The 122,557-nt window shown below is 53.1% G+C and overlaps 2 protein-coding genes and 2 pseudogenes across 28 annotated transcripts; 3 read left to right on the top strand and 1 right to left on the bottom strand.

The window, feature by feature from the left end:
- Positions 1-8,443: 8,443 nt before the first annotated feature.
- ACOX3 (acyl-CoA oxidase 3, pristanoyl) lies at positions 8,444-64,798 on the bottom strand. 24 transcript variants are annotated; one of them, XR_013533546.1, is made up of 20 exons: positions 64,663-64,798; positions 58,150-58,307; positions 57,551-57,784; positions 56,679-56,753; positions 56,124-56,213; positions 53,212-53,355; positions 51,068-51,156; positions 44,771-44,867; positions 40,862-41,044; positions 38,720-38,833; positions 36,528-36,650; positions 34,366-34,486; positions 31,725-31,847; positions 31,191-31,304; positions 29,590-29,789; positions 24,354-24,469; positions 18,019-18,193; positions 16,617-16,684; positions 11,327-11,413; positions 8,444-9,206 (listed from the first exon to the last, which is right to left on the bottom strand). XR_013533546.1 is itself a non-coding variant. In XM_078368013.1 (19 exons), the coding sequence occupies exons 3-19, from the start codon at positions 57,641-57,643 to the stop codon at positions 9,087-9,089; spliced, it is 1,932 nt and encodes a 643-aa protein (XP_078224139.1). In that variant the 5' UTR covers positions 57,644-57,732; positions 58,150-58,307; positions 64,769-64,798; the 3' UTR covers positions 8,444-9,086. The 24 variants fall into 24 exon arrangements, 19 of the variants coding, with proteins under 19 accessions (XP_078224139.1, XP_078224130.1, XP_078224137.1 ...); XM_078368013.1 differs by lacking the exon at positions 29,590-29,789 and having other exon boundaries at positions 57,551-57,732; positions 64,769-64,798; XM_078368004.1 differs by lacking the exon at positions 29,590-29,789 and having other exon boundaries at positions 64,769-64,798.
- On the top strand, positions 35,053-35,161 carry LOC118152469 (5S ribosomal RNA; annotated as a pseudogene).
- A 1,038-nt stretch (positions 64,799-65,836) lies between the features above and the next one.
- On the top strand, positions 65,837-66,444 carry LOC128931645 (large ribosomal subunit protein uL14 pseudogene; annotated as a pseudogene).
- A 10,879-nt stretch (positions 66,445-77,323) lies between these two features.
- TRMT44 (tRNA methyltransferase 44 homolog) lies at positions 77,324-120,411 on the top strand. 4 transcript variants are annotated; one of them, XM_054253519.2, is made up of 11 exons: positions 77,324-77,958; positions 82,731-82,845; positions 85,482-85,701; positions 87,991-88,059; positions 88,893-89,000; positions 90,458-90,529; positions 101,030-101,136; positions 102,358-102,541; positions 104,833-105,265; positions 110,538-110,654; positions 115,083-120,411. In XM_054253519.2, exons 1-11 carry the CDS (start codon positions 77,340-77,342, stop codon positions 115,307-115,309), a joined length of 2,271 nt encoding a protein of 756 aa, XP_054109494.2. In that variant the 5' UTR covers positions 77,324-77,339; the 3' UTR covers positions 115,310-120,411. The 4 variants fall into 4 exon arrangements, with proteins under 4 accessions (XP_054109494.2, XP_054109495.2, XP_054109496.2 ...); XM_054253520.2 differs by lacking the exon at positions 87,991-88,059; XM_054253521.2 differs by lacking the exon at positions 82,731-82,845 and having other exon boundaries at positions 85,511-85,701.
- Positions 120,412-122,557: the final 2,146 nt, after the last annotated feature.

The raw sequence follows: 122,557 nt of genomic DNA on the forward strand, positions 1-122,557 counted from the left end.
GGTGGAATCAGAAGTCCCTTCTGTGCAGAGCATGTCTCTGCAAGCCACTGGGACCAACACATGCCCAGTGATGCATGTGCACAGATGGCCGCCACAGAGCAGAAGCCCTGAACTCTCCGTCTCTCAGGAGGAAATTTGCTAACCTTTTATGCTCATTTTACTTGACTGGGAAAATGGCTGTGACATGATGTTAAGTGGGAAAAGATGTCCACAGAGTATGACCCATTTCTGATAGGAAAACCACACACAGGTACACAGAGGAAGAAAGTGTGCAGGACGGTGCACGCTAACAAGTTCCCGGCAGGCAAGGGGAAGAAGCGTGCAGAACGGTGCACACTAACATGATCCCAGCAGGTAAGAGGAAGGAAGGGTAAAGAAGGCTGCAGCTCACATGCTCCCGGCAGGCGAGAGGGAGAAAGTGTGCAGGACGGTGCACGCTAACACGGTCCCGGCAGGCGAGGGGAAGACGGCGTGCAGACCAGGTGTAGGCTAACATGCTCCAGCAGGTTTGGGGAAAGCAGCGAGCAGACAGTGCACACTAACATGATCCCAGCAGGTGAGAGGAAGGAAGTGAGCAGGACCACGCAGGCCAACATCATCTCAGCAGGTGAGAGGATGTGCACAAAACAACGCATCTGTTCCTCTCACCTGCTCCCGGCACCAGGGCCAGGAGACGGGGGGCCCCTCAAGGGAAATGCAGGGAGGACTCCGGGCAGGAACAAGTCACTGTCAGTGTCCACTTCCGTGCCAGGCAGAGCAACACTGGCACGAACCAGAGTACAAGGAACCAAACTCTGTGCCCCTGCAGCCCAAACATAAATCAATCAGATCTGAGAGACAACTGTTTCTCCATGTGGAGTTACAAGTGACATCCATTTTCTTCTTTGAACTTTTCTACGTTACCAAAATAGTACCTAACAGTCACATGTTAGTTTTACAATCAGAAAAAGAGTGGCAGAAAGTAATGACATTAAACTGGATGCTTTTATTCTGATTATTCAAGTTTTTACTGCAGCATTTTCAAATATTTTATTTTCAAAATGACCGTAGAAAAATGTAGTTTCTAGAATGTAATGGCTACACTTTAACCTACTCTACTCTTGCAGTGGGGGAACAGCCTTGGGAGGGAGGGGGAACTGTGCGTGGGGGCTGCACCCTTGCAGTGCAGCCTGGACACGGCCCCAAAGTCCCCCATTGCCTACAGACGACGCGTTCACGCTGATTAGCACGCATGCCCACCAAATCCTGCTGTAAAGCTAACTAAAATTCCAAGCTCCCCAGCCAGCCGAGTGGGACCCCCCCCTTTCAGCCAAGAGAACCCAAAGAAACCGCGTCAGGCCATGATGTGAAGGAGGGTTGGGCATCCCTCATTATACCCACCTCCCTTTGGAATTTAGACGCGACTGACCAACATGAAAATGAAAACAGATCCTAGACTGACAAAAAACAGACTCTTCGTAGCAATAAGACACCCAGTCCAAGCGGACTCTGGGATAGCATCACATGACAGACAGCAGCCCTGAAGGAAATCAGAGTATTTTACCCCAAAATAGATTTCCTTGACATATTTTGAAATGGCCCTTGCAAAGCTATCTCTGGTGGGGGAAATCTGCATTCTGCTGAGAATTTCCTTCCCTTATTAGGCTTTTTCTGGAGAGTCTGACACCTTTTAAGGTCCTGTAAGAGACACGCACATCTATTCTCTCTGAAGCCTGCTAACTGGAGGCTTCATCCACAAAGCAAAAACCTTGGCTTCCACAACCACCCTCCGCCCACCTTAACTCAAACCGACTTCAAACTCTTTAGACAAAGTTAACTCTTTCAACCCACTGCCGGTCAGGAAATCTTTGAATGTACCCGTCAGAGGCCCGTGACTCAGGGCAACTCCATCTTGACGAGGAACTGGGTAAAATGAGGCTGAAACCTACTGGGCTGCATTCCCAGATGGTTAGGTGTTCTAGGTCACAGGATGAGGCAGGAGGTCAGCACGAGATACCGGTCATAAAGACCTCGCTGATAAAACCAGCTGCAGTAAACAAGCTGGCTAAATCCCACCACAACCAAGATGGCAGCAAGAGTGACCTCTGGCCGCCCTCACTTCTACACTCCCACCAGCGCCACGGCAGTTTACAAATGTCAGGACATTACCCTATATGGTCCAAAAAGGGGAGGCATAAATAATCCACACTGATTAGCATATCATCAGGAAATAACCATACAAATGGGCACCCAGCAGCCCTCAGGGCTGCTCTGTCTCTGAAGTAGTCCTGCTTTATTGCTTTCACTTTATGGACTCACCCCAAATTCCTTCTTGCATGAGATCCTTGGGGTCTGGATTGGGACCCCTTTCTTATGACATCTTTCTGGCGACCACGGGAAGGACTCTAGGGCGGAAACCCCCAACCCAAAGGCTAACTTTGGGGAAGCGGTGGGGTCTGGAACATCTTTCTGGTGGACCACAGAAGCGACGATACCGAGGAGACCCCTCCACCTAGAGGAAGTAGACTGCAGCACTGACTGGCCGATTTCGGGTAAGTACTGGGTACCCGGGTAAAGGATGGGATTGGTTAGAGATCCAGCTTAGGGGAGTCAGAGTCTCTCCTAAGACAGAGTGGATTAGAGGCCCCTCTTCAGAAAAGGTAAGGACACTTGACCAACCTCGGGTTAGAGGCCCCTCTCAGGAAGGTCCCTCTAGGTAAAGTCCCCTTTGGCTAAGAACAGGTTTGGCACCATGCTAGTCTCTTTGGGTTAATCTGCGCTGCACTCTTTGCTGACGATTGTGGGTGACAGGGTTGGCAGGTACAGGATCGTGGGACATGGGGAGCTTTTTCCTCCCTAAAAGGGGAAATTTTGAGAGCTGATGGGACTGCTGGAAAAGATCCCTTCATGACTGACAAGCAGCCACCTGTACTTTTCAGTGTCGCTGCAATGGGTGGGCCTTTCTCTGACCTCCCTGAGTACCTCGCCTTCCCCATCCTGCCTCAGGCAATGCTTTTCTCTTCCTGTGCAAACTGGTTGAATGAATGGTAAAAATCATTATCTCCTGTAAAGTTTTGATTAAAGGAAGAAAGGATTTGTGAGGCTAGTCTTAAGCTGTAGCCAACCTGGTCTGGTGTGCTTTGTATGTCTTTCTGTATTGTTCCGTCATAAAGAGGAGTACCTTAGGATAAAGCATGGACTTAAGACACATGTAAGTCCTCTTTACAACTTTGTTGTAGGTCCCTGAAAAAACTGGATAAGGTTTCCTTCTTGTGTTGTATGTTCTTGGGAGCTTGACCTTGTAACCATGTGGCCATGCTTTCTCTTTTCACAATGGTGGCCCAGGTTCAGGGTTCAGTTCCTGGCTTGGAAAATAAGTGTTTTGTCTTCTATCTATAGATTTATATGTATTATGTGTGTGATTTTACATAGGAAAGAGCTTTAACTAATTGGTTTAAAAATAAGTGCTTAAGTATTTTGTCAGAAAAGTAAAAACTATAATGCCTTTTGGTTCATGTGACTTAAGTAATCTTTGGGAAATAAAGATTTCCCAAAGAAAACTGCTTCTTTGACTTTTAAAAATTATTCAGTTTCCTACTTTGGAGCATTAGATTCTAGATAAGTCTGGGGCATGTGGAGTTAGCCCTGCTCCTAGCTATGCTGGAGCCAGCCCTTCTCTGCACTTCTGCCTGGTGAGTCCTAGGCTTTGGTTCCACACCTGGTATACAATTAGAATCCCCAACTTACCAAGTCTTTCACCAAGAGTAAAAGTCACTAAGAGTTAACGTTGTAACATGAAGTTAAGACCCCTAAAAAACCGTTTCAATGCAAGATGTGTGAGAAAAGTGAAATGTGCCTTCTAGTGAAAGATTACGAGAAGACATGGAAATGTGGACTTGTCTTACCTAAAGGGTTAAGGGACTGTTTTAAGTTAGGATGAAGCTGAAGGTTTAAGTAAGCTGTGAAAGGCCTGTGAAAAATTAATCTTGTAAAAAAAATTGTGTGTGTGTGAACATATTGGCTAAGTTAAAGGGGTATTATTCAGTTGTTCTGTAAACCGAACATTGGAGGAAAAGCATAATAGGTTTTTCTTAGAGCAAAAACTTGCCTGTGACCTGCTCTTTAATAAAAATTTGTGAAGGTTTATGAGAATTGTACCTATGGGCAAACTGAGTAGTACTGACTACATTTGCCTGTAAGGTTTCATTAAGAATTGGGTTTGACATAATGGTGCCCTAATGCAACAGTTGATGTTAGGCTTATTTGGTACAAAAATCACTCAGGAAGCATTATCAAATGTGAAATGGTGTTTGGTTTCCTTTGGGCTGTATTTGTATAAATGTGTTATTGATGTATGTTCCAAAAGGATGAGAAACTCCTATAAATCTAATATGACTTAGTGTATGTTACGTTATTAATAATTATAATTGTTTCATAAAATCATTGTATGCCACAAAGGTAACCAAATTTCATGTTTTCGACTGTGGCTGCCCTAACATTTTGTTACCCACAGACAATTGTTGTCTTGTTTTAATCCTCTTCAGAAGGTGGCTTATAACCAACTACAGAGCTCTAACAGGTGTTCTTAAATGCAGGTTCTTCATAACTTTGGAAATTATTATATTAGAATAGAGGGAAAACTTTCAGAACTCTCATAGAGAGCTGAAATGTTCATGAATATCAAGCAAAACAGGAGTTACTAAATTAACTGAACCAATAAAAAAACTGAAGTAATATTTTTAACTTTACTTAAAACATTGCTAATCCTTTATTTTGTTTTTCAGAGTCAAGGAAACTTTTCTTCTGAGCATTTACAGCTTTTAGCAATTGGGTAAAATACACTCCTGTGAACAAAATTTAGAGCACATTTGTTTCTCTCTGATTTCTCCTGAACTTGGAAACTATTTGTGAGTATTCTTAATTTATGGCAATATGGTTATTTGCATAAGTGCAACAAGAATCTATTTTCTTTTGTAACAGGACACAATTGGAAAAACCAGTTATTTTACCAAAGCTTTAACTGAAGTGGCATGCTTTCCTTTAAGGAATCAAACTTGACTTGTAAAGCCAATAAAAGCCCCTTGGGGAAATGCCTCAGACCTTGTCTTCACAGTCCCCGTATAGGGTTCCTGACCTGTGGTAAGTCAAGAATGTCACTTTCTAACAGGTCCAGTAGCCCCAAGCTATCTTGGACCTCAAGAGGAGAGGAAATTTACTCAACTCATAGGTATTTGAGGGTACAAACCCATGGCAGGGCCTGGCTCTAAAAAAGTGTTATCTGAGATTCCATCTATAGAACAGAGTTCCATCAAAGCTAATTTAAAGAGCTTATGTGAAAAATAATTATTCTTGCTGTACTTTTTACAAAGAATCAGGCCAAGTATAAGAAAGAAAATCAGTCTTACCATGTGTGTCTTTAGTAAAAATGGAAAACTGAAGAGAGAAATTATGTTTCAAGAACTATGGTACACTTCTTATTAAATTCTAGTCTCATCCATTGTTTTTAAGTCTGTTTCTGCAATTTAGGCTAACCCTGCCTATTCCTATGAACCTACAAGTGACCTGACTGCTGCTCAGAAGAAACAAGAGGGATGGATGATGTGAAAATCTGGATCGGTGTTCTAGTTCTGGGCACACTAGAGTCAGCTAACAGCCCCACATCAGCTTGGTTCCAGCAATTGCTCAGTTCATGGAAAGCCTTCTAATTTAGTTTACTTGGGGTAGTTTTGCTTATTTTATCATATTGCTGTTGGACTCTTTGTGTAGGAATGCAGGAAAAGCTAACTGAATGTTTTCTTAAACATATTAATCTTTCAAATACCACCTTTTGTCAGAACTCAAGAGTGAAGGGCCCTCACCATGCCAAGGCTTTCTGACTGAGCTCTTCTCTACCCTGAACAGAAGAGACCCTAATAGGCAGGAATATCATTGACCCTATTCAGCCTGAAGAAGTCACAGAAGACAGATCTCCATCCCTCTGCAACCCTTAGGATTAAAGGTTCTCTTAGAAAGGGGAGGGGGGAAATGGCAGAGGCATGTGAAGCCGAGCAGCTCCATCTTGAACAGGAACTGGGTAAAATGAGGCTGAGACCTACTGGGCTGTATTCCCAGATGGTTAGGTTTTCTAAGTCACAGGATGAGACAGGAGGTCGGCACAAGATACAGGTCTTAAAGACCTTGCTGATAAAACAGGTAAGGAAGGAAGCCGGCTAAAATCAACCAAAACCAAGATGGCCACGAGAGTGACCTCCAGCTGTCCTCACTGCTACACTCCCACCAGCACCATGACAGTTTACAAATGCCATGGCAACGTCAGGAAGTTACCCTATATGGTCTAAAAAAGGGGAGGTATGAATAATCCATCCTTTGATTAGCATATCACCAAGAAATAACCATAAAAATGGCCAGCGGCTCTCGGGACTGCTCTGTCTACGGAGGAGTCATTCTTTTATTCCTTTCTTAAATAAACTTGCTTTCACTTTACTCTATGGATTCACCCTGAATTCTTTCTTGCTCGAGATCCAAGAACCCTCTCTTGGGGTCTGGATTGGTACCCCTTTCCTGTAACACACTCATACACCTTTCTGGGCTGAACCAATGCCCACCTTCCATGAACGGACTGATGTCTCTGCCTCTAACTTCTGTCCCCCTAAAATCAGGCTGCAACCCCACCATCTTGGGCATCTATTCTGAGGACCTCCTGGGGCTATGTCGCAGGTCACAGTCCTTATATTTGGCTCAGAATAAGCCTCTTCAAATGTTTCACAGAGCTTGGATTTTTCATCAACACGGCCAGTAACGTGTGCCAGCTCCCACATTTCGGGAAAGAGGACTTTTCCAACAGGGGGATGTGAAAACGCAAACCATATGGTGACACCGTGGCCAGGCACCGCAAAGCTCTCCTGGACGAGAACTTGTCATGTCTGACACCAAAGTCAAATAAGTTTCTTTTTCTAGACCTTGACCATACCCTTGACCTTGAACAACTTCTATAACCGGCTGGTGGAAAAACAGGTAGTTTCAGACCAAAGGCTGGACTAGACCACAAACCAAGGTCCCAAATGATAAACAGCAAAACATGAAAATCGCCCTGGAGATGCCCAAAGCTCAGTTACTTGGGACACAAGGACGGCTGAGGCCTGCTCTGGAGAGCAGTGAGCCAGGAATGACCACCACCAAGAACCGAGCTGTGGGCACATCAGAGGACTTGGGAACCCATTCCTTCTAATTTAGAAAACCTATGGGTCTAGGCAAAGGAGCGGTCCACACACACATAGCCCAAGGCATCCTGGAGGGGGACCCCTGGTGGAAATCTGTGACCCCAGCTGACAGCACACCCAGGCCCAACTGCTCTCTTGGGCTGGGACCCCCCAGGCAGTGGGCTGGCCTTGGGGATCCCTGGCCCGTGAGGCCTGTGGAGCCTCTGGGGACTGAGCCCCTCCGACGCTGGCAGGCACCACCCCATCCAAATCGCCAAGGGCTGAGCACTCTTTTGTTCCCATTCACTCTGACAGCAGGAAGGGTGTCACGGACAAAACACACTTAAACCATGAAGAGTTTGTTTAAACCTAAGGAAGTTTCTAAACCAGAGAGAGATGAATTCAGGTGGGGCTGCTCCTGAGTTCAAGTGATGATGGATCCCAGCACCTACCTATTGTGTCCTAGCCCTGTGCTGGGGCCCTTGGGCACCAGGGAGGTCCCATGCAGGGGCTTCTGGTTCCGCTCGGCAACTTCTTGCTGTCTGCCTGGGGCAGTGTCCAGCCTGTCAGGGCCGGTATCCTCCTCTGCAGACACAGTTAACAACACAACTTGCCCCACACGGTTGGCTGAGGGTCCCACGAGATGATGAATCCCAGGTGCTAATTATCCCTCAGATGCCCCTGGAGCCCCGAGGAGGTGGGATGTAGTGGTGGTGGGGCTGTCCTGTCCCTTTTCTAAACATGAAAGTGGGCTTGAGAAGTGATTTCCAGTGCATGACATTCAGTTTTTAAAAACATTCTGGACTGTGCCCTTCAGACGCTCAGAAGTTCTCTGGGCTACTTGGGAAAATAAGAACCAGCTTGTGTTGGTTCAGCACCACGGAGACCCACAGTGTCACATGTGTTTGCCCAGCTGTGGTGACAAGAGGGTGGCCACGGGGGTCAGGGAGTACCAGAGTGACGAAACCAGTACCAGAGTGACCAGGCCTTTGATACGGATGACAAAGGCCTTCTGTGCCCTGGCTGATCAGAGGTTAAGAAGCAGGACCCAGAGGCCAAGACAGCACTGCTCCAGGAACTGAAGACTGGGGGTCATAGCCAAGTCCCCAGCCCTGTGGGGAGCAGAAGTGACTGGGAGACGTGTGCACTGATGGCCTTGGTCTGGCCTGCAATCAAGCTGTGGCCAGGGCCGTGGGGACAGGCCACATGTGTCCAAGGGCTTGCTGGGCACAGACTCTGCAAGGACAAACAGATCAAACACGTTATGAATGAAGTGATTTTTTTTTACAGCTGAGGGGGTTGGAGACTGAATTGCCCATTCAAATCATTAGGATCCAAAAAAAAAATTCCTTGATGGAAATTTCCAGTTCCACAAAAGAGAGCAATCAAACAGATGTTTCTCCATGACATTCAGATGGTCTATGTGCAGATCAATAAGGTTATGACATAATCTGATTATGTGACAAAGCCAAGGGGGAGCCGACAAAGAACCAGACTGGCACTGGACCATTTAATGAAGCGGAGCTCGGTAGAAGCCAGGACAAACCACAGAGTGTCTGAGCAGAAAATCCCTGATTACGGGTAGTCTACCTGACACTCAGTAGCTGAACCCTGGGCACTGAATGTGCAAACTTCGAACTATCAAAAAACCCACAGTGCATCAGGCAGACAGAATCATCCACATTTCTTTTCCACGCTGCAAATCACCACGATCCCAGATTAGCTCAGCCGGCCGGGCACCTCCCTCCCGTCCACCTCGGCGGTGAGGCCCATCAGCGGTTTAGGGGCAGAGGTGCGGGCTCAGAAGGTGGCTGAAATCTCCGGCGTCTTCTGGAATCAGAATTCGAGGTCCATGTCTTAAGCGGTTCCACAGTTTCATTAGACTTAGCCGAATGCGTGCTGGTGCCACTACAGCTTCGACTTCACACTTCCTATGACAGGCTTGTTCACGGAGAACTCCGGCCACCAGGACGCCCGCTCCAGCACCTGGCTGTCCTGCAGGATAGCGCCCCAGAGGTTTTTGTAGAGCTGCAAACCACACATACACAGCAAGTGAAGAGAAGAAGAAAGAAGGGAAAGATTCCCCAGACGGCTGAGCGTGCAAATGCAACTCCTCTCATAGGAGTTTTTGTTAAAAACACAAGAAATTCTCTGTCACTTTTTAGGAAAAATTTAAAATGACTTAAATTTAATTTATAAAAACATTTTTTTTTTTAGTAGAAAACAATTACGAAAATTCAATTATAAAGTACCACAAAGCACATTCACAGTGAAAACCCCCGTGCCCCTTCCTTGGAAATGACTGGCTGGGTGAGGTGGCTCCCAGAGCGCTGGCTCAGGCCTCTAATCCCAGCATTTTTCGAGGCTGAGGCAGGAGGATCACTGGAGCTCAGGAGCCCAAGACCAGCCTGGGCAACATGGTGAAACCCATCTTTAAAAAAAAATGCAAAAAATGAACTGGGCATGGAGGAGTTCACCTGCAGTCCCAGCTACTTGGGACGCTGAGGTGGGAGGATCACTTGAGCCCAGGAGGTTGAGGCTGCGGTGGGCTGAGATGGCACCCCTGCACCCCAGCCTGAGTGACAGAGTGAGATCCCATCTAAAAAAAAAAGGAAAAGATTGTGGGGAGCGAACACCATACGTTTTATAAACCATCCTGCCAGGGACACCTCCGGTCGGCTCTGGTTTTAACTATGGAACCCAGAGGCAGAGGCACCCCTCCATCACGGCATGGGCTCTCCTTTCCTTGGTCCTTTCCCTGCCTCAGAGCCGGGTCTGCCTCTGCACAGCAAGGTGCAGCAAGTGGACGCTCAAGGCCATCCGGCTTCTTCTGTAGGGGGCAGACAGTCCCGTGTGCCCAGGGGTCCTCCCTCCATGGCGGGTCTGGCTCCACTGTCTCTTCGAATGCCTGCCTGTCTGCCTGGTGAGCCCCCCAGCTCCTGGTGAGACTGCATCTCCCAGGGAGGCAGCTGGAGCAAGTCCCCCTCCTATGTGCTCCCCCAAGACCCAAGGTTCCCCGCCAGTCTTCTCTCCCTACAGCAGGGCGCAGCTCTCTCTCCAAATCCTGGCTCTGCCGCTCACTGGCTGGGACACCCACTGGGCTTCTCTGACCTCAGCTCTCAGCAGCAGTGATCATCTGGCTGCATGAGTTTGGGGAATGACCAGGGGCCAGCCACCCGAAGCAGGACAGCAGGCCCTCCGCAGACATGAGCATCCCTGCCTCTCCTACCACGGAACTCTCACCTCCTGCCCTGCCCACCCGGCCCCCAGCACCACCTGCCTCTTGGCACACCTAGCCCAACCCAGGTGTAGCCAGGCCATGCTGAGGCCAGGTGCTGTTGGGCCCCCCCTGGCTAAGCCAGTAAGGGCTCATGTACAGACGTCAGCATTCCCTGAGGACTGAGGTGGGGGGGCTCCTGCCCATTAAGGCTCAATCTCCATTTGAGCAGAGACCCAGGTGCCAGCAGGGGCCTCAGCAGAACTTGGTGCGGGGGCAGGGGACAGTGATGGGGATAAACCCTGCTCTGTGGCTCACAGCCAAAGGACTTCAGGCATGGCACATGAACAGTGACACGCCGAGTCCCTCTAGCAGAAGATAGACACAGTCCCGTAGGCAGCGGGGTGCTGGAAGGCACCCAGTGGACCTGTGACGGTCACCCCTCAAGGGCATTGTTGGGTGGGAGGGAGACACAGGCTCAGGACCCCGTGGGGTGCATGCCAGAGAAGGCCTCTCCAAGGCGGTGACAGTCAGTTTATACTGAAGGCATGGAAGGCATTCCAGGCAGCCAGGGCAGTGGGCACAAGGCCCGGGGGTGGGCAGGAGCCTGGCAGGCCAGACGGGGAGGGCAGTGGCTGCAGTGTGTGGACCTCCAACCTCTCTGCCTGTGCAGGTGGGCAGTGCCACCACCCCATCTCGGGAGAAAGAGGCAGGCAGGGGACAGGCAAGTCCCCTGCAACCACGCAGCCAGCATGGTGAAGCACCAGAGAGAGACTGCCCCGATATCTCCCAGGCCCTCCCCACAGAAGCTCCCCCACGTGTGACCACTTTCCAGGAGACACCAGGCCCCGGACCCACAGGAGCACCTCAGCTCCACAGAAATGCCCATCGGCCCTTGGGGCACCCCTGTGAGGCTCCGTCCTCCCTTTACCTCGCCGTCGGCTCTGCCAATCGGTGAGTCCAGAACAAAGTCGGGAGGAGCGATCACGTCCACCAGGGCAACCGCGTCGTCTTTCAGCTGTTGGAAAACAAAGCTCAGATCCTTGGCACCTCCTGGGAATTTCCATGGTGACCAAAGAGTAACAGCCCTGTCCGTGGTCACTAGGGCCCACTAGCTCAGCTGCCAATGCATGATCTCCTCGTTGGCCTGCGCTGGAGCCCCCGGGCATGCAGGTGGCTATTTCACCACGCTGCTTTTTGCTCAGGGCTTCCAGTGCTTGGTCTCTTCCCAACAAGGTAGAAAAGGCCCCTGAAATGACGACCCTGCAGCTCGTGAATTAGTGACTGTCTCTGGAGGCTCGTTCCTAAGTCCTGGCTCATCTGGGCAACTGCTACTCCAGTAAAGGAAAATATGTCCAGAAAACATGTAATAGAGAAGGCATTTATGAGCACTTGGAAAAGCCAGAATCATAGAAAGCCTCCTCAGCTGGCAGTGGTTTTAATACTCTCCCATTCCACTGTACCAATTATTCTTCAATATGACACACGAAATTTATATGAGTGGACTCTCAAGAATTTTCTTAAAATGCAAAAAAAAAAAAAAATTCCTTAAACTAACTATTATGAAATGCCATGTCTACACTGCATAGAACCCTGGAATGGGAGACACCTTTAATGATACAGATCAAAGGCAATTGGTCATCACAGAATAACAAAAGCCACCACAGAGGGACCGAGTGCACCTCCACGCTAAGTGCGGCGCTCTGCAGGGCGTGGCCAGCTGGTCCTGGGCCACAGGCCTCAGCACGGAGGCCGCAGACAAACACCACCGCTCCCAGAGAGCAGCTCTCAGCAGAACACAGGGGCTCAGGCTGACAAACCTGTTCCATACGGGGCCAGGTGGGAGAAGTGATGGGCTTTGCGGGCCATGGTCTCTGGCGACTGCCTACTCTGCTGTGGAAGCAGAAAGACACCCGCAGATGACACTCAGGTGAACGGCAGGATCGGGCTGAGTTTGCTGGCCCCGGTCTAGCGGATGGCTGGTGCCCTCTCCACCTGACTTTAGCAGTGTGGATGGGCACACACGGAGTGGCACGCGGTGGTCAGCTGGCCTTGGCCTCAGCCTCACTGGAGAATAAGCTGTGGCTTTTTAATTTTTTTGAGACAGGGTCTTGCCCTGTCACCAGCCTGGAGTGTGATGGCGCGATCATGGCTCACTACAACCTCAAATACCTGGGTTCAAGCCACCCCACCACGGCCTCTTGAGTAGCTGGGACTACAGGTGTGTGCCACCAGGCCTGGCTAATTTTTAAATTATTTTTTATAGAAATGAGGTCTCACTATGGGCTCACTATGTTGCCCAGGCTGGTCTCAAACTCCTGGCCTCAAGTGATCCTCCTGCCTCAGCCTCCCAAAGTGCTGGGATTACAGGTGTAAGCCACCATACCTAGGCGCCTTTTATCAACAGCAACTCCCCACTATGCCCTCTTCTCTGTGAGGATGCCCCTGTGTTTCCTTGGTGCACCTGTGGACTCTGAAGGCCTCCACAGAGTCAACACCGCCCCAAGGAGGTAAAATCTGACTCTTGGAGGAGCCAAGGGAAACCCCTCCCGGTGGCTGGTTCTATGTTGAGGAGTAAATGTAGCCACATACGTGCACTGCAGTTAGGCACGCCCGTGTCCAGAACCGCAGGCTCAGGGGAGGGGTTACACAATGAATCCCAAGAGAGACTCAGAGCCAGTCACAGGGATGTTCCCTTGTTTCCAGATCAAGCGCAAAAGCAGTGACAGGGGAGATGAAAGGGAACATCTCCAGTCACCAGAGGCACCGTGCGAAAGTGCAGCCGTACTTGGTCCAGTTCCTGCTGGCAAAGGGGGAGTGGCGTCTCCAGAAACACAGTGGCCCTGCCCACCATGGCAGCAGCAGCGGGTCCTCAAATTCAGTGTAATGAAAAAAAATCTGAGACCCTCACTCACACAGCCGCCTCCCCCGCCAGCGAACACGTGCTCAACAGCACAGCAACGGAGCTTCTGTCCTTGAAGGGCGGAAGAGAGCTACTGGATCAGAGAATAGGGTTGGGACCCTCTGATGTCCTGGGTGACATGGGTAAAAGAAAATAATACTGAAGGACACTGCCATGAAACAAATTTAAATTGGAGGCTGAGTCCCCCGAACACTCAGAGAATTCTCGAAGTAGCTGCAAAAGGTGTGTGAGAGGGGACCGGGTGTGTGCAGATCTGGAGACGCCCCAACAGGTTTCTTTTGCTAAAATTTCTGATGTATGTTTTCTTATAATCCTCCAGTTTTTACTGCACACTGAACAAATGTGAATGTTAGGGTTCCAAAGGCAGTGAGTATAGGTGGTGCGTGTCTGCGCTGGGTGATCTAAGGCGGTGCGTGTCTCTGGGTGATCTAAGGCGGTGAGTGTCTGCTCTGGGTGATCTGAGGCGGTGCGTGTCTCTGGGTGATCTAAGGCGGTGTGTGTCTGCGCTGGGTGATCTAAGGTGGTGCGTGTCTCTGGGTGATCTAAGGTGGTGCGTGTCTGCGCTGGGTGATCTAAGGCGGTGTGTGTCTCTGGGTGATCTAAGGCGGTGCGTGTCTCTGGGTTATCTAAGGCGGTGCGTGTCTGCGCTGGGTGATCTAAGGTGGTGCGTGTCTCTGGGTGATCTAAGGTGGTGCGTGTCTGCGCTGGGTGATCTAAGGCAGTGCGTGTCTGCGCTGGGTGATCTAAGGCGGTGCGTGTCTGCGCTGGGTGATCTAAGGTGGTGCGTGTCTCTGGGTGATCTAAGGCGGTGTGTGTCTGCGCTGGGTGATCTAAGGTGGTGCGTGTCTCTGGGTGATCTAAGGCGGTGTGTGTCTGCGCTGGGTGATCTAACGTGGTGCGTGTCTCTGGGTGATCTAAGGCGGTGCGTGTCTGCGCTGGGTGATCTAAGGCAGTGCGTGTCTGCGCTGGGTGATCTAAGGCAGTGCGTGTCTGCGCTGGGTGATCTAAGGCGGTGTGTGTCTGCGCTGGGTGATCTAAGGTGGTGCGTGTCTCTGGGTGATCGAAGGCGGTGCGTGTCTGCGCTGGGTGATCTAAGGCGGTGCGTGTCTGTGCTGGGTGATCTAAGGTGGTGCGTGTCTCTGGGTGATCGAAGGCAGTGCGTGTCTGCGCTGGGTGATCTAAGGCGGTGTGTGTCTGCGCTGGGTGATCTAAGGCGGTGCGTGTCTCTGGGTGATCGAAGGCAGTGCGTGTCTGCGCTGGGTGATCTAAGGTGGTGCGTGTCTGCACTGGGTGATCTAAGGCGGTGCGTGTCTCTGGGTGATCTAAGGCGGTGCGTGTCGGCTCTGGGTGATCTAAGGCTGTGCGTGTCTCTGGGTGATCTGAGGCGGTGCGTGTCTCTGGGTGATCTGAGGCGGTGCGTGTCTCTGGGTGATCTGAGGCGGTGCGTGTCTCTGGGTGATCTGAGGCGGTGCGTGTCTCTGGGTGATCTGAGGCGGTGCGTGTCTCTGGGTGATCTGAGGCGGTGCGTGTCTCTGGGTGATCTGAGGCGGTGCGTGTCTCTGGGTGATCTGAGGCGGTGCGTGTCTCTGGGTGATCTGAGGCGGTGCGTTTCTGCGCTGGGTGATCTAAGGTGGCGCATGTCATCTCTGGGTGATCTAAGGCGGTGCGTGTCATCTCTGGGTTATCTAAGGCAGTGAGTGTCAGCTCTGGGTGATCTAAGGTGGTGCGTGTCTCTGGGTGATCTAAGGTGGTGCGTGTCATCTCTGGGTTATCTAAGGCGGTGAGTGTCTGCTCTGGGTTATCTAAGGCGGTGAGTGTCGGCTCTGGGTGATCTAAGGTGGTGAGTGTAAGCTCTGGGTGATCTAAGGTGGTGCATGTCATCTCTGGGTGATCTAAGGCAGTGAGTGTCTGCTCTGGGTGATCTAAGGTGGTGAGTGTCTCTGGGTGATCTAAGGTGGTGAGTGTCTGCTCTGGGTGATCTAAGGTGGTGAGTGTCGGCTCTGGGTGATCTAAGGTGGTGCATGTGATCTCTGGGTGATCTAAGGCGGTGCGTGTCATCTCTGGGTTATCTAAGGCAGTGAGTGTCTGCTCTGGGTGATCTAAGGCGGTGCGTGTCATCTCTGGGTTATCTAAGGCAGTGAGTGTCTGCTCTGGGTGATCTAAGGCGGTGCGTGTCATCTCTGGGTGATCTAAGGCAGTGAGTGTCTGCTCTGGGTGATCTAAGGTGGTGAGTGTCTGCTCTGGGTGATCTAAGGTGGTGAGTGTCGGCTCTGGGTGATCTAAGGCAGTGAGTGTCTGCTCTGGGTGATCTAAGGTGGTGCGTGTCATCTCTGGGTGATCTAAGGCAGTGAGTGTCTGCTCTGGGTGATCTAAGGCGGTGCGTGTCATCTCTGGGTGATCTAAGGCGGTGAGTGTCTGCTCTGGGTGATCTAAGGTGGTGAGTGTCTGCTCTGGGTGATCTAAGGCAGTGAGTGTCTGCTCTGGGTGATCTAAGGTGGTGCGTGTCATCTCTGGGTGATCTAAGGCAGTGAGTGTCTGCTCTGGGTGATCTAAGGCAGTGAGTGTCTGCTCTGGGTGATCTAAGGTGGTGCGTGTCATCTCTGGGTGATCTAAGGTGGTGCGTGTCATCTCTGGGTGATCTAAGGCAGTGAGTGTCTGCTCTGGGTGATCTAAGGCGGTGAGTGTCTGCTCTGGGTGATCTAAGGTGGTGAGTGTCTGCTCTGGGTGATCTAAGGTGGTGAGTGTCTGCTCTGGGTGATCTAAGGTGGTGAGTGTCGGCTCTGGGTGATCTGAGGCTGGGCGTGTCTCTGGGTGATCTGACGCTGGGCGTGTGTCTGGGTGATCTGAGGCTGGGCGTGTCTCTGGGTGATCTGAGGCTGGGCGTGTCTCTGGGTGATCTGAGGCTGGGCGTGTCATCTCGGGTGATCTGAGGCTGGGCGTGTCTCTGGGTGATCTGAGGCTGGGCGTGTCATCTCGGGTGATCTGAGGCTGGGCGTGTCATCTCGGGTGATCTGAGGCTGGGCGTGTCTCTGGGTGATCTGAGGCTGGGCGTGTCTCTGGGTGATCTGAGGCTGGGCGTGTCTCTGGGTGATCTGAGGCTGGGCGTGTCTCTGGGTGATCTGGGGCTGGGTGTGTCATCTCGGGTGATCTAAGGCTGGGTGTGTCATCTCGGGTGATCTAAGGCTGGGCGTGTCATCTCGGGTGTCTATCTACACTGGATGACACTAAGCCGATGTGTGTCAGCTCTGGGCAGCTGTGTAATGTGGATGTGGAGAACGTAGCGATACCCACGGCTCACCTGGGAACACAGGGTCAGGATGGCACTCTCCAGCACTCTTCCTGCCTGCTCATCAGAGAAGTATCCACCTACAAGCACAGCCTCAGTCACATGGGTGCTGGGTCCTCAGTCCAAAACCACCTCCAATACCAACACGCTCTGAGCACACTTCCCAAATCGGCCCTACAAGAGGCCTGTTTTGAGTTAACAGATCAGTGTCATTGCTGTCCCCAGCCCAGCTTTGATCTGAGGAATGCGCTGGCTCAGGGGCTGAGTTCTGAGAGCCTTTTCCCACTCAGGCCTGGATGGTCTCTGCCCGGGGCAGCCAGGGAGGCAAGGCCCCAGGCTCAGAGGTGACGGCAGCTGCTGGGCTCACACCTGCTGGGAGTTGGGGAGGCTGGGCAGATTCCTCCCTCGGGAGGAAGGGGCTCCTGGGCAGAACGAAGCAGGTATGTGCGGTAGGGGGCAGGGGGCATGGGGGACCACCCAAGGGAGTCGGGGGGGGGGCGCCTGCAGAGACAACGAGCCATCAGAGCTGCCGGGGACTTGGCCCTTGGTGTCACCTCTGCTGCTGTGGCTTCCGGTGGGGCCCTGAGGTCCAAGGTGTAGCCTTGTACAATCGGGAGCGCATCTGTGACAGGATCTGCGTTTGCTATGATTTTTGCAGGAGAGAACTGTGTCTCATCACTTAGGGTTTTTCTCAGGCAGCACTGGGGCTCCTACCCTGTGCCCGCCCTCTCTGCCACACATTCCTGTCCCTTCCTTGGTATACCTGAGCACTGTCAAGGCCTCCACGGGGTCAGCACCACCCTCCGGGGGGTAAAAGTTAGCTCTTGGGCTGGGAAGGATCTTACTCCTCACAAGCCGAGAGACTCGGGACATGTCAAGATAAACAGTGTATCCTAGTACCAAAGATGCATGGGGGCCAGCTACTGGGAAAAACCACCTAAGAAGACTTCCTGGAGCAACAATGAATAAAAGGGTGATAAACTTTGGTTTACTCCATTCCCACCAATCCTCCAGGAATCAGCCCCAGCACCCCCTCCTCCAGGAAGCCTTCCAGGGTTCTCAAGTCTAGGCACTCCTGGGCTCGTGTCTGTCTGTGCCTGATGGGACCTAGGTGGCTTCTGTGCTCTGCAGAGCCCAGCAGGCTGCCCAGCATGAGTGGGCCGTCTAGAAGTGCTCTCTGAACTGAACTCTGAGTGGAAGGAAACCTGGGTCTCTCCGCGCCACCCTGACACTGCTGTGCCCCATATGCTTCTCATGGAACTGGGTTCCTCATCTGTCCACAGAGCCCTCCGCCATGGCAAGTGCTCAGTAGGTCCCATAGAAGAAGCGCCGTGGTGCAGCAAGCAGCTTCCTAGACAGAACAGGGCAGCCCTGACTCCAGGGAGGACAGCGAGCCTGCAGTCAGGAGCCTCACCTCGGTAGAGCAGGGCTGTGTGGCGGTTCAGGGACCACAGGGCGTAGAGAGCACTGAGCCGCCCCAGCACGGCCCGCAGCGAAGGCGGCACACAGGGCCGGTGCACGTGCTCGTGGAAGCTCTGCAGCACCATGAGCTCCATGAAGGCCAGCGCCAAGGGGCGGCCGTGGAACACCTGCAACACAGGGCGGCACCGTGAGGACCGTAGGGACGGGGAGGGTCGCAGCTCCGCCCACATTCCAGGCAGAGGAGGTTCTCGGGAAACACGAATGCGGCTCTGCGCTCCCACGCGTGTCCTAGGATGGTAACCTAAGGTGGGGCAGCGTACAGACACAGAGGAACACGAGGCATGTTTCCAGACATGCAGCACAGCAGAAAAGGCCTATGTAAAGATGGAGCTGGGACTGGCTCTGGCTTCACCCATGCCCTTGGAGGCCTCATTCTCAGCTCAGCTCCTGTCTGGGCCTGACGGTAGCACCGTCGTTGCATACAGGGCCTGGAGCAGGCCCCAGAATGTCCCTCGGCCATAGTGTGGGGCCCACCAGGAGGCCCCCATGAGCCCAAGACTTGGTTTCCTTCCCATCTGAGAGGACAGAGGGGCTGGAAAAGGTGCTCTTCAAGCTCCTCCCTGACCTCCCCGGTGAACGCTTCTCCAAAGCAGCTGCCACCCCCTCCTCCAAAGCTTCCGAAGGCTTCTCTCCCTCTCTCCCACTGCAGTGCTCCCCACAGGGTCTGCTGCCCCATCTGTACTCCATGAGCAACCGGTGTTTAGCACCCACGTCTACGTGTGAAGACGCAGCACTTGGTTTTCTTGTCTGCGGTAGTTTACTTAGGATATGGGCCTCCAGCTGCACCCATGCTACTGCAGAAGACATGACTGCTCTCAGTGATGGCTGCACGGCATCCCGTGGTGTGTATGTACCGTTTCTTTGTCCAGTCACCGCTGCCGGGCACCTGGGCTGATTCCACATTTTTGCTATTGTGGACAGTGCTGCAATGGGAATACAAGTGCATGTGTCCGGCTGGCAGGGGACTTCCTTTCTTTTGGGTTTATACCCAGTAATGGGATCAGTGGGCCGAGGGGAAGGGCAACTCCCAGCGCTTTGGGAAATGGCTGAGCTGCCCTCCACAGCGGCTGCCCTCATTTGCATTCCACCAGCTGTGGATATGTGTCACTCTTCTCCACAACCTCGCCAGTATCTGTCACTTCTCTTTTTTAATGCATATCAAAAACATTTGCTGATGATCATCAGCTTCACTTATAAGCCTTTCTTTCCCTATCTCCAATGTATCATCTTACCAGATTTTTTTAAATTAGAAAAGCAGGCCAGGCGCGGTGGCTCACGCCTGTAATCCCAGCACTTTGGGAGGCTGAGGTGGGCGGATCACAAGGTCAGGAGATGGAGACCACCCTGGCCGACATGGTTAAACCTCTGCTAAAACACAAAAGGTTAGCTGGGCATGGTGGCACATGCCTGTAGTCCCAGCTACTCAGGAGGCTGAGGCAGGGGAATCCTTTGAACCTGGGAGGCAGAGGCTGCAGTGAGCTGAGATCACCCAACTACACTCCGGCCTGGGTGACAGAGCAAGACTCCATCTTAAGAAAAAAAAAGAAAGGAAAAGAAAAACAACACACACATTGGTTGACTTGTTAGGATAAGCACATGCCACTTTTAAAATTAAAAAAATAATCCAGGCAAGGGATGAAATACGGGGTCATGGGGGACTGACTGTTGCAGCAGGACCCAGCTGCGTGCCTGGCACATGACACTGCCTCAAATCTTCCCAGAACACAGCAGAACAGAGCACATGGCAGCAGGGTCCTCAGTCACAAAGCCAGTGTCTTCCAGGGCCCTGCTGCGATCAGGAGAGATTGGGAGAAGCTGCTTCATGCCAGCTGGACTGGTCCTGTCTCAAGACCCCCACTGGGCCCTGCGCACTCCTGGGCGGGCCGTCCCACCTGTGCCGGGAGGGCCTGTCCTGCTCGCTGCTGCCTGAGCATGGAGTGTGCCAGTCCGCACCCTTGGGGCTCCCCTGCCCTCTCCTGCTCTCACACGTGCTGTGGTTCTGACCCTTGATTTGGTGAGTGAGGGTTGGTGGTGGGAAGTGGACTTGCACTGGGGTGGTGGGGACTGCATGGGAGACCCCAGCAAGGAACAGCGCCCGATTTCCCAGAGCTCTGCTGAGTGAAGTGGGGCGGCCCTCAGGCTCCCACCCGAGGCCTCTGGCAGGAGGCTGATGATACAGTCCGTGGGGGAGCTGCCAGGCATGGTACTGCGGCCCCCAGGCCTCAGCTCCTCCTCCTTCCGCCTTCATGAAACAAGCGGGTGATGGCACCTGCACCCCCGCAGGCTGCTCCTGTGTCCGCAACACACGAATTCCATTAAATCCTCCCACACCCCAAAATGCGCTCCCACACCACGAGGGCCTCTCCTTTGCTATGGGTCCTCTGTGAACCCAGAGATGAGGCCAATCCCAGCAGGGCCCAGGCACGGAGAGACCGTCCTCAGAACAATCTGAGCCCTGTGCCCTATACCACCTCCCCCCACCCGCACAGTCACCACGTCAGAGTCGAGCTGCTTCAGTGTGTTTTCCGTGAAAGTGACACAGCTCGATACAGCGATGGCACAGGCCAGACAGGCTGTGGGGGCCAGAAAGACAGTCCCGCCTGGAACCCTGCCACTGTCAAATAAAGGATCCCGAGTGCCGGTGGGTTTTGAAACACGGAGTCACTCGGCTCTGCAGCTGTGCGCGCAAGCAAAGGGCTCAGGGCTCCAAGCCTCAGCGTCTTCTCCTGCGTGGTGCTACAGGGGTCAGGGTGGTCCTCTCACAGGAAGTGCCTGCGATGGCAGCTCTACTGAGCTGGATTACGTCTCGGTCCCCAGGATTCGCCTGCGTGACACCGCGCTGTTCTTCCAGGAAAGGTCCACATAAGGCCAGCAGTCATCGGGAGGGCTATGGGCTCCGGGGACTGGCTCCCTGAACAGTGACTGCCACGGCAACCAGCAGAGCTGACCACAATGTTAACCGTGGCGGGCTGGGACCCAGAAAGCATCCCACACAGTGTGGACTCTGGGGACCTGGGGGACAGCAACACCTCAGGGGCAGTCCCTTCCCCATGGCCAAAGTGTCCCCATAGCTATGGTTAGGGATGGCACACTCCAGCCAAGAATGCTCACGGCACCCACAGACACATCCAGGAGCCCCACGCGCCCACCAGCTGCCCTCTAGACAGTGATCTTCTGGACCAGCCCCTACAGAGCTGCCAAACTGGCCCCAGCTACGACTGTGACAGGCACTTCAGACTCGATGCAGCTAAGGTCAACTGTCCCTTTACAGCACTGAAGCCTGGCACCCAGGAAGCCTCCAGCCCAGGAGGGAGGGGATGGGCCGGTCTGGTGCACTCTGACTTCCGAAGTACATTTTAAGCAAGAGGCAATGGACACTTCAGGCAGAAAATAAACCCCAAACTGTCCAAATTCAGACAGCAGCCATACAGCCTGGGGCAAGGGCGGGGCTCTGGGTCAGTGGGCCGGGTGTGATCCTGGCTCCTGGGGAAAGGGCGGGGCTCTGGGTCAGCGAGCCTGGGTGCAATCCTGGCCCGGCACAGGTGAGCTGGGAGAGACCTTGTGCATTTCTCTTGGCCTCAACTTCCTTCACTCCCAAAGCTGACATGGAACGAGCCAGGTGCGGAGCCTAGCGTGTGGCTCAGCAAGAACCAATGTTCCCATCCTCGCCCGCCTGCTGATATGCAAATCCTGGAAAGGAACCTCAAGCCCTGGTGACAGCGGCTGGTCCCAGGCTAGAGGCAGGGTGTGGGGGTGCCAGCACCCCTCTTTTTACACCTACTGGCTGCGGCCGGGAAATGAGAGAAATGCATGTTTAAAGGACTTCCTGCGCATGCCTGGCTGACAGCGGGTACATGGTGAATAGCAGTTATTGGCAGGAGCCAGAAAAAAATGAAAAGTTAATAAATTTTTCCTACCAGCTCAAAGAGCAAGCACACTTTTAACAAAATGGTCAGTAACTTTCCCAGAGGATACGGCCGGCACCCGCTCCGCTAACTGCGCTGCTGCCCGAGCCCAGCCTGACTGTGGACGTGCGGCTTTGCCCCGCGGCTCCGGGCCCCGGCTCCAGGTCAGCGGCTGCTGGGGCTGCTTTCCCGCCAGGCCGGCCGTCTCTCTGAAGGAATTCCTTCCTTTCTGGGGGTGCTCTGTTGGCCCCAGTCTGCCGTGTCTTCTGATTCTGTTTAGGGCTTCTTTTGCAATGCGGAAACGCTCAACCTTTACGCAGCCAAATCCGGTGGTTTTATGTTTTAACAGCTTCCGGCTCCCATCTTCCTGAAAAGGCTGGTCCAGGCTGAGGTTTTCTTCTCATGCTGTACTGCAGGGGAAGGGGCTGCATCTCCCATGGGCCCCTGTAGCATCCAGCCCAGGGCCCCAAGGGCTCTCAGCTGTCACAAATGTCTCCTGGTCTTAAAAGCTCCAAGACCCAGAGCAGGCCTGGAACAAAGCCCGCCTTGCCCACTGCTTTCCATCCAAGGTCTTGTGGCTCGTGTCTGTGGTGTCCGTCAGTTCCACAGCTCTGCCCAGGGTCACCGTCTCAGCTGGACCCAGAACCCAGGACCCCCCCTGGCCTCTGCTGCAGGACTCCCTAAATTCTGTTCCCAAGTTCTGGAGGAGAGGCTAAAGGTGAGTGGTTTCTCTCAGCTGAGCCATGAACTTGGGGTGTTGCGGGGTCACACAAGCCAGGTCCCCAGCATAGACCAGGGCTGGAAGGGGTGCTAAGGACACAGTTCCAAGAGACGCAGGTGTTGTGAGGAATAAGGCCCCTCTGTGGCCTCCATCTCCGTGGGCTTGTTTCATAACTCGCGGGAATAGCTCTACTCCACCAAAACATTTTTTCCTTTTTTGAGACAGGGACTCACTCTGTTGCCCATGCTGGAGTGCTGGAGCGCAGTGCTGGAGCGCAGTGATGTCATCATAGCTCACTGCAGCCTCAGCCTCCTGGGCTCAAGCAATCCTCCTGCCTCGGCCTCCTAAACGTGCTGGGATGACAGGCATGGGCCGCTGCACCAATCTGTTTCCACCTTAACATGAGGCTTGGCCTGCAGAGGGGGCAGTGGAAGCTGGCAGCACCCACTCGTTTCCGAATGACCCGACCTGCTGTGTGTCAGCCAGGGTGGGTGCAGAAGGCAGCCTGTCCTAGAAGAGTCACTTCGCTAAACTACAGGTTTTACTGACTTGGCCACCTGCCGACTTCATTCCTTCTCAGCCATAAATTGAATCTGGGTTTCTTAGAGCTGGACAGGAGCCCATCCTTCCCGCCTTCTCTCCTCACCCCAGGGCAGGCGTGTCCAGCAGGTTCCTAGAGATGCTGGCCTGAGGGGCGGGGCTGCCCCCCAACAGCAGGCTGGGGGTGCTGGGCCTTCCCAGGGACAGGCAGATGTGGAGCTGGGTCCCCACAGCGGCTTCATTACTGAAGGTGACCCATACCTCATGAACTGACAGCAGGGAGAAGGGAGGAAAGCAGGCAATTCCTTACCCCTGGCTTCCATGCACGACACGCATGGCCTGAGGCTCCTCATAGCTACGGTTAGGGCTGCCGCACTCCAGCCCAGAGTGCTCACGGCACCCACAGACACAGCTGGGAGTCCCACTGCCCCCACCAGCTGCCCCCTAGACTGGGTGGGGGCTGGGCTCCGCTTGAGGGCAGACGGCCGGGACAGGGCAAGAATCACACAAAAGAGGTTCCTGGCATGACGACGCATTTTATAACAGGGTGTTTTTGCCCTGTGGCCTCCTGGAACACGAGAGACAGCCCTGTCCAAGTGTGAGAACCAAAGCTCTTTCTAAGGCCAACGATAAGCCACTCACCACCGCCACCCCCGCCCCTCCGGCAGGCGAGAGCAACTCGTGAAACACCAAGCAGCGTGCTGGCGGCACCGCCACGAGTCAGGAGGCAGCGTTCGGAGCGCCTGCAATGGTGTCCCCGCCCTTCGGAGTGCCCGCAACGGTGTCCCCGCCCTTCGGAGTGCCCGCAACGGTGTCCCCGCCCCGTGCATCGAAGGCGCTCACAACCAAGCGTTTCACAGCTCCAGTACCGGCTGGGAACCATCAGCCACAGGAAATGTAACATCCATGATGTCGCCAGCCCAGCAGGGCAGGTGCCTCCATCCCTGTGTTACAGAGGAGCTGAGCAAGAGCAAAGTCAAGTCATCTGCCCAAAGTCACGGGAGCTCAAAGTCTGGGGCCTGAATGTTCACCCTCCCGGGGCACCACGGCTGGGGAATCAGGAGCAAATGATACAAGGGAATTTTACAAACAAACACGCACCTGGCAGTTGTTCCTTGCTTCAAAGTCACCGCTTCCTGATCTCTTCTCTTGGTTTAATTTTTCATGAGTCTCTCGGAGCAGGTAGCAAACCAGCCACTTGTATGCTGCCAGGGCGACTTTGGAACAAGAAACAGAAGAAAAAAGGTCACAATCCAGAAGCCAGCATGTGCCACTGCCCACCCCCAGGACAAGGCACTGCCAGCATCCTGCAGGTACCGTGACATCTTCAAGACGAGCAAGTGTATGGGGTGGGTCTGGTTTTTACAGATGGGGAAACTGAGGCACAGGGAGGGCAGCTGCCCAGGGTCCCCTGGCTGGAGGCGCTTCCTGGCTCAGCTTCGGGGCTGTCCTGAGTTCCACACTGTTGCCTGGAGGCCATAGGGACACGGCGTCACCGCTAGAGTAGGCCCTCGAGCACAATGGCTGCACGTTCTCATAGGCACCAGGCTCGGTCTGTGTGAAACCCGGTGCTGCCCCTGCGGTGTCAGCCAGGACTGCATGGGCAGCAGGCAACTGCCCGGCAGTGGTACCAGTTGCAAGAAGGAGTGCTTCCGTTTACCTCACCCTGCTTGGCTCTCAGACTTCAATGGCCTGCTGGAGCTGAGGAACTTCAGGCTGACATGGGGGTGGGGGGCACCTAATGCCTTGCCCCCTGCGCGGCCCCTCCCATAAGGCTCGAAAGGGCAGGAGGGAGCGGATGCTGTAGATAGGGAGGCCCCGGGAAGTGGGGCTGTCAGGCAGGACAGCTGAAGCCCCCTCTTCGTCCTCCCCTCCCCTTGGCAGTGGTACCCACATCTGCGGGGACCCCCACAGCACAGCCAGAGCTGGCCTTCTGCAGCACTCCCTATGGACCAGGCGCGGTCCCAAGAGCACCAGGCTGTGCTGATACCACCCCACTGATGAGGACATGGGCCCAGGGGCCTGGGCACGCGGTGAACATGTAGGGGAGAGGTGTGGACAAGCCACGCCTAGAGGTCACACTCACACCCACCCCTGCCCAGACACGGAGGGCCTGGCACCTGGACACAAGGCATCTCCAGGCTGCAGGGGGCCTTCTGCCTGGCAGCCACTCTTTCTCAGAGCTCCCAGGAAGGAGAAAGGGGATCAGCCACGCTGAGTCTGAGTCCAAAGGCTGAACTTGGGGGGCTTGAGATTTCCTGTCACACAGCCTAGGTCACTGGGAAGGAAACATACACCAGTCGCGGTTCCTGCCACAGTACTCCCAGCTGCTTTCGGCTGCTACACCTGTTCACCCTCACGGCGTGACTGAGAAGCCCGCATGGACCAGGGCAGGTGGCTTGCCGGAGGTCTCAGCTCCGGGGAGGGAGAGGGATAAAAAGGCAGGTGCCGCTGACTCCACAGGCTGGGTGCAGGCAGGGTTGGGTGGATGCTTCCTCCACTCAGGCGTCTTCCAGAGCCAAGGCTTCCCTCGCCAAGTCCTGCCAGGCATGGGGCGCTGAATGGTGGTCCCAACTGACCCACAGAGCTGTGATGTGACCTTCGTTGGAAGAGGGCCTTTGCAGGTGTCATGAAGTTGAGGTATTGAGGGTGAAGTCACCGGAGACTCCTAGACTAGGGTGAACCCTAAATCCAACAACACGCGTCCTTACAAGAGGCAGAGATGACAAAGTCACAGAGGCGGCAGCCCTGTGATGATGGAGGCAGAAGCCAGCATGACGCAGCCACAGCCAAGGAAGCCTGGGTGGGAGGAGCTCCCCCAGTGCCCCGTCCTGACTAGGACTTCTGCCTCTGCATCAGGAGAGTCACTGTCTGCTGTCTCTGGTGCCCAGCTCTGGGCCGTGGCCCTCTGCTGCTGGCAGGCTGCCAGGGTCATCCTGGAGCCTCACCCCGCCCTTCCGGACATTACTGGAAAACAGGTCGATTTTGCCACCAAAGCCGAGGGGAGGCCCTCGTGACCACCGCCTATTCCTGAAGGCTCCGCCACGTCCCAAGCTTTCCCCAGCAGGGCGGACGGTCACGAACAGCAAGGAAAGGCGGACGCTGTGCCTATTCCTGAAGGCTCCGCCACATCCCAAGCTTTCACCAGCAGGGCGGACGGTCACGAACAGCAAGGAAAGGCGGACGCTGTGCAGTTGTGCCTTCCATGACTTATTTACACAGCAACGAAACCAAGGAAACGGCCCGGGCCAGAAACCGCTTGTGCACATTCCTTCTGACCACACCAGAGGCCCCCGTGTCCCACCACGCATCAGTCACGGCTGGGCTTCCTTCCCAGCCCGTCAGGGCAGCTCCCGAACACAGCCCCAGGAGGTGTCCCTCTGCGGTGGACACTTCACTGAAGTTACCCGAGTTTTCCAGTCTATCTCCACCACCAGAATTAACCCATGACGCCTCATGTCGATGACCAGTTAGGCCGGGCTGGGGCTTCAAGGGAGAGGCACGCTTGGTAACCGAGTTACGTTTGCACCGCGCTTTTCCTTACTCTTTTAGCTCTTGGTTTTTCTTGAAAAATACATCACATCAGTCTGATGTGGTCACGTGCTGAGAAGATCCCCAAAAACCACATGAAAGCAAATGATGAAAGGCAGGTGCCGTGAGTGTGATTTCCAGAGTTAACCTGGAAGTGAAAATCTATCACTGAAACAAGCTGGGCAGAACACGGCCCTGACGGACAGCAACCTCTTGCTCGGAATGCAGCTGCTGGAGGCCGGAGGACACACCCAGCATCAACCACCTCTGTCCTCAAGGCTCTCCCAGATCCCTGGGTCACCACGGCCTTTCCATGTGCCACACACCAGAGGGGCTCTCGAAGGTGCCCCCAGCCACCCTGTGCACCCAAAGACTGCCCCTCGGTCAGCCCCATCCCCAGCCATGGCTCCGTCCTTGGCCCCGTGGACAGCTCTCTGCATACACTGCCTGCCTTTAGGGTCTCAGTTTCCCCTCTGTGCCACCATCTGTGCACTCTTCACCTGGGTTCTGACTCAGGCAAGCCCTGGACAGTGGCCCCAGTTCCTCAGCCAGATCATGGCCCGGGTCTGACCATGCCCGCCCCTCTGGTACTCCTGAACGGCCAGTGCTCCCCAAATACACAATCCAGGAACACTCCAAGACCCGCCTCGAGCGCCGGCTTTGTGGGAAGCATTCCTTGACCCACCAAGGCAGACCTCGCCTGCATCTGTTGTTTCAGAAGTACGTTCCCATGCAGCACACGCCCACTGAGGGCAACATGGGCTGGCCCCTGCCAGGCAGCATGGGGTACAGCATTCCCGCCCCACCATCTTGCAGAAGGAAAACAGTCTCAGAGAGATTAAAGCCTAGTTCAAGGTCACAGCGGGGGTCAACGCTGACCCAAGACCCTGAGCTCCCACCCTCTGGAACCACTGTCTGCACCATGAACCCCATGGCCTAGGTCAGGGAACCCCACTGCTCATTCCACATGACCTCACATGACCCCCTGGTGCACTCCACATGACCTCAGTGCTCACGCATGACCCCAAGTAACCTTATTGCTCACCCCACATGACCGCACTGCTCACACACGGCCCCATGTAACCTCTGGCCCATGTCCCATGACCTCGAAGTCCACACACACACACACATGTTCAAGGAGTGAACGCTGTAGCTGCTTACGACGAATGTGCACGAGCCAGCAAAAGGGGAGCAGGGCCCGCCTTAGGAAGGAACAGTGCAGGCCCCAGAGGCAGGGCTGTCTGTGACCCTCGGCTGAGCACACACGTCTGTGCAGATATCAGAGGAACTCAACAGAAAACCCAGCCTCCCCCATGCAAGTCAGAATCGGACCCCCTGAAAGACCAGCCATGGGCTTGGCAAACCCTATGCCCTTCCTCACAGGTGACCACACCCTGGAAAAGGCCTGCGTCTCTCCAGCCCTGCAGAAACCGAGGGCCCCACATGGCCCCTTTACCAAAGATCCACGAGACGCAGCTGCAGTCAGCCTGAGATCTGGGGTCTGTGACCAAACGCCACTGAGATGAGGGGCAGGCTGCACCCATGTTTCCCCGTGGCCTGAGGGAGAACGGCGGTCTCTCTCCCATACCACTTCCACCAAGTCAAAGCCATCTGCCTTTGTTACTGCAGAAAATGTTTCCACTTTGTTGCATCTTGCAAAAATTAGGGCAGTGGCAGGAAAACTAGATGACTTTGGTGTCTTTCCCGATGCTGGCAGAGACTCCAAAATCGCTTTTGCATTCACCATCTCAGGGGAAAGGGAGGGAAGAGCAGAGCGTGACAGGCGCGTGAAGCTGGCTGCACCGTCTATGTTTTGATTTTACTGATATGAGTGATGGTTTCAGGAAAAAGGTTTTGGTTGGGCTGAAGTTACTACAAAGATTAGGTCATTTTCTAGTTCTTTCTGTAGCAACATTTGGGAAGCTCAGAAAGTAACCTGCAAACACCAGAAACAGGTCATCAAACTTGCCACCGTTTCCCACTGGCACCCAAAAAGGCAGCCTGACAGCTGCAAGGCTAGTTCCCGTGGGAAGCTGTAACCCAGTGCACCAGCACGAGAGAAAGCAGTGACGCAGATGCTTCCCGACGACGATGCTGACGGCGCAGGCATGAGAAAGAGCCACTGCTGCCGTCCTGCTCTTTGCCGTGTGAACAGGGAAGCAGCCTGCAGGCCTGGAGACGGGCCCGGGTGCATGCTTCGGGGCTGCCATCGCATCTACGAGTCAGCCCTGATGGTCGGAACGTGTCCTCCATGTGTGTCTGTCCCCTGCATGGGGGAGGCCTATGCTCCCTCCTCCCAAGGATCCAGGGGCCTCCCAGAACCCCCAGGAACCCTCACATTCTGGTCTCCTGAATGCAAAGCCAGGAGCGTCCTCCATCTCCAAATCCCAGCTCTCCATGCCCAGCGAGTGTGCAGCACCTTGAGGACGGTTCCCGTCCACTCTGGGGCTGCTGAGCCCTGCTTTGGTGCCAAGTGCTGCACTAAGTGCTTCACACGCATGAACTCAGTCGCCTGTACAAACACCTTATGAAGGGGAGACCATCACTGACCCCACACTGCAGATGAGGAAACCAAGGCAGGAAGGGCAAGGGACTCATGTAGGTTCCACAGCCTGGATTGGAGGAGGGACCCAGATCAACCCCGGGCAGCCTGGTGGGAGCCACCGTCTGGCTCAGGAGGGTGGGCTGCTCTTCCACGTTGGAGGGTGGGTTTCCACATGGCCCTCCAAGACAGGGCATCAAGACCCCTCTTGGCCCTTCTCCTCTGCACAAATAGGTGCTTCGGCAGCAAAGCGAAGATGCTCACCAAATACCAGAGTGAGGCAAAGTCGAGACAGAGGCGTGGCCCTGGCTTCAAGCTGCTCTCTGTGACACGGAGTTGACAGATGGGGCTATGGTGGGAGGAAGGCATGTGACACGCGGGCGGCACGGAGGAAGCGGGAGCAGCTCTAGCCCTGCTCTTTCTGCAAATCTCATCCGGACCGCTGGGCGGGAAGCATCTGGGAGCTGTAATGAGGGATCCTGAGCTTTGCGGTCCCATGGGCTCAAGTTCGAATCCTCGCTCTGCCCCTGCCTGCACCCGGGCAGCCAAAGCCGAGGGAGCCCTGGAGGACACACATAGCTTGGCCGGGTGCTTCTGTGTTGGGGGGGCACGACAGTCCCTCACCTGTCCCAGCCACCTCTCACCTCTGTTTCCATAGAACAGCCAGAGTGGGCTTTTTCCATGAGGAACATTTTTAAAAATATGAATCATCAAAACAAACAGCACAGCCCAATCCATCGGGCCTCTTGTGCTAACCATCCCATCACTCACAGCAGGGGAACGAGACACACACTGGTGCTGAGCTCGGCACGGGCTGGGCCCTGCTGCCTCCCCCTCCTCCCGAGACACCCGCCCCCCCTCCGGCATCCCCACGGCTGCCCTGGCCTTTCACCGAGACCTCAACTCAAAGGCCAAGGCCCTGCAAGGCAGTCACCAGCCACACTCCCTGTCACCAGCCAGGGCCACTGCCCTAAGACTGAGGCCTTGGGATGCTGTTGTGTCCCCAGGTCTAGACTGTAAAGTCCCATGAAGGCGGGCACGGGGTCTCAGTCATGCTGCCGCTGGCCCTGAACTGCAGAGTAAGTGTCTAATGAGCGGAATTAACCCAAAACCCGAGAACAGCCGCTCTCCGGAGAGGGCTCCCCCATGGGGATCCGGTGCAGTCTACAGTGCACCTGCTTTGCTTTCGATGCGGCCAACACGGCTGAGCGCCCCATTCACAGCTCCCGCTCCCACTTCTCCAAGTACAGACCCCATGTGGGTAAGGCAGAGCCCACAGCAGCTCCCAGACACACCTGTAGGAGGCTGTCCGTGGCCAGCTCTGTGCAGGGCCCTGGGAGAAGGCCCCGGCCCGGCCACCGCACCCATGGGAGATGAGCCTGTGCCACAAGGGCCAAGGGAAGGAAGCGCGTGAGGTGCACCAGGACGGGGGGGGGGCATCTGGTGTTTGAGGAGCCGGGAGGGGCTGGGGGCAGGGAAGACAGACAGGTAAGGTGGCTGGGAGGGCCCCAGGACAGCAGCATCCAGGGCACTAGGGCAGGGGGCAGAGGCGACTCAGCAGGCAGAGACCAGGCCTGGTGGCCTCTCACACCTTTTATCCTACGGGAGGGGAAGGCAAGAGGTGAGCTGTGGGGTGGCAAGTGTATGTCCTTCAGTTCATCTGTGGAGCCAGCACCTAACTCGGCATCGGCTGCAGACAGATATTCCAAGAGCCAGCCCAGGACAAGCTGCACCTGGGGCCTCCTGCCACCACAGCTGCCCCAGCCGGAACTGCCAAGGGCCCCCTCACTGAGGCACGGTGCATTTCCTGGTGGGAATGACGGGAAATCAGGAAGCCAGGGGGCCCTCCACACCTGCATGTTTACCTGCAGAGTCCAAGCAGTCGGCCACGCTGGAGACCTCAAACCTCTGGTCAAGGATGCTGGGATAGCTGTCCAGAAAGTCCACCGACTTCAGCGGACTGCGGATGCGAGCTCCATCTAGGACACACATTCTAGTGACTTTGGTGGAAGACAGGGGAACCCCAACCCGCTGGGGACCCCAAGCCAGGGGCACCCCAAAGCACAGAGTGTCCAGAGGACCTGATGGCCACAGACCCACGAGCCGGAGCCTGTCTCTTAAGGACCCTCCCTTCGCCTGTGCCCTGGGGAGCTGGAGGGCACTATCTAATAACATTTCTTTCCTTCTGCAAACCTAGGCGTATTCACAGAACAGCTGAATCAGCAGGGCCGGGAGAACACACCGCACCCCCCTGGGTTGGGTTCCAGGGTCCCCACTGGTGGGCAGCGGAGCCTCACCCTGGACCCGACCCGGCACGCCAGGGGAGGAGCCTCACCCCAGACCCAGCACGCTAGGAGGCCCAGCAGATAGTTGCTCGTCTGCTGCAGCCGGAGCCTCACCCCGGACCCGGAGTGCCAGGAGGCCCAGCAGGTAGTTGCTTGTCTGCTGCAGCAGGACGTTGTTGTCGCCTTCGTACGTGCAGTTGGGATCGTTGTCATCTCTGAGGACCCCCAAGCGGTTCACTGCAATGAAGTCACAGCATCACCGTCATTTAAGAGGCAGGTCTGAGAAGCAGCCCGTCACTACGTGAGAATTTAAAAAGCCCTAAGAGGCCAGGCACGTGGCTGACACCTGTAATCCCAGCACTTTCGGAGGCTGAGACGGACGGATCACTTGAAGTCGGGCGTTCAAGACCAACCTGGCCAACATGGCGAAACCCGCGTCTACTAAAAATACAAAAATAGCCGGGTGTGGTGGCAGATGCCTGTAATCCCAGCTACTTGGAGGGCTGAGGCATGAGAATCGCTTGAGTCTGGGAGGCAGAGATTGCAGTGAGCTGAGATCTCGTCACTGCCCTCCAGCCTGGGCAACAGAATGAGACCCTGTCTAGAAAAAAAAAAAAAAAAGCCATGAGTTTGAGAGCAGGCTACACATTGAGACCCTATCTCTACAAAAAATGGAAAAAAAATTAGCTGGGCATGATGGCATGCCCCTGTTGTCCCAGCTACCCAGGAGGCTGAGGTGGGAGGATTGCTTAAGAGGCCAGGCTTGAGGCTGGAGTGAGCCATGGTCACGCCACTGCACTCCAGCCTGAGGGACAGTCAAGCCCTGAACCCAGCTTGACCAGACACAAAGCACTGCCGCCCTGTTTCACGTCCCAGCCCCGGCTCCTCCTGACTGCTGTCAGCAAGCCCTGCACGGCCACCTGGCAAAGCCTCCCTGGCATGGGGTCACTGACAGAAGGGAGCCATCTCCGGGTGCTGACTTGCCCAGGGCTGCCCTTGTTCCTTCTGTAACTGAATGAACTCTTCTTTGTACACAAGAAATTTCAGACAAACTTTTTTTTTATCTTTCGTACCGGTTAGCTGGATGACTTCATCTATGTTATAGGGCTTACTTTCCAGGCCCTCACGCACATGAGCCTGCCTCCCCTGAAGGAAAGTGTTCTCTGAATGTGAGGCTGGGATGGACCCAGCAGGAAGAGGGTGGAGCTGACTTCTCACACTCACATACTGAGACTGATGTATCTGGAGGGCGTGACCGGAGTCCTACTGCAGCCACGCCACCGGAAGGCTTCTGATTAGGCTTGTGGTCACCTAGAACACCTGATCTTTTTCTCCGGAATTGCTGTCAAATCGTGCCATGCATCTCCTGCCACGTAACAGGTCAGCCACTGAACAAGAGCTGGGAGACGCCTCAGCACAAACATTTGCAATTGACTTTCTAAACCTACATGGAGGCTGGGTCGTACTGGTCTCAACGCCAGCATTTGCGTACGTAATGGATCTTGATTCAGTCTTCCTTGTCATCGGCAGTACTGCAAGATCCAATTTCCTCATTCTACTTAAAATGAGAACAAAGCTCAACTCTGCATAGCACCCCGATGAGTTACAACAACAAATAAAAACCATTAAGGGCACTGAGCTGAGGACTAAGCATGCACACGAGTAACGTAAGTACAGCCACGGCTACCCACATGGCATAAGCCACAGACAGGGTGTGCTGGGAGCGAGGCCCATGCCGGAACAGGCGTGAGTTAGGACAGCGGGGCGGGCGGGTGATCTGAACGCGTGGGTGTAATTCTCTACTGAGCACCGCCAAAACTCTCACCAACTTGGCAAGGGCCTGAAATGCTCCCAGAGGGCAAGAGTTTTGCTGATTCTGTGGCTGTTTTGAGTGTGTACATGGCCTTCTTTGAGCAACCAGTATTTGCTGATTAATTAAGATTAGCACACAGGGGTTCTGCAGGTCAGCTGCAGATGATGACGATGATAATGAATGATAACAGCATTAGCAGATAAGAGTCAGTGGCACACATTCCACGCCAGATGCCGTGCTCAAACTTCATACGTGTTCATTCGCTTACTTCTGGCAAGAACCTACGTTGTGGGTACACTATTTTCACCCCCATTTTATAAATAAGAACACTGAGGCACAGTGAGGTTCAGCGACCTGCCCACAGTCACCAGGCTGGTGAGACGGAGCCAGGACTGAACTCCAGGTCAGATGGTGGCCCCCCCGCCCCTGCTCAGCACCACACAATGCTGCCCCAGTCATCGTCAATGCTGACATCACTAACTCTTTTTTCCTCAGTGTAAGAATGTTCTATCCGAATAAAACACAGTGCTAGTTTACCACCAAGCTATTCACCAAACAGTTAAAATTCAAATAAGCACATCAGCTGCTCTCTGCCTGCATTCTGGCCAAAAGGCATCAGGCATCTGAAAGCAGCGGATTCTATCTAGGTCAGGGGTTGGCAAACTTGCTCTGCAATGGACCAGAGAGTAAATATTTTCAGCCCTGCGAGCCACATGGTCTCCGTCACAGCTGTGATTACTCAGCTCTGCCCCTGCAGTGGGAAACAGCTGCAGGAAATATGCAAATGAACGGGGGGGGTGGCTGTGTTCCAATAAAACTTTATTTGCAAAAACAGGTGGCAGGCTGGATTTGGTCCTCAAGCCACATTGTGCCGACCCCTGGTCTAGAGTCAAACAGCAGGGCTAAGGACAGGAAGCCACCATGCGCTCCTCCAAAACCTACTGGCCAGATAGCCGTGTCCTCCACACGCCTCCCGGCATTCCTGAATTCCTTGCTGGGCAGTCCACGAGGCCAGGGGCTTGCCGGCTGATGCCAGAGCGTGGATCTCACGTCCGAGCTCTGCCTTTGGGTAAGGAAATCCAACAAGAACAGGTGAAAAGAGACTTTTGGCACCAAAAAGTCACAAGTCAGCAATAACATCAAACAGTCATATCCCATCTAGTCTAATACAAGACATTCCAAAAATGACAGAAGAGGACACCTAATTGTAATTAGAAATAAAAAGGGTCTTCGCCCAAGTATGGGTACACGGTGGTACGCTCATACCATTTCACAGCAGTGAAAACAAGGAGACCACAGCTCTGCACAGCAAATAACTCTCAGGGCCCGAACACGCGTGCCAGAAGCAAACTGCAGGAGAACGTGCACCACGGCCCACTTTAAAGTTCACAAATGGAAAAGTGAATGACAGGCCACGGAAGGCTGCAATTGCGCAGCGAAACCATGATGAGAGGCCAGGGAATCAGACCCAGCACTGCAGACCGTGCTCCCCCCTCCCAGGACAGGGAAGGGCCGGGACCCGTCCGTTCCCAGAAGGCTGCAAGCACCTCGGTAACTGACGGTCTGCTCGGCGTGGGTGCTCGCTGTGCCTCCCCTGGGCCTAACATGTTTTATTGAGATTCCTTTGCTGTCCACGGACACACCACCCTGAATGTGCCTGATCTCAGAAGCTAAGCAGGGTCGGGCCTGGTTAGTACCTGGATGGGAGACTGCCTGGGAATACTGGGTGCTGCGGGTTTTTTTAAGGAAACAAAAAAAAAAAACAACTTGTTTTGCTTCTGCTTAATATCTAATGATGAAAACTTAAGAGACTGGGCCAGGCGCAGTGGCTCACGCCTGCAATTCCAGCACTTTGGGAGGCCGAAGCAGGCGGATCACCTGAAGTCAGGAGTTCGAGACCAGCCTGACCAACATGGTGAAACCCCATCTCTATTAAAAACACAAAATTAGCCAGGCGTGGTGGTGCACACCTGCAATCCTAGCTACTTGGGAGACTGAGGCAGGAGAATCACTTGAACCCAGGAGGTGGAGGTTGCGGTGAGCTGAGATCATGCCATTGCACTCCAGCCTGAGCAACAAGAGCAAAACTCCGTCTCAAAATAAAAATAAATTAAAAAGGAAAAACAAGAGAAACACACACACACACACACACACACACACACACACACACACACGGCCAAGCCAAATGACCCATTTTATGAGTGTTTTCAACTTCACATGAGGGGCTGAGTTGAGGCCCTCCTCTGCCTGGGTTAAACCAGTGAGTTTCAGAAGGAATGAGCCTGGTCACCCTTTACAACATTATTCACCAGAGAACAATGCAATGCAAGTGTCAGCTGGCAGGAGCTCCAGCCACTCACATGTTACACAGGCTTAACCCCTTCATCACTCAGAAGCACGCCCTGCTCAGGCCTCCCAGGCCTGGGGTGTGCTCTGCCATCAATCCCGCAGGCCATCCCTCCGCCATCATGGGGCATGAATTCGGACACCAAATATTTCGAGATGTGCCAATTAGATATGAACTTTTTCCAAGGTTGTCCGTAACCCCAATCTGTGGCATTTCCAACAGTTATTTCTCTATTTACATTTCACTGTTGCTCAGGAGGCAGCAGGAGGGGTGACGGAAAATCATAACCATCCACAACAACATTTGTTCCCCACATCTCTACGCTGAGGCCGATCTTGGGATTTGCACGCTCGTTTCTGGCACAAATCCTGTGACTGTCAACTCAAATCCAGTCAGCGGGATTCAGACCTTTGTGCGGCTGTTTATGAAAGGCTCAGAACCATGAAACCCACTGAGGGGCGGGTAATGTGGATTCTGCAAAACTGTCATGTTCTCTAAAGGAGCCCAACAGCTGAACTCACAGACGGGAAGCAGGAGCCGCGTCAGCACATCCCTGAGAGGCAGGAGTGTGGTCGTGTGCCCGGCTGTTCCATCGCAGTGGAGGCCAAGAGCCCTGGGCGGGTGGGAACCACTGGAGGAATGCATCTGAGGCTCTGTCCCCGCAAGTCAAAGGACTGGCTTTGAACCCAAGGCTGAACCTGTGCTGCTCCAACCGTGTGAAAGTGAACAATGCTGTGGAGGACACAGACCACCTCACCTGTCTGGCGCTGCGGTCTCCCGCTGCAAGGCCTCGCTGGAGCTCCACCATGTCCAGGAAGAGCGACGTGGAGAAGTGGTCTAAGGCGTAGGCAGCCGCCAGATATGGAAGCAAGCGCCATTGCTAGAACAGAGAAGACAGCTGCGTGAACACATCACGGGTTCCCACGAAGGGTGGCCCATCCCATGGACCACGAAGGCCAGTAGAGGGAGAGGGCGTCAGGGCCACGCATCCACTAGCGCTGAAGGTCTCCATCGTCTTCCCGGCACATGAGAAAACCTTCACTCTGACCTGCTCTCAACTCAGCTAGTTCGGCTTCTTGTCATAGCTTTCACCCATGCCCTTGACGGACAGCCTCAAACGCAATTTCCTAAACGGCAACCACTCACAGCTGTCCCCTCAAAGTCACTACAGAACAAAGCGCTGGTCTGTCTGAACTATCATGGCCACACTGCTGGGGCTGACTGCCCGGCACAGCGGTTGATAGCATGTGCCTCTTAAGCCCATGAGGATGAAGCAGTCACCCTGAAACATAGGGGAAAACTGAGGCCACACAGAGCTGGCAACACCTCCAAGGGTAGAGGGCATGTCTTTTTCATTTTGTCTGACAAAACATAGGGTCCATCTGTTGTTGGAAGGGTGGGTGGTGGATGGATGAGTCGTGTGTAGGTGGATGACTGGGTGGTGAATGGATGCATGGCTGGGTGGGTGGATGAGTGGATGGGTGGGTGGATAGAAGCGTGGATGGGTGAATGGATGCGTGGATGGGTGGATGGATGGGTGGGTGGATGCGTGGATGGGTGGATAGATGTATGGATGGTGGATGGGTGGGTAGGTGGATGCATGGACAGGCAGATGGATGCATGGATGGGTGGGTGGATGTCTGTATGTGGGGAATGGGTGGGTGGATGGATGGATGCGGGGATGGGTGGGTGGATGGATGGATGCGGGGATGGGTGGGTGGATGGATGGATGCGGGGATGGGTGGGTGGATGGATGGATGCGGGGATGGGTGGGTGGATGGATGGATGTGTGGATGGGTAGATGGATGGGTGGGGGGGGTGGATGGGTGCATCAATGGATGGGTGGGTGGCTGGGTACATGGCAGGACAAGCCTGAGAGGAACCTGAGCAAACTGCCATCACCACCACAGTCTAATGTGTCAAGAGTCCTGAGCAGACATGGCACCAGCTGCCTCTGTGCACTGACTTCGTTAATTCTCACACTGGTCGTAGGAGGAAATTTTATCATCAGTTTCAATTTACAAATGAGAATATGAGAGCACAGTAAGCCTAAGGGCCTTGCCTGATGGCACACAGCCAGCTGGGGTGGACCTCGGCGGTGAGGCCAAGCATGGTGGCCCCAGCGCGCTCTCTCGACTGCCCTCGGCTCCCAGAGGGCCGTGACCACACATGGGAGGGGAGGGACACATATGAAACAGGACCCACTCACGGTCAAAGGGTGTAGAAAGAAACGACTGCAGTTCGACAACGATTTCCTCCAGCGCTCACCATATCTACCTCTGTTCATGCCCAGCTTGGCCCGGGACCTGGGCCTGAGTTAGCCTGTGCACTTTAGTGAGGTTTTCCCCACCTGTGAAGTGGGAGTAATCCCAACCCTCTTAGCTGTGAAGACCAAACCCAGAGCACAGGGCTCATGCCCTGCAAGCACCACGGGAACGTTCGCAGCAACAATTCATCCCCCTTCCACGGAACGACGTCCGTGCTCTTCCACGCACTGCCTGGGCTTATCTGGGTGTGGCCACAGTTGTCCCCTCTCTGAGGGCACGTAGGGCGCATGCCCACACCACTGTTGTAAAAGCCATCGCAGTGAACAGGGCTGTACACTCAGCTGCTGCCTCTTCAAGACCACCTCCCAGGACTCATTTCTTAGGGATGGGATGAATGTGTCAAACAGCGTGCCCAGGGCATGCAAGGCCACTGCCTGCCAAACTCTGGTGGCCTCACCTAAACATGCAGCCGTGCACATACCTGCCTCCCAGAGCCACCCCAGACTTGCTTCTTTCTGGCCAGGCACAGTGAGTCATGCCTGTAATCCCAGCACTTTGGGAGGCCAAGGCAGGTGGATCAGAGGAGGTCGGGAGTTCAAGACCAGCCTGGCCAACATGGTGGAAACTGTCTCTATTAAAAATACAAAAATTAGCCAGGTGTGGTGGCGCACGCTTATAATACCAGTAACTCAGGAGTCTGGGACACAAGAATCGCTTGAACCGGGGAGGCAGAGGTTGCAGTGAGCCAAGATTGTGCCCACTGCACTCCAGCCTGGGCGACAGAGCAAGACTCCGTCTGGAAAAAAAAAAAAAAAAGATTTGTCCTTCCCTCGTCCTTATTTTGGCTACTTCATAGGTACTCTTTTTAAATTAGAAACCATTTACTGGAAGCCTCTGCCTGAGATACCGCACCCCCGCTACCTACTCATCCTGCTGACTGCCTTTCTGTCTGAGATACCGCACCCCCGCTACCTACTCATCCTGCTGACTGCCTTTCTGTCTGAGATACCGCACCCCCGCTACCTACTCATCCTGCTGACTGCCTTTCTGTCTGAGATACCGCACCCCCGCTAACTACTCATCCTGCTGACTGCCTTTCTGCCTGAGATACCGCACCCCTGCTACCTACTCATCCTGCTGACTGCCTTTCTGTCTGAGATACCGCACCCCTGCTACCTACTCATCCTGCTGACTGCCTTTCTGAGATACCGCACCCCCGCTACCTACTCATCCTGCTGACTGCCTTTCTGTCTGAGATACCGCACCCCCGCTACCTACTCATCCTGCTGACTGCCTTTCTGCCTGAGATACCGCACCCCCGCTACCTACTCATCCTGCTGACTGCCTTTCTGTCTGAGATACCGCACCCCCGCTACCTACTCATCCTGCTGACTGCCTTTCTGTCTGAGATACCGCACCCCCGCTACCTACTCATCCTGCTGACTGCCTTTCTGTCTGAGATACCGCACCCCCGCTAACTACTCATCCTGCTGACTGCCTTTCTGCCTGGGATACCGCACCCCCGCTAACTACTCATCCTGCTGACTGCCTTTCTGTCTGAGATACCGCACTCCCGCTAACTACTCATCCTGCTGACTGCCTTTCTGCCTGGGATACAGCACCCCCGCTAACTACTCATCCTGCTGACTGCCTTTCTGTCTGAGATACCGCACCCCCGCTAACTACTCATCCTGCTGACTGCCTTTCTGCCTGGGATACAGCACCCCCGCTAACTACTCATCCTGCTGACTGCCTTTCTGCCTGAGATACCGCACTCCCGCTACCTACTCATCCTGCTGACTGCCTTTCTGTCTGAGATACCGCACCCCCGCTACCTACTCATCCTGCTGACTGCCTTTCTGTCTGAGATACCGCACCCCCGCTAACTACTCATCCTGCTGACTGCCTTTCTGCCTGAGATACCGCACTCCCGCTACCTACTCATCCTGCTGACTGCCTTTCTGTCTGAGATACCGCACCCCCGCTACCTACTCATCCTGCTGACTGCCTTTCTGTCTGAGATACCGCACCCCCGCTAACTACTCATCCTGCTGACTGCCTTTCTGCCTGAGATACCGCACCCCCGCTAACTACTCATCCTGCTGACTGCCTTTCTGCCTGAGATACCGCACCCCCGCTAACTACTCATCCTGCTGACTGCCTTTCTGCCTGAGATACCGCACTCCCGCTACCTACTCATCCTGCTGACTGCCTTTCTGTCTGAGATACCGCACCCCCGCTACCTACTCATCCTGCTGACTGCCTTTCTGTCTGAGATACCGCACCCCCGCTAACTACTCATCCTGCTGACTGCCTTTCTGCCTGAGATACCGCACTCCCGCTACCTACTCATCCTGCTGACTGCCTTTCTGTCTGAGATACCGCACCCCCGCTACCTACTCATCCTGCTGACTGCCTTTCTGTCTGAGATACCGCACCCCCGCTAACTACTCATCCTGCTGACTGCCTTTCTGCCTGAGATACCGCACCCCCGCTAACTACTCATCCTGCTGACTGCCTTTCTGCCTGAGATACCGCACTCCCGCTACCTACTCATCCTGCTGACTGCCTTTCTGTCTGAGATACCGCACCCCCGCTAACTACTCATCCTGCTGACTGCCTTTCTGTCTGAGATACCGCACCCCCGCTACCTACTCATCCTGCTGACTGCCTTTCTGTCTGAGATACCGCACCCCTGCTACCTACTCATCCTGTTAACTGCCTTAAGAGCTTTGATCAACTCCCAGAAACCAAACTGCAACTTGGTAAAAGCAGCATATTTGCATATAAAATAGGGCGATGCAAGGATACCTGAAGCTCATACCTGCGTCTGATACTCAAGCACGGGGATTTCCTCGTCCTCTGTCGGTCCGAACTGCCGCCGAGTGGCTGAGAAGCGAGCTGCGATGGACACGGCCAGCTTCAGGTTAGTGACCGCCATGGCCATGATGACGACCCGGCCCCAGGACAGGCTCCCCAGGGACGCTCCGAAGCGCTGCCTGGCGTCCTGCAGAAGGAGTGTGGATGAGGAGCATGAGCCCAGCCGCACGGCCACCTTGCACAGAGCAGCTCAAGAAGCGAAGGTGTGCCCGTTTGTTCTTTCAACACAGAACTGTGCCCACCTCCCCAGGTCCCATTCCCATGGTGCCCCAGGCACAGGATGCGGCGGCAGGCGGGTACGAGTGTCATTGTGAATCGTGGATAGAATGGGGGCACTAGGGAGGGGACACCCCCAGCTGCCTGGAGAAGGGACAATCCCAGCAGAGGGGACGGTACGACAGTGCTGTGTAATGGTGCCCCCTCTCTGGGGACCTGCAAACCCTCTGCCTGGAGATTCCAAGGCCCTCCTTTAACCTTGGCAAGAATGAGATGTGGCCTTGACTGCCCGAGGGCAGGTGTGGAGTCCATCAAAGGCAATTATTCTTGGGGGTTTCACGGACGCTTCCTTGTTCCTTGTGTGCCTATGAATGGGCAGTTCCTGTACATGCATCCAGCTAGAATCTTCCGTCCACCATCTCCTTGCGGGCATCACCAGCGTTACCAGGGACCGTTGTTAAGGCCCGTCAGGCTGCTGTGAAGGCATCAAATCTGCCCTTGCCACGTGAGCTGACTGTCCTTCCTGCACTGCCCCTTGCTGCCCCTACCGGGCCTGCTCCTCGGACCATCCGGCACCTTCTTCCAGGGCAGCATGGTAACTGTGTATCTCAGCGTATCAATCACACTCTCACAGAGGAATCACAGTCTCGTTGTGTTAAAACCCTGTTTAAGCCGGGCACGGTGGCTCATGCCTGTAATCCCAGCACTTTGGGAGGCTGAGGCCAGCCTGGCCAACATGGTGAAATCCCATTAGCCAGGCGTGGGGGTGGGTGCCTGTAATCCCAGCTACTCAGCAGACTGAGGCAGAAGAATCACTTGAACCCGGGAGGTAGAGGTTGCAATGAGCTGAGAATGTGACACTGCACTCCAGTCTGGGTGACTCCAGAGCAAGACTCCATCTCAAAAAAAAAAAAAAAATACACACACACACACAGTGATTTTCCTTTAAGGGTACACACACACACACACACACAGTGATTTTCCTTTAAGGGTACACACACACACACACACACACACACACACACAGTGATTTTCCTTTAAGGGTACACACACACACACACACAGTGATTTTCCTCTAAGCGTACACACACACACACACACAGTGATTTTCCTCTAAGCATACACACACACACACACACACACAGTGATTTTCCTCTAAGCATACACACACACACACACACACACACACACAGTGATTTTCCTCTAAGCACACACACACACACACACACAGTGATTTTCCTTTAAGGGTACACACACACACACACACACACACAGTGATTTTCCTTTAAGGGTACACACACACACACACACACAGAGTGATTTTCCTTTAAGGGTACACACACACACACACACACACACAGTGATTTTCCTTTAAGGGTACACACACCCACCCACACACACACACACACACACAGTGATTTTCCTTTAAGGGTACACACACACACACACACATACACACAGTGATTTTCCTTTAAGGGTACACACACACACACAGTGATTTTCCTTTAAGGGTACACACACCCACACACACACACACACACACACACAGTGATTTTCCTTTAAGGGTACACACACACACACACACAGTGATTTTCCTTTAAGGGTACACACACACACACACACACACACACACACACAGTGATTTTCCTTTAAGGGTACACACACACACACACAGTGATTTTCCTTTAAGGGTACACACACACACACACACAGTGATTTTCCTTTAAGGGTACACACACACACACACACACACACAGTGATTTTCCTTTAAGGGTACACACACACACACACACACACACACAGTGATTTTCCTTTAAGGGTACACACACACACACACACACAGTGATTTTCCTTTAAGGGTACACACACACACACACACACAGTGATTTTCCTTTAAGGGTACACACACACACACACACACACACACACACACAGTGATTTTCCTTTAAGGGTACACACACACACACACACAGTGATTTTCCTTTAAGGGTACACACACACACACACACACAGTGATTTTCCTTAAGGGTACACACACACACACACACACACACACACAGTGATTTTCCTTTAAGGGTACACACACACACACACACACACAGTGATTTTCCTTTAAGGGTACACACACACACACACACAGTGATTTTCCTTTAAGGGTACACACACACACACACACACACACACAGTGATTTTCCTTTAAGGGCACACACACACACACACACACACAGTGATTTTCCTTTAAGGGTACACACACACACAGTGATTTTCCTTTAAGGGTACACACACACACACACACACAGTGATTTTCCTTTAAGGGTACACACACACACACACACACACACACACACACAGAGTGATTTTCCTTTAAGGGTACACACACACACACACAGTGATTTTCCTTTAACGGTACACACACACACACACACACACACAGTGATTTCCCTCTAAGGGTATAAAACAGGATTTCGCCGTCTTCTTGCATTCACTGCCATGCTTGAGAAATCTGAAGTTCAAGTGTTTTTTATGCCACTGGAATCAGATTTGGAAGATTCTAGAATTTTCTCTTAGAAATGCCTCCGTTTCCCTACTGTGTGTCTAGGTAGGTGTATAGGCATTTCCTTATTTATCTCGGTCCTCCATGAGTGCCTTCGACCAAAGGTCTTCTTCCCCTCTCATTTAGAGGCATTTCTTTCTTTTATTTCTCCAAACTTCCTTTTTTTTTTTTTGAGATAGAGTCTCGCTCTGTTGCCCAGGCTGGAGTGCAGTGGCGCGATCACAGCTCACTGTGGCCTGACCTCCTGGGCTCAAGCAATCTGCCCGCCTTGGCCCCCAAAGTGCTGGGGTTGCAGGTGTGAGCCACCGTGCCCAGCTTCACTGTCTTTGATTCTCTCCTGCCTTTTAGAGGACAGTCTTCCCGTCTCCACTTCGTCCTCCCGCGTCGTCATCCCATCCACTGTGCTCTTCCTTCCAGTCACCTTATTTCCATTGATGTGGGATTCACATCTCCGTCTCTGAGCGGCTCCTGGTCTCACGTTGCTGTTCCCACTCCGCGCTCTGTGTGTCCCGGGAGTCCCCGCCGCGCTCCTTTTCCATCTGTGCTCCCTGCACGTCAGAGGGTGCATGCTGCTGGGGACTGTTCTTCCAAGGGTACGTGCCCGGGTGCAGCCCACCTGCTGTGAGCTCATGATTCTCAAGGGCCATCAGCTGCGACCTGGGCCATCGCTGCCTGGGACCATGGTCTCTCTTCCACTCTCCAGAAACTTGAGCCAGGCCTGAGTTCTGGACACCAGGGAACTGTTTGTTGCCCCCTTTGTGGACAGTTCGCTCATTTCCTTCAAGTCCTCAGGGAAGCAGCACTGGAAGTGGGCGGTCCCCTAACTGCAGCCCCCAAGGGGGAGTGGGTACCCAGCATCAGGTGTCAGGCCTGGACTCACCCCCTGGACACCAGCACTGGTGCTGCGGTTGCCCCAAGAGTCCCCTTCTAGCGGGAGCACCAGAACCAGGAAAAGTGTGCCCCGGTGACACCCGGCCATGCAGAGGTGTCTCTGCCTCACGCGCAGGGAGGACCACGGAACCAGGCCCTGCAGGGGAAGGCGCCTGGGAAATGCTGCACACAAATGCCCCCTCACGCCTGTACCTTAAAGGGGCTGACGTAGGTGCCCTCGGGGGTGACGTCTCCCATCCGGTTGAGGAGGTTGTGGCGAGGAACTCTGACCTTGTGGAACACGGCGAATCTGTGTGGGAAGCAGCAGGGCTTCGGTTAAACGGGCGTCCTGCCTAAAGGACAATGCCATCCCGGCAGAGGGCATGCCAGTAGACAGGGACATTCAACAGACTTTCCATTCAAAAAAGCAGTCTGGGTCAGGAACTGTGGCTCACAGCCATAATCCCAACTCTTTGGAAGACCAAGGCAGAAGGACTGCCTGAGCCCAGGAGTTCGATTCTAGCCTGGGCAACAGAGTGAGACCCCGTTTCTAAAAAAAATTGTAGACTAAAGAATAAAAGCGTTGTGTGTATGGCAGGTTGTTCTCCAGATATTCATCAGAAAAGATGGGAACTGTGTTTCCAAAGACTGGAATCTCTGATTCTCATACTTCCGGAACCCACAATGTGATCATATCTGCAAACTGAGGTTTAAAACTCTTAAGCCGAACAAAACACTGGTGCGATGGCATCGGTGCCCGCACAGCAGGCAAATTCACTCCTTTTGAACAGGTGAGCACAGGGTTACACACACAGTTACAGATCATGGCGTATCAATAACCAAAGATATCTAGTATGTTTCTCTGCCAGGAAAACCTATTTCATTAACAGGCCAGGGCATAAGGCTAAGCTAGGTTATGGATATTACAGAAACTGTGCGCAAGATCCCTAAAACACACTTCAAAATCTCCGCAGTTCCTACAGCAGCCTACCTGATTACTCGGCTCACTTGCAATGCCTCAGAGCAGAGGTCCCCAACTGCTCTGGCACCGGGGGTGGGTTTTACGGAAGACAATTTTTCCACAAACGGGGGAAGGCAGGTGGTTTCGGGACGATTCGCGCACATTAGATTTATTTTGCACCTTCGCTTCTATTACTGTGAGGTTGTAACACACACTGAAATAATTCTACAACTCGCCACAATGCAGGGTCAGTGGGAGCCCTGAGCTTGTTTTCCATTTGGGGTGATGGGAGCCGGGGACAGATCATCAGGCAGTAGATTCTCACAACGGGCGCTCCCGCTAGATCCCTCGCATGCGCCGTTCACAACAGGGTTCACGCTCCTAAGAGAATCTAAGGCTGAACTGACGGGAGGCGGAGCTCAGGAGGTCCCGTGAGCTACTAGGAGACGCTGCAAAGGCAAAGGAAGCCTCGCTGCTCACCTGATCACGCTCACTCTGCCTGGGGGCCCTAGTTCCTAACAGGCCACAGACCAGTGCCGGGGGGTTGGGGAGCCCTGCCTTACACAACAGTCTTTTACTAAGCCACAGAAAACATTGTCTATAAAGAAGCATCGAACATGCCAGGAAGGGAACCAGATGCACCTGTTCCCTGCAGGGGCTCTTCCTTGAGTCCTGCTCTGGGGGCCCCCACAACCGCCTTGCCACCCGGTCCCGGGCTGCCAGCTATGCCTTGATGGCCTGATTCGCTTCCTCCCCTCTACCCCCACGCAGGCCCCAGCACCTCCACCCCTACTCAGCTGTCCTGGGCTGACTTCCTCTAACAAGCAGATTGACTCTTTCCTAACTCCTTTTCAGCCCATCCTCCCTGTGGGAGCAGGGCCCTTTCCCAAAGGCCTTCAGATGGGCATGGCGGTGCCCTGGGGAGGCTGTCCTATCCCTGTGACCCACAGTCTCAGCCCAGTAGAGACACGTGGAGAGCGGGCACTTCAGCAGCACGTGTACTACAACTGGAGAGACAGAGACTAGCACGGCCCCCGCACCAGGGTGGCACGCAAGTTTATGACGCCTTCCACATGTTTTGAAAGTTAATTATCAGAATTTTTCAAAAGAAAAATATATTAAAAAGGGACCAAAAAATGCTGAGAGTCCCCCCCAAGCTCACCCCCACCCGCCCCTAACAGCATCACCCCCATTGCCGTGAGGTGGTCCCACCTGCCTGTGGCGCCCTGCCTGCCAGGGTCACTCCTGGCCTCGTGCCCTCCCTGCACTCACTGTTGACACCAGGCAGCCCTCGGCCCACCTGGGAATTCTCTGTCCCACCCTGGGAAGGGTATGAGGTGGCCCCCAGGGTAGGGCCCTCAACTGTCACACTCCTAGTTCCTCGGAGAGCTAGCTGCCTCTCAGCAGTCTCCCAGGGCTCGCCCACCTCTGTCTTATGTGAGGGGCCTTTGTGCATGGGGCCTGCTAGACTTAAGGGGGCTGGTGCATAAGTGGCGTGGTATGAACAAGCCAAGCGGGGTCAGACGACATCCTCTGAGGCACAGGAGACAGGCCACAACCCGACTCCTGAGATAGCCTGAGGGAGAGACACAGCCACACTCTTCAAATTCCCAGGGAGGAGCCAGGCCCTGGGCTGGGTGGGGAAGGGGCTGGAGGGGGCCCCTCCCAAGCTCCTTAGGGGAGCTCGGGTGACCTGACAAGGGAGGAGCTCTCAGCCACTCTGCCAGGCCGCTGCCCCCCTGCTCCAAAGCTCTAGGCCCGGCTTCCCAGTGGGTAGCAGCTTCCCCCATGCCACAGCTGCACACTCAGAACACCCCAACTCCTAAGAAAACTGCCTCCGTGCCAACGGCCCCAACGTGCTCCAGTGTGTTACTTGAAAGCCAAGGAATGCTTTTTCCAGTATGATCCAGTCACTATCAGAGCCCTTTTTAAGGAGTGGGAATTCTTCGCCCATTCTCACCACGTGGATATGGGACACACTGGAATATATTTAAACTTGCAAAAGCATTCCCTGAGTTTCAAAGGAAAGCAAACTTCCAGGAATTTTCATGGGATCCCTTCTGTTCCACAAAAGCTATTCCAGTGGCGATCAGATGTGGCCAACTCAAACGCAGGTCAGATCTAGTGTCCCCAGCGGGCGACATGTTCGTGTGTGCACTGCACAGGAGTTGTGTGTGTGTCACTGGACATGCATGTGGCACGGGAGGCCTGAGTTTGGCACAGAACCCTCCCATCCCCCCAAGAGCATCCAGGCCTCAGCACGTGCCCTGCACCCTGGGCCTCCTGCTCCACATTCCAGCAGCTTCCTCCCTCCCTTGGGGCCTTGCAGGGCCCCCCAGCCCAGCCCACCCAAGCAGGCCATTGAGTTCAGCAGGCCTCCCCCCAGCCACCGCCTCAGCTTAGATCAAATGCACAGAGAAAGACCCTTCAGGTACAGCCCACCTTAACAGTCTGGCTGAAACTGTCTCCTGAAAAGATCTTTATGATTTTGCTTTGAGAGCTACTTGGCTAAAATTAATCCACACAATTTACATTTGCCTCGGATTTGCAGGCCGTCATCCCACACACACAGGAGTTCTTGTAAAGTGAGGCAATCTAATCTATAAATTGTAACCACTTTTTTCAAGATAAACGATTTCAACATTCGTGACAAAAATCACTGAATTTTAAGGATGATCTTGGAAAAGATGGACATCCAGGCAGAATCCAGCAGAGAAAATCCAGAGGGGACAACGGCACCACTGCGCCCCCTGCTGGGCGCGCCGCCCAGATCTGCCAGCCCTGGACGAGAATGCGCATTTCTGGAAAAGGGCGCAGAGCAGGGCGCCAGCATCACCCCCGCAGCTCCCATCCCAGCGGGGCCCTCAAAGGCTCAGGGATCAAAGAACGGTACGTCCCACTGCATCCCAGCTGCCCTGCAGAAAGACGCAGGGGAAAGGCTCCAAGGGCACGGGTACCTGGCTTGACGGAGCAGCTCTGAAGTGGCATCAAAGGGCTGTCGTCACTGTGCCAGGGTGAGCCTACAGGCGACGGCATTTCTGAGTCTGAGAAGAGCCTTTGCTGTATCAGTGTGATGTGTTAATCATGAATGGTTTCAGCTAATCCTCCTCTGAATATTATCCCAGTAAGAGATGTGGATTCAATCTCTAGAAATGTAAGTTTATTTGGGGAAAACTAAGTGCAGGCTTTCTCTGCAATGTCCCAAAATAACATCAAAGCTTCTCATTCATGAAACAGAATGAGCAGCGAGGAGCCTTGCTCACACCCGCTGGACGCGACAATTCACCACCACCCCGACACGCCCGGGAGGGGACGCACACACAGGACACCTCAGTAGATGGGATAAGTAACAGTGCCCGTGGCTGCAGAGCCCTGAACGGGATCAGCCAGGTCTAATGAAAGGATGCAGGTTCTCCAAGTCCAGAACTCCACAGTGCCAGTGTCTCCCACGTCCTATATCCTGCATGGAGCTTGAGAGCTTCTCACCCCAAGGCCAGAGCCATCCTTCTCAAACAGATCAAGCCATATCATGGCCTCCAGATGGCCGGGGCCATCCCGCTGCCCTGAGTGCACAGGGCCTGAACAGCGACCCTCCATACCCGCCACACAGGCACCATCCATGCCAAGGGCCTCCCAGGCACCCTGAGAAAGCAGTCATCGAAAAGAACTGACAGCCGCAAGTCAGGCGTCACTTCCTCCCTGCCAGCTCCACATCAAGTAGCAGGTGCCCTGGATTAACATTAGCATAAGCCAGGGAGTGAGAACCCAGAATTCCGCAGGACCGGTGGAGTTAGGAGGACCTGCGTATACGTGTCTTGTTATGCTTTTTTTTAATTTTTGCCTGAAATCATAAGAATTTGCTTTTTAGCAAGGTCCTTTTACTTTCTTCTCAAGTTGACACTGTACAAAAATCAAGATTTTCCTTTTTAGTACAGTCTGGGGTCCTGCCTTTTTTAAAGGGCAAAGCAGAGATTTAAGACACTCCCTGGACCAGGCAGGGTGGCTCACGCCTGTAATCCCAGCACTTTGGGAGGCCGAGGTGGGCGGATCATGAGGTCAGGAGTTCGAGACCAGCCTGGCCAACATGGTGAAAGCCTGTCTCTACTAAAACTACAAAAAATTAGCCAGGCGTGGTGGCGCAGTTACTCGAGAGGCTAAGGCAGAACTGCTTGAACCTGACAGGTGGAGGTTGCAGTGAGCCCAGATGGTGCCATTGCACTCCCTGCCCATTACTCTGACTCCTTAGAAGAGACAGGCAGGAGGTTTCCCCGTGGCTGGGCGCTGGGACGCCCACTGGCCCATCTTCTGCCTCTGGAGACAACCTGCCTCCTGCACGCCCAACAAACTCGTCACGATGGTTAGTTCCAACTCCCGCGAGGCAGCCTCCTCCCGCTCCAGCAGACTTGCTACAAAGCTGCACATCTAGAAACACTCTTGAGACATCTTACAGGCCACCAGGCTCAGGCATGGTTGCACCTTGTCCGCCCCGCCATCTCCCAGTTATAAATCATCTTGTGGGCTCAGAGGGGCTTACACCCTGCTGGGTCAGGCTCTCAGGGAGACAGTGTGTGGAGTACAGCATTCACGGTGAGGCAGGCACCACCCGGGCCAGCGGCCAGGAAGTTCAAGCCTGGGATGCACAGGTGGGGCCTCCTGGGGCCCTGGCACAGGGACCTCCATTGTCACTTACTTTACAGATGAGGAAATGCCAAGCAAGCTGGTCAAGATGACACAAAAGGCTGGCTGCACATCTGTCTCATTGCAAAGCTCCTGCAGCTAATGACCTAAGGCTCCAAAATCCAATCCCTCAAAGCCCTTGTGGCCTGGCCTCCCTACCCCCAGCCCATCCCAGCAAAGCCGAGCTTCACACCTCCCGCTGCTCTCTCCACCTGAAACGCTGCACACTCCAAAATCACTGGCAGCTTCACCCCAGCCACGCAGGCCTCCATGTGGCCATCGTGCCTTCGTTAGTCTTTCCAGGCCCCTCCCCCAGCCAGGGTCTGCACGCCCCATCCAACCCTTCCCTTCAGCCAGGGCTTGGGTTTACCAACACGGTGTCACATCTGTGCTGCTAAATAGATATCTATGGGCTGATTAAACAAATAAACCAGCGGAATTCCCTTTCTAAGTGCTGTGACACTAAGATCGCCCGGAGAGGAGCAAGCCCACTCCAGAGGCAGATGCAGATACGGGTCCCTGGAGATCAGCACAGATGTGTGCGGAGGCCGAGCCGGGGGAGGCTCAGGATGCTGACCAGGACCTCACACAGAGGAGGCCACCCCCAGGCAGAGGCCCCAGCAGCTGCACTCGAGGCCTGGGTCTGATCTGAGAGCGGGGAGCCGCCTGCCCAGGTGAAGCTGGTTTACTGAGGTCTCTGATCCAGTTGGCCTCCCGAAGCGGAGTTCAAGCAGTACACGCGTAGGGGCCAGGCGTGGGTCCCCACCGGGCAGGGGACGGCATCCATGGGCCTGGTGAGATCTCAGACATGAGCGGCAACGCAGCCTGGGCCTCGGCAGGAAACCCGGGGCTCAGCAGCCTCCATTGCTCACCCGTTATCCAGACCGTTCTGCCCGAGTTTCTTTCCTATGTCGCCAACCATCACTCCGGGCATGGGCAGAAGGGTCTTCAGGTCCCGGATCTATACAAAGCCACAGAAAGCAGCAAACGGCAACTGTTAGAATCACACAAAAATCACGACAAATGTCTTCAAACACCCACAGGCCAGGCCATGGGCTGACGCTGGGCGGCTATGGGTTAAACTGTCCTCCGGAAACAATACAGACAGGTCCTAACCCCGGGACCTGGGAACGGGAGCTTTGGAATTTGGAAACAGGGCCCGTGCAGATAGAATGAAGTTACGAGCATCGAGATGAGGGCATCCTGCATCACCCAGGCGGGCCCTAAACCCCACAGCAAGTGTCCTGCGAGAGTCAGAAGAGGAGTGGGCATGGGAAAGAGGCGGCCCCGTGGAGGTGGAGGCAGAGCTGAGCGCTGGGGCCACAGGGAGCTGGGAGAGACAGGAAGGATCCCCCCTGGAGCCTTTAGAGAATGCCGCCCTAAAGATGCCTCGATCTCAGACCCCCGTTCTCCAGAGTCGGGGGAGTACATTTATGCTGTTTTGAGTGCCCCGGTTTGTGGTTCTTTGCTGCAGCAGCCGTGAGAGGCTAACACGGGAGCTGGCGCTGCCGGGAAGACGCTGGGAACTTCACATTCACGTTTCGATTTTAATAGCATGATTTTAATAACGTGACAAAATGGCTGTGCAAATGGGTGCGGTGGGAGAAATGGCCACGATCATTCTCGTCAATCACCACTCCCCAGGATAAGGTCCAGCCAGCTGACGGCTGCGCACTGTGGGAACCCGAGGGAAGGACGGGGAGCTTCATCCGTGGGCAGTTACAGCAGGGATTCCCAGCCATGGGACGCACCGCCTCCCCCTTCCTGGCCAGGGTACACAGATCGTGGTGTCGGGAGAGATTCTGGTTGTCTAAACTGCAGGGAGCCGTGGCTCAGTGGGCAGAGGTCAGAAGTGCTCAGCCCAGGGCACACGGGCCCCAGCGAGCGCTCCCAGCCCAAACCATCAACAGTGCCAAAGTGGAAAAGCCCGCGTTAGAGAAACGTGGAAGGGGTGCTACTGGAAATCCAGCTCTGTGCATGACTTGCTAACCAGCTTCTGTGTATGTCTGTGAGTTCACCATCGCATCTAACTGAACTTTAAAGAAACATTTAAAAAGGGCCAAACCCAAATGTAAACAGCCTTGCCTTTTCTAAAATCTTTCAGCAAGGCCCGGTAAAGATTCAGACACTGTCTCACCAGAGAAAAAAAAAGAAACCTGCAAAAGATGCCAGCCCCTCCACCCACCAGCTGTGTCGCTGGGGGACACTGGGCTGGATGGTTCTTTCTAGGGCAAGGGGAAGGCTGTCTGTGAACCGTGGGCAGGGCTGTGGATACACCATGAGTGGGGCTGTCTGCACCGTGGGTGGGGATGTCTGCACTGACTGTCTGCACTGCGGGCGGGGCTGTACACTGTGGGCGGGACTGTCTGCGTGCGGGTGGGACTGTCTGCACTGCAGGTGGGGCTGTACACTGTGGCGGGACTGTCTGCACTGCAGGTGGGGCTGTACACTGTGGGCGGGACTGTCTGCATGTGGGAGGGACTGTCTGCACTGTGGGCGGGGCTGTCTGCACTGCAGGTGGGGCTGTCTGCACTGCATGGGGGGGCTGTACACTGTGGCGGGACTGTCTGCACTGCGGGCGGGGCTGTCTGCACTGCGGGCGGGGCTGTCTGCACTGCGGGCTGGACTGTCTGCACTGCGGGTGGGGCTGTCTGCACTGCGGGCGGGACTGTCTGCACTGTGGGCGGGACTGTCTGCACTGTGGGTGGGGCTGAGCACTGTGGGCGGGACTGTCTGCACTGCGGGTGGGGCTGTCTGTACTGTAGGCAGGGCTGTCTGCACTGGGTGGGGCTGTCTGTGCACTGTGGGTGGATCTGTCTCCGCACTGTGGGTGGGGCTGTCTGCACTGTGGGCGGGGCTGTGGGATGCACTGTGGGGTGCTCTCGGCAGTGTCCCTGGTCCACTCATCAGATGCCAAGTGTCCCCCACCCCAGTTGTGACAAAAATGACTCCAGATGTTCCCAGTGCCTCCTGCGGGAAAACACTGCCCCCACTGAGGGCCCCACCAGTGTCCTACCTGTATGATAAAGGGATGCAGCCCATGGCACTGGCCCCCTGGCATGTGCAGCTGAGCAAACACCACTGCGTGAGTGGCTGTCTTGCCCATGTTGCCAACCCAAAACTTGGCAGCTTCGAAATCAGGGGAATGTATAATGAATTCCTGCACATGGAAAAAAGGTGAGTTATCGTTATCAACTGAAGCACATGCAGAATTGGTGTTTTTCCTTTTAGACTGGCTCCATTTTCTACGTTCAAAATCTCTGAGGCAAGAGTCCAAACTGATTGCACACTTTAGTTCTTGTATGGCACAGGCAGGCCTATTCCTGGGCCTTATAACTTAAAGAGCCTTCAGATGCAAAATACTCCACAGGCGGGCAAATGCTTCTGGGGAGTGTTCATTATCATGAGCGGTCTTCTGTCCCTGAGCGCGCCCTGTAGGTGGAAACCCTGCTCTGCCATCTGCCCAGTCCTTTGCCGACCTCTAATTCACAACCCACTGCTGCGTCTTGCTGTCTCTCCCATCCACAGCTCCATGACTGACAGTTAAGATGCCACACGCCCAGAGCACAAGGCAGCTGCTCAGAACACTGGAAGGAAGGAAGGAATGAACGCGCGTGAGCTAGCGGATAAGCTATGGCATCACAGGTTTCGTTGTTTGGTTAGAAGGGGTGTGGACAGAAACCCCAGAAATACAGCGGGTGCTGCATGGGTCAGGAGCAAAGAGCAGGTGGGAAAAGGCAGGAGCTGGGCTGCTGGGCCGGGCCTGCCTGAGGGGCGTCTGCTGGGAGGCCTGCTAGCAAGGCTGGGAGGGAGGATGCGGACCAGCAGGACTGTGTAACGTGGCTGGGATTTGCAAGGGGACAAAGATGGACACCTTCAGGCAGACAGCCCGCAGGGGGCCCACAAAGCTGCCCTGGGCCGCCTCGGGAGAAACTGATCCCCAGCCTCCACGCAGGGCTGGCTGGTTGCTGCCAGGGGCTGGCTGTCGGGGTAAGTTTTGGTTCTGGTTCCCGACCCTGCAGGGTGGGAAGCTACAAAACAACACGCCAGGGAGGGCTTCCTTCTGTCCAGCCAGTGGGATTTGTAAACTGAGAGTAGGGAATTCTTTAGATGCTGAAGTTTTACTGAGAAGTGGCAGGTGGGGGGCTGCCAGCCATGCCTTCAGTGTTCTCTCAGTGACCACCAGCTCTTCGCCTGCTAGGGTGAGGGGGGCTCCTAGTCTCAGCCAGGCTCTCCCCACTCACTCTTCAGCATGTGGCAGTTTCAATACCTCCACCTGTCACTCATTCTCTGCAGTGCAGATGTGCATGCTCAGAACACCAGCCCAAGGCAGATCCTCAGGGCCTGTACTGCTCTGCACAGATCTTCCCCACCGTCTCGGCTGTCTGCCTGCCTCCGGATGCCCCGTCATACTAGCCTTGCTCTCTGGAGGGCCTCCAGGGTGTCCAGCACACCTCACTTCTCCCCATTGGTGTCTGCATCTCTCCCCGGCCCCCGTCACAACTTCAGAACAGCAGAGACTGGTCTGCTGTGCTCACTGCTTCCTGCCCAGTCTCACAAAGCTGTGCCTCACACACAGCAGGTACCCAGCAATGCCTGCTGCCCAAATGAATGCTCCAGCCCAGCCTGGATCCTGGGCACCCCAACTCCATGGATCTGATGCCATGCTCTGACCTCTGCTCAGGGCTCGAAAGCCAGGAGGAAGGAGGTGGAAAGAGGAACTGCTCCTCTGATGCCCCGAGGAGCATCCACGGCCACCTGGGTGCTGTCCTCTGTCTGCTTATCACAAAGGGCCCCCACCTCCTGGCACTGCAGGCCACAGGCACAGAGGGCAGTGGGAGGAGAGGCGGCCATGGGGCCAGAAAGACCTGGGTTCAGATAAAAACCTGGCTTAAAAAAAAATCCCAAGAGAGCCTCATGCCCACTTCCTCCCAGCCTCACTCCCAAAGCCCCACAGCAGGAGTGCGCCATGTGAGGACCACCTCTCATCCCTGCCCTGGCCAGGGTCCGCTTGGGTTCATTATTGGGCTCTTCCATGCAGTACCCCAGGCAGAGTCCACATTCAGCCCATGCTGTGGAATGAATGGATGCATGAAAGAAGGAACACATGGATGAGCATTGAGCACATCCACAGGCGCAGAGCTTTACTTCCTGCCTCACCACACTCCTCCCTGACCACTGCCAACGGGGCAGGGTGGAAGGCGGGTGAGGAAGGACTGGCAAGGGGACCTGGGCCTCAGGGACAAGTGGAGGCCAAGGAGAGTGACGTGACGGCAGGGGGGCAGGAGCAGGGGATCAGAGCAGGGCGGTGGGGGCCCTCCCCATCATCCCTCCTTGCCCTGGCCCTTTCATGGTACTGACAGCCCCAGGACATCCATCTGCGGCCCGTCTCCCTCACCACACCGGAAGCTCCCAATAGCTCCTGCCCTAGGTGCAGCCAGGATGCAGGTACCAGAGAGGTCAAGAGGATGGCAAGGGCCTGAGCCAGACCATGATGGCAGGAAGGGACACGGCAGGCTGTGCACGGAAGGACAGGCACAAAGGACAGAGGGCAGGGAGCATGAGTCTCCACATGGCCCACTATAGAAACCATGGGTGACACGAAGGCTTTGTGAATCCACTACAGTAGGCCGCCAGGTAAACAAGGCAACCAATTCTATAGAACAAGGGCTTCCCCACTGCCCTCGAACGACACACAAATCCAAACCGTCATCCGTTCCCATCAACTTCACGGCGGGCAGAGGTCCTGCCCTCCAACGCCTGGTCTCCCAACCCCGCTTTTCAGCGTCATGAACCTGCGTGTATTTCTACGCTGTGCATGTGGACGGGCCCCTGGGTGCAGTTGTGTTTTTATTCCTGACAACTGCATTTGCACTCATGAGGTTTCATACGCTTTACGCCCCGGGACCAGAGAAAGGGAACACCTACCTCAGTGGCAGGGTTGTAGTGGGCAGTCGTGCGGATGGCCTTGGTGTTACTGCCGTGGCTTAATTCGGTCAGAGCAAAACATCCAAAAATCTAAACGTCAAAGCACAAAATGATGAAAAGCATGAAAACTTGTTAGTGCACATTCTGGGGAGACCCTGCTGCCATCTGTCCTTCAAGGATGAAACCGTGGATCAAAGTCCCAAACTTCCATCTACCCAACTAGCAACTTGACGGAGTCATGCTGCCACGCTTGGCTGGTCACCCCAGCAGGCTAACCCGAGCTGGCCGCAGCCACTCCAAGCCAGCAAGGCAGCAGGAACCGCTCGCCAGGAGAAGACAGTGGAAGGCCTCGGACAGGTCGGCCGGTGCTAGCGAATCTAAGGTGCCCGTGCTTGCTAAAGAGCATGCTAGCTACCTGGTGAGACGCCTGCAGAAACTCGGAAACAAGAGTGTGGGCCCCCCGGGGACCCCGCCTGCAATCTTCCCTTTTCACAAATCTCTACAGAGATCGAGCAAGAGAACTGGGCTCATGATTCACCAGGAACTGGAACTTACCTCCATACTGAAGATCTTTTGAATGTAGGTGAAGTGTCTTTCAGAACCAGAACTGAAAACTGCTGATCCAAAAATCTGAAAGTATAACATCGTCCTCTAAACAGGGGCAGGTAAGAAGAGCACTGCTCTTGTGGAATCCCACGCCCACGCCCACGCCAGTTCCCTGCCACACTGCGCTTCCCCGAGGTGGAGGACAAAGCTCCGGGAGGTTAGCCAGCAGCCCAACACTAGAGGCCGGGGTCTCCCCACACGCAACTGCCCCGCGGCCCCGAGTTCCTGTGAGCAGTAAGACCTGCGTCCCTGTGCCAAGCAGTCTGCATAAGGCACACAGAATCTCCTGGGACTTAAGATGCGTGCAAGGAGTCCTGAGGGCTGAGGGCAGCGGCCACGGGACAGGAAGGTGTGTGGAGGGCAGAGCACACTGGCCCATCACACTGTGCAGGCACAGAAAAGGGCAAGGGCACCGTGCCCAAGCCCAGCTCTGCTGGTATGTTCCAAAGGAAGGGAAGCACAGGCTTCTCCTTTTGGCCTATTTTTTTAAAATCATTTATCTCTTTTTCTGTGTGAAGAAAAAAAAAGCCCACCAGCACCTCCTCTGATGGGACGTGAAGCTTCACCGCACTGTATTTTATTTGAGGACTTAGTGTGTAAATTTGCAAATATGTGATGGCGGATGCACTTTAAAAAGAATAATGAAAAAGATGACTAAGAACTTTTTTAAGAACATTTAAAAAGAGAATTTTAAAAATTTGCAAATAGAGCTGGAAAAACTGGTTTCTCTGCCTCCCGGGTCAGCCATGGGACAGGCCTCCCTCCAGGCTCTGTGCAGCCGCAAAGTGCCATTCCCCTCTCTCCCCTCGGCCGCGACTCACCAAGGTATGAAGGACGTACTTGGCAGCCAGGGACCAGTCATACATGCCCAGGCACTGAATCAGGGTGGAGACCTTCAGCGGGCTCTCGAACATGTCTCCTGCACTGAGGAAGTCGTACTCGAAGATCCGCTTGCACCGGAGGAAGCTCAGCTCACGGTACTTCTCCAAGGACAGATGGGCTCCTGGGGAACGGGCGAAAAGAGGGTCGTTCTCGAGAGCCGAGAAGATGGTTTTCTGAAAACACAGGAGACAGGGATGGCATATTTGGAGGTAAAGATGGAATCTCCATGTGCTCTTATATAGTTTTTCTTTGTAGGACATAATCTGACCCAGAGATGCCCAGACAGAGATATGAATGTCATTCCCAGTGGGTTAGAGGGCTGGAGCCTTAGGAAGCATCAACAGTCCGTGCTCACTTCCAGACTCCTCATCAGTTCCCTGAGGCCTGTCCTGGTGTGCAAAGAGGAGACAGGCCATGCTGCCCCAGGGGTGAGCCTCACCCGGCAGAGGAGGAGCTGAGGAGCCAGAAATCCCATTCTGCCAATGAACTAAGACCCCACTGGGAAACCAGCCAAGCTGCGTGCACCTGCACAACTCACCTTAAAGCGGAGCATGTCCTCCCCTTCCGTGAACAGCGCCAGCTCCTTCCAGCTGAAGGACGCTCTTGCTCGATAGCTGTCGAGGGGTCCCCTGGGAAATTCTGGGAGCAGGGCTGCATCACCTCCTTTCAGGGTGGGCGCCATCACGTGACGACAGCCTGCACAAAACATACCACCTGAATCTTTGCGCAGCCGTCTATGGATTCAAGTCATCCCCACCAAGAGGAGCGCCCGCAACACCTTACACAGCAGGGAAAAGCAAACTCCAATTCCAAAAAAGGCGGCAAAGACAATCACCCTTTTCCCCAAAGAAAAGGTGAGAACTCCCCTCATCCCCTGCTTAGCGCAGACGCCAAGGAGGCAGCAGAGAGCCAGGAGCAGCCTGGGGATCACCAGGCACACAGTGCAGAGGGTCCAAGGGAAGCCTTGTTTTCTGTCGCCACAGCCTTGCCTGAGAGCACCCCGCCCTCTTGGGGGCACCTGGACATCCAGACCCATCCCCAAGGCTCACTAAACCCAGGGTCAGGAAGCATTACCTCTGGAATCCAGACCCATCCCCAAGGCTCACTAAACCCAGGGTCAGGAAGCATTACCTCTGGAATCCAGACCCATCCCCAAGGCTCACTAAACCCAGGGTCAGGAAGCATTACCTCTGGAATCCAGCCAGCGCCAGCCGGGCCACTCTGGCCACACACCATGGTACCTCACATGCCCACCCACCGCTGGTCCACCTGGGCATCTGATCACAGGCTTCTGCACTGGTTTCTCCTCAACGTATAGACACCTAGCTTCCCACTAACACAGCAGGCCCCCCAAAACTTCAAGAAAGAACTGTTATGGAATTTTCTGGATAGACTGGGTCCTTTTCCAAGTGGCTTGGCTGATGAAGGCACCGAAGGGAGTGGCTGGCCTGCCTGAGTCCTGGGCGTGGGCTCCCGACCTGAGCTCTTTCAGGCCTAGAGGAAAGAGGAACTTTTGAGTCCTTTCAGTTGGACATGGAAACAGCCTGCAGTGCTAGAGCCTGAGTCTGACCGCTCGGGATGCTGACTGCCCAGGATGCTGACTGCCCAGGATGCTGACTGCCCTCTGTGCTGGGAGGTGGGAACTGTAGGTCTGAGCACCTGCTGGTGGGCGGGGGCAGGAACCCTGCCCTCTATAGTCGTATCTTATTTTGTCCTCCTAACAGCTGTGAGCCAAGTACTATGACCCCCACCCACCCACCCACCCAAAGACAGAGAAACAGAAGCTCAGAGAGGCTCTTTCCAAACCCCCTCCTCTGAGAAGTGGGGAGAGGAGCTCCAAGCCCAGCAATGTATAACCTCAGAGTCACGCCTTTCAAGTACCACCTTAAGACACTGGAAAAGAAGCACAAAGTACACTTCAATGATTTCCCTCCCTCTTAAAGCAGATGGAAGAAAATAATAAAAGATTAGAGCCACTGTGAATGGACTGGAAAAGAGAAAAAAATCAATAAAAGTTAAAGTTGGTTCTTTGCAAAGACGGACACAATTGGCAAACATTTAGCTAGACTGACCGCCTAAAAGGGAGGAACCACAAATTCCTCATCGGGAGTCAAAGATGGCACATCACCACTGACCTTAAAGAAATAAAAAGAATTTTAAGGGAATATTGTGAACCACGGTACGCCAGCAAATTACACGAAATGGTCAGATTCCTAGGAAGACACAGCTGCCAAAACTGTGTCTTCTTCATGAGAAACGGAAAGTCAGAACAGATCTATGACTGAAGAGACTGAATTAGCGATGAATAAACTGTTCATGAAGGAAAACCAGAGGCCTTCAATTGTGAATTCAGTCCAACATTTAAAGAAGAATATCAATTATTCAAGGTCTTCCCAAAAGCAGAAAAAAACACTTCCCAGCTCACTCTATGAGGCCAGTGTTGCCTTGACACCCAAACCAGACGAGGACATCACAAGAAAGCTAGGGAAGAACATCTCTTGTGATGCGGACGCAAAACATGAATGAAATTTTGCAAACTGAATCCAGCAGCATATTAAAAATAAGATTGTATATCATGACAAGGTGGGATTTATCCTGGGAATGCATGGTGGTTGGACATTTGAAAATCGATTAATCCAAGACACCACACCACTAGGAAAAAGATACACAAAGACTATACGATCACGCCAATAGAGAGAGAGAAAACATTTGACAAAATGCAACCCTCTGTCATGATAAAAACTCTCAACAAACTCAACTGAGGGGACTCTCATCACCCCCATAAAGGGCATCTACAAAAACGCACAGCAATCATCACACTTAAATACAAAAGGCTGAACATCTTTCCGCTAAGATCGGTAATGAGACGAGGATGCCCACTCTACCTGTCTTTGCAGTGTTGTCCTTGTTGGTTTTGTTTGATCGAGACAGAGGCTCACTTTGTCCTTCAAGCTACAGCGCAATCTCGGTGGTGCAATCCTGGCTCACTGCAACCTCTGCCTCCCCGGTTCAAGCGATTCTCCTGCCTCAGCTTCCCAAGTAGCTGGGATTACAGGCATGCACCACCACGCCCGGCTGATTTTTGTATTTTTAGTAGAGACAGGGTTTTGCCATATTGGCCAGGCTGGTCTCGAACTCCTGACATCAAGTGATCTGACCATCTCAACCTCCCAAAGTGCTGGGATTACAGGCGTGAGCCACCACATCCGGCTAACTCTACCTCTTCTAATCAACATTGTACTGGGGGTTCTAGCCAGGGCAGTTCACACACACACACACACACACACACACACACACACGGCATCCAGACTAGAAAACTATTTCTATTTGCAGATGACATGATCTGTATATCCTAAGAAAGTCCTAAGGAATCCATCAAAAAACTATTAGAACTAATAAATGAGTTCAGTGAGTCAGCAAGGTACAAGGTCAGTATACAAAACTCAACTGTATTTCTATACAGCAATGATCAACTCAAAAATGAAATGGAGAAAACAATTCCATTGGCAACAGCATCAAAAAATGAAATATTTAGAAACAAATTCAACAAAAGAACTGTAAAACTTATACTCCGTAAGCTAAAAAAAAAAAGTTGAAAGAAATTAAAGATCTAAACATAAAGACAGAAAGACATCCATATTGATGGATCAGAAGATTTCATATTATTAAAATAGCAGTACTCAGACTGAATGGAATTCCAGTCAAAATCCCAGCTGGTTTTGTTGCAAAAATTGAAAAGCTGATCCTAAAATTCATAGGGCAATTGAAGGAGCTCACAAAGCACTCTTGAAAAAGAACAAAGTTGGAAGGTTCACACTTCCTGATTTCAAAAGTCACTACGAAGTTACAGTTAGAAGACCTTATGGTGCCAGCATAAAAACAGACACATTCGGATCAACGGACTAGAAATGAGAGCCCAGCAGTAAAGCCTGACATGTGTGGCCAGTTGCTTTTTGACAAGGGTGCAAGATACTCAATGGAGAAAGAAGAGTCTTCTCAACAAGTGCTGTTGGGCGGGGCAGTTGTATATCCACATGCAAATGAATGGAGTTGGACGCTTCACACACACACACACACACACACACACACACACACTCACACACACTCACTCTCTCTCTCTCTCAAAATAGGTCAGACCTAAATGTAAGAGGTAAAACTATAATACCCAGAAGAAAATACGGGAGTAAATCTTTGTAATCTTAGTTTAGGCAAATCCTTCTTGATAGGATATGAAAAGAATAGGTGCAAAGGACACTATCCAGAATCTTAAGACTTAGGCCAGGCGTGGTGGCTCACACCTGTAATCCCAGTACTTTAAGAGGCCTACGCTCCTGGATCACCTGAGATCAGGAGTTCAAGACCAGCTTCGCAAACACAGTAAAACCTCATCTCTGCTAAAAATACAGAATTACCCAGGCATGGTGGCGCATGCCTATGATCCCAGCTACTCGGGAGCCTGAGGCAGGAGAATAGCTTGAACCCAGGGGGCAGAAGTTGCAGTAAGCCAAGATTGCACACTGCACTCCGGCCTAGGTGACAGAGTGAGACTCCACCTCAAAATAAACAAATAAATCTTAAGAATAGTAAAAAGACAAATAGCCAATTTAAAAATGGGCAAAGGATTCAAATGGACATTTCTCCAAAGACACACAAGTGGCCAAAAAAAACACAGGAAAGGCCGGGCACGGTGGCTCATGCCTGTAATTCCAGCACTTAGGGAGGCCAAGATGGGCGGCATCTGAGGTTAGGAGTTTGAGACCAGCCTGGCCAAAATGATGAAACCACATCTCTACTAAAAATACAAAAATTAGCTGGGCATGGTGGTGTGTGCCTGTAATGCCAGCTACTCGGGAGGCTGAGACAGGAGAAACACCTGAACCCGGGAGGCGGAGGCTGCAGTGAGCCAAGATCGCACCATTGCACTCCAGCCTGGGTAACAAGAGAGAAACTCCATCTCAGAGAAAAAACAAACACACACAGGAAAATACAGTTAACATCATTAGCCATCAGGGAAATGCAAACCAAAAACCCAGTAAGAGACCACTTCATATCCACTAGGATGGCAATGAGCCAAAAGATATTAAAAGCCGGCTATAGTGGTACATGCCTGTGGCCCCAGCTACTCTGGGGAGGCTGAGGCAGGAGAATCGCTTGAGCCCAGGAGTTTGAGACCAGCCTGGGTTGAGGAAGGAGACCCAGGCATGTGGGATTCCCTCCCCCTCTGTCACCCACTGTGCATCTCAATAGAAGAGAGCGCAGGCCAGCTGGCACCTCCTGAATCTCCTTCCTAAAAATAACACGCTTGGTCTCAGGGAAACTCTCCGGAAGGCACTATTTTTACTTAAAACAAGATCAAACCAAAACCCTTTCACATGTGATTCCTGAAACTGTAAACAGAGACCTTTTCACATGTGATTCCTGAAACTGTAAACAGGAATATGTGATTCCTTTTCACATGTGCGTCCTAAACTGTAAACCAGAACCCTTTCACATGTGATTCCTGAAACTGTAAACCAAAACTCTTTTCATATGTGATTTCTAAAGCTATTAACCTAAGATTCTTCCACATGCAATATTTAAAGTATAAGCCTATATAAAGGCAGAACCTCCCTTTGTTAGGCGAGCTGAATTTGGACAAATCATTGCCTCAGCTCCCGGCTGAATAAAGTCTTTCCTCCTGTATTCGTTGTTTGGGAGATCCGTTTCCCGCGGTCGCTCCTGCTACAGGGTGACAGAGCAAGACACCCTATCTCTTAAGAAAACTGATAAGTAATCACAAGTATTGAGAGGATGGGGAGAAACCAGACTCTCACGCACTTCCAACGAAAATGTAAAGTGAGCCAGCCATTCTGGAAAACGGTGTGGCAGTTCCACACGTGATTAAACATAGTGACCACCTGACCCAGCAATTCCACTCTGAGGTATGTTCTCAATGTGCGGAGGGTCCCCAGTCCACATCTCCAGACTCATGCGCTTATCTGGCAGTCAACTGCCCACTCCCCACCCCTTACGTTCTGAAGATCTTCAAACTAAGTCTCAACACTGAATCCAGCCTCTCAGCCCTGACCCAGCCCAGCCTCCTGCAGCCCACTTCCACACTGCCAGTGACACGAGGATTACTCGGCCACAAACCCCAATGTCATGCTGGAATCCCCCTCTCCCTCATGCGCCACAGCCCAGTAAATTACCAAGTCCACAGTGTATCTCTAACTCCTTACAGAATCTTCTCATTTCTCTCCACCCCATAAACCCTCCATAACAACCTCCAATGACTGAGCTCGTACTGCGTGCGGGTGACTGTGTTAAGCTGCTACACAACCTCAACGGTGCCCACCAAGCCCAAGTACTGTCAGCAGTGTCCTCTTCCAGGTGAGGAAACGGGAGCTTCTTAGAGAAATTGACCACAGCTGGCTCCAACCCCCAAGATCCTAACCAGTACCTATGGGCCCACGCCACTCGAAGTCACCAACCTTACAGCATTATGGTACAGCTGCTACAGATAAGGCTTGTGAAGCCAGACTGTCTGGGTTCAAATCCCAACGTTACAGCTTCCTAGCTGGGCGACCGCCCCAAGGTCTGTGCGCCTTGGGGGTGATAATACAGTGATGCCCGGTCAGTGCCTAGGGACTATTGTCTGGGCTGCTGTCATCCAAATACGGTGACGCCTGGCTAGCGCACAGGGTCAACCGTCTAGGCTGCGGTCATCCACATGACACGCTCGCATCAGATTCTGGCATGGAAGTGGGGGCTTCAAGATCACTATTCTGGCAGCAGCCGCCTCCAGTCTTCTCTCTGCGGTGCGGATCACTCTCCCTTCCACGAACAGCCGCCCAGTGACCCCAGGGGACAATATGCAAAGTCCTCCAAACGCCCGGCACGCGGGCCACCGGCCCTCCAGGCCCCTGCTCTGGGCAACTCCGGCCCCGCCGCCCGCGAATCCGCACAGCCCCGGCACCCCCGGGGCACGTGCGATGCCCCCCACCCCTCTCCCGCCCCGCCGCCTCCACTTGACAGCTTGCCGGTCCCCGCGGCTCCACACCGTCCAACTCACGCAGCAGGCGCTCACGGGATGCCGGTCGGCCCGCGACCCACCCGCGAGGACGAAGACTAGGTGCCAGTTACGCGAGGCTATCCAGACCCGGGCCCCACCGCCCTACCCGCGCCGCCTCTGGGCCTGCTTCCGTCTCATGGGCGGGGCCGGAGCGGGGGGGGGCTCTGACGTCATCGCTCCGCGCCACCCCGGTCGCCCAGGAAACGCGGACGCAGCTGCCGTCCGGGCCGGAGCTGGGAAACTCGGCCCTGGCGCTCCCCGGCGCTCTCGACTTCTCTGCCTTCAGGCCAGGCCTGTCTGACCGGCTCTGGCGAGTGGCCGCTTTCTCGGAGTGCCGCAGTCCTGAGATACAGTTCACACCGCGGCCCTTCCTGGGGCCCACTCTGAGGCTACTGGATCAGGACCCCGAGGCTGGGGCCTGGCATTTTCAGATTTAACAGCAGGCCCCACGTGGCGGCTCACGCCTGTAATCCCAGAGCTTTCAGAGGCCGAAGCGGGAAGATGGCTTGAGGTCAGGAGTTCGAGACCAGCCTGGGCAACAAAGCAAGACCCGGCATGCCCAAGAGCCTGCTGAAGTTTGAGAATCGTGGTTCTACGGAGTTCCTCAGAGAGCCCCTACTGGAAGTGGGCCCTCGTTGCCCAGAGCAGCAACCAGCTCAATTACCCACCCTTTACTTGCTTTTCTTTGTCCCACAGTTTCCACTTCCTCACTCCTGCACCCCGAGATCAGCTCCATAATCAATTACCTGCACCCAAATTCTTGTCTCAAGGTCTGTGTGGGGAGGTCTAATCTAAGACACACACCTCCTATGAAATTTGCAGAGACAGAATCAACTGGACTCAGCAATTCGCTGTAAGAATAAGGAAAAGGCAGGTGTTGTGCTCCGTGGTCCTCATCTGTAGTCCCAACTACTCGTGAGGCTGAGGTGGGGAGAATCACTTGAGCCCAGGAGTTTGAGTCTAGCTTGGGCAACATGGTGAGACTCTTTAAAAAAAAAAAAGGGCCAGGTGCGGTGGCTCACACATGTAATCCCAGCACTTTGGGAGGCCAAGACCAGCAGATCACAAGGTCAGGAGTTCAAGAGCAGCCTGACCAACATGGGGCGAAACCCTGTCTCTACTAAAAATACAAAAAATTAGCTGGGCACGGTGGCGCGTGCCTGTAATTCCAGCTACTCAGGAGGCTGAGGCGGGAGAATTGCCTGAACCCAGAGGGCAGAGGTTGCGGTGAGCCGAGATCGCGCCATTGCACTCCAGCCTGGGTAACGAGAGCGAAACTCCGTCTCAAAAAAAAAAAAAAAAAAAAAAAAAGATGTCAAAGTGAGGACGTGGTGGGTCCTCTGGTGCGAAACTCCAGATTTCCTCGGGTCTTCCCGTAGGAGCTGTGATCAACTGTGCTGACAACACAGGAGCCAAAAACCTGTATATCATCTCTGTGAAGGGGATCCAGGGACGGCTGAACAGACTTCCTGCTGCTGGTATCAGTGACATGGTGACGGCCACAGTGAAGAGGGCAAACTGCTGAAAAAAGGTCCATCCGGCAGGCGTCATTCGACAAAGAAAGTCATACCGGAGAAAAGATGGCGTGTTTCTTTATTTTGGGTCATAGCGAACAATAAGGGCGAGATGAAAGCTTCTGCCATGACAGGGCCGGTAGCTAAGGAGCCTGCAGACCTGTGGCCCCGGATTGCATCCAATGCTGGCAGCATCGCATGATTCTCCAGTATAGTTGTAAAAAATAAAAACTTTAAAACCAAAAAAAAAAAAAAGAAAGAAAACCAGGTAAGGACCTTTCCACTGAGGCTGTAGAGCTGGATGGGTTAAGTCCTTGACCAGTACTGAGCGTCTGGCTCAGACGTCCTTATATGGCTGGGTGTCCGGAGTGGGGAAGAGATTAGCAGCTCCGCGAATTTTCTGCCTCGTTTGTTGGAGAACTGGAAGAGAGTCTCCAAGAGGGCTGGGGTCTGAAGGAGGTTGGGCCCCGAGTAGAAAGGTGCAGCCATAGAGAAGTTCAAAGGGGCTACACCCGGTGAGTTCCTGGGGAGTGGCATAAATTCAGAGAAGAGCGATAGGCACAAGAGACACCCTGTCCTTTTTTAGTTGAAGGGTGGGTTTAGTAAGATGCGTTTTTAGAAGGCCATTAGCTTTTTCTACTTTCCCTGAGGCTGAGGGTGGCAAGGAGCATGGAGATTCCATTGAATGCTGAGGGCCTGCGAGACTGCTTGGGTGATTTGGCTGATGAAAGCAGGGCCATGACCTGACTGTATGGAAGCAGGCAGGCCAAACCGGGGGATGGTATCGTTTAACAGGCAAGAAATAACCGCAGTAGCCCTTTCTGTTCCAATAGGGAAGGCTTCAATCCACCCTGTGGAGGTATTCACCCATACAGGAAGATATTTAAATTTTTTGACGTGGGGCATATGAGTAAAATCAATTTGCCAGTCTTGCGTGGGAGCAAATCCTCGCACTTGATGGGTAGGAAAAGGAGGAGGTCTTAAAAATCCTTGGTGGTTGTAGAGTGACAGATGGAGCACTGAGATTGATTGTTTGAAGGATAGACTTCCATGAGGGGAAGAGATGAGAGGCTCTCAGAGACGGGCTGAAGGCTTATATCCTACATGGAAGTGGTTATGTAAGGAAGAGAGGATCAGGAAGAAGGAATTTTCCGTCATCTAAAAACCAGTTACTCTGAGTGGGGAGGGACTGATACTTTTATTTTTATTATTTTTATTTTTTAGGAAAGTAGGAAGGAAAGAAGGAAGGAGGAAGGAAGGAAGGAAGGAAAGAAAAGAAAACTATGAATAGTCTTGCTTTGCCAATGACACATCTTCTGGGATCTCTGAGGAATAACCAGAGACATGACCCAATTTTAATATTTTGTTGCCCCTTTAGGTAGCAATTTTCTTTCTTTTTTTTTTCCCCTTCTTCTTTTTTTAAGGAGAGAAGGAAAAAAAAGCAGTGAAGGAGAGGAAGAAAGAGGAAGAAAAAGGGAGAGAGAACGGAAATGTCACTTTATTCTAAAAATGGGTATTAATAATGGCCGATCAATATTTCATTTAACCCTATGAGTAGGTGTGATGTGGTATTGACAAGACTGTGTATTTTGTGTATTTACAGTGGAGAGCTCTATTAATATTTATTAAGTTTACTTGTTCCGGATCTGAGTTCAAGTACTGGATGTCCTTATTAATTTTCTGTCTCGTTGAGTCTAAGTCTCTATGTATCTGGGTGTTAGGATCATTAGCTCTTGTTGTTGCATTGATCCTTTTACCACTACATCTTTGTTGCTTTAAAATCTATTTTATCAGATGTGAGAATTGCAACTCCTGCTTTTTATTTATTTTTGCTCTCCATTTGGTTGGTAAATCTTTCTCCATCCCTTTGTTTTGAGTCTTTGTGTATCCTTGCATGTGAAACAGGTCTGGATGTAACATGCCATTGGGTTTTGGCTGTGTCTTTTGATTGGAGGATTTAGTCAATTTAAATTTAGGGTAACTGCCATTTGATGTTAACTGGCTGTTTTATCCGTTGGTTGATGTGAAGTCTTTTTCATGCTGATGCTCTTTACTTTTTGGTATATTTTTAGACAGGCTAATACTGGTTGTTCCTTTCTATGTATAATGCTTCTTTTGGAAGGTCTTGTAAAGCAGGGCTGGTGGTAATAAAATCTCTGAGTACTTGCTTGTTCATAAAAGATTTTATTTTTCCTTCAATTGTGAAGCTTAGTTTAGCAGGATATGAAATTCTGGGTTGAAAGTTCTGTTCTTTAAGGATGTTGAATATTGGCCCCCACTCTCTTCTGGCTTGTAGAGTTTCTGCTGAGAGATCTGCTGTAAGTCTGATGGGCTTCCCTTTATGGGTAACCTGACCTTTCTCTCTGGCTGCCCTTAGTATTTTCTCCTTCGTTTCAACGCTGGTGAATCTAACGATTATGTGCCTTGGGGTTGCTCTTCTTGAGGAATATCTTTGTGGTGTTCTCTGTATTACCAGGGGTTGAATATTGTCCTGCTTTGCTAGGTTGGGAAAGTTTTCCTGAATAATTTCCTGAAGAGTATTTTCTAGCTTGGATTCATTCTCTCCGTCGCATTCAGGTACACCTATCAAACATAAATTTGGTCTTTTCACATAGTCCCTTATTTCTTGGAGACTTTGCTCATTCCTTTTTATACTTTAATGACTCTGAGGTTGAACAGAGGATTGATTGATGAAAAAGAAAAATACTGTCCACTGGGTGGGGCTAGCGATGTGTTGGCTGCTGTCCTAGCTGCCTGGTCTGCTAGTCCATTTCCTTGAGAAATGGGATCTGAAGTTCCCTGGTGCCCTTTACAGTGTGTTGTATCGGACCGAGCACAGAAAGTCAACACCAAGACAAAAGTACGCCAAATTGCAGGGTTTATTGCCGGCGACCACGGAGGACTCACATCGCTCCAACCCGTGGCAGGGAAAGAAGGGTGACAAGACCTTTTTATACCAGCAAAACCACCTTCGGAGTGGGGGTGAAGAGTGGAGATGGGAATGAAAGTTTTCAGACATTTCGGGGGCTATAAATCACCTCCTAGGCTGAGACGAGGGTGAGGGGGCTCCGGACATTCCAAGGGCCAGGGGACTTTTGTCATTCCGATTGCCACGTAAGAGGTTTACAGAAGTTAAGATAAACATTAGTTTATACATTATTTGGTCAGGTGTGGGGTCCACATAATTTTAGTTGCTTGGCGCCAGGATGGAATTATCTGGGGGTGCTTACTCTGGTCATAACTGGTAAACAAAGGCCAGCAATTCTGGCAGTTACAGATAAGAGAAGGTATGCAGCTTTCCCTCTCTGCATTCTACAAAGTAAACTTAGCAGTTTACAGAGATCATGGCTAGCAGTCATTGTGAGGAGAATGGAAACAGTTTTGTCTCTTTATAAAATGGCAGTGTACAGGTTGTAACTCTAGGCCAGCTATATCACAAGTAGATGACCCCGGCCTTAGCTGGGAGAAGAGCAGCTTTAAGGAGGGCCTTTATAAAGAAGACTTGATAACGGAGGATCCTTGTGTAGGGAGAAAACCTCTTTCTGCCCACACGACAGCGTGGTGATGGAGGATGTGGAAGGCATGTTTGGAATCAGTATAGAGGTTTCCTCTGAGCCCTCTGGCCAGGGTAAGGGCACGTGTGTGTGCTATTAATTCAGCCTGTTGAGAAGTAGTAGATGGAGGGAGAGTGGCAGCTTCACTGATAGAGGTATGGGAAACAGCGCAGCCAGCCTTTCCTGGAGAGACGGCTTAGGTTTGGAAGAGCTGCCATCCATAAACCGTGTGTGATTAGAGTCTGGAATAGGGGAAAGCGGAAGCAGCAGTATGTACGAGGGACATGCAGTTGTGCGGTGCAGGAGTAGGGTTCGTGTTCGGTATTAGTGAGAGGCTGGATTCAAACCGGGGCCACGCGCAGTAGTCACAGTGGGCGTTTCAGACGTGGGGCAGATGGCAGCTGTGCAAGACGAGAAGAGGAGGTTAAAGCCCGGAGATTGTGGGAAGTGTATAAAGTCAGCGAAGCGTAGCCCGTGATTCTGAAAGCTTCCAGAAGAACTGGAGCGGCTGCCGCGGGGGCCGCACACACCGGGGCCCGCCTAGCACAGTGAGGTCCAGTTGTCTAGAGAGGAAAGCAGCAGGACACGGACCTGGCTCTTGGGTAAGAAGGCCAACCACGCAGGCCTGGATTGCAGCGGTACATAATGAAACGGGTTGAGACCCATCGGGAGGGCTACAGTAGGGGCCGTTTTAGAGCTGTCTTTAAGGAGCGAAAGGAGGAGTGAGGAAAGGATCCTCTACTGAGTTTATACAATGGCTTAGTTAGATTAGCAAAACCTGGTATCCAGAGGCGAAAGTAGCAGCCACACCCAGGAAGGAGAGAGCTGTTGTTTGCTAGAGGGGTGGGGTGTCAGAGATTAGCTGGACCCGATTGCCAGGGAGAGCTCAGGTGAGGATGATGCCCAGAGTGGTGACAGACACGGAAGAAATTGGGGCCAAACCCCCGGAGTTCTCCTAACAACACTCCTATCTTGCCTGTCCAAAAACCGGACAAGTCTTACCGGCTGGTTCAGGACCTCCGCCTTACCCGTGGAGTTGTCCTTGACACCCACCAGCTACAACAACGGCCCTGGACCGTCCTGCCCCAGGGTTTCAGGCACAGCCCACACTACTTCAGTCAGGCCTTGCTCACAACTCACTCTCTTTCTGCCCCTCGTCCCCACCTTATTCAAATTTGGGCCTTAGAAGGGGACACTTGTTATCCTTGAATGACCCAGAATGGAGGGGCTTTAGGGGCCCTGGTGAGCCCCTCCAGTGCCGCTGCATTGTTCAAAAGAAGCCCCTAGCCTCATGCGGCTGTTTCAATGTACATTAGTTAAATAAATTCAATTTCCCTTAAATCTAATTTACATCAGTTCCCTAGCTGCAGTAGCTACACTCAGTAGCCAAAAGTCAGTACTTTTCTGGGCAATGGCAGCAGAGAACGTTGCCATCCTCACAGAAAGTCCTAGAGGACGGCACTATGCAGACACGATTCCCAGCCACGGGCAGGAGGGCAGATCCTTGACTTCAGCCTGATCTCGCCAGCTTTCTCCCCGCTCCCTACACCCAGCGGCCTCTGGCTGGGGCCTGCTTCCCCCCAGAGAAACAGTCTGAGGCCGTTCTGCCATCTGCAGCATCATTCTCCTGACACACGCCCTAGTCTCAGTGACAGCTTCATTCAGCAGTTATTCATGGGGTATCTCCTGTGTACCAGAAAGGTCACTAGGGCTGTGGTGACGAATCAGACCGCGTTCCCAAGCTAAAGAAGCATATGTTCCAGAGAGAGGAGACAGCAAACAAACAAAGCTTGGTAACAGCAAGGAAACAAAACACGGCAGCGGCAAGCAAAGTGCGGGCCATTTGGTTGAGTGGTCAGGGAAGCCCTGCCTGGGGAGGGGACATTCCTGCTGATTTCTAAGTGGGAGAAGATCTGGGAATGCACATTCCAGGCAACAGGAACACCCAGTAGAAAGGCCTTAAGGTGGGAATGAACTTGTCAAGTTTGAAGGAAAGAAGACCTTTGTGGCAGGGCCATGGCAGGTGGAGGGAGAGGGCTGGGAAATGAATTTGGACAGAGAGGCAGGAACCAGGCTGTGTGGTGCTGGAGGCGTGGCCAGCAGGCAGGTTGACTGTATTCTTAGATCAGCAGCATGGTTTCCAGGAGGGCACTGACATGATCTTGTGCAGGGATACCAGCCCATATCCAACTGCAATTTCCCAGCTCCCCGCCACCAAACACCAGCTTCCCAGGCCTGCAAGTCTCTTGTGACCGCTCTCTGCTAAGCTCATGTGACATGCAGCCGAGAGGCAGGGACTGAGTCAGTCATGTCAGGACACGATAAAACCTCAGGGTCTCTAAAAGGCTGAGAAGCATGAGACCATGGAGCCTGGAAAACAAGAGACTTTTGAGGACTTGAGCCCAAAAATGATGTAACAGTTTTGGTGTCTGTGGAGAAATCAGGGGACACCTTGCCTCCCTGCCATTTTAGTTAAGCACATTACTTATCAGGCCGAATGAAAACACAGAAGTGAGCAAGCACGCCCACACTAACATCAGCGCCTGCCACACCGAGAGCCAGGTTCTAGCCCGTGCTGAGGTCCCAGGGGAGTGGCTGGATGGGTGGCAGATAGCTGAAAGGACACCGGGGGGTGTAGGCAGATGAGGAATGGTTTTCTTCTGCAGCTCTCTTGCACTGTCTCTGGCTGGGCTGCCTGCTCCCACTCTGCAGCTCCTGCAGCTCCCACGCCTGACGCTGCATTCCCTGGCCTGCAAGGCTGGCTCTCTCTTACAGGGTCAGAAACTTCACTCTCTCTCTTTGGCCACGAGCCATATGCAAAGCATCAGCAGGGTAGTTACACCTCTTGCAAACAACCGTGGCTCTGACCCAGGTGATGGCTACATAGCTGTGATTATATAACAAGCAGAGTAGACACCTTCCAGTTTATGTCAGTCCAGAAAGCATAACACGTGAGGTCACTACACTGGGTATCTGGAGTGAGACAGGGACTACTCCTTAAAGAGCTCAGTTTAGTGGGAGGCAGTTATGAAAACATATCCTTTCATGATGTGGAGCAATGCCTGGAGTGCTATGGAAACCCAGAGAGTCCCGGAATGTGTGTGTTTCAGGGGTTGGGGGAGTGGTGGTATGTGTGTCTATGCATGTCTCGCTAAGGAAGCCAGATGTGCTGCTACCGGAGTAAAAGCTACTGAAGATTTTAAGCAGAAGAGACAAGACCAGATTTCCTTCTGTCAATCACCAAGGGCAGTGTATGGGACAGATCAGACTGTGACACCAGAGGCAGGGAAATCCAGGAGGAAGGGTAAAACAACAGCCCAGGAAAAACATGAGCAGTGGAGGAGCTCATAAATATGCAGAAGCTGCAGGTTTCCGGTTTGGTGACTGGGTAGGGGAAACAGCAAGAAGTAGAGCTGTGGCCGGGCGCGGTGGCTCACACCTGTAATCCCAGCACTATGGGAGGCCGAGGTGGGTGGATCACGAGGTCAGGAGATCGAGACCATCCTGGTCAACATGGTGAAACCCCGTTTCTACTACAAATACAAAAAATTAGCTGGGCATGGTGGCGCGTGCCTGTAATCCCAGCTACTCAGGAGGCTGAGGCAGGAGAATTGCCTGAACCCAGGAGGTGGAGGTTGCGGTGAGCTGAGATCGCGCCATTGCACTCCAGTCTGGGTAACAAGCGCAAAACTTCCTCTCAAAAAAAAAAAAAGTAGAGCTGTACACAGGGGTGGGGACGGGTCGGGAAAGTTCCACTAACTGACCTCAACATTGGCAAAATAAATCTCAAAATTGATTGGGTTCTGCCTCACTTGCTGGTTTACCTCTGTGATGACCTTTGCAGAGAGAATCAAGAAAGGACTTTATTCTACCAGGAACAAACTGCTATACAAGCAGAAAATGAGCGCAGAATAACGAATTTCTCTTCTTTTCTGCAGTGTGAGTAAACCTTCCCTGACTCCTCCCCTCCCCGAGAAACTGTATCCTGTTTGCGAGTTTTGTAAGTTTAGAGATTCACGTGTTCTTGCTCTCTATAGCTGACAAATGACAGTTACTGGTTTCCACCTGAGCAACACGGGTCACTGTGACATGTCAGCAGGCCTGGATTGCAGCTTCCCCATAGCGAAGCACGCAGGGTAAGCCGTGCAAGGGAAAGACAGTGGCCATCTGCGCCATGTAGCACAAGTCATGCGTAAGCATAAGTTGTGAACCGGTCATTTTTGATAAACTGCCTTTGTTCTGCTCCTGCCTTTCACGTATGAAAATTAAGCTTGGTCTTAGTTCAGTGCTCAGTCTTTGGATGTGGGTCCACTGAGCTGGTGCACACCTTAATAAAATCCTCCTGTTCTATCCATCCGACTCTCTGGTCTCCTAATTTCCCATGACACTATAACCTAGGGAGCTACTTTGTTTTATTTTGTGTCCCTTATTTGGGCAGCCAGATCTTCTGAGGTCAGGACTCCCGCCAAGGATCTTCAAAAGTTGGTTCCCTTTAACTCAGTTGCAGTGGGTCCTCTCTCAACAACACCTTCCTTTAGAGACGGACAGCTTTAGAGAACACCCAGCCTCTCTCCGTGTGACCTCCGAACCCTGTTTGTGCTCTGTAACTGGAGAGCACGCCCAGTCGGTTCGACGTGTAATAAAACGGCAAGTTGTGTTTCAGTGGCCGTGAACTCCCAGGATGCAGGTCACATAACCTGAGCGCGCACAGATGAACTAAGTGTGCTGCGTTTGTAAACCTTTGGCCAACAGGAACTAAAAAGCCAACACAGGCAGAACCAAAGCATCCAGATCTAGAGACAGGGACCAAATTAAGAAGCAAGCCCCAAATCACCTCATTGCAAGATCCAATCAGATCCTGCCTCATTACCCTCTGTATATAAAAGCTGCCCCAGCCCCAGCTCCAGAGGCGGACTTGAACATTGCCTCCTGACCCCTAACCAGTCAGCTCCAGAGGCGGACTTGAACATTGCCTCCTGACCCCTAACCAGCCAGCTCCAGAGGCGGACATGAGCATCGCCTCCTGACCCCTAACCAGCCAGCTCCAGAGGCGGACTTGAGCATTGCCTCCTGACCCCTAACCAGTCAGCTCCAGAGGCGGACTTGAGCATTGCCTCCTGACCCCTAACCAGTCAGCTCCAGAGGCGGACTTGAGCATCGCCTCCTGACTCCTAACCAGTCAGCTCACAGTGATTCCTTTTCTCAAGAGCCACTGCCACAGTATTTCCTTCTACGCATGTCGAAGACCAGGCCTGTTGCTCCATAACATTGACTGTTGCAACATTTCCCATTCCACAGTCATTGTCTTGTCTATCCTTCTGCCTCTATTGCCGGCCTGAACGCTTCTCAAGGGCAGGGGCTCGTTTAGCTCTGCACCCTCAGCTTAGCCCAGGTCCCCACACATGTGGGCAGCTTAGGAAGAGTCATAATTCTTTGCCCTTTGGCTGCCCTAACCAGGCTAAATACCTTTGGCCAGTGTTGGGGCTGAACTGTGTCCCTAAAAGATATGTTGAGGTGCTTACCCCTGGCACCTGTGACCTTATTTGTTAAGGGGCCTCTGCAGATGTAATAAAGTTAAAATGAGGTCATATTGGAGTAGGGTTGTCCCTAATCCACTGTGAATGGTGCCCTTATTAGAAGAGGAAAAGAGATTCAGAGAAACACCACCACGTAACCACGCAGGCAGAAACTGAAGTGCTGGAGGCACAGGTCAAGGAATGCCAATGATTGCTGGCAACCACGCAAACTAGGGGAGAGGATGGATTCTCAGAGCCTTCAGGACTGTGAGAGAATCCGTGTGTGCTGTGTTAAGCCACCAGGTTTATGGTAATTTGTTATGGAAGCCTGAGAAAACTAACTCGGACAGCCGAAAAAGCAATTACTGTATGTGATCAAGCACTAAGGCGAGCAGGTGTGTCTGTGAGGATATATCTCATTTACCTTTTACTTAATTCCACCGACATTTGGTCTGTGCTCTTCTCTCTAATAAATCACATGATTTGAGTTAGTTTTCACTTCTCTGACTCTGACAGAGATCCATTAGGGAATGGCAAAATCCCAGTTGAGGGATTGGTGTACAAAAATAATTAAGAATATTGGAGGTTTTGGGATTTCACTAGAGATTCTGCAGACCAGCTGCTGATGATGTTGGACTAAATTGGCAGGATCCAACCTTCTCTGTTCCTCCTGGGGACATGCAGGTGCCAGGTGCCAGGTGACCTTCATACCTCATGGGATAACATTATGTTATTCTTATGAAGCAGTCATGGCTGTGCTCCGACTTAGGAAGGCACTGGCTGTAAGGCTCCCACTAAAAGCAAACCAGAACCCAAGTGGAGAAAAGTGGGCTTTCATAAGAGGACCCATGTTGAACTTTCACAAACGCCGGCTCCCTGACTGTCACCAGTAATCAGTGTCTGGAGTGTCCCTCACGTAAACAGACCACCAGGCGGGCTCTGTGTGGGCAACAAGGCCGTTCACTTCGCACTTGGGTGCAAGCCTGCCAAGTCCAAGAAAGGAGTTAGGCCAAGGGAGGAGAGGTGATTGGTTATATAGGTTGGGGCTAAAGGTGGTTATCTATCTAGGGGAGGGGAAGGGCGTCAGGGGATGCAGGATCACAAGGGTAGGGGTCATTTATTACAAATAGGCATGATCATAAGGTTGGGGAGTATCGGTTGCAGTCCCCACCCTTATGATCATGCCTGTTTGTAATAAATGGGGACAGGGCGGTAGATTACATAGTTACAGGGGTGGGAGTCTTGAGAGACCCAGTGTGCCGGAGGAAATTTTTGCAAAGCTGAACAGGAACAATGGGTGCAGGTTACAGAGCGATTACTTGAGGCAGGAACAAGTTTTCACTTCTTTCTGTAGCCACGGGGTTACTTGTGGTTACTCCAGCCTTTCTGGCTCCTGGGGACCATCCAGAGGTGTACGTGCAGGTCACCAAGGCTAAGACGGCCAGGCTTGGACTTGGAAACCTAACAATCAGTACTGAGGACAACGGGTTCCAGACACACCTGCTGGCTGTTAGAGTCTATAAACATACCACCTCCAGAATTCTCTCAAAACAGTTCAGATCGCACTTTGGGAGGCCGAGGCGGGTGGATCACGAGGTCAAGAGATCGAGACCATCCTGGTCAACATGGTGAAACCCCGTCTCTACTAAAAATACAAAAAAATTAGCGGGGCATGGTGGCGCGCGCCTGTAATCCCAGCTACTCGGGAGGCTGAGGCAGGAGAATTGCCTGAACCCAGGAGGCGGAGGTTGCGGTGAGCCGAGATCGCGCCATTGCACTCCAGCCTGGGTAACGAGAGCGAAACTCCGTCTCAAAAAAACAAACAAACAAACAAACAAAAACAGTTCAGATCAAGTTACTATCAGGCAGCAATGCCCCTGGGTGGATCCCCAGGGAACAAAACAAATGTCAAACTCCTCATCCACAGACTCAAGTCGAAACCCTGCCAGGGAAACCAAAAGCAGGAAAGGAGGTGCCCTCAAGCCACTCTCATTTCCGGTCCCAGCACCCCGCCCCATGACGTCAACGTACCGCGCCACAGAGCTGCATCATCTCGGCGCGCCGCTGCCGGGGCTCTACACTTGGCGATTGCCATGGCGGAGGTGGGCCGGGTCGCGGTGAGCGACCCAGGCGCGCTGCTCCCACGGGGCTTCTGGGCTGCGGTGGAGGTGTGGCTGGAAAGGCCGCATGTGGCCAACAAACGGCTGTGCGGCGCCCGCCTGGAGGCCCGCCGGAGCGCCACCCTGCCCAGCGCTGAGGCCTGCGGCCAGGGGACGAGCGCAGGCCCCGAGCAGAAGGAGCGGGGTCCGGGACCCGGCCAAGGTTCCCCCGGAGAGGGCCCGGGCCCCAGGCCGCCATCAGGACCCAAGCAGGGCACGGCGTGTTGCGAAAGTGAGGAGGCCCAGGGCCAGTGCCAGCAAGAGGAGGCACAGAGGGAAGCCGCCTCAGCGCCCTTGCGAGACCCCGGGCACCCCGGCCATATTGAAGGAGAGGAGGGCGACTTCCCCGCCGCGGATCTGGATTCGCTCTGGGACGATTTCTCCCGAAGTCTCTCCCGTGGCAATTCGAAGCTGCTGTCCTTCCTCACCTGCTCCGGGGCGGGATCGCAGCCAGAGGCGCAGCGTGAGCTCGACGTGGTTCTCAGAACCGTCATCCCGAAAACTGGCCCTCAGTGCCCGATTACAGCTCCCAGGAGGGAAATGGTTGTGCAAGGTCAGAGTGTTTTCATAGTAGACGGATATGATCAGATTAAAAAGCATTCATGGAACCGCGGGGTCAATGAAAAGGTCCTAAGGGTACCTCTTATGCCCGTTCCTGTGCGATGTCCTAGGGAGGTTGTTAGGTGTGTGTGTGTTGAGTGGGCGCGTAGAAATCTGTGTCATTAGTAGAAGATGGGATAATTGATTGGGGTGGTGTCTGGAAGGCTTCAGAGAGACAGTGAGGGACCAGCTGGTTATTGCATGATAACTAGGAGTTTGGCAGGTCCGGCTGTAGGTGTAAACGGAGCTGTTTATGCTGAGACAGGTCGCTGTGGAAGAGCATAGAGACTGGCTGGATGGGAACCTACTAGTTCTCAGTATTTGTTAAATCTCTGGCATTTATTTTTACCGCCCATGACATTGACATTTCAGCCTCAGCCACTTCTTTCCTCAAACTTTCTTCAGCAGTCTGTGTTTTCTATTGCCACTGCAAATTTAACGGTCACAACACAAAGTTAATTATCTCCCTCAATTCTGTAGGTCAGGAATCCCTGTTGGCTCTGCTGGTTTCTCTGCGTCTCTCTCACAAGGCCAAAATCAAAGAGTCTGCTGGCTGGGCTCTTACCTGGAGGTTCTGTGAAGGAATCTGTTCCCAGGCTCATTCGCCTTGTTGGTAGAATCCAATTTTTTGTGTAGGCCTGGGGTCCTCTTTCCCTTGCTGGCTGTCAGTTCCTAGAGGCCTCTCTGGTTCTTCCATGCAGCTTCTGACATCTCAGAGCCAGCAATGGGGTTGAATCCTTCTCACACTTAGAATCTCTCTGTCTTCCTCTCCTGCTGCTTCTCCTTTGCCTCCAGCTGGAGAAAATTCTCTGCTATTCATGACCCATGAAGTTAGACTGGGCCCACCCGGGTAATCCAGAGTACTCTTCCCTCTTGAGACCTATAACCATAATCATGTTTGCAAAGTGTCCGTTTTGCCACATAATGCAGTATATTCTCAAGTCCTGGGGATTAGGGCATGGACACTTTCGGGAGGCTCTGGTGCCTACCGCAGGCAGCAGTTGCTGGTAGGTACATGGTCCCCTGTGACAGCTCCCAGTACTGTCTGCCTCTGTGCCTTTGTAAGGCTCTGGGTGTCCCTTCCTCCAGGGGATCTCTCGGACCCTGCCAGTCCAGTCTAGTTTAGGAGTTCTTCCAGCTCTTATCAACTGTGTTCTAATCTTAACCATTTTACAGTGTCCATCCACTGGGCTGAGAGGCTCGGAGAAGCAGTGCCCGTGAGGTCTTCATGTGTAGACTTAGCTGAAGAGAGGGGCAGGACTGAATTTTTCCTTTCTTCCTCTCAGGGAGGCAGTGTTCCCTGTCAATAAGGAGTGCTTTTTCAGGATTGCTTTCTATATTCAGCTCCCTCCAGGAAGGCTCACCAGAAGACTTATGTCCTCCATGGAGTATAGACAGCCTGGGTTTGAATTTTGGTCTTGCCAGTGATAAGCTGTGTGGCTGTGGGCAGGTTATAGAGCCTCTCCGTGTCTCAGTGTCTTCATTTGTAAAATAGGTTAATAATAAAATCTCTTAGAGTCACTGGAAGAGTTAAATGGAATTAATATATTGTCAATTGCTTAGAGTAATTCCTGGCACCCGATAAGTACCTAATGAATGCTACCTGCTGTTGGTGTGAAGTGGAGATGCTCTGGCAACTCCTGTGTATTTCGTGGCCCTATTCTGGGTAAGCTCTGAAGGTCTTAAAAGTAATGTGACTGTTCGAGCCCAGCCGGGCCAACATAGTGAAACCCCGTCTCTACTAAAAATACAAAAATTGGCCAGGTGTAGTGGCGGGCACCTGTAATCCCACCTACTCAGGAGGCTGACGCCAAGGTGGCCAGAGGTTACGGTGAGCTGAGATCACGCCACTGCATTCCAGCGACAGAGCGAGACTCAACTCCCTCCCCCACAAGAAAAAAAGGGAAGAAAGGGTAACACGACTAAGAGATCTTAGATGTTGGTAGCAGGCGACAGGACGACACAGTGGTTAAGAACTGGACCTCTTCAGTCAGGCAGGAGCCTTCAGTTTGAGGCTGTATGGACTTGAAACAGACGACTTCATATTCTTAACGCCTGCTTTTCTCACCTAGAACAGAGGGTTCAAGCGGGACAGTTTTGGGTTCTGACTCAGCAGTTTGTCATTCAAACATCACATTTTCACTTATTTGGGGGGTCTAAAAATCAAAACAATGGAATTCATGGACATAGAGAGTGGAAGGATGGTCACCAGAGGCTGGGAAGGGGATGGGAGGGTTGGGGCGAGGCGGGATGGTTACAGTGTACAGGAAAAATAGAATATGGAAAAGACCTACTATGTGATAGTCCAATGGGGGGTTAGAGTCAATAGTAACTTAATTGTACTTTTTTTTTTGAGATGGAATCTCGCTCTGGGGCCCAGGCTGGAGTGCAGTGGCACTGTCTCAGCTCACTACAACCTCTACCTCCTGGGTTCAAGCAATGCTCCTACTCAGCCTCCCAGGTAGCTGGGGTTACAGGCATGTGCCACCAAAGCCTACTAATTTTTGTATTTTAAGTAGAGACAGGGTTTCACCATGTTGGCCAGGCTGATCTCCAACTCCTGACCTCTTGTGATCCATCTACCTCAGCTTCCCAAAGTGCTGGAGTTACAGGCCTGAGCCACCGTGCCTGGCCATAACTGTACATTTTTAAATAACTTTAAAAGAGTGTAATTGGATTGTGTAACACAAAGGCCAAATGTTTGAGGGGACAGACACTGCACTCTCCATGATGTGATAAGTTCACGTCGCATGTCTGTAGCAAAGCATTTCACATACCCCATGCATGTATGCACCTGCTATGCACCCACAAAAATGAAAAATTAAAAAAATGGAATGTGTCATTGTTTAGTGACAACACTGACAGCGGATTTGGGGTTGCAACACTGGTCAGGGAGGGCGGGATGCTGCTGGCATCTAGTGGGTTGGGCCAGGGCTTCTGCTCAGCATCCTACAGGGCACAGGACAACTCCCCACAATCAGCAGTTATGCAGCCACAAATGCCAGTGATGCCCAGGTTGAGACACCCTGATCCAGAGGGTGCTGAAAATGATACTGATGATAAAGTTGCGAGTTTTATTTTACTTGATTTATTTTTTGTATAAATAAGGTCTTACTATGTTGCTCAGTCTGGTCTTAACTTCTGGCCTCAAGTGAGCCTCCCACCCTGGCCTTCCATAGTGCTGGGAGAACAGGCGTCGGCCACCTGTCTGATCCTGTTGCGGCTTTTCAGTGAGGTGATTCATGGAAAGAACGATGCATTGTGTCAGTCCTCTTCCCTCTGGTCTCACTCACAGTAACAGCTGTACTTTCGCGAACTGCAAGGCCCTGTGTGACCTTGGTTTGGGTCACACCAAGGCCCTTTGTGACCTGGTTGGGCCCTGTTTCCCTTTGGTTTCACTTCCTACCACTTGTCACCTTGTCCACACCACTCCATTCTCCTGAGCACACTCCTTCCCCAGGGCCTTTGCAGTTGCTGCTCCTGTGTTGGAAACACTTCTTCCAGGTGCCCCGTGGCACACTCCCTGACCTCCTTGGGTTCTCTGCTCAAACGTCACATTATTAGGGAGGCCTTCCCCGGCCGCCCTGGATTCTGTAGCAGTAGACGCTGATTGTCAGAGCTTTCTTGCCCCCACACTGCTTGCTCTCGGTCTGAATCCACTCAGCCCCTTCAGCTGTGCTCCCCTCCGGCAGGCCTTGTTCTTTCACCTGCTGTGGAAGGTGAGCTACAGTTGTACATACTTGGCTTGTGAAGCATATATTCCTCTTTAACTGAGATTTTGCTGTTTTTTTAATATCAAAGGTAAACATGATTGATTTTAGAGATAGAACTTTATATAGTCCAGGCGCGGTGGCTCACACCTGTAATCCCAGCACTTTGGGAGGCCGAGGCGGGTGGATCACAAGGTCAAGAGATCAAGACCATCCTGGTCAACATGGTGAAACCCCGTCTCTACTAAAAATATAAAAAATTAGCTGGGCGTGGTGGTGTGCGCCTGTAGTCCCAGCTACTCATGAGGCTGAGGCAGGAGAACTGCCTGAACCCAGGAGGTGGAGGTTGCGGTGAGCTGAGATCGCACCATTGCACTCCAGCCTGGGTAACAAGAGCGAAACTCCGTCTCAAAAAATAAAAAAAAAAAAGGAGCTTTATATAGCCAAACCATAAGTATCCACAGAAACTGGTAGAATACTGTACATTTAGCTTAGGAATATGCCACTCTGCTTATGTTTTGATGGGAAGGTGAGTACGAAGTCCCTTCATGCAGCGAGGGCTCCGCTCAACATAGGGCCATTGTTAGGAAGGCCTGGAGTGATGTCACTTTGCTGAACTGGCTTCTGATGGTTGAGCAGGATTCTGTGCCTTGCTCACACCCAAAGGTCTTGGCCAGGCTGTGGCAGACACTCAGCTAGAGCAGAGGTCCCCTGTTCTCTCTGATGTAGCTCTTGGGTTCCGATAGAGTCCATGTTGGCTGGCCCTTTCCTCAGGTCCTGGCTCGTGCGCCCCCAGCAGATGCTTGCAGAGAATGGCTGCTGTGTGCCTGGCACATTCTCGGCTCCCGTGAATGAAAGGCAGAAGCTCCTCTCCTGGAGTGCCGTCGGGAACAGAGTGCTGGGTAGAGCGCGAGACTGAACACGTCAGGTTGACTACTCTCTGTTTGTAATACTGCTGCTGATGAGGTGGTGGCGAGGCAGCTGTAATTTCTCATTCTTTTCCTTTTCTTTCCAGATGTCCTCAATGGAACTGTAACGTTTTTGCCTTTGGAAGAAGATGATGAGGGGAACTTAAAGGTTGAGATGAGCAATGTGTATCAGATTCAGCTGAGTCACAGCAGAGGCGAATGGTAGGAGCTGGACGGTGGTGTGATGGTTGCCGTCGAGGGTTTCTTTAGGTGGCTACAGGATTCTGGGTTGCCAGAGAGCTTAAGGTCCTGTCTCTGAGGTGGTTGTGGTTATGAGGAATGCATTGCCAGCTCGTGTGCCCATGCCACGTTGCTCTTCCTGTTGGCGCCTGGCCTGGAGTTTGGGTGGTCACAGCCCGGCTGGGGTCTCTGGTCTCTACCCTCCCTGTGGCTGTGATGGTCAGCAGCCCTCAGTGTTAGTTCCGGAGTCAAGTAAACTCAAATGCCTTTATTGTTATTATTATTATTACTATTACTGTTATTACTGAGACAGAGTCTTGCTCTGTCGCCCAGGCTGGAGTGCAGTGGCGCCATGTCGTTTCACTATAACCCCTGCCTCCTCCGTTCAAGTGATTCTCATGCCTCAGTCTCCCAAGTAGCTGGAACTATAGGCACCCACCACCATACTCAGCTAATTTTTAGTAGAGACAGGGTTTCACCCTGTTGGCCAGGCTGGTCTCAAACTCCTGGCCTCAAGTGATCCACCTGCCTTGGCCTCCCAAAGTGCTGGGAGTACAGGCGTGAGCCACCGTGCCCAGTCTATTTTGTTATTTTTTATGACTTAGTAATGGGGAATAGATGGCGCTTCCTTGTGCAGTGAGTCCGTGATGCTTGTTATAAAGCAGCAGTTTCATAAGCAGCCTCAATTCCGTGTGATATTTGGGTCTGTGCAAAAAGGATGCGATTTAATTCACACCGGGTTTTTCTTTTGAGATGGAGTTTTTGCCCTTGTTGCCCAGGCTGGAATGCAGTGGTGCGATCTCGGCTCACCGCAACCTCCACCCCCCTGGGTTCAAGCGATTCTCCTGCCTCAGCCACCTGAGTACCTGTAACTACAGGCTGCGCACCATGCCCGGGTAATTTTGTATTTTTAAAAGAAACAGGGTTTCTCCATGTTGGTCGGGCTGGTCTCAAACTCCTGACCTCAGGTGATCTGCCTGTGTTGGCCTCCCAAAGTGCTGGGATTACAGGTTTGAGCCACCACGCCCGGCTCCATTTGGTATTTTTAAAATGAAAAAGTCAGAGGAGGAGTGAATTCATTCATTACTCGTCAGCTGGTGTTTTCCTGAGCGCCACTTCCAACCTGTACTTTCTGAAACAGTCTTGGGGCTAACATCTGAGCGACTGGAAGCCTGGGCTTCCTAGAAAGCAAGGGTTATGGGAGAAGAGTGGGTTTCCCACCAGCAGCGTGGCCCTGGGTGTGCACTCTGCCTTCTGGCCTTCCGTCCGCTCACCTTGAAATGGGCTGAATCAATCCTGAGCCTCTGGGGAGGCGGCAGGGCTGGGCCTCACCTGGACCTTTGCAGCTTTCGAGCTTGAAAGGGGTGTCAGGCCCTGTAGCACAAAGCCCTTTGAGACCCACCCAGAGGTTCCCTCGAGTTGTCAGGGGATCCTGCCCCAATGTCCCTTCCTGCCAGCACGCATTTGTTGGAGAGTGAGGGGTGAGGGCAGGCACCAGGAGAAACCAGGCTTCCCTGTGCCAGGCACCTCTGTGGTCCTCTACCATCTTGTTAGCTATTTAGTACTGTCCAAAGGTGCTTCTTGTTTTTCCAGCTTTTGAAGTTGTTTCCAGTGAGAGGGTTCATCTGGATTGTCTAAGGCACTGTGGCTGGAAATAGAAATTTCAACTTTTAACATTGGCCATTTTGCCAAATGCCAACTTTTAACATTGGTCTTTTGCCAAATGCCGGTTCTGAACGTGACTAATTTTGCCATTATCCCTGTGCGGGGGTCATGCTGCTGCCGTGCCCTCAGCATGCCTGTCGGGCCCTCCAGCTCTGCCCCCCTCACCCAGCCGCTGCGTTCTGCTTATTCTTAGGAATGTCTGCTGAATGTGACTTTTATCATAGCTTTCTCTCAGTGACCCATTGACCCCGCAAACTGAATGCCCTCCCCTCCTGTGCTGCCCCAGTTGCAGCCCTGGACAGTGTATTTTATCTGTGTGCGCATCTGTCCTGCCAGTGTCCCCAAGGATTTTGAGCTTTTTCAGTCATTCACTGAATTCATCCATAAACAGTGCCTGCTATGTGTCGGCACTGCTGGGGCCTGGGGGTGGAGCAGCAAGTAAGACAGGCAGCAGCCCCGCCGTCAGGGCCTTCTGATGGCAGAAGGCATGTGGAAGGCAAGGTAAGCCAGCAAAATGCAGGGTGGCCTTTATCTGTGGCTGAGCACTTCGCCTTCTGGCAGGTGGCTAGCTGGTAAGCCAGTATACTCATTTGAGTTGCTGTGTGAAAATGCATAAAGAATAGAAACGTTAGGAAAATCCTTGGACACTTAGAATCTGGCCCCTTGTGCGTGAAGCAGAAGGAGAGAGTCCTTTATTTGTCTGGCTGTGGACTTCACAGTTGTGTAAATATGTTCTTAACAAAGTTTGCAAGGAAGGAGGGATCGATCCTTTGTGCTTTTTCAATGTTTTCCTCTAGTAGATGAAAATTCTGTAAAAAGTTCTAGTTCGTTTCATGTTTTTGGTAATATTTTATAATTATAGATAGCTTCTGTTCTCTTGGTAAATAAATGGATAATTTTAAAATAAGAACTGAACATGTCTGTGCTTATTCATATTTCTCTTGTTTTTAAAGGTTCATATCTGTTTTAATTTTCTGTCCAGAAAGATGGCATTCAGATGGAATTGTATATCCCAAACCCACGTGGCTTGGAGAACAGCTGCCGGCCAAGCTGGCCAGGTGGTGTGTACAGAACAGGAAGAGTGGCTTTAAGAGCACCCTTTCCCTCATCTCCATAATGAAGTACAGCAAGGCTTACCAGGAGCTTAAGGAGAAGTATAAGGAAATGGTTAAGGTAATTCTGGTGAAGAATAGCTACCGTTATTTTCCCCCTGCATGGTCTCGCTCTGTCACCCAAAGGAAGGGCTGGAGTGAAGTGGCACGATCTCAGCTCACTGCAACCTCCGTGTCCCGGATTCAAGCGACTCTTCAGCTTCAGCCCCTCCAGCAGCTAGCACTGCAGGCACACACCACCACGCCTGGCTAGTTTTTTGTGTTTTTAGTAAAGATGTCGTTTCACCGAGTTGCCCAGACTGGTCTTGAACTCCTGAGCTCGGGCAATCCGCCTGTCTTGGCCTCCCGAAGTGCTAGGATTAGAGGTGTGAGCCACTGTACCCGGCACCCCCTTCATTTAAATGAGGTAAAATAATCAAACTCTGCCGGGTGAAGTTGTTCTCCCTGTTGCAGGCTGCGCTTTGACACACTTGGGTGCACACAGCAAAACATAGGCAGATACATGAGGGAAAAGGATTGATCTTTACTTGTCTGTTGTTTGTTTTCAAGAGACCCTCTAGGGAAATATTTAATGGAAAAGTAAGGGAACCTTGAACAAAATGGCTAAATTACCATAATTCTTTGTATAAACTTAAAGGTATTTTAAGAAAATATATGAAAAATTAAAATACAAAAGAGCAGTTCCAACAAGGAAATAATTTCCAGATAACACGTGCTTAAACCTTCTAAGATGTAAAATCTGTGATAAGAAAGGTCAGTGTATTTATGCCCAGCTCAAGATGGAAAGCGTCAGAGCTGTTTTCTCTCTCTAGTTCCCGTCTTCCTCCCTCTCCTAGGAGTAACCACAATTTGTCATTTCTGTGTTTTGGCTTGGGGTTTTTTTTTTTTTTTTTGAGACAGAATCTCACTGTCACCGAGGCTGGAGCGCAGCGGAGTGATCTTGGCTCACTGCAGACTCAACCTCCTGGGCTCAAGCTGTTCTCCCAGCTCAGCCTCCCTAGTAGCTGGGACCACAGGTGCATGCCACCATGCCTGGCTAATTTTTTGTAGAGGGGAAGTTTTGTCGTATTTCCCAGGCTGTTCTCAAACTATTAGGCTCAAGTGATCTGCCCACTTTGGCCTCCCAAAGTGCTGGGATTACAGGTGTGAGCCACTGTGCCTGGCCTCCATGTGTTTTTGGTTTTTTTTTTCGAGATGGAAGTTTCGCTCTTGTTACCCATGCTGGAGTGCAATGTTGTGATCTTGGCTCACCGAAACCTCCACCCCCTGGGTTCAAGCAATTCTCCTCCTGAGTAGCTGAGTAGCTGGGACTACAGGTACTCACCACCACGCCCAGCTAATTTTTGTATTTTTAGTAGAGATGGGTTTTCACCATGTTGACCAGAATGGTCTCGACCGCTTGACCTCGTGATCCACCTGCCTCAGCCTCCCAAAGTGCTGAGATTATAGGCGGGAGCCACCACGCCCAGCCCCGTGTGATTTTTTAACCAGTCACCTCTTGCTCTGTACCAAAAGCACCCCCAAAGTCACAGGCTTAAAGCTGTGGCCTTTCATCATTGCTGAAGCACCTGAGGCTCCCAGGGGTTGGCTGACTGAGGCTGTGCTCCCTCCCACATCCTGACCTCGTGGTCCTTTACCATCTTGTTAGCTGTTTAGTACTGTCCGGAAGGTACTTGTTATGTTTTCCAGCTTTTGAAGTTGTTTCCAGTGAGAGGGTCCGTCTGGGTCGTCTGAGCCACTGCGGCTGGAAACAGAAATTTCAGCTTTTACCATTGGCCATTGGTTTTACTGTTTTGGCAAATGCCAGTTCTGAACGTGACTGATTTTAACACCGAGAGTTCATTTTTGCACAGCTGGTGCTTTACAGTGTCGAGAGCAGCTTGATGACCCTGCCTGTTAGCTGAGGCTTGGACTTCACCCCTGTCTGACAGGTGGGGCGGTGGCAGCCACGGATGGACCAGGGCTGGAGCGCTGGTCCTAATCTGTGGCTCACAGCTTTCACTGCTCCACGTGCTGGCCCTGGTTTCCTTGTTCACTGCCCTTACCTGCATGAACAGTGAGCACAGTGGAGCTGTGTTTCCTCTGCGTCCACTCTCTCAGCTAAACATCTGGTGTACGTTCTGTTGATTGTGAAATCTGCTTTGGATTGCATTGTTCTTGGCAGGCCTTGTTTCTCTAGGTAAATCGTTCATTGTAAGAAACCAGTTGTGAATTCTTGCCTTTGAGCTTGTATTTTCTATTTTAGTGCACAATGAGCTCAGTGGATTTATGCTTTACGGGGATACTTAAGTATTGGGAAATGGTGGTGGGGAAACTGAACGATTGACATTCGTGCTTCAAACTGTCTTAGGTGTGGCCTGAAGTAACTGACCCTGAGAAGTTTGTGTATGAAGACGTAGCTATTGCAGCGTACCTGCTGGTAAGAGCGCGCACGATCCCAGGTGTCTGGGGTGGGGAGGCGTGAATGAAGGCTGCTACAGGCAGATGCTACCCGTAGTGAGGGGCAGTTTCCAAATCCGTGACTTCCAGTGCTCACAGTTCTGCCAGCCAAGGTTGGTCATGCATGTAATGGTCTGACTTCATGGGGTCCTGCTGATGCGTGTAGGAACAAGTTTGGATTGAGGCTTGACCTCAGGTTCAAACACTGTCGGTCCCCTATCAGCAGTCATTGTGGAGGCACTGGCTGGCGCTGGAAGCACTCAGGAGCACATGTCCTCCTGCCCTGGCCTAGGGCCTTCTAGCCCTTTCCTCTGCTGGCGTGCTGGTTAGCTACAATTGGGCATGCCCTCTGATTTTTATAGTCTTCGTTTTCTTATCTATAAGCATGTTTAAAGTAGGCGGGGCTTGGTGGCTCATGCCTGTAATCCCAGCACTTTGGGAGGCCGAGGCCAGTGGATCACTTGAGGTCAGAAGTTTGAGGCCAGCCTGACTAACATGGTGAAACCTCGTCTCTACTAAAAATACAAAATTAGCTGGGTGTGGTGTTACGCGCCGTAGTTCCAGCTACTTGGGAGGCTGAGGCAGGAGGATTGATTGAATCTGGGAGGCGGAGGTTGCAGTGAGCCGAGATCGTGCTATCGCACTCCAGCCTGGGCGACAGGGCAAGACTCCATCTCAGATAAAGAAGGAATGTTTAGAGTAGATAATTTCCAGTGTCCTTTCACCTCAGCTTTCTGTGACCGCCGGTGTCTGAATTATTCCTGTGTAGAGGGAGTTACCAACTGATTTTGTTTTGTTCTTCTCTTCGCTTAGATTCTATGGGAAGAAGAAAGGGCTGAGCGGGGACTAACTGCCAGGCAGTCCTTCATTGACCTGGGATGCGGAAATGGCCTCCTGGTCCACATCCTGAGCAGCGAGGGGGTAAGGCCCGGCTCCATGACCTTCTCTGGTAACTTGTCCAGAGTTTCTCCAAGTTAGACACAGGGTTCACGGACATCTGTTTCTGCTGACACAGTCTGGATTTGGAGTCAGCTGGCTATCAGAGTAGGCAGGGACTTATAAACTTCTGTTAATTTGATAAACAAACAGCTCATAAAACAAGGGAAAAGTGCTGATCTCATTAGACCTACGAGGTAGGCCCCAAGGCCCCAGCGTGGGCCTATAAAATGGCAGGCTTTCAGTAGCATGGATGTTTCTTACTGTCAGATTTTTCTCATGAAACCAACCATCTCAAGGTGCTGGAAGAAGATAAAAAGCAAGGCAGGTTCTGCGCTTGAGAAGCTTCACGCCAGGCGCGGGGCTCATGCCTGCAATCCCAGCACTTAGGACGTTGAGGCAGGGGGATCACTTGAGCCCAGGAGTTCGAGACCAGCATGGGCAACATAGTGAAACCCCATCTCCACAAAACAATAAAAAGAAATAAGAGAAGATTCAGTTCGGGCCCAGAGAGCCAGTCAGGTACACACAGTCTGCAGTATGGAATGGTGGGGTACTAGTGTTTGCATCCATTTTCTGCATGCTTGGCTGATGCAGGAAAAGAAGTCTCGGGCTTAGCGTGGCACCTGCCCAGGGAGTGAGGTCAGCAGGGGTGAGTCAGCTCTCAGTGTCTTGTGCCCAGAGCTTCCTGCCAGCGACTCATACCCCTGCCCATGCATCCAGTGCATCAGGCGCCATTACCCCATGAGATGGTGGCAAGCTTAGCCACTTCCTGCTGGGGGCAGCCACTGGAATCTGCTGATCTTCCTGCTATACTGGACAGCATTGTACTGGTGGGCTGCACATACTTATCTACACCTGGAAGAGCTTAAAATGGTTGTTAAATGGCCTTTTTCAAGTGTGCTATTAAAGAGCGAGTTTCTAATCATAATACCTGGAAGCTGGTTGTAGGGGTGGTAGTGTGTCAGGCGGCAGCTTGGCAGCTGGTACCTGGAGACAGCTGGTAGGTGTCTGTGCACCCCTCCTTTTCTGCAGGCTTGCAATAACAAGTGTGCACTCTGAGAGCTAATGAGTGGGGCAAGGGGCAAGAAGAACAAGCAGCCGAGCTTGACGGAGGGCAGGAAGTTGGCCTGTGTTCCTGGCTGTGCTCCCTGGGGCACTAGCCCTGGATGTTTTCCCACACCAAAGGCCACTGTGGTCACTCGGCTGCATGTCCCCACTTGAAGACTCATAGTGGCCATCAGCGGGGCATTCCTTCTCACCTGCCTTGCGGGGGTGTGGGTGTCTATTTCAGACAGCTGAGAAGTGCCGCCCGAGAATGCCAAGGGCCTTTTCTCTTGCATTTCGTGCTGGGGCCAGTGCCTGCAGAGCTTTCGTGTGTTCTTGTAATTTATTATGAAGTACTAAACTTAACCTTAGATTTTTAAATTTAACTTTTTCAGCATCCAGGCAGAGGGATTGATGTCCGAAGAAGAAAAATCTGGGACATGTATGGACCGCAAACTCGGTTAGAGGTACTGTCTTCATGATGCATACCCTTGATCTCAGCATGGCTGAGCCCCAGCGGGATTCGTTGTCATGAACGTGTCTCTTCGTAGAGGTCAAGCAGACACGTTGTCAGTAAGCCTTCACATTCATCTAAGTGCTCTGAAATTAGAGAAGAGAAAAAGAAAGATGGAACTAGACTTCCCAAGCCTCTGGTTAAGCTGACTGAAGGGTGCTGGCCTCCAGGCAGGAGTGCTGTCTCTCCCAGAGTCTGTCAGCGCCATTTGCATCTTGTGTGGGGTGCTCCCATGCTGCCTTGAGGCAGGGGCCATGCCCAGGGCACTTTGGGAAGTCTTCTCCAAGGCCTCCCAGAGGCTGCTTATTCATTCAGCAAGCAACAAGTACCTTGCCTGCCAGGACTTCGCCGGGGACGGGGACACCTGCAGATGTGCCACAAAGGGCGGAGGCTGTGCCAGGGCTGGGACGGAAGGTTTAGAGGGCTGTGGGGACTCACAGGAGGGGCCGGGCCTTTGAGAAGGCTTCTTGGAGCACCCCTGTGAGCAGTGGAGGCAGCCAGGCGCCCAGGCATAGAAGTGAGGTGCCCCAGCGAGCTCACGTCTGGGCACACGGAGATGTGAGGGCAGACCGTGCAGTCCCATGTCATTTCTCTCCTGTCTTTGGGCCAGTCCTCTTTAGTCTTCACATTTGTCTTTTCTAGGACTTGCACAGTCTCACTTTTCTTAATGCCCCTATCCAGAGATAATTACCCTCTTTAATTTAGGGAAATAAGTGTGTACCCATTTACAGTTTAAAAAAATCCCTTTGTGACCATGGTGTACACAGAACTTTGACCCTGGCTGCTTCTGCTCGTTTAACCTCCCGCCCTGGGCACTACCTGAAGTCTTTGATAGTTATTTGGAAGCACGTTTTCAGTGGTTGAATAATGTTTCATTGAATTGTAGGTAACAGCAACATAAACAATACAGCTGACCCTTGAACAACATGACTTTGAACTTTGTGGGTCCACTTTTATGCAAATTCTTTTCTTTCCAGAAAACGTTAGCAGGTTTATTTATAATTATTACAAAGTCGAACCGCTGAAACTTTTTCACGGAAACATTTTAACCTGCATTAATGCTTTACGTCTCTGCATTTATATTAAAAATTCACATACAATGAAAATGGAGAAACTGCCAATACCTGATTTCTGTCCCCTATTTTTCCACTCGCAATCATATACTTAGGTAACTTTTGACCCCGTGGAAAAAAAATTATCTAACGTTCAGAACTACCAATAACAGGAAGAAGAGAATTTTTTTTTTGAGAATGAAATGTTTCCCATCACAGGGGATTCTTAAGCACACTTTCCACGTATGCGGCCTGCTAGCTGGATGTCCTTTGGTATAATTGTTACACGTTTGGCATGGATAGCACAAAGATTGGTGTCTTCAAAAAGGCCAACCAGATAGGCCTCACTTGCCTCCTGCAAAGCACCAATAGCTGTGCTCTGGAAGCGCAGATCTGTTTTAAAGTCCTGAGCAATTTCTCGCACCAGACGCTCGAAGGGAAGTTTGCGAATCAGAGGTTCAGTGGACTTCTGATAACGTCTAATTTCACGGAGTGCCACAGTACCAGGCCTGTAACGATGAGGTTTCTTCACCCCTCCAGTAGAGGGCGCACTCTTGCGAGCGGCTTTTGTAGCCAGTTGCTTCCTGGGTGCTTTAGCACCGGTAGATGTGCGGGCAGTCCGCTTTGTACGAGCCATGGTATAGAGACCTCCTTACTTACCCCCTTCTCCTTCAGCTGGAGCTCGGTGAACGAGAGGCTAATTTTTTTCAATAAATACATTGGACAATTTTTTGGAAATTTGCAACAATTTGAAAAAGCATCAGATGAACTACACAGCCTAGAAATATTGAAACCAATCAGAAAAACTTAGATATGTCATGAATTCATTAAATATACGTACACACTAGTCTGTGTTACCATTTACTACCATGACTGTGCAAATCTATCATAAAAAGCTGAAATCTATCAAAACTTAGAGCCAGACTGTATGTGGTGTGATTCTCTGTGAAGAAAAATGCAGACGCAAAGATGCAATATGAAATCACGATTCATGTGACTAACTGTCGTAATTTCCCAGTCACCGCCCGTTGCTGCTGCAGCGAGCCCAAGTGTTGCAAGCGTCCATTTAAAACGCCGCCCGGCGCTGCGCGCTCCATGGCAGCAGCTCATTCCTCCCGTCCGTTGCACAGCCCAGTGAACGTGATCACTGGTGTTTGTCAGTGCGTTTGGGGCAATACTGTGAACCTCGAGAAGCACCATGGGCCCCAGACACAGTGCCACTAGTGATGCTGGAAGTGCTCCCAAGAAGCAGAGAGAAGCCATGGCATCACAAGGAAAGGCTGAATTCCTTGATGTGTACTGTAGATTTCGGTCTGCAGCTGCAGTTACCCACCGTTTCAGGGTAAATGAATCCAGTGTAAGGACTATCGTAAAAAGAGGAAAGAGAGAGAAGGAGAGAAATGTGTGGCACTGTCACTGCAGCTACACCAGCAGGCAGGAAAACCTTGCACTTTTTGCAAGGTAACTTTTTATCTCATGTTTAGAATGCAGCTTTTTTGTGGTGGCAAGATTGCTACACGAGAAGCATACATACAGACTCTGATGCGACGGGAGAGAAAGCAAAGTCATACGACAGAGCAGAAAGAAGTGGAGGCTCTGAAGCTGGAGAACGTAATGCCAACAAAAGATGACTTGATCGCTATAGAAAGGGATTTGGCTTCAGAAAATGCCGGGATAACGGGAGGAGTAGCTTCAGCTGACCAAGACGCCGCAGGTGAGTTCCTCGGCGCCACTGAGAACGTCATCACCGAGAGGCCACGTGCGCTGGCTCATGCCTGCAGTCTTAGCACTTTCAGAGCCTAAGGCTGGAGGATTGCTTGAGGCCAGGAGTTCAAGACCAGCCTGGGCAACATAGCAAGAACCGCCCCCCGCAACCCCGACATCTCTACAAAACATAAAACATTATAAAAAGAAAATTATCAAGGGGAGAAGATGTCTGCTTAAATGAGTTTTTAATGCAGATGAAAGTGCCCTATTGTGGAAAAAAATGCCGTAAAGAAGAGAAGCCCCAGAGTTTAAGGTAGGAAGGGACAGGCTAAGCCTGCTGTTCTGAGCAAATGCAGTCAGGTTTATGGTCAGGACTGCCCTATCTGTAAAGCTGCTAAGCCCAAATCCTGAAGGGAGACGAGAAACGGCAGCTGCCAGTCCTTGATTGTATGAGAAGGCCTGGGCGGTGAGAACTCTACTGTGGTTCCGTCCGGGCTTTGTCTCTGAAGTCAGGAGGTACCTGGCCGGGAAGGGACTGCCTTTTAGAGTTCTGTGGCTATTGGACCATGACCCGGGCCACCCGGAACCTCTTGAGTTAACACTGGTGGTGTTGACGTGGTCTGCTTGACCCCAAACACGGCATCTTTTCAGCCTCTAGATCAGAGAGATAGGACCTTTAAGCCTCATTGTGCAACGTATTCAGTGGAAAGGACTGGATGCTGTGGAAGAGAACTGAGAGAGAACATTTTGAAAATCTGCAAGGATTTTACTGTTGAAGACACTGTCATTGCTACAGAAAAGACCATGAGAGCCACTGAGCCTGAAACAAACTCCTGCTGGAGAAAATGGTGTCCAGGTGCTGTGTCTGACTTCACAGAATGTACGGCAGAGCAGTCAGGGAAATCATGAGAGATGGTGGATTGGCAAACCAAGGTGGGAGGTGAAGGGTGCGGGGTGTGGGTCTTGAGAAATTCAAGAGCTGATAGTCACCACTCCAGAGGAGGGAACTATGGGCGACCTGATGGACATGAGAGCTTCCAACCCAGTGCCGGCTGATGAGGAAGAAAGATGTAAAAGAGGCAGTGCCAGAGAGCACGTGTACATCCGACGGTGTGGCAGAAGGTCCTGATTCTTCAAGACTGCATTTGACTGCTTTTCTGACATAGACTCTGCTGTGATGTGCACTGAAACTAGAGGAAACGGTGGAAGGAGGATCCGTCCTGACAGAAACACTTTTAGAGAAGCTGAAAAGGAAAGCAGACAGAAATCACAGTGTATTTCCCTGAGGTCACACTGAATGTGCCTGTCTCTTCTGCCTCCCCTTCCACCTCCTCCATGTCTTCCACACCTGGCAGCAAGACCAGTCCCTTCTCTTCTCCTTCTCAGCCTGCTCTGTGTGAAGAGGACAGGGATGAAGACCTTTGTGATGGTCCATCCTCTTCCACTCAGTGACTGGTAGATATATTTTCTCTTCCTTATGATTTTCTTTCTTTTTTTTTTCTTTTGAGAAAGTCTCGCTCTGTCACCCAGGCTGGAGTGCAGTGGTGTGCTGTAGGTTCACTGCAACCTCTGTCTTCCAGGTTCCAGCAGTTCAGCCTCCCAAGTAGGTAGGATTATAGGGACACACCACCATGCCCAGCTAATTTTTGTATTTTTGGTAGATACGGAGTTTCACCATGTTAGCCAGGCTGGTCTCGAACTCCTGACCTCAAGTGATCCACCCATCTTGGCCTCCCAAAGTGCTGGGATTACAGGCGTGAGCCACTGCGCCCAGCCACAATTTTCTTAATAACGTTTTCTCTAGCTTTATTTTAAGATTATAGTATGTAATATACAAAATATGTTTCAGTCGGCTTCTGTGTTTACATTATGGATACATCTTCCGGTCAACAGGCCATCCATAGTCAGTTTTTGGGGAGTCAGAAGTTATACATGGGCCAGGTGCAGTGCCTCACACCTGTAATTCTAGCTCTTTGGGAGGTCAAGGCGTGAGGATCGCTTGAGGCCAGGAGTTTGAGACCAACCAGGGCAACATGGCCAAACCCCGTCTCTACTAACAACAACAAAAGAATTAGCTGGACGTGGTGGCTGCGGTGAGCCGAGACTGTGCCACTGCCCCGCAGCCTGGGCCATGTCTCTAAAAGTTATACGCAGATTCTTAACTCGTGTGGAGGGTCAGTACCCCCTAACCCCCACATTCTTCAAGGGCCAGGCGTATAGTAATCAAAACTGACAGTCATGCAGTGCTGTGTGGGGACGCCTTTCTAAAGGTAAATGCATTGTACGTGCGGTAACTTCCTGTCACCCTCACAACAGCACTGGGAGGTTAATTCTCTCATTCCCATTTTACAGGCGAGCAAACCAAGGTACACTTCATGGAGGTTAGGTCAGCCGTGTGTATGGCAGGCGGTGAAGGCAGAATTATTTACTCAGCTCTTCTGTTCTTGACCATCTGTTTTCAGATTATAATTACACTACATAAATCTGTGTGTATAAATCGTCATCCACTTAAAAAATACTTTTCACAGGCTGGACTTGAAAGCTTTTCGATACGTATTGCCAGAATGTTTTTCGAAAAGGCCCTGCCTCAGATGTACTTCCATTTCAGAAAGAATGCTGTGCACTACCAGAGATGCATTCAGTAGGAGAAAGCACAGCTGTGCAGATTCATCAGGTATTTCAGTGCTGACGACTCAACAGTGACAAGAGCCCCTGCCTTTATGGTCATGGGAAGTGGGTAGGGGACAGACAACCTGCAGCCACAGCCAGTTCGTGAGGCAGGTTCAGGGTGGTGGGAGGTGCTGAGGAGGAGGCCAGGGGTGTTGTGGGGTGGCCACTGGGCTGGGCTACAGACATGCAGATACCTGGGGTCTGGCCTGACAGCACATCTATTTGGAGCTGTCAGCCAGCCCTGGGCACTAGAACCATGTGACTGTGGGGTTAAAGTGCGCTCTGAGTCGGAACTTGGTCAAGAGCAGCTTGCTTCTCCTGGTGCTAAGGACAGAGAAATGACTATAACAGGAAAAAAGTTGTGGGTCACTCCAGGAGCAGTCCTAGGACAGGTTGTAGTGGCTCTGTAGGTGCGGCCTCGCCTCCTCTGGGTGGCAGTGTGGGCGTGGCCTCTCCCTCTGGATCGTGGTGAGAGGGTGGCCTTGCAGCCTCTGGGTGGCAGTGTGGGCGTGGCCTCTCCCTCTGGATCTTGGTGAGAGCGTGGCCTTGCAGCCTCTGGGTGGCAGTGTGGGCGTGGCCTCTCCCTCTGGATCGTGGTGAGAGCGTGGCCTTGCAGCCTCTGGGTGGCAGTGTGGGCGTGGCCTCTCCCTCTGGATCGTGGTGAGAGCGTGGCCTTGCAGCCTCTGGGTGGCAGTGTGGGTGTGGCCTCTCCCTCTGGATGGTGGTGAGAGTGTGGCCTTGCAGCCTCTGGGTGGCGGTGTGGGTGTGGCCTCTCCCTCTGGATGGTGGTGAGAGTGTGGCCTTGCAGCCTCTGGGTGGCGGTGTGGGTGTGGCCTCTCCCTCTGGATGGTGGTGAGAGTGTGGCCTTGCAGCCTCTGGGTGGCGGTGTGGGTGTGGCCTCTCCCTCTGGATCGTGGTGAGAGCGTGGCCTTGCAGCCTCTGGGTGGCAGTGTGGGCGTGGCCTCTCTCTCTGGATCGTGGTGAGATTGTGGCCTTGCAGCCTCTGGGTGGCGGTGTGGGTGTGGCCTCTCCCTCTGGGGAGCTCTGTGGGCCTGTTTGTCCTTCCTCCTAAACCCCTGCTGGTGCCGCTGCTGGCATTGCCTTAAGATCTCAGCCACATAGCTTGGGTATGACTAGGTCACAGATCCTTATGTGCCAGATGACAGAATGTCGGTTTATGAAATAAAAAACATTGACTTTTCCTCATGGAGAATATCAGGAATATACGGAAGTAGAGAGAGGAACCAGCCAGCTACAAGGATGATTCTCTCCTCTCACCGCGCTTACCCTCAGACGGCCCCCACTGTTCCTTTGAAACAAAGCTCAGGTCTATTGCGCGCTTATCGCTTGCAGTGAGCACAGAGACTGAAGTACTCAGACGATTCCAGCTGAGCGGGGCTGGGCGGTAGCTCTTCTGAGAGTCACCCCCAGCATCCGTCCGCCAAGTGTGTATCGAAAGGGCTTGTATTAACTACAAACATGCACTAGATGGCCGTCTGAGGTGGGTTGCTGAGGTACCTCTGACCCTGAACACACTCAAACTGCATTCTCAGGAGGCTGTTTTCAGCGTTCCTTATCACACCACCACACATTCTCCTCCCCTGTCCTGTTTTCAGGGTCAAGGAGTTTTCATTCACATGGACAAGTAGCATACACAGGGCCTCAGTATTTTTCCATGCCCCGAGCTCAAATGCTTTGTACATAAAGCTTGAATATGTTGCCATGTACCCCCACCATATAACATTTCATAGAAATAGAAAATAATTGAAAAAGATTTCAAAACTATTTTTACATTTTCTGTTAGCCTCACTCCCTTTTTTTCTTTTTGATTTTTGAGACGTTTCTCCCAGGCTGGAGTGGTGCAGTGGTGTGATCTTGGCTTATTGCAGCCTCTGCCTCCTGGATTCAAGGGATTCTTGTTCTTCAACCTTCTGGGTGCCTGGGACCACAGGCGCACACCACCACTACGCCTGACTAATTGTATTTTTAGTAGATACAGGGTTTTTCCGTGTTGGCCAGGCTGGTCTGGCCCCTGGCCTCAAGTGATCCACTCGCCTCTGCCTCCCAAAACGCTGGATTACAGGCATGAGCCACCATGCCCAGCCCCCCTTTTAATTTTTTGGAGACAGGGTCTCTGTTGCCCAGGCTGGAGTACACTGGATCACAGCTCACTATGGCCTCAACCTTCTGGACTGAGTGATCCTCCCACCTCAGCCTCCTGAGTAGCTGGGGCCATAGGTGCGTGCCTTCATGCCTGGCTAATTTTGTGTGTGTTTGTTTGTTGTTGAAACAGGCTCTTCCTGTATTGCCCAGGATGGTCTCAAACTCTGGGGCTCAAGTGGTCTTCCTGCTTCGGTCCCCCACAGTGCTGGGATGACAATGTCGCCACCACGCCTGGCCTGGGTGCTTAACTCTTCGGTTGCACATTTGCACTTTGCTTTATTCTGCAGCGATTGGTCATGGCTTGTCCCCTCATACATTACAGCACATTAGGAAGTGTTTTCAGAATCTCAGGTTTGAGGAACGCTGGTCATCTGGCCGGTGTGCCAGGAGAGGCTCTGCAGATACGTGTGCAGACTGTAGACTCACACACGTACCAGAATTGGGCTCTGAATCTGAAGAGTAGTGATGAGGTTGATTTCAGAATTCCACGTGTCCCCAGGTGAAACAGCACCTTTGGGAGGGACATTCAAGCAGCAGCTGAGTAGGCCACCTGTGTAAGCCCAGGCCCTCGGGAAGAGCTGGCTGCTGGGAGGCGCCCCTTGGAGAACGTACAGAAGCTCTAGTTCTTTATCAGAGGTTCCCCAGCAACCTGCATCAGACTTTTCTGTGAGGTCGCTGACCTGGGGAGACCCTGCCCGACCGCTTAGTCAGGGAAGGCCTGCTGATGAGAGTCCTGTGTTCTAATCAGGTGTGGAGTTGCTTTCCTCGATGCTTCCCAGCCTTCAGTCTCCATGCCAAAATAGCCATGTTTATTCTAGTGTTAATTAAATACCGGGAATGCTGTCTCGCCTTCTGCCCTAGAGGAGTGTGGCTGGGATGAGGGTGGTTCTGTTGACACGTTTGTGGTGTTTGTGAAGTTTCTAGGGAATGATTTCCTCCCAGCTGCAGTTGAGTGGTTTCCGTGAACAGGGACAACCTCGAAATTCAAAGGCCAAGCATGGGGTGCAGCTTTTTTCTTTCCTTCAAAAACCTCATTTGAGTGCAAGAAAGAAACAAAACACCTGTTTGTAACAACAGCATTGTGGTGAGCACAAATTGTCTTAATTTTGTGAAGCTGTGTATGAAATAGGACTATTGCAATTTACTATATTCAAAATGCCAATTAAATCTTCATCAGACAGGGGGGCTTTGGTGTCCAGTGCTGTTGGCGAGATAATATAAAATATGATTATGGTCAGTACCAAATGTCAGTTATGCTTGAATTTATTCATGCCACTTAAAGAGACAGATGGGCAAACTTAAATCCGGAATGAGTGGGAATCAAGAATAGTCCCAAAGGTTTGATGTCTCTGCAGATGATACATACACCCTGGAATAACACTGTTTGCAGTGTTTAAACATCTGTGTGAATAGAAGCACATAGGCTTGTGGAAGAACCAGAGAGATACAGAGTTTCAGTTTTAGGTTTTTATGTATCATGTCTGCAAAAGATTGTTGTGTTGTAGTTTCGCTGTTAGAGAGAAGAGCCTTGGAGAGTGAGTGTCCTCAGGATGTCTCCCCGTTATGACCAGGGAATGATTTCTGTTTACTCATCTTGGGGACGCATCCTGCCACTGGAAAATTAAGAAGATTTTTAGTGGTTGTGTAGTCTGTCTTCCCCCTCTCTCTTTCCAGTTTTTGCTGACAGAATTACTGCTGAGACTGCTGATTTCAGTAATCAATGATAGCCTGCTAATTATCAGAAAGGGTAGGGTGTCTATTTATTTTTATTTATTTTTTTATTTTTTAAAGTTTTACTAAAGATGGGGTTTTACCATGATGGCCAGGCTGGTCTTGAACTCCTGACCTCAGGTGACCCGTCTACCTCGGGACCTCCCAGAGTGCTAGGATTACAGGCGTGAGCCACCGTGCCCGACGAGTGCCTGTCCTGGGCTTAACTGCAGAGCCTGTCAGAAGGGTTAAAGTGCCTATTCATCAGGGTCTTAATCACTTTCTGATAGTTTACAAAAGGTAATAGCATAATAGTAAATAATTACGTAATTTACATATGTCACTTCTCCCTCTGTCTTTCTGGAGACTTCTTTTCACAGATTGGAAGGCCTGTGAGGTTAGACCCTGTGTGGTATTGTGTGCTTAAATCAGCCTCAGACCCCTCTGCCTTCCACTCACCGCCTCTGAAGCCATTGCTTGCTCCCATGCTCTGCCAGCGGGAAACCCTTCCAGGGCCCTCTCTCCTAGAGCTCCTCCTTACACCTATGTAAAAATCAGTTTTGTATGATCAAAAAGATTAGCACTCTGAAATGTGCTGTTAGTTTCTCCAGTGATTTCCCTAAAAGTTCTCAGAGTTTCTTGCCCTTTAGGGCAGACCTAGGGAGGATGCACTGACTTCCCGACTCCTGATCATTCTGCAGGTGAACTGTGGCTCTGCGCTGTGTGACCCCGGAGCCTGTACCCTCCCGTGTGCGACCCCAGAGCCCGTACCCTCTTGCCCCGCGACCCTGGAGCCCGTACCCTCCCACCCCGTGACCCCGGAGCCCGTACCCTCCCACCCCGTGACCCCGGAGCCCATACCCTCCCACGTGCGACCCCAGAGCCCGTGCCTTCTTGCCCCGCGACCCCGGAGCCCGTACCCTCCCGCCCCGTGACCCCGGAGTCCGTACCCTCCCACCCCGTGACCCCGGAGCCCATACCCTCCAGCCGTGCGACCCCGGAGCCCGTACCCTCCCACCCCGTGACCCCGGAGTCCGTACCCTCCCGCCCTGTGACCCTGGAGCCCGTACCCTCCCTCTTATGTCCCGCCCACACAGTAGCCCTACATTTATTCACAAAACATTTTGTTCTGTTTTTTGTTATTCCCTTAGGAAGATGCAATCACACCCAACGATAAGACCCTTTTCCCTGATGTTGATTGGCTAATCGGTAACCATTCTGATGAACTCACACCGTGGATACCTGTCATCGCGGCCAGGTGAGAGGTAGAGGAGTTATCTGCTGAGTGCCTGCTGAATACTTCCTCGGCTAAGTGTTGATGTCCAAAAGGGGAGCCACTGGCTGCATGCAGGTGTCAAGCACTTGAAATGTGGGTAGTTCCCATTTTTGAAATGTTTGCATATTGCCTATATTGGGCTAAATTTAAAATAAATTCCGCCTGTCTTATTTTGCCTTTTAAAATACGACTACTAGAAAACATTAGATATTCACATTATGTCCCCGTCGGCCAGCACTGATGGGCACTGTGAGGACGTCTACAGTGTTTATATCTGGTGTCAAAAGAGGTGTCCTTTTTGGAAGTTTTTCCTGAAAACATGAGGGTTTGCCTGCAAAGGGGAGGTCTGCCCTCTGATAGCCCTCTGCAGCCACAGGTGTTCCTGCACTGGACACTGTGTGTGCTAGAGGCGGCTGGGCCTGGGCCTGAGAGAAGCAGGTGTGTGCTGCTCGTTGCCGAGTCTCCGTTTCTCAGGTTCTGCGGAGCGATTTGAGTTCTCAGGAAGTAACTAGGTTAAATATCAGGTCTCCCCTCGGGCTTGGCTGTGCCTCCCTCTCCATTTCCCATTCAGAGCAGATATCTTAAAGTACTTCAGGAAGTTTTAGATGACACTTCAAGAGTAACTGAAAAAAAATCCTTTTTTATAAAAGTAATGAGATTCATATTTTATTGAAAAGATACAAAAATTAAACTGGGGAAGGCTGTAATTCATCTTTTAATATAAAAGCAAAGTGACACAGCCATGAAGAGAAGGAGGTCACGTCCTCTGCAGAAGCATGGGCACAGCTGGAGGCCAGAACCAAAGCCCAGGTGCCACGTGTTCTCACGAGCAGTAGCTGCATATTGAGTACGAGGGACGCGAACGCAGCAGCGGCAGACAGTGGGGACTACAGGCGTGGGGAGCGAGGGCGGGAGGGGCAAAGGTGGCAAAACCACCTGGTGGCCACTCTGCCCGCCGCTTGGGTCGTGGGGTCCATCTTACCCCAAACGTCAGTCTCATGCCACACACCCTCACACAGACCCCCAGAATCTGAAATAAAAGTGGTTACTGTTAAAAAAAACCAAAACCAAAAACCAGCATTGGCCCGGAACATGTCTTCCCCGTTTTGTCCGATGCGCGACTGCCGTGTGGCTTTGTGCTGGTTTCCTTGCCGGCGTCTGCTCAGGGTGCGTGCCTGGCTCTGTCGTTGATTCTGTTTGAAGGTCTGCCTACAACTGCTGCTTCTTTGTCCTCCCCTGCTGCTGCTTTGACTTTGTTGGAAAATACCGCCGGAGGCAGAGTAAGAAGACTCAGTACCGGGAGTACCTTGACTTCATTAAGGAAGTGGGCTCCGCCTGTGGGTTCCACGTGGAGGAAGACTGCCTGAGGATTCCTTCAACCAAAAGAGTACGTTCCAATTCTTCTTGTTGTTCTTGGTGACGTGCGGGTGTCCAGATGGGGAGCTCAGGGCTGTGTCACACAGCCATGAACCACGTTGTGACGTTCAAAATGTACAAATGTTCCAGAACGTGCTGGTGCTGATCTCTGTGTCTCGGTCACTGACAGGGCCAGAGGCTTGTTCTGTCCCGTGGTGCCCTCCTTGAAGGCATGCCAGTGTCCCCTCCTCCAGGCCTGCTCAAGCCCTGGCCGAGCCTTCCTTGGCTCTCCAGAAGCTCTGAGCGGCCCAGGGGCCCTTCCTCCGAGAGGAGGCCTCGGCCTGGGTGCGCAGTGCCTTCTTGCCTCAGTGCTGCCTATGGCTGAGCTCCCTGTGGAAAGTGTCCGCTCCTTCAAGTGCCAGATGATTGGCTGTGAACGAAGTGTGTTTCAGAAGCTCACCACGATTTCCCACTTTCTCATTGAAAGCCTGGTGAATCCAGATTTACCTGAAATGTCATCTGGGCAGAAGTTGGTCCCGGGACTTTCTGTGAGACAGTGCGGCTGTGTCTCTGACCTTTGTGTGGACAGGGGACTGATTCCCTCTGGCCACTCTGAGGGCTTGACCTTTCTAAAGCACCATGGAAGCGTTTCCTGCAGCCCCTCACCTCCATCTCTGGTAATTTTATTTGACAAGACTTTGTGGCTGGCAGACAGTGTGCTTTTAAAAAATAACCTCGTTGTGTCCAGGCCACAGGGTTTGATGGCTGCCTTAGCAAGAAGGGGCCCAGCTGGTCTGAGCAAGGCCTCGGCCCTGCCGCTGCCTGTGGTGCACTCAGGCTGATGGCGGAGCTCTGCGAACCTGTGCTCGTGTGTGAGCCCGAGAGGAGCCTGCCTGGGCTGTGGGGGCTAGACGGGACGATGTCTTCAGAGCCCGCACAGGAAGGGCATGTTGTGGGCCCTCGCTGGCCGGCTGCAGTCATAGCCATGCGCCAGGAACAGCGTTGGCTGGTGGCTCAGGCCTCGTGGCCGCTGGCACTACCTCCGCCTGCTACCGTGGGAAGTTACCTCAGGGCTTGCTGCTGAGCCGTCCTGACATCTCTCTGTCCTCTTTTTGGCAAGTCTTGGTCTTCTGAGGTCAGCTTTGATTTGGGGAAACTGCTAAATATTGGGTCCTCTAGGCAGGTCCGAGGAGCCAGTGGCTTTGATGTTTGCACTTGCTGCCCATGACTGGTTGTCAGAGACTGCACTGTCGCTTCATGTCTCTGAGCCTCAGTTGTCTTGTCATGGACAGGTTTGGGGTTGGAGTGGACGTGAACGGGCTTTGTCATTTTAAAGCAGTTCACACACAGCAGATGTCTGGTGGGGACTGGGTGTGTGACAGGCATTGAAAATATAAAATCCCGCCGGAAGAGCTGGGGAGCAGAGGTGTGGCTGTCGTGTAGTGAAGAGGTCAGTTTCCTCATCACCTGCGCCTGGCCTTGTAGTTGATGCCTGGAGAGGAAGCCTAGAAATGAGGGCCTGGTTCTCTGGAGGGGACTGTCTGAAGAGCACCCTCCCTCAGGTGTGCCACGAAGGAAGGAGAGCAGCACGCTTGGAGCGCCCCTGTGCTTCCATGCCCTCTGCTCAGTTTCATGTGTACTCGCTGGCTCCCTTCCTGGCCCCTGGGGCACTCCACAGTGTTACCCTCAGCCTGTGCTCCTGGGCGGGGTGGCACCTGAAAGCCTTTAGGACGGTGTGGCTGCTGGCCTAGGATTGTGGACTCTGAGTTTAGGCGCCTTTGTTAGGTCTTGTGAAGGTCCGAGTGATGAGAGGGAACCATGGGCTTGTGCTGTTTTTCATTTTTAAGTCACATACATTGGTGTTGGTTTTTATTTTTCATTTACTTATTTTTTTTTTGAGGCGGAGTTTTCTCTCGTCACCCAGGCTGGAGTGCAGTGGCGCAATCTCGGCTCACTGCAACCTCTGCCACCCGGGTTCAAGTGATCCTCTTGCCTCAGTCTCCCAAGTCGCTGGGATTATAGGTGTGCGCCACCACGCCTGGCTCATTTTTGTATTTTTAGTAGAGATGGGGTTTCGCCATGTTGGCCAGGCTGGTCACGAACTCCTGACCTCAAGTGATCCACCACCTTGGTCTCTCAAAGTGCTGGGATTACAGGTATGAGCCACCACACCGGCTGGTGTCAGTTTTAAAAATCAGGATTTTTTCATGGTAGACGTTTAAAAGTCGAATGTGATTTGTACTGCAGGATGAGAGAATTCCATGGAGAACGCTGACGCAGACGAGCCAGCTGAAATACTTGCATTGCTCTTTTCAAACGCAGGTCTGTCTCGTTGGGAAATCCAGAACATACCCTCCCTCCAGAGAAGCTTCCATGGATGAGAAGAGGACTCAGTACATTAACAGCAGGCAGGGCCGCCCTGTAAGCCCACCTGGCCAAGGGCTTTCCCCTTCTCCACCCCAGGTTGCTTTTGGCAGCACTGGTCACTGCGACGGTCACCAAGCTCTGGACGCCGGGGTTGGGTGTGTACCTGGGGCCCAGGCTGCTGAGCATAGATCAGGACCTCAGACTGGAGGACCCTGGCTACCTGGATTTCATCCCAGAGAAAAGACTGAGCGTGTGAGGAACTGTGCTGCCCTCCCTCGAGACTTCATTGACCAAGTGGTTTTGCAAGTGGCGAATTTACTATTAGGTGGAAAGCAATCAAACACAAGAAGTTCTCGAAATGGGAGTGTGAAGACCTGGAATGGGGGAGGTAAGCCATCCACCACCTTAGGGACACCTGGAATGGGGGAGGTACGTCCACCACCTTAGGGACACCTGGAATGGGGGAAGTACGTCCACCACCTTAGGGACACCTGGAATGGGGGAGGTACGCCGTCCACCACCTTAGGGACACCTGGAATGGGGGAGGTAAGCTGTCCAGCACCTTAGGGACAAGCTGTCCAGCACCTTACAGACACCTGGAATGGGGGAGGTAAGCCGTCTACCACCTTAGGGACACCTGGAATGGGGCAGGTACGCCGTCCACCACCTTAGGGACACCTGGAATGGGGGAGGTACGCTGTCCACCACCTCAGGGGCACCTGGAATGGGGCAGGTACTCTGTCCACCACCTTAGGGACACCTGGAATGGGGCAGGTACGTCATCCACCACCTTAGGGACCAGCATGCTCCCAGGCTTGAGGGCAGGAACCCAATTCTTCATAACCGAGTGAAATGGTGTGGCCCTGTGACTACACGCGCTTTGCTGTTGATGGTGAATAGGCTCTAGTCAAGCACATTCTTTAACATTTTCCCAATAGCTGCTATAAATATAAAGGACTTTGTTATCTCCAGGGAGGAAGGCTGAGGCCAGGCCAGGGAGTGAGGGAGTTTGGACCCTTAATTAACTTATAAAACATGCAGGTTTAGGGGCTGAACTACTCATTTTCAATCTCCAGTTATCAAAGAGAAAATGGGTTACTGAGTGCAAGAAGGATGCACCGTTCCCTTGAGTATGTGGCCAGATTGGAGATTTGTTGTAATTGGATAATTTAATTCTCTTTGAAATCCCCAAAACCAAAAATCCATAAAGGAGAAAATTCCATCAGTTGTCCTCCTGGGGTGAGTGGTATATTGAAATGAACGGTGTTCAGAGAGCCTGGCCGTAAGGACCTCGCCTCCTTCTGGGCAGGGAGGCTGCGTGGCCACCGGAGGGCGGTGTGGGGCTGGAGCCAGAGTCTGGCTTCTCTTGCCGTTTTGGGAGCTGAAGATCAGGGATCCCCATCCCCTCCAGGCCCTTTCCCCGCCCAGCTGGCCCGGCCCCTCCTGGCTGGACTCCTGCCTGGCTGCCATTTGAGGGAACCCTTCCTCTCCAGGCCTTGCTTTCCTCACCTGGGAATGTTGGGGCAAAATCATGCTGGTTTCCTTCTTTATCCTTAACCCTCTTGCACCTTGTGTACATGGGCCGGGCCGGGCCATTGGGCACAGACGCCCCTCCAGAAATCACTGGAGCCTGATGACTCCTGGTCCCCAGAGCTTCTAGCCACCTGCTGAGAGTGGCCCTGGCTCAGTGGCTGATGGGGCCGAGTAGCTGCTTGCAAACCACCTGGCACCATGGGGTCTCTGGGTTGGCTCTGCTGACTGTGCGCCCTGCTGTGGCAGGGCCGGAGTGCCGAGGAGGAAGGCGGAGGCTGACAGAACACGGAGCCCGCCACAGGCAGCTGGGCCCAGAGCCCCACATCAGTGTGGTCTGAAAGTTCCCATGTGTAGTGAACAGTGCCAGCTCCTGAGGGTAGTTTGACCTTCAATTCCCAGGAAGTGATGTGCGCACAGGAGATGCCGGCTGTGCCTGGGGTGGGTGAGCAGGAGGGAGGAGGCAGACCTGGGGATGGAGAGTGGGGGTGGCTGAGTGCCGGGCTCAGTCCTGCCTGCCCCTGGGAACCAGAGTGCCCAACAGGCCCCCAGACCCCCGTCCCCTCCAGATTGCTGTCTGTGGGTCTGGGGCTTGTTAGGGCACTGCATGTGGCCCTGCTGTGAGAAAGGAGGAGCTGTGCCCTTGGCCTCTCAGCCCACAGCTCCCTCCCACCCATAGGTGGTCTTCAGGGCCTTTGGTCACCCCCCACCCAGCCTGCCCTCTGCATGTCTGTGCCTATGGGCCATGTGCAGTTCTATCTCCAGGACCTCACCCATCCTAGCTCGGCGTCTGCCCCTGTGGGATATTGCTGAGAGACGGGGTGGGAAGGGGTCTCCAGGACCTCACCCATCCTAGCTCGGCGTCTGCCCCTGTGGGATACTGCTGAGAGACGGGGTGGGAAGGGGTCTCCAGGACCTCACCCATCCTAGCTCGGCGTCTGCCCCTGTGGGATATTGCTGAGAGACGGGGTGGGAAGGGGTCTCCAGGACCTCACCCATCCTAGCTCGGCGTCTGCCCCTGTGGGATACTGCTGAGAGACGGGGTGGGAAGGGGTCTCCAGGACCTCATGTATCCTAGCTCGGCGTCTGCCCCTGTGGGATATTGCTGAGAGACGGGGTGGGAAGGGGCTCTGCCCTCAAGAGGCTCCAAGTCCTGCCTTGCTAGGAGTCCAGACTGCACATGTCAAAGGGTGAGTAACCAAGAGGCCAGATGTGCCAGGCCCGGACGCCCCACAGCTGCACCCGTGGCTGCAAGTGTGAGAGTCCCCATTATGGGGTCCGTGGTGGCCCCGAGCTGGGGGGACCGAAGGCTGACTGGGATGATACATCATCTTTTTAAAAACACCCCAGGATGGATTTGAGGCAGCCGAGAGGTGGACTCAGGTTGACTGGGCTGGGATAGGCAGGATTCTCGCAGTGGCTGTAATAGAGTTATGACAGCTCTGCCCCGCACCACACACCTGCTCGCACTGGGGTCCTGGGCCAGCACTGTGGTGCCCTGATCTGTGGGGGTCTGACAGGGTCAGCTGTCTGCAGGCAGGCGTGTCTCCTCCACTCACCTGCAGTTTGGGAGGGTGTGAGTTAGACGTGGAGTGCAGCGCCTGGCAGGCAGGAAGTTCCTGGCAAATACACATGGGCAAACCAGCTTTCATTCATATCCAATATGATGTTTTGGTAATAAATGACTTCATTGTCACTAGGTTTTCCGATGAGAGCATTTTGAAATACATGCAGGCTCTCAAAGCAGAAATTCTAAATGGGAAAGACCATCACTGTGGGGTCTGCTGTTTCCTTTTATTGCCTAGCATGGCCTTGCTGGCTGCCGGCTGCTCTAGAGCCATTGCGCCAGGCCTGCTGCCACATGCTTGGAGCAGCCACTGGGAAGGCTCTGGCCCCAGGCCTGCTAGCTTGGCCTTCCTGCTTTAGTCTGAGAAACCCTGGCTCCAAACAGCCATCCCCTTTTGTGGGTCACCAGTGAGAAGGGCTCAGGGTGACCACCCAGAGCATGCAGCATCACCTGATGCCCGGCCCTGTGTGGGCATGGGGCATGTGGGGCTGTACCCCATCAGGCTGTGCTGCCTCAGCTGGGTGGAGACACTGCGGCCCTCACAGTTTGGCTGCGGTGTGGTGTGGGGTAGGTATGGTGCAGGTCAGGCGTGGTATGGGTCAGGCATGGTGCGGGGCTGGCGTGGTGCGGGGCAGGTGTGGTGCGGGGCAGGTGTGGTGCGGGGCTGGTGTGGTGCGGGGCTGGTGTGGTGTGGTGTGGGTCAGCTGTGGTGCGGGGCAGGTGTGTGGTGTGGGGCAGTTGTGTGGTGCGGGGCAGGTGTGGTGTGGGTCAGCTGTGGTGCGGGGTGTGGTGTGGGTCAGGTGTGTGGTGCGGGGCAGGTGTGTGGTGTGGGGCAGGTGTGTGGTGCGGGGCAGGTGTGGTGTGGGTCAGCTGTGGTGTGGGGTAGGTGTGGTGTGGGGCAGGTGTGTGGTGCAGGGCAGGTGTGTGGTGTGGGGCAGGTGTTGTGTGGTGTGGGTCAGCTGTGGTGCAGGGCAGGTGTGGTGTTGTGGGTCAGCTGTGGTGCAGGGCAGGTGTGGTGTGGGTCAGCTGTGGTGTGGGGGCAGGTGTGTGGTGTGGGTCAGCTGTGGTGTGGGGCAGGTGTGGTGTGGTGTGCGTCAGCTGTGGTGCGGGGCAGGTGTGGTGTGGTGTGGGTCAGCTGTGGTGCGGGGTAGGTGTGGTGCGGGGCAGGTGTGGTGTGGGTCAGCTGTGGTGCAGGGTAGGTGTGGTGTGGGGCAGGTATGTGGTGCGGGGCAGGTGTGTGGGTCAGCTGTGGTGCGGGGTAGGTGTGGTGTGGGGCAGGTGTTTGGTGCAGGGCAGGTGTGTGGTGCTGGGCAGATGTGGTGCGGGGGAGGTGTGGTGTGGGGTAGGTATGTGGTGCAGGGCAGGTGTGTGGGTCAGCTGTGGTGCGGGGTAGGTGTGGTGTGGGGCAGGTGTTTGGTGCAGGGCAGGTGTGTGGTGCTGGGCAGATGTGGTGCGGGGGAGGTGTGGTGTGGGGTAGGTATGTGGTGCAGGGCAGGTGTGTGGGTCAGCTGTGGTGCGGGGTAGGTGTGGTGTGGGGCAGGTGTTTGGTGTAGGGCAGGTGTGTGGTGCTGGGCAGATGTGGTGTGGGGGAGGTGTGGTGTGGGGCAGGTGTGTGGTGCAGGGCAGGTGTGGTGTGGGTCAGCTGTGGTGTGGGGCAGGTGTGGTGTGGGTCAGCTGTGGTGTGGGGCAGGTGTGGTGTGGGTCAGCTGTGGTGTGGGGCAGGTGTGGTGTGGGGCAGGTGTGGTGTGGGTCAGCTGTGGTGTGGGGCAGGTGTGGTGTGGGGCAGGTGTGGTGTGGGTCAGCTGTGGTGTGGGGCAGGTGTGGTGTGGGTCAGCTGTGGTGTGGGGCAGGTGTGGTGTGGGTCAGCTGTGGTGTGGGGCAGGTGTGGTGTGGGTCAGCTGTGGTGTGGGGCAGGTGTGGTGTGGGTCAGCTGTGGTGTGGGGCAGGTGTGGTGTGGGTCAGCTGTGGTGTGGGGCAGGTGTGGTGTGGGTCAGCTGTGGTGTGGGGCAGGTGTGGTGTGGGTCAGCTGTGGTGTGGGGCAGGTGTGGTGTGGGGCAGGTGTGGTGTGGGTCAGCTGTGGTGTGGGTCAGCTGTGGTGTGGGGCAGGTGTGGTGTGGGGCAGCTGTGGTGTGGGGCAGGTGTGGTGTGGGGCAGGTGTGGTGCGGGGCAGGTGTGGTGTGGGTCAGCTGTGGTGCGGGGCAGGTGTGGTGTGGTGTGGTGTGGGTCAGCTGTGGTGTGGGGCAGGTGTGGTGTGGGTCAGCTGTGGTGCGGGGCAGGTGTGGTGTGGTGTGGTGTGGGTCAGCTGTGGTGTGGGGCAGGTGTGGTGTGGGTCAGCTGTGGTGCGGGGCAGGTGTGGTGTGGGTCAGCTGTGGTGCGGGGCAGGTGTGGTGTGGTGTGGTGTGGGTCAGCTGTGGTGCGGGTAGGTGAGATGGAATTGAATTCCGTGGTCCTTTGTGCTAGAGTGCATAGGGCGTGGGAGCATATGGAGCTGAAGTGGACTGTTTCTGCCTGTGTGACAGGTTTGTAATATTTTGCTGTTTTGGGGGAAACCCTGTTTTTCCAGAGAGCCTTTCCCTGGCAGAAGTAGCCAGTGCGCTGGACGCGGAGACCCTGCGGCGGCTGAAGCGGGAGTGTGGGGGGCTGCAGACGCTGCTCCGGAACAGCCACCAGGTGTTCCGAGGTATGGGCCCGCCTCCCCGCCTTTCTCTTGCCTTCCTTTCCCGCTTTTTTCAGGTAAATAACATTTTATTTGAGTGGCTCTGACTTGAAGAAGAATCTGGGAGAGGTCCCGAGTTCTGCGGTGCCCCACCCAGCTCTGATGTGGGTAGCATTTGACCTCGGGGTGGGACATGGGTCACCCCGTTCCCTCCTTGTGCCTTAGGACCTCGTCCTGTGAGACATACCAGGCCAGTCTCCCTCCCACTGTGCCGTGCTTGCTGGCTGGTGCCTCAGCTCCGCTTGCTCAACACGGGACAGAGCAAGGCAGGCAGCCGCGGCTGGGCCGCTCCTGTCACCAGGCCCTCTCTGGGCTGGGTGCCATTGTTTGGCGTCATCTGTAGCTGCTGCACACTGGAAGCATCCAGAGCCGCAGAGCCAGGCTGGGGAGTGGGAAGCGCGAGTCCCTGCCCCACAGTCACAGGCCTGGACTCCTGTGGCCTCGCCCCCCGGGCCCGGGCAGGAAGAGGTCCTGGCGCCCAGCCCTCCTGCTTCGCAACGCCCTGCTGGGGCTTGGGGAGGCAGGAGGGCCCTCCACCTGCTTGTCCATTTGCTCAGCCTGCAAAGCAAGGCACACACAGCCCTCTCCTGCTGGAGCTGGCAGGGCACTGAGGGCGAGGGGAATGTGGCAGGTTCCGCCCAGGTGCTGGGGCGCACAGTTCCATCCGCTGCAGCTTCCAGGTGTGCAGAGAGTGGGGAACAGGGCGGGGAGCTGCAGGTGACCAGCGCCAGTGGCTGGGGAGTTTGCTGTAACTTGCTTTGTGGAGTTTTTTTCCTCTTTGTAAGTATTTTAAAGCAAATTCCAGCTATCACGCTCTTTCACCCCAAGTACTTCCACGCGCATCTTTAAAAATAGTAGGTGTTTTCTTGTGTCACCGCCATGCCCTCAGCACACATTTCTGCCAGTCGTGTTGTGCAGGGAGAGCTGGCCTGGCTCCAGGGCGGGCTCCAGAGGGCTTAATTAGGATATGACACTTGAGCTGGGCCTGGAAGGAAAAGAGGAGTCAGGAACAGGGAACAGCTTTTAGGCAGAGGGAACAGCATGTGCACAGAGCTTGGGTTGGGAGGAGTGAGAGTGGTAGCTGGTGGGGCTACAGCTGCCGTGACCCGGAGAGGGACTGGCTTTCTGATACCGAAGTTACAGTGGGAAGGAGTGCCTGGCTCACACCCTAGCTTCTGGGTCCCCTGCCCATAAGTCACTCGGGCTTCTGTGGGGGTCTGGTGCAGGGCAGCATCTGGCTGTGTGTGTATGTGAGACAGCACAGGTGTGCGTGCCATGCCTGGTGTGTACACGAGAGCAAGGGTGTGAGTTTGTGCACACCCACACACAGCCTTTGGGTGCCCACTTGCTCTTGGAGAGCTGCACTTGGCTTTTAGCTGAAGCGGCCTCTCCTGGTGAGAGCTGCTGTTGGGGGGCCCATAGGCATGATTGGAGCCTGTGTTTCCTGGGGCAGGCGCAGAAGCATGTCCCTGAGGCTGCCTCCGAAGCCGACGCTGGGCCTGCCGTGCCTGCTGGGCTGGGCCTGCAGCCTGGGGTCTGCTCTTCCTTACGGAGGGCTTTAAGCACTTAGAATCCTTCCCACCTCTGAGGGGCCTCTGGGTTTTTCCCAGCACTTGTTTTTGGTTGACTGCCTGAAATACTGTCTTCTTCACCCGCGATGAATCCGCTCGTCTGTCAGTGCTTTTCTGTGCAAAAAAATAGGGGCACACTGATTTTTGGAAACACTTCTCAGTAGGTGTCCTGGGGATTGTGTTCCAGTCATGTGAAAACTATGCTGTGAAGCTGGGTCCGATTGCTGTATGAGGTTCAGGTTTTGTTTTCAGCTCACGTGGCTAGTCTCAGGAAATGTTGATGAGAGTGAGGAAGTGGAAATGTTTTCAGATGGCTTCAGGTCAGCCAGCCCTGAGCACAACCTGTGAGGACCATGAGGGCCGGCCCTGCCTCTGCCCCACCTCTTCCTGAGTTCATCGAGGCCTGCGGCGGCACGCTCCATCCATACTGGCTGGTGTGGAGCCTGGCACTGTGCTGCTGGATACACGCGGGGCTTCATGTCATCCTGCGCTCGGGGTGGAGCAGGCCTTCCTCCTAGAACATGCAGACATGGCTCGGGGAGGTCCGCGTGCGGCCCACAGTCTCCCAGTGAGTGGAGAGGCCATGCCAACAGCCAGGCCACGTCGCACCCAACAGGCCACTGAGCATCCGAGGACTCTGACCCTGCAGGTCACCCGTTCCTCAGAGCAGCTTGGTGAAGGGAGTGTCTGCTATGGAGAAGCAGTGTTGGAGTGGCGGTTCCTGTGCTGAGCTAGAGTCCCAGGGAACACGCACAGTAGGGAGGGAGGAGGCGGCGGGAACTTGGGACGAGCTTACTGTGGCCCTGTGGTTCCATTTCACAATGAGGAGCACGTTTCCAGAGGGAGGGTCTGTTGGTTGGTGGTCTTTCTAGCTGGCTGGAGCAAGTGCTCCTGGAGGGCCGTCCCATCTGGCGCCTGGCCCCAGGGAGGCTCAGGTGTCAGGAGGGGTGGCTGGCAGCTACCTGCCATGTCCAGGGGTAGACAAGGCAGTGGGTCAGCACTGCTGGGCCAGCCTGGAGCTGGCCTCCATGACACCTGCAGCCCCATCTCTATCATCAGCACTCGCTCCTCAGGCCTTAGAGACCTACAGGTCCTGCTTCCAAAATGTGGCCGGGTGTGGTCTTAAAGCTGCCTGGCGGGGGCCTGCCGCCAGATGGCCCGTCCGTGTTGTGAGGGGGCAGGGGAGGCCCTTCTGGCTCTGAGGGTGGGAGTCTGCACTCAGCCTTTGGCCTCAGTGAGCCCCACCCCATTCTCCTGACAGGTCAGGGCGTCAGGCAGAGGCCCCTCGCTGTTTGGCATCGTGTGCCCCCTGGGGAGTTGGGGTAAGCTCTGGCCCCTGTGGTTCCTCCTGAGCACCCTTCGGGGGTTCCAGGCCCCTCTGTGCTGTGCCAGGACGTGCTGCTGTGGCAGCATCAGCAGAGGTCGTGGAGTGGCCTTAACCGGAACCTTCAGGTTTAGAAACCTCAGCTCTGTTGTTGGGAGGCAGAACAGAGAGGTGGCTGTGGGAGGGCACACAGGGTCAGTCTCCCAGCCAGGCTGTGAGGACAAACCCCCCACGGTGTCCCCAGACACAGCCAGGCGCCACTCTCTGGGCTCATTTCTCTAGTTTCGGGGGAAACTATTTTTAAAACATCAGCCTGTCAAAAGCAGACAGGCTCGTTATTGCCACACACAAGGTGTTTTGAAAGCAGAAGTCATGCTTTGATTCCTGCACTTTCAAGTTCTCGTTGGAAGTCTGAGCCAGACTTCCTCACTGAGGCGCCTTTATCCCCCGCCTCCTATTGCGAGCGGCTTCTGGCTTCCAGGAGGACCAGGAAGGGGGTGGTTGCTTTGGCCACGTTTCACGGGAGTGGTTGGCTTCTCGGAAAGAAACGGCCAAGTGGGAGTGCAGGGGGGAATCTCGCTCGATTTGGGCGGTGGTGTCACGAGACGGCCTGGGGGTGGCCCTCGAGGCCTGGTACCCCGCTGATGAGCAGGCCCACAGCAGCCCTCTCCTGGCCTCACCCCACTCTGATGTCCTTCCAGCTCCCCAGTTTGGAGATCAGCCCTGGCCATTGGGTCCCAGTGGCACTTCCAGAGCGGGCATTTAAACCACTGCACAGGCAGGTCCCTCCTCCTGTTCCTGTCCCAGGGCTCCTTGGCCTCCCCTGACTCCACACTTGCATCTGGAGGGGCTCCAGTTGGGAGACACAGGTAAATCCAGTGCACCGGGATGGCACCAAGGAGCAGAGGCCGCCCTGCACCAGCCCGTCCTGAGACTGCGGGAGGGACCTGCGCCTCGCCCCGCTTGTCTATGGTGCTGAGACCATCCGCAGAGGCCAGGGCTGCCGCGCAGACGTTTTCTCATGTTCCAGCTCTCACACATGGTCCTCAAGTGATCCTTCTCAAATGGTCTGTGGGACCTGCCAGTCAGCCAGAGGGAAGGTCATGGCCTCAATGATGAGGCCACGTGGGACCCAGCTCTGTCCTCTGCCCTCCCCTCTGGCCGGCAGTCGAACAGGGCCAGTCATGGTGCAGTCTGTGCTAGGACACTCGGCTTTGCTGCTTCTCTCCCTAAAATCTCTTCCTGGGTCTGTGCAGGGCCACCGCTCACCTCTGCAGGGCTCCCTTCCCTGGTCCTGCCTGTAGACGCACCCGTACCTCGGTGACTCCCACTGGAGGCAGACCCACTGTGACCAGCAGGAACTCTGGGGTCTGTCCCAGCTGTATCCCTGACCCTCGGCTGGCACCTCCCGTGGGGTGGGAACTAGACAGATGCTGGTGAGTTACGGAGCTTTCAGGTTAACCTCTCGGTGTGTCTCTTCTCTGTCCCAAACCACAGTGGTGAATGGGCGAGTTCACATCCGTGACTGGAGAGAGGAGACGCCGCGGAAGACAAAGCCGCCAGCAGCGAAGCGGAGACTGCTCTCCGAAGCCTGCAAAACCCGCCTCTGCTGGTTCTTCATGCATCACCCTGACGGCTGTGCTCTGTCCGCGGACTGCTGCCTGTTTGCCCACGGGCCTGCGGAGCTGCGGCTGCCCCAGACCCGGAGGAAGAAGACTCTGTGAGCTGCATCCTGGTGGGGGAGGCCACACCAGGGAGAACTTCGCCAGCAATCCTCAGCACTGCCGTCTCTGCACTGGCCACGTTTCAGCCCACCTCCTCCCACCTTCTTTAGACCCGCACCTTCCTCCCTCCTCCACGAGACCTTCCTCCCCACAAATACTGCAGCAGTTCTTCGTCCTTCTAGAAAAAAAAATCCTGATTTGTTTCTCTTTTATTTTCATTAAGAGATGGGGTCTCCATCCCTCGCCCAGGCTGGAATGCAGTGGCATGATCACAGCTCACTGCAGCTTCGAACTCCTGGGCTCAAGCCATCCTTCTGCCTCGGCCTGTGAAGTAGCCGGGACCGTAGATGCACGCCACCATGCCTGGCCAACTTTGAAAATGTTGGAGGTGGCGTCTCTCTGTGCTGCCCAGGCTGGCCTTGAACTCCTGGGCTGGAATGAGCCTCTCGCCTCAGCCTCCCACAGAGCTGGCATTCCAGCCGTGAGCCATGGCGTCTGGCCCCTGATGTTTCTGTTTAAAGTTCCTCCCGTGGTTTTATACAAAAAGGCATATGCAATCCACACTGTTGTGCCTTTGGCTCCCTGTGTCCCCTGTGCCTCACGGTTGGGAGCATCCGCCTGGTTATTTGCATCAGCCTGTGGCATTCCGTGGCGGTGCTGCTTTCATCATTCCTGAGCAGTGATGATCAACAGGCACCTGCTCTGAAGGCACCTCGGCTCTGCGGCACCACAGGGCAGCGCTGCCACGGGCCCTGGAGTTCCCAGTCAGTCCCAGAGCCTAGAGCCCAGGCGAGAGATGTGCCAGGAGGTGCCTTCATTTTACGCAGGAAGGGTCTGCCCTTCATGTTACTGGGAGACTGGCACTCCGTGGCCCCTTGGGGCAGGCCCCAGTTGGTTGAGCAGCTGCAGGTCTGACTAGTTGAGGCACAAGGGGGCTCTGCTGGGGCCTCTGGGGTCCCCCACACTGGGAAGTTCTCCATGCAGGGGACACCTGGTGCAGAAACCCGGAAGGAGCAGCCAGGAGCTCAGTACTGCGGGTGGTGGAGCAGGGAGATGGGAAGAAGTCTCTTCCCAATGATGTGTCTGGGTCCGAGGGAGTCACAGAGCCGTGTCACTCCCCCAGCCACTGTTAGGCCAGAGGAGGCGTCCTCCTGCCAAGCCATGCCATGGTGTTGAGGTTTTGCTGCTCAGCACACCCAGGGTGACGCACTTGAGGACAAGCCACCTGATGCCCCCAGCCCCACATTGTTGCCAGAGCTCTCCCTGCAGCAGGAAGGGCTGATCCCAACCTCAGAGGGGCTTGGGGTGACATCAAGGGATGGCAGAGCAGGGAATGTAGGGAGCCCGGCCCTGAGGAACAGCCCTGCTATTGCTTCCTGGAAGCGGCGCACTTCCTGAGCTGAGCCCAGGACTCCACCCAAGCCTTGGGGCTGCCCGAGATCTCCCATGCCGGGTATGCAGCCTCTGTCAGGCCCAGGATAGCTCCATGTGACTGAACCCTCCTTTCCCCTCCCCTCCCCAGGCCTCTCCCAAGTCCAGGGCACCTGCTTTAATTTTCCAGTGGCCGCAGAGCCTTCTGTGCTTGGTGCTGCGGGACTCCAAACCTGGCTCTGGAGCTGAGTCCTGGTGAGGGTGGGTGACCCTGGGGAGGATGAGCTCCCCAACACGCCCCAAGGACTCAATCTCAAAGGAGCATCAGATGGGGCTGGGGGCATGTGCAGTGACCTCAGCTCTCCCTCATGGGGTCCTGCCGGGCCAAGAGCTCTACTGAGTGGGGCCCACCGTGCCTGTAGACCCCTCCGTGCTACCTGGCATCGTCATATGGCAGAAGCAGTCTTTGTTGAGCACATCACCTGACCTGACTTCTGGGTTCCAGGTACCATTTCTTACTGCCTCCCTGGCACCACTGTGCCCTGTCCACTGGTCATGTGACTGGGTGTCAGGCACAATCTCCTTGCAGCAATAAACAATGATCTGTGGGCGAAGGTGGGCAGATAAGAGGCCTGGCAGGGGGCGCAGGTCTGGCAGCCTGGTGTGGCCAGCCTAGAGGGCTTCCTGGTGACTCCTAGGAGCTTGAGTGTCTCCCCTGGACGGGTGAGATTGAGGGAATGCCACGAAAGTGGGCATGAGGGGCAATCTCGCCAGGGGCACTGCATCTGCACTGCCTGTCCAGACAGGTGCCAGGCAGGCACCAGGTCTCACTGGCTGGGGGGCAGCCTCTGTCCCCAGGCACCCTGGCTTGCCCCATCTGCTGCAGAGGAGGCCTGTGGTGAGCCTTGTGGTCTTGGGACCTGTGTGACTGCAGCACCTTGGACTGGTGCTGGGGTTCAGACCCCAGGTCTCACAGGCCTTGGCTCATGGCATGGCCAAACCCTGAGGTCTGTCGGGTTGTCAGGGCAGGCTTCCTGGAGGAGGGGCTGCGGTTGCGCATTTTCCCTCTCATCCTGCCACCCACTAGGGCTACTCTCCAGGGCCACAACTGTCACAGAACGAGGAATCCGGACCTCGACAGAACAGCCTGGTGTGGACGAGAGTCCCAGGGGAGAGGCCAAGACCTCTGCTGACTTGCCCCCAGCTCATTTCTGTGTGACCCTCCCTTTCTGGTGTTTTTGCTCAGAAGACTGTGTTGTGGACCTCACGGTTCTGGGAAAAGGTGGTTCACAGGCAGGTCCGGTCACATGTCACTGGATAGTGCAGATGCATTCTGAGAAACTCGTGGTGAGGTGATTCTGCCATCCTACATCAGAGTGTACCCCGCGCTCCCAAAAGACAGCCTGCTGCATACCCAGGCTCCCGGACCCCATGCCCCATGGCACGCTGCTGTGCTGAGTGCTGTGGGCAGCTGTCACGAGACGTAAGTGTCTGTGTACCCAAACATAGAAAAGGTACGGTGAAAATACCGTGTAAAAGATAAAGCATGCTTCGGCTGTGGAGGGCACTCACCCTGAGTGGAGCCTGTGGACTAGACGGGGCTGTGGGTGTCGGGGAGGGAGTGGGGGTGCACGGAACCCTGCTGCAGACTTGATGAACAGCACACCTAGGCCACACTCCGTTTATTTAAAACAAAATTTCCTCAGTGACACATTAACCTGAGCATCAATTTGTAACTTTTTAATTTTATGAACTTTAAAAGCATTTTTTGACACTTTTGTAATAACACTAAGCTTAAAACACAAACACATCGTACAGCTACACAAAAATATTTTTCTTTTTTTTTTTTGTTTTTAACTTTGTGTTTTTGAGAAGGGGTCTTGTTGTATCACCCAGGCTGGAGTGCAGTGACGCCACCTGGGATCATTGTAGCCTCAGCCTCCTGGGCTCGGTTGATTTCCCACCTCAGTCACCCAAGTAGCTGGGATCACAGGCATGCACCACTGCATGCTGCCTAGACTGGCCTTGAACTACACTCAAGTGAGCTTCCTGCTGGGGTGGTGAGTATCGGAGTTGCCAGTGGGAAATCCACATGGGTCTGCAGCAACCTTAACTTGCCTCCTTGGAAGAAAGAATTCAACTGAGGGGTGTAAGAGAAAAAGGAGCCTGGGGCAAGTCTCAGAGCAGGAGTGGAAGTGTATTAACAAGCTTTAGAGCAGGAAAGAAAAGAAAGTACATGTTAAAACATGAGCTCTGAATGAAGAGACCCCCCCGAACAGGCTTTGTGTGAGCAACATGGCTGTTTATTCACCTGGGTGAGGGCGGGCTGAGTCCGAAAAGGGAGTCAGTGGAGGGCGGTGGGATAGGGGTTGGTTTTAAAGGTTTGGGGAGGGCAGTGGAAAGTTACAGAAGTTACAGTTTAGGGTGGATTCTTCAAGCTGGGAGGGCTGGTCATAGGGTCTGGAGTCACAAGGTTGACCAAGGTCAGTTACAAAGTCCAATTGCCTTGTCAATTGCGGTGGGAACAAGGAAAGTTAATTAGGCGCCGCAGGGGTTGGTCATTTCTTCTCTTGTGGTTTTCCAGTTACTTCAGACTTTCTAGTTCCAGGAAGCCATCCAGAGGTGTACGTGCAGGTCACGGGGGTCGCCATGGTGTCCTTGGCACCGTCAGCCTAAAAGACCTTACAGGACACTTGGAAGAGACTCAAGTAGGCACTTTGGAGGTCAAGGGCAGCATTTGACCTTTTGACTTGGGGTTTTATATGCTGGCGTGCTTCCAGGGCTTTGTGTCCCTTTTCCCGTGACTCTTTGCCCAGGGCAGGCTGCTGCATGCACAGTGCCCTCCTTGCACTTGGGACGTGAGCATCTGCAGCGCAGGGCGATGAAGAGGTTGTACGAATGTTCACCTGAGGCTTCATCCCTTGTCCGGTGGGATGCCCCCAGGAGGTCAGGCTCTGCCGTTTTATCTCTTAATGCGCAGGCTCCAGCCCACTCACCCAATTCCTGAGATTTTATTGAAAGCTGCTGATTACCAGTTTCAAGTGTCTTTACCTATTGGAAATTGCCTCTCCCTGGTGCCTGCCACCAATGATCATTGATAGAGAGGCAGTGCGACAACTGTGCGACCATCACCTTGAGAACTAAACTCTTGATTTTTTTAAAATCTTGCTCAAATTCCTATCTAAGGGGTTTGGGGAGTCATGCCCTACAAATCATAAATTCTCATATGGGTTTTATTTAACCCTGTATATCATGACTGACTTTCCAACCCGACTCTGGCATGACATTACAAGTCAATGAAGAAAAATCAAAGCATTTTACCTCCAAACGTGCTTCTTTGCCTTAATTTGAAATGGCTCTGCAAAGCTGTTCTTTGTGGGGGGAAATTTGCATCTGTAAAGAATCTATTAACTAACGATCTTTTTCTTCCAGACAGACCCTCCCAATTCTAAAGAGATTGACTAGGATCTGAATAGGAAACATTTGTCATCTGTTGTCCCTGAGGGAAGACACTTAGACTTCAAAGAACTTTGGTCTCCACAATCTTTACCTTAGCCTGAATATACCCTGTCAATCCCAGGTCTTCAGACAAACTCAACCAATTGTCAACCAGAAAATGTTTAAATTCACCAATAGCCTGGAAGCTCCTCCCCGCTGCCTCCACCTTTGAGTTGTCCCACCTTTCTGGACCAAACCAATGTATTTTAAAAATATATTTGATTGATGTCTCATGCCTCTCTAAAATGTATAAACCAAGCTACACACCAACCACCCTTTTGGGCACATGTTCTCAGGCCCTCCTAGGACTGTGTCACAGGCCGTGGTCACTAATATTTGGCTCAGAATAAATCTCTTCAAATATTTTACAGAAAACAAAACCAGTGTTTTATAGAGTTCAACACTCTTCATCGACAACCCCGGTCACTCAGCTGGCGCTCCTGGTGGGCTGGGGTAGCCCTCCCCCATCCTCTCCTGCCTGACTGCCTACCTACTGTGTCACTCCTGCCTCAGCCTCCCAGAGTTCTGGGGATTACAGGTAAATATGCTTTATAGTATGGCAGCTTTTCTCTTTAATTTTTTTTTTTTTAACTTTTAAACTTTTTTGTTAAGAATGAAAACAGAAACACATTAGCCTAGGCCTGCACAGGGTCCAGACGGTCAGTATCACTGTCTCCTGCCTCCTCATCTTGTCCTATCAGAAGGTCTTCGGGGGACAGTAGTGCACCTAGAGCTCTCACCACCTCTGCTAACAGGGCGGCCTTCCCAATCCCTCCTGAACGCCCTGCCTGAGGTGTCACTTTTCAGAAACGTGGCCGTGGCAACGTGCTTGTGCTTGTAAGCAGATAAGGCACCGTGAACATTCCTCTCTCTGAATGAACCTTCCACGTTGAGGTCTGCGCTTCCGCCTTTTAAGGGGCTTGTGGAGGTCTGCGAGCTTCTGCTGAACCCTTCACTGTAGATTTTCTTGGGGCGCATCCTGCGTTTCTGCAGCTGCCTTTTCTCTCCCCTCTTCTTCCTGTTCAATGGCTCCTCACTTGTCAGTTCTTCAGGAACCCCCTTGAGGCGCTCCTCAACGCCATCCTCCTCCACCCCAGGCTGGAGTTTTGTGCCGTCCTAGCCACAGCCTTGCTGAGTGTTGCCACCTCCTCATCCTGGGCAAATCCTGTGCAGTCCTGGGTGAACCCCATGTGAGTCTTCCTCCAGATGCCATTCACGCACGCTGTTAAAACACGTGCGCTCTGGAGGAAGAGACCGGCCAGACAGGCTCCGTGGGAGCAACATAGCTGTTCATTTGCTCGGGTGCGGGCGGGCTGAGTCCAAAAAGAGAGTCAGCATGGGGCAGAGGGAGAGGAGTTGCCTTAATAGGTTTGGGGTAGGCAGTGGAAAGTTACGGACGTTACGCTTTAGGACAGTTTTTTGCAAGCTGGGTCAGGGTCGTAGGTTTGCAAGCTGGGAGGGGGTTGTAGCGTCTGAAGTCAGGAGGTTGACCAAGGTCGGTTACAAAGTCCAGTGGCTTTGTCCCTTGAGGGTCGAATAAGAAACAGTAGAAGAATGTCTCAGGTTAGTTAGGCGCAGGGGTCGATCGCTCTTCTGTTTCTGATGACCTTCCAGCTACTTCAGATTTCCTAATTCCTGGAGGCCCTCCAGAGGCATATGTGCACGCCACGGCGCCGTCAGGCAGCCTAAAACACCTTATACACACCTTGGCAAGCCCGGCTTAGGACGTCACCCCCAGCTCAAGCAAGGTTTCTGCCGCAGCCCGAGATGCCATCCTTCCGCAGTGGCATCCCTGCCTTCTCGGTAGACTCCTCAGCTGAAGCTGTAGCCTGGGCAGAGGGCCTCCTCAGCCAGCGGGCCTTAAAAGCTGCTGAGAGTGCTTGGTCCGTCGGTTGGGTGAAGAGTGGTGCTTGGAGGGAAACCACTGTGACACGATGAAAATCCCCAGGAAGAGGAGGCTGTGTGGGAGCGTCACCACCACCAAGCAGGACCCTACAGGGAACTGTGTTATTCGGCAACTCAGGAGGGCCTCTTGGAAGAGGAGTGGGTCATCCCTGACTGCCTTGGCCCTGCGGTGCCCTGGCCGTCGTGCTCACTGTTGCACTGGAGGGCCCTGGGTCCTCACCACGCAGGATCACACTCACAGCAGCGTGGTCACCAGGCAAGGCTGTTACTCCGCCCTTTAAAGCCTTGAAACCTGGCACTGACTTGGCCCCCTTATGCATGAAAGGGAAACACCTAGGCAAAAATGATGTCAGCGAGAAAGCGACGACAGTGAAAGAGACCTGAGCTAACCCACTCTCATCTCACCTTTCCCTGAACTATTCCTGGGCTGCATGGCTGGGCTAACTTTGAAAGTAAGTCAGGCTGTGGTTTAAA

Source organism: Callithrix jacchus, chromosome 3 (assembly GCF_049354715.1).
Source record: "Callithrix jacchus isolate 240 chromosome 3, calJac240_pri, whole genome shotgun sequence".
Taxonomy (NCBI): domain Eukaryota; kingdom Metazoa; phylum Chordata; class Mammalia; order Primates; family Cebidae; genus Callithrix; species Callithrix jacchus.

What these genes read in the sequence shown, in the direction of transcription:
- ACOX3 (XM_078368004.1), bottom strand. Translation starts at nt 58,293, where the DNA reads ATGGCGCCCACCCTGAAAGGAGGTGATGCAGCCCTGCTCCCAGAATTT. An exon ending in AGTACGTCCTTCATACCTTG is followed by an intron (nt 56,754 to 57,550) that starts GTGAGTCGCGGC and finishes TTATACTTTCAG; the next exon opens with ATTTTTGGATCAGCAGTTTT. An exon ending in GAGACCGCAGCGCCAGACAG is followed by an intron (nt 34,487 to 36,527) that starts GTGAGGTGGTCT and finishes CCTTACCCAAAG; the next exon opens with GCAGAGCTCGGACGTGAGAT.
- TRMT44 (XM_054253519.2), top strand. Translation starts at nt 77,340, where the DNA reads ATGGCGGAGGTGGGCCGGGTCGCGGTGAGCGACCCAGGCGCGCTGCTC. An exon ending in GAGGGAAATGGTTGTGCAAG is followed by an intron (nt 77,959 to 82,730) that starts GTCAGAGTGTTT and finishes TTTTCTTTCCAG; the next exon opens with ATGTCCTCAATGGAACTGTA. An exon ending in GACCGCAAACTCGGTTAGAG is followed by an intron (nt 90,530 to 101,029) that starts GTACTGTCTTCA and finishes TTATTCCCTTAG; the next exon opens with GAAGATGCAATCACACCCAA.